The sequence below is a fragment of the Diplotaxodon limnothrissa genome, linkage group LG17 (genome assembly GCF_057381915.1).
Source record: "Diplotaxodon limnothrissa isolate DT_005_m linkage group LG17, D_limnothrissa_male_GT1.1, whole genome shotgun sequence".
Lineage (NCBI taxonomy): Eukaryota > Metazoa > Chordata > Actinopteri > Cichliformes > Cichlidae > Diplotaxodon > Diplotaxodon limnothrissa.
Window position 1 is genome coordinate 17,075,385 of NC_140612.1, and position 127,539 is coordinate 17,202,923.

At 39.9% G+C, this 127,539-nt stretch overlaps 2 protein-coding genes and 1 pseudogene across 2 annotated transcripts; 2 read left to right on the forward strand and 1 right to left on the reverse strand.

Moving 5' to 3' along the window:
• Positions 1-3,559: 3,559 nt before the first annotated feature.
• LOC146614811 (desmoglein-2.1-like) lies at positions 3,560-17,196 on the reverse strand. The gene is made up of 15 exons (XM_085376869.1): positions 17,152-17,196; positions 14,530-14,658; positions 13,509-13,664; positions 11,729-11,870; positions 11,075-11,238; positions 8,910-9,044; positions 8,182-8,367; positions 7,269-7,425; positions 6,971-7,214; positions 6,746-6,888; positions 6,421-6,642; positions 5,917-6,159; positions 5,226-5,359; positions 4,820-5,083; positions 3,560-4,573 (listed from the first exon to the last, which is right to left on the reverse strand). The coding sequence occupies exons 1-15, from the start codon at positions 17,194-17,196 to the stop codon at positions 3,560-3,562; spliced, it is 3,378 nt and encodes a 1,125-aa protein (XP_085232995.1).
• A 23,467-nt stretch (positions 17,197-40,663) lies between these two features.
• On the forward strand, positions 40,664-41,521 carry LOC146614812 (uncharacterized; annotated as a pseudogene).
• Positions 41,522-44,574: 3,053 nt separating this feature from the next.
• Positions 44,575-99,916, forward strand: LOC146614813 (ephrin-A2-like). Its single transcript, XM_085375653.1, has 4 exons — positions 44,575-44,735; positions 95,212-95,504; positions 98,196-98,261; positions 99,792-99,916. The coding sequence occupies exons 1-4, from the start codon at positions 44,575-44,577 to the stop codon at positions 99,914-99,916; spliced, it is 645 nt and encodes a 214-aa protein (XP_085231779.1).
• Positions 99,917-127,539: the final 27,623 nt, after the last annotated feature.

A 127,539-nucleotide genomic window follows, 5' to 3' on the forward strand; every position in this document is an offset into this window, starting at 1 on the left:
TTAAATAAAGGCTGGGGACGGGGTTGTTGCATTTTTTTTTTATAAAGGTGAAGTTTTTGGTTATGGGTATTTTCTGTAGGGATTAAAACTACAGAGTAGTTCCAGTTTAAGGGGGGAGGAATGTTATGTTGTGGCAGGGATTTGTCCACCAGGGGGCAACAGTGGTTGGGGAGCTTTCAGTCTGTGGGGGCGCATGCCCCGGTTCTCGTAATAAAGAAGCAACTGTGAGCTAAACATGGTCTCCGTGGTTCCTTGGTCTTAGGATATCACACAGACCTAAACTAGTATCGGTATTTTGTAAACAAATTGTATGTGGGATGAAAAAAATTCCTGTGTGCAAGTGTGCCTCCTCCATCGCGTCCACCTGCGACGGCTCCCGGGCCTGGCAGATCCCCATGTACTAAATAGAAATGAAGAAGTTAAAGAACTGAGAACAAGGAGGGAGGGAGGGTGGGGCACGTAAACGAGAATGAACAGCTTACAGAACTGGGGGAACCTATATAGATGACAACTGGAGGGAGCGTGTTTGGAGACGTGGTCCCGCTCCTGAAATTCCGATACATAATCTCTAATAAAAAAAGAAATCCCCCACTCGCCCTTGCTAGGTTAATAATGAGAAGGAAGACAAAGATGCCAAGTTTTCACAATTTTATATCAACCTGTTACAATTTCAATTTCACTTTTTTCCGTGGTGCCATGGACTTCAGTCTCTCTGGCTCAGAGTGTCTCTCTGGTCTCTGGTCACTCAGGAGACCCAAACGAACAAGGAGCACCACAGCCAGGCAGGAAACACCTTTACTGCGGGCCACAAAAACAAAATGTTAACATAGTTTGATGAGGTTTAAGTCTGGAGACTGTGCTGGCCACTCTTTGTTTTCAAGCTTACCTTGTTCTTTTTTCCTGAAGTAGTTCTGGCATAGCTTGGACTTATGTTCTGGGTTATTACCTTCCTGTAGGATGAACCCTTGACCAACTTGGTACATGCCAGAGGTATTGCATGGAGCTGGTTCAGGGTGCCTATCACTCTGTACAAGTCACCGACCCTGGATCCAGCAAAACAGGCCCAGACCATCACACTTCCTCCTCCATGTTTTACATTTTGCTCCATCAGTCCATAATAACATCTTCCAGTCCATGGCGGTGTTTCATCGCCCAGGCAAGCCTCTGTGTCTTATTCTGATGTCTTAGTAATGGCTTTCTTGCAGCAACAAGTCTTATCAGACCTGCATCTCTCAGCTAGTGTGGACAGAGTATTCTTACAACTCTTTGACTTCATCACCCACTGGACACTCATGCTTCAAATCATCCTGGGGCTCTTAGCCACCCCTGTTTTCTTCTATTGAAAGTAAGTGCTCTGTGTCGTCAGTTCAGCACCATCTCAGCTGGTGTCAGCAACTCTAAGGGTGACACGGGCTGCTCAGACCGAGGAGCGAAATAAACAATGTGCAGACCATCGTTGGACTCCTGAACCCCGTTATTAACCTGATCACAAAGTATGGCTCTCTATCAAGTATGTTCCCTTACACACTGAATCATGCAAACTCTCACCTAACCTTATTAGACCTTTTAAAATAGAGGCTCTGATCAACCCTGACTCTGTGCAGCTGAATCTGTCATGCAAGATGTGCATTCAAAGTGTTTTTCATGTATCTCAGTTAAAACTCACCCTTTCCAGTCTCCTGTGCCGCCATCTCACCTCACCTGACCTGCCCAGCTCATTGGTAGCCCCCCAGTGTACATCGTAAGGAGGACTGTGGACAAGAGAAGATTCCTGGAGTCCACAGGCAGCTGCTCTGGACAAGGCCATGCTCTGGGCCTTTCACCGCCTCCACATTGATAAACATGGTTGGTTTCCAGCATGTTCCCATTAGGAGAAGGGGGTTCTGTCATAGCCCACCAGTCCTCCTGTGTGTTTGTGTGTGTGCACATTAGTTAACCACACTTTACTTTTACTCCACCTTCTTCCCATGCATACCTGTGGTAATCAACCCACCTGCTTGTCGCCTGGTGATCGGCTGGATCACCACATCCAGCAGAAAGGTGGCATAATTCCCTGTAAAGTATACGCTCTACAACACTGGTCATAATTTAGAATTTTATATGTTTTTATTGGCAAAAATATTCTTCACAATCACATAACACCCCAGGTTTTACATATCAACGCAGCCACAAATCCTTACCAATGTAATAGAAAACCCGAAAGATTTAAAAATAATTCTCTGACTGGGGGGTCAGCCCAGAAATACCTATATCACCAGAAGCAAACCTATTTTATTAAGCCTTGCATGAATGTTTGAAAGCTCTTGTAATCACAGTGTATTGTTTCCTGCATTGACATGATGGTATATATGACCACACATGATTGTATCTGTCAAAGGTCTATTTGACCTTTGATAGGTCAAGGTCACCAAATTATTCAAGTTCACTGTTAGTAGATATGCCTATGGTATCATAACTTTTCTTGAGTTATAGCATGCACCAGATTTTCAGAAATGAAATCTGCGAGTTTTAACAGATGCAACTTATGGTATCAATTTGAAACTTATAGATGACGTCTAAATCAAATTGTTAAATTCGCAAGATTTTCAGAAAACTTGACCTCTGTCGGCAAGATATGAACTTGTCTGAGACTTTTAGTAGACGCACCTATGGTTTTCTAAATGCCACATCACATCATTCTTGAGTTATTGTGTTCACAAAATTGGGTTGTTCATTCTGCAGTACCCATCAGTCTAGGCTGAGCAATAACAATCAAATTCAATGAGCTAAAAGACTTTAATGTTTTTATTTTATTAGTGTAAAAACACACAGATTGTATATAGGTATAAAAATAAAACAAGACAATGAGAGCAGTGATGACCTAAAATATAACATGAGAATGTAACAATTGATACCAATTATACCCACACACATAATACAGTGTTAACTTGAGAACAAAGAAGAGCAGGTAAAGTTGATAGTTACATGAGAAGATGATGTCCTGATATTGTAGTGAGCATTCTGTTGTCATGATTTGAGTCCACTTGTCTTCTTAGAGGCAAAGTTCATTCCAATTGGAAAAACACATTCTGATTTATCAGCTTTATGATGTGATGAGTAATGTGAAAGTGATCTCTTCAATGACATAAATGCACCATCCAAAGGAGATTATGGATTACTGAATGGTTTGATTATTCCCACAGGTCTAAGTTTTGCTTGATAGTAGCAACATTTCAAAGTGCAACATCTACTAAAATGTAATAAGGGTATCCTTTAATCTGTGAAATGATTACATTTCATCCAGGAAAAGCTGCACAAGCTGCATATCCCTCCACACACACACACACACACACACACACACACACACACACACACACACACACACACACACACACACGCCACCACCCTTCACCACCACCATTTGCTCTTACAGGCTTCCCATGAAAATACTGAAAGCATAAGAGTAATGCACTATTTTGAAACTAAAAAGGGTCGTCTGTTGTCCAGGAATTCATCTGCCATTTAATGATTTTCTCTTGTCACCTTAAAAACCAGTAGGTGGGTCACTACAGTGAATGCTCTACTGATTTGCCTTTAAGGCAGTAGATTGGCTGCTCCTGCTGTAGATGACCTTTTCAGAGCCAAAGACCTCACTCTTCTTTGAAAGACCTCCCTCTTGAACCAGCTGCTCTTTGGTCATAGTTGGCACTCCAACTGTCAGCACTTTCTTAGATCCTGAGACCCCTTCTGACAGTAGAGTACTTCCCTGAACAAGACGACCCTGGCTCCCCTTTAGCACTTTCGTTGACCCTGAAGGGGCCTTGCCTTTGACAACCATCATGGTCTGGGACCCAGACAAGCTCCCAGCTTGGATCAGGCCATCACTCCAACTATGGGTGTCACCATTCTCCACCAGCACCATTGCAGGGCCCTGGGCTTGTCCACTGGACATTAGTGTCTGCCCTTGAACGAATACTCCTTGGGCAGGTCCAGACTGTGTGTTGTTAACCAGTATCAGGCCTTGAAGGTTGGTGGTTGGTGCCTCAGCCAGCAGCACAGTGTTGTGGACCTGTGGCTGGACTACATAATGCATTGGCTGCAACACAGGAGTGGTGGCGTAGTACACAGGCTGCTGCTGCTGCTGCATTAGGAGCATCTGGCCTTGATTTGCTAACCCTGTTTTCATTGTGTTCATCTCTTCCTTCACCTTGGCTGTACTTTCCTTTACAATTTCAGAGTGCTCCGTTGTCTTCCTGACCACACTCTGCTCCACTTTGGAGATGGCAGGCTCCAGTTTGGGTGGAGGGGAGAGCTTTTGTGCACTCATCAAACTTGATACTGAGGTTTGAGTATTGATGTAGGCATTAGGGGTAATGGGTAGCGCTTGTTTGTCATCACAAGAAATTGTCTTGCCACTGCACACCTCTGCGAGAGTCTTAAACTTTGGTCCAAGGTCATCAAGAAACTGAAGGTCATTGTCTGACTCCAAAAGGCTACAGCAGCCTACTGAGCCAGCAGAGGACCCTTGGCCCTCATAATCATACACCAACAAACCATCCTTCACGCCAAGGTTGTCCTCTCCGCTGACTGTCTTCTGTATAAAAAAAAAATCAATCAATAAAAAAATCAATACACTTTAAAAATAACGAAAGACATATTTATTGACGACAGTGACAGCCAATAAAAAGTGAATAATATCCACATAAACATTATTAGTTGCAACATTAACACGTGTGTTCACCTAACATCATTAGTAAAGCTACTACATATCACATTTAGTGTTAAAACTTTCCATTTAATTGGATTTAGTTGTCCATTTAGTTGTCAGCTAATTTCTCACCTGAGAGTAATACTGTGCCAGGAAGTGACGTGGCAGGGCAATGCTATCAAAAAATCCACCTTGCCTTGATTCTCTGGTCTCAAACTCTGAATGGAAATCAGTGAAACCCCTCATTTCTTGTCTGTAGTCAGTTGAAAAACCACCTTGATAGGTGCCAAATTTCATCCCATCAATGTCAGTGAGAGATGCCTCATAACCAAAACCTCCCGCTGGTGCCATTGCTCCATTTTTAACTGTGTCAATAGTCACAAGTAGTGGCCCTTCCTATAAAAGTCATACAATTGTTAGAACAGTGAACAGTTTTTTATTGTGATTAAAAATCACTTTGAAGGAGCTTTCACAAAGACATCATCATCGATGCCGAGATTATTCCCGTTTTCAACACTTAAGGTAGTTGCAGTCTCACCGTGTTTTCTCCCGGCCCTTCGGTGCGGTAGTCAATAAGGTGTGACTTGGTCTCAAAATCAGGCATGTCACTAAAGAGGTCTGGAAACTTTACAGCAGATCCACATAAGCAGAATAACAGTAGCAGAGGAATGACTGTAAAAAAAAAAGAAGTTTTATTTAAAGTTAAAGCTACAAATGTGGTGTGAGGTCAAAAGAAGGTGAAACAGTTTTTCAGAATGTGTAAAATCCCTAAAATAGATGTAATTACTGGGATTCCTTTAAGCTTTGGTAAGCTTTGGGGGATTTTAAATTGTTACAAAAGTCTAATCTGTTTAATTTTTGTAGTTATTGGTAGCAAGTGTAGAATAGTTTGGTCTGTAATTACTTTTGGCTATGTATTTCCTATTGGGAGAGACACAGGGTTTATTAGGTAAACCCTGCTAGTACCAGTTTATGCCTCTTTTCCTAACCTGCCTTTATTCTCCATAGATTCCCTATAGATGGTGTTGTGATATGATTGGCTGATTATATATTTATATAATTAAAAGCTGACCAAGTCTACCTATAAAGTAGTCAGTAAGTGTTTTATTTAAATTTCTAGGTAAGAGAGTTACATTTTGTTATGGTTCGAGTATCAGTATAATTCTTTCATTGTCCTTTTTTATCTTATCAAAATTCTCAAATAAAAAAAAAAATCACATAATGCTTACTCAAGAGCAGTAGTAGGCCCGCTAGTATTAGCCCAATGCCCGCAGGTCCTAATGATGTTGTTTTTCTACCACGACCATTGCTGCCTTGGTTTCCACACACAACTCCATTCTCGCAGGTACAAACTTGGACCGTCATTCTCTGAGGTTCAGGGCAGGCGTGTCCCTGCTGATCCTTCACCACAAATTCCACTTCATAAACACCAGGCCAAAAAGCCTCCTGAGACCGCAAGATAGCTGTAGTGTCTGTCAGAAACCAGAAAAATGTGAAATAAGTATGTATATGCATTACTCATAGATTTAGTCTTAGAGTGTATATGACAGATTGTAATCCACATTTTTATCTCAAAATAAAATTTTAAAATTTGTAAAACAAACAAAGCAAACAACAGCAACAACAACACTTTAGTATATTGACCTTTTTTTGTCTTTTGTCATTGTTTTCTTTATTTAACTACTACATCTAAAAAAAAAAACACCCCAAAAAAACTGAAATCATCATCTCACCATTTAGATGCTCCACGTTCCATTTCCCTTTTGTGTTTTCTGGAATAATCTCAAAGTGAAAAGGGGGGCCATTAGGATATGCGTCTTGATCACTGGCATTCACAATTACAGCATTTGCTGTGGTGCACAGAGTCTGGAAATTGCTGGTCAGGGTGGGGCAGTGGTCATTAGAATCTTCCACTTGGATGGCTATCGTACCAGTGGCTGTTTTACCAAGCATGTCTGTGGTGTAAAACCAGAAACAAACATATATAATCCAGTATTTATTTATTTATTTTTTTGCGTTGATATTTCTCCAGAGAGTTCTTCAACATTCATGCCGTACCATCTGAAATGCAGAGTATTTTGGCAGTATATGTCCCATTGACCAGGTATGGAGATTCCCTGTCAGGCATCTTGTTCAGTTTGATCTCAGCTGTCTCTGGGTCAATCGTTAGCCAGTTGTCAGGGTCTGAGCCTTTGGCATATCTACAGCAGAAATAGACCAGTTATGAGTATCACTATTATTGTGCACAGAAAGAGAAGCTGACACATATGTATGTGGACTGACTTGACTGCCTTAGCTGGTTGTCCAGTATCCCCATCTTTTGCAGGGTAGCTTGCAATAACATTTTTAATGTTAAAGGATTTCCCTTCCTCTGAGACAGGAATAGCTTTGATTTTAGGATCAAATCGTGGCCCCTCCGGCTGGTTCTTCACATTGATTTTGATAGGATAGGTTTTAAATCTTCCACTGCTTCCGCCACTTGCTCCACTGGCACCACTGGCACCAGTGGCACCACCTCCACCACCACCTCCACCATCACCTCCACCACCGCCTCCACCACCGCCTCCACCACCACCTCCACCACCACCACCTCCACCACCACCACCTCCACCACCACCACCTCCACCACCGCCTCCAAATGCTGCACTTGCTCCACTGCCTCCACTTCCAACTAATGGATTCTTGTTCCTGACGGTTAAGCCTAGTTCAAGGTTCTTTACATCCTCATAATCCACAGCCTGTAAATGACGGATACAAGAACATATCTTTTAGCTCAAAAAATAATTAAAATGATTGATGACACATAAGAAACAATACAGTGTTTTATATGCATCTATAATTGGAGTGTTGCTATTGTTGATGCATTTTTGCTTTTTGTAAAACAAAAGGTATTATGGATTTTATATAAACTAACCTGCAAAATTATGCTCCTGTGCTATGTGTTATGAATGTTCTGAAAAAAATTGTTAAAGTAATGGGCAGTAGTCATATAGCAATGGCCAGTAAACCTCATACAGTGGTAATAGTTTTGTCTTCCAGCCAAGTACTACAGGGTAGTACAACAGGGACTTGACGCAAGCTGAATAAGCAAGTCAATGACAGCTTAAAATATTGGAAGGCAAAATTTAACGACTCCGAGCTTTATCGATAAGAGACACTTATCAAATTTTGGAATACTTTGAGTCTAAGTTCACATTGTAGGGTGTAATGCGTTCCAAAGTAACATATTATTGGAATGACATTATATAACTCTGTAACAAAGTAATGAAATGTGAAACCAAAGTAAAACAAATCTTCATATATGTGAATAGCACTCTTGTGAATGGCAGCATAGTCAACCATAGGAAACAATCATCACCCTGCAGTGATCAAGGTTCTGATCCTTACCTCATTCATAAGAGGGCCATTTGCCACAGAGTTTGACTTTGCATTTGCCAGATAGTAAAAAAGCTGAGTAACAGCACATAATTTCTTCTTAATTAAAAAGGTTGTACCTTGTCAAGCATTAAGATGCCTTCATTGGTGTTGGGGTCTGTTTTAATGCTGAAATACCCAGCCTCATTGCCTTTGACAATTTCAAACACAGCTTCCCAGTTGTCTGTGCCTTTTAGATCCAGGTCCTCTGTTTTGATTCTCATCACCTCCACTTGTTCTGTGTTCTCCTCAATGCTTCCTTCATACTGTAAGTGAAATGCATAACATGAAATTAGAGTTCAGCTGTGTCCGGATGTGTTCACTTTGCCCTAATCTCCTCCTATGTATATACTCTCTGTGCCACTCTGTTCTTGGTCACATCCTCACTCGTGTTGTGTGAGCCTCCTCAGTCTGTTCTGTCAGTCCTATCCTGCACATTATTTGTTTTCTGTGCCATTTGAAATAACTTTTTGATTTCAGCCAACGAAATAGTTATTTCACGCAATGACATGCAATTGGCTATTGTTCACGTGTTATTGTAAGGTGACCTTGAGGGTCTGAAAGGCGCCTATAAATAAAATGTATTATTATTATTATTATTATTATTATAAATCAATTCATAATTCTATGTAATGTTCTTTTTTTCTGGATTTTTGGTTGATATTTTGCCTCTCCCATTAAAATGAAACCACGTTAAAAATGAATACTTTTCTCTCTATGTGGCAAAATCACAAATTCAGCAGGTGGTCAAATAAATATTTCCCCTGCTGTATATGTTAATATAGAGAAATGTAAGGAAGAGAGGTACCTGATCTTTTTCCAGTCTGGGAGGATTGTCATTTACATCAAGGATATTTATGGTAATAGTGGTAGTTCCGGTGTTTCCCTCTGGATGTCCATCTCGATCTTGACCTTTTATCGTCAGAATGTACTTACTACATGTCTGAAATTAAAAGACATCAAAATAGTCATTAAACAAATACGTTTGTACTAGAGATGGCACGATACCACTTTTTTATGTCCGATACCGATATCATAAATTTGGATATCTGCCGATACCGATATGAATCCGATATAGTGTTTTTTAATCAACAAAACTGTTTTTTTTTTAAATATCTTGCTGCATTTTGTATAAGTTCATACTCAAGTTTAAAACAACAACTACACTAAAGCTATTCTGTTATACCTGTATGCAAAAAAAAATATTTCATAGTTCAGCAATACTGATCAATCTAATAAACTCAAACCTACACCATCCTCCCTATTCTGGTATTTTAAAGAGTACTTAGCATAAATATTAATCAACCTAACTAATAGGGTTCCAACTCCCAGCAACAACAAAAATAAATAAATAAAAAATAGGGAACCACCCCTCACGCTCCACCTCATGATGCTTAATTGACGTAATCAACCTTAATTTGATGCAGTGTGAAAAAAAATGCACAGAAATCAATTATTTTTCAAGAAATATTAAATAGATTCAACATCTTTCTTCAACAGAATTGCAGACTGCACAGATGGTACCTTCCCAAAGGAAAAAGTACTATAGCTTACTAGGGTATATATATTAGACTTAATAGTTACTATATACAGTAATTGACTTCTATTCATTTTACATCAAATTAAAACTTTGGGTGTCAGATAATTATTTATTAAAAGCTAGACATTTTAAATGAGAATAAGAAAGAAAAGTATGTCTTTGTGCCCCCTTTTCCCTGTTAATGCCCTATCGGCCCCCCTGGCTAAACTTTGCTAGATCCGCCCCTGCACAGTTACCAGCGTCAGCTACGTAGAAAAAGATCCTGGTGTAGAAAGTAATATTAAATAAATTCTAACAACAGCTGATCAAGCTTAAACGTGCTGCTGTTGTTCAGCCGCTGGTTTCCTCTTTCTGGTGCAAAGTGGGCCAAAAGCAAACTAGAGACAGAAAAGCCGATCAGCTGATCGTTAAGCAGTTTCATGATTGAAGTAGCAGCAGGAGAGGCAGTCGCTTGTTAAGCTTAACGCAGGAATGCTTTACAAACAGTTAGAGATGGACTTACACACTTGCTTTACTTCTCTCGGGAAAACTTTGTCGGAGATGAAATGCCGGGTTGCTAGCGAAGCTCCAAATGCTATTCAGACCACCACAGGTCCCGCATGCCACAGCCGCTCTATCACGTGATGCATACTGCTCCGACGTGCTAACGTTCTGAGGTGAGTTACGGCGTGTTGCAAGTTTTGTGAGGTGCTTTCGTGATATTTAATGGATCGGATTACATTTTTTTATTTTTCTCCGATATCCGATCCAGTAATTTAGGTCAGTATCGGACCGATACCGATACGTAATATCGGATCGGTCCATCTCTAGTTTGTACAATACTGGAGTTAGAACAGAGACTTGGGATGTTATCAAGATGTTTCATTCATCATTTTTGTCATAGTATCTAACTGAATGGACAGAATGAAAATAATCATTGTTATCTTGTAATTACTTAAAGGATTTGAGTTTCATTAACACAAACACAATAGAGACTTTTATTTATGGAATGGTCAAAAGGTTGACAGATTTGTTAAATAGGGTAACAAGGACCCTCTGCCTTTACTGTATCCAGAATATTTGCCCTTGGATGTTTGCTCTGGCTTGGTAAGCTTGTTCCATAATAATGTCTCTAAAGGCCCTTTCTGAGGACACAGAGATCGAGGAATGAATATGACAGGCCATCGAAACACAAAATAAAAAACAAGCTCAATTGTGTCGACGACTGTGGTTTACTGATAAAACCTGCCCCTTCAGCTGCCACTGATTTTACTATATGCTCTTTTACTATATGCTCCAGTGTATAAACAAATTTTTTTTTCTGATAAATAGTTATCCCCCCCCCTCCCCCTCCCCTATATATAGCCATATATAGTGGTTATATATCTCACCACTATCCCATGTTATTAAAAGAACTTTCTTGAATCATATAGTCAAACATACATAGTTCATACCTCTCTGTCCAGAACAGGCCTTTTAACAAAGATGGATCCACTTTGTCTGTCTATGTAGAACATATCTTCCGCTGGATTCTGAACTATGATGCTATAAGCAATCTGAGAATTGAGATTTCCTGGTTCATCAGCATCAAATGCAGTGACTGTCGTAACCAAGGTATCTGTAGCATTAAATGAAAAAACAAAACAAAACTCAATTTAATTTGAATTTTAAATTTTAAACAAAACTTAATTTCACATTCATTGACACTGTACATGAGAAAAACAGACATTCTGTTCTCCATATTGATATTGTGCAGTGTCCTGCCCTGGTTTTAAAACAATGATACAAACTTGTCAAGAAGAGCTCCTAACTGTTGTGTGCCAAATAATGCTTTTTACATAATGAGCAAATGTTAACAGAAAATTGTTATTTACAAGATCAGACAATAAATAAATATAAAATAATAATAATAGTGAAATAACATGAACTGCAGAACGCAGGCTGTCTGTAACCTCCAGCAGCTCATTGGAAAGACTTTAGCAATTTGATCACTCAATTACACAAACACTAGAAAAATCAAAATCCTTTTTGTTTAATTTATAATTCAATCATTTCGTTTTACACCGCTCACTACCATTACAAATTTGAATGAGATTCACACCACTGACCTTTAGGACTGAGCTCATCTACTTCAACAGGTTCAACATCTGGAAATACTGGAGAGTTGTCATTCTCATCTACAACCTTGATTCGTAAGTCAACTTTTTGTTCTGCAATTGTGCCATTGTTGTACATAGCAACACCAGACAACTGAAAGAGTAGTAGATAGAAATGTAACCATTGTTGTTCGTTATTTAGCTTGACATAAACTACAACGCCTTGCAGTATGGATTTACCACCAGTAAAGGTGCATTTTACAAGTTTAGGTGACAAAGGTTAGTGAAACCAATTTAATATCAGAGCAAATACTATATATTACAGTGAGCAACAGAAAAAATATCTTTGTAGAACGTTATATTATCATGGCAAAATTGGTCTTTCTTCTTTTCTATAAAATGCCATCACTTCATCTTTCTTTACACAACTATGACTGAAATGGTATCCTGTAACCTTTAACATGTTTCTAATTGGCCATTGATATGGTCGACAGCTGTGGTCACATGTTTACATGCATTCATCATAGGCATGAGTGCCATGGTCGTTTGGAACTTTTAATTATTTCTTTGAAGTGGTCCCAATTATATATACAGGCTTTTAAGCACAGTCCACATTCATTTGTGCAATGTATCAGCAGCACTGGGAGCAAATAGTTCCAGAACATGGTGCAATCATCACCATGCTGAAAAGCTGGTACAGGGTTTTCTGGGCTTGAAAGACCGAATAGCCTAATCTTTGTCTCGTCTGCGGCAATAAAGCGCAATTTTGGCTTGATCATGTGGGCAGATATAAATCTGTGTCAAACTTTGAAGTCGTAGATTTTGGAGCAGGAGCTTCATTCTTGGTCAGCACCCTCTCAGTCCATGGTGATGTAAAACTCACTTCACTGTGCACAGTGACTCTGGTGTTCCAGCAGTTTCCAGTTTATGGCAGGCTTGAGTGTTAGAGGTTCCTGGATTGTTCCTGAACATCTGAACCAATGTCCTCTCATCTGAGGGTAACAGCTTGGATCTTCTTCCAGAACTTGGCAAAGTGGTGGCATATCCAAAAACTTGTACTTGTATATAATTATTTTGATGATGACCTTGGAATCTGTAGTTGTTTAAGAGTGGTGAGAGGTGACCTTCCTAACTTTTGTAGATCTGCAATTCTCCTCCTTAGTTATTCACTAAGTTCCTTGGACTTTACCATTGTTCTGAGTTCTTAGTGAATCCAGTGAGTGGTTCAAAAAAATCCTTTTTATGCTGTTAAAGAGAAACTACCTGTTGTAGTCAATCATGACTAACTCACTAACGAGAAGTTAATGAGTCAGTCAGCCTGTACAATGACTGTGCAGCCGAAATGCTGTACAATCATTTGGAAAAATGATTGACATTGGATTTTTTTTTAGTCCTTTATTTAACCAGGTAAAAAAAAAAAAAATCTCATTGAGATTAAAAATCTAATTTCCAAGAGAGACCTGGCATCATGGCAGCAAAAGTCAAAAATACATGTACCACATGAGTACATAAAAAGAAAAGGTCAAAGAAATGGCCCAAAATTACCATGACATTCATTCCGATGATGAGTATTTGTAAACGTCCACCACAGCTGTAGATAATTCTTAAACTATGTAGACTAAAGCACTGTATGAATGTATTGCTTAATGTTTTTTATAGTCTGAGGTGGTCATTAAGACGAGGAAAGGCGTATATAAATGGCAGTCCATTTTGAATTATCTTAATATTTAATGTATTGAGGACAGCTGTTGAATCTTATTCCATACCAAAGAAGAACTACAGGAGGACTCACGTTGTAAGTATCGATCACTTCCCTGTCAAGCAATTTAGTGACACGAACATCACCAGAATGTTGGTCAACCACAAAGACATGGAAAGGAATTTGGTTTGCCCCAACACCTTCCAGGGAGTAGAGAAGATTTGAGCCAAACTGAAGATCGGATCGAATCTGAAACACAAGGTGGAAGACTTCATTATTTCACCACATATGCACCAAAAAACTGAAGTTGTCTATTTCTTTAAATAATTTGTTTTTAACATGAATTCTTATTATGTGTGAAACTGATTTATTCTTATTCTTACAGCTGGTGGTGTTAAATTGTCAAATAATAAAACATTTTTTAAACAGTATGCTAATAGTCAAAATCAAAATATTTCAATACATAAAGGAAATTAGGGGGTCACAGGTGCTCCAAGACAGTAACTAACTAAACTAAATTAAATAATACAATAAGGAAATAAAAGAAAGAAAGTAAAGAAAGTAAGAAAGAGAGGTTAAAGTATGGAAAACTAAAGCAGGCTGCATGATGGCTGACACATGCACACTAATTATAGGTAATAAGTTTATTACAATTCTTCAGTGTTCTCTTCTATATGTTTTTGGTTGCATAACTTTCAAATAATAATCTGAATGCATTTGAAATCACTGTCAGCAAGCAAGAAAATAATGGGGGTTTAAAGATCCCTTCACAAACAATTAGACAGTCTTTATATTTCATGAAAGCCCTCTTACAATTGGCACAACCAAATCCAATAGGATCCCTATTTTGAGCCAGCACCTAGAAATGCTAATGCTATTGTTCAGAGGACTGATTGCCCAGTGGTTTCTTACAGTCGATGGTTTATCTATAACATAAAATGTTTCAGAAAAGGTTAGGCGATACCTGAAGAAAAACCATCTTGGTGGCACTAAAAAGTCATGGTTAAACATTGAATTACTTCACTGATACATGGGTATTTTTTGTTTATGACAGGCATTTATGCTTAATAATCAGGAGACAGAATTAAAGTGAAATTAAGTATCAGTGACTTACCTTAGCAATCGCCTTCTCTTTAGTGTAATCGAAATTTTCCTTAAGAAGCTTTGGAGGAAGAACCCATTCTCTCTTTTTTCTTACCAAACTGGATCCAGAGTTGTGATTCTGTACAGCAAGAGCTTGGAGCTATAACACAACAGACACAACACAACAAACTTCAATACTCTTACATAATAGCTTTAGTGTCTGTGATCCAGAGTTTATGTTTTGGGCATTTTTGACCTTGTTTACTTTTATTGTAGTGATCTGTCATCCTATTTGCTGGTGCTTCCTCGCTTCCTGATATGAATAGTTCTTAGTTTCTTGTTCGTTTAGTCTCATTCTTTTGTGTTTCCTGTTTTATTTTGTCTGGTTAAGTCTGATTGGTTCCTCGTTCCACAGCTGCCTCCACTTCCCTGATCATCCTGCTGTGTATTTATTGGGTGAGTTTCCCTTTGTCCCTCGTCGGATCATCAGTTCATCTGCTCATGTTTAGTTTTGCCCCGGTTAGTTTTAATTTGGGTCCACTCTCTTTCCACTTCACACGATCTGCCACCGCAGACCGTGACAATAACATTTAGGGCAAAATTAGAGTTTGTTTGATTCTAACAATCAAATTAATATTTAGTATGACCACCTTTATTCTTTAACTTTGTTAGGCAAACTTTCTTGTAATTTAAGTAGTTTTCAAGAACAATGCTTGTCTCTTTTGCCTGTTAACTGCGTTTTGTCTCATTCTCTGTCAAGATGATGTTGAAGTCTCTAACCTCTTAATACCTAGTGTGACATATTTGATACATACAGTTTTTGTGAGTTTCAAAACTTCTACATTATCAGTTTGATTTCCCCCTCCTGAAAAACCTAAAAAAAAGTGGCACAACACACTTTAAGTAATTTTAAAAAATGCCAGATGTAGCAAATACAATACAAATTAAAAGTCATATATGGAAGTTAAAATCTTATTAATATTTAAACAGTTTTGTCAGATGGTTCAATAAACTCTCCATTTCTCCAACTTTCCAAAAAAGTTGACTTTTCTGGCAATTATTTCATCATTCACTGTGGGTTTTTCTATCCATGTATCCTTTTAGTGTACTGACAGTACACTAAAATTATACAATATAACTGTCATACAGAAAAATGAAGCCACTCAGATGGTCCTGGCTATACTTCTGTTCTGTTTTCATAGTTCCATCAATTTTGACAAGAATTTCCACCGTGTTTAACCATGGCTGTAGACACTCGCTGTTGGAATATCTCAGCCTTTTCTCCCTGTTTTCCTATTTTAAGAATGCCTTGTTAACAGCCACCCTTCCACTAGGACCATTTCTGAAAAGGCTTCAGTGACCAATAGATGGACCAAATGGAGTGTGAGATTCTTCTCCTAAGCCTTGCGTCAGTTTTTCCCACTTCTTTAGACATAGCTTTAAGATGCTGTCCATGTACAGCACATATTTTTTTAGGCTGGCCGCATTCTTTTTTGTCCTTCACTTTTCTAGCTCCTCAAATTTGTCAGGGACATATTAATGATAATATATGTCAGCACTCTTAGGACCCAGTTTTATATTGATATAGTTTATTTTTGCTCTCACGTTTACACAGACTTGTTCTTTATTAGTCAGGATCAACGTTAGAAAGCCTTGCCAGACTGTTTGTCTTTGAAAACATATAGAGGACTTCTGCCCTGTTTTAATCATCCTGATGTCAATGATGCGTTCAGTATCACTTGTATTGCCTTCGATATGTGCAAAACTACACAATTAACAATATGAGTGTCAAAAGTGTCAAAACATTAAAGTAATGTTAAATGGTTAAACAGAGAGACAGACAAGGAAACCTGAACAGACATCAAAAAGATAATGAAACCAAAACTAGAAAAAAAAAAACCATTTTAAGTGTATCTGATGTCTGATATCCTCGTGTTTGTGTTGTTCCTGTGATATGAAAATAATGCTAGTTCAGGCTTGTCATTGCATTGTATGTCGTATGTTATTAATGTTGGTTTATTAGTGATAGTTTTTAAAAACTATATTGTCATTATAATACTGGTCCAGGATCAGCATCACAACTGACCAATGGCAGTAAATAATAGGAACAACACCAGCACACTTCATCACATACACCCCTGTATGTCATACCTCTCATTAATCTAAGTGGAAAGGAGCTGAAAGTAACTTTAATGTAAATGGCTCGACCTTTACATTTTCTAATCTAATGTTTTGAAATTAGAATCACCAGTTAATCTAACGTAAGTCGGTAAACAGCTTTCTAGCTGGTAAAGTATTGGCATCACAGGAGAAACACACCCAATCACTCCATCTAGAGAAAATTTTCACATGGAATACTTCAAGCTTCCAGAGAAGGGAGTGCTAAGTAGAAGATGCACGGCCAAGTATGCAATGACGGCTAAACATTTTCAATTACACCTAGTTATAACTACTATCAGTGAGTTGGATGAGAAAATTATGTTGTGTTTCTATATAATAGCAACAACTCATTTGCTGAAACATCTTCCAGAATTCAGATAACAAAAAATAAACAAAGACATTTCAAAACCAGTTTTGTTAAGTGGTGAAATAGCTTTTTCTTTTTTGTCTTCTTCTTTACTTTTTAAATTAAAAAAAAAAGCACTGAACTCACCGCAAACACCAGCAACACAAACACGGGAAAAGAAGCCCGAGTCATGATCGGGGAAAACTCCAAACGAATGTTATCCGATCAAGTGAACCGACAGAGTTCTGGAGGCTATGCTTCCTGAATGTGACAGCTGAAGTGAGATGAGGTGGCTTATCACAGAGCTTATCAAGGAGGAGGGACTCTTTCTCCCTCTCTCTAGCTCAAATACACAATGACACCCCCCCACCCCACAGCATCAAATTCAAGAGAAACATAGATAGTCGATCTTTTACATGACTGTTCATGTAAAGACTCCTGTGTAAGTGTGTGAAGTGAGGGCAAAGCCAGGGCCTTGTAAGGTGAAGCATGTAAAGGTGTTAAGAGATTTTCTACATTATACACTATAACCAAATCTCTATAATACAATATAATCAAGTGAGCCTTATATTCTAACCAAGTGTGCCTTACATTTTGTGTGTTCATATATTTTCACATAACCAAGCCTATTGTTGAAGAATTACCTAATCAAGTTTATTGTTAAAGAGAACATAATGCATTCCTTACTTAAGTGTCTGAAATGTTTGAGATGTTTTGACAGCATGATATAATGATGCATTCTTTCCTATAATGTCTGTGATGTCAGATAAAGCATGATATACTACTGTATTTTTAATCCCAGTGTGTGAAAGATCAGATAAGCTGATTTCATGTTTAACCTCTTCCCTGACTGTTAAAAAGAGGAAGTACTATGTAACCCATTTTTGCCTTATAAATAAAGCAGCGAGCCTGTGCTCGGTGTGTGTGTCTTCTCAGAGGCATTCACCCGTGCGCACGTTTTCTAATTACTCTCTGAGTCGGTCTGCAGTTGTCTCATTTCTCTTATTTGTGTCTTGAACAAATGTCTACCACTGACATTTAATTGGTCCTTCGAGCCGGAGAACTGACTGTTATTTTTAACGTCTAGTTTTCCACAGCGGTCTTCATCGGATCCTGACGTCGTGACGCCTGCGCTGGAAAAGAGTCTGTGCACAGCAAAAGAAAATCCGGGAGCGTGAATTCGACCTCCGGTCAGCGTCTTATACAGGCCCCACGGCGCCAGGACCAGATGAACCGAATTCAAAACGCAGCGCCACAGTAAGGTGAATATGAAACACTGCATTCCATCAAGCGTTAAAATACGTTGATATTGGGATTTTCCTTTAAAATAGTGTAAGCCTGGTGAGCGCCGACAGATCTCAGTCCAGAGAGGGACTTAAGGAGACAACAGGCAAGAGCGATATTCTAGAAATCGCTATTAAAAGTTCCGGTTGCTCTGGGTAGCAGCTGTAACGGAACGAGTTCCGGTCACTCTAGGAGTGGCTGCAACGGAACAGGTTGAAGGTTACATGAAATAGGCCTATGGAAAATCTCAATAAAAATTATAAAAACGCGCTTTGTTTGTGTTGAAATAGAGGAGTGAGTTGTTTTTACGACCCAATAAGCGGTCGAACCACTTCTCAAACTGTTTTCCTGTGTACACTCACGTATTGGTTAAAGTGGAAAAAGGGTTGTGCGTCATCACGTAAAATCAATAACCGCTCACTCGAATAGCGAGTGAGTAGAAGGCTGTTATTGAAAACCCATTCTCACTTTTACATGCCAAAGAAGGTGTCACAGTTCTGACGTAATTAGTTCAAAATGGGTAATACTAAAACTAAAGTAAAATTAACAGCAGATGAAGAAAAGCTTGAGAAAAACTGTCAAAATGCAGGAAGAGTCAGTGCAAATAGGTGGAGAAATCCACATAAAATTTATTGTCCAGCCTGGCAAGGCAAATGCAATCAAGAGTCAATAACTGCTTTAAAAGCTGCTTTGCAAAAAGAACTATTTGAGGAAAAAAGTCAAAAGAAAAAAGCAAAACGTGTAGCAGAATGGCGACTTTTCAAAGCATGGGAAGCAGAAAATGATAAACGCAGTGCTAAACGTGCCCAAAAACAAGAAAATAAAGATAAACAGAGAGCTGCAGGAGAGGAGAAAAACCCCCCTCCCTATGCTCCTCAGCCCACACACGCAGCAGCAGCTGCACCAATTCCTGCGTCACCGCTTCCTGTAATCTCTCCTCACAACCCTTTTGCTCCAGATCCCTATGCTGAGGCAAAACATCAGCTTAATCTTATGACTAAACATAATCACTACAAAAAAGAAGGAACTGTAGGTCAGTTTCCAATGGTTGCCTTATCAAATCCTAGGTATGGGCAACCCAGTGGGCCTGTAGACGCCCAAGGAATCATACCACTAGATGGAGAACCTCTGATATACGCATTCAGACCCTGGTCCCATAAGGACAGAGAGAATGTGCTAAAAGATGTCCCACCCCTTAATGAAGGTTTTCAACAGTGGCGACATGCAGTAGAGTTGATTCGCCGTGGTTGGGGTTTGAATGGTCATGAAATGCAACAAGTTCTTCAAGATTTATTAGGTTTACGTTTTCCTAGAGTCAGAGGAGCCTACACAGGAAACGACCAAAACGGTGATGTCCTAGGACCAGACACTCCTCAGTTAGATCAACAAATAAATGACTTGTACGGCAGAATAGAAATCAATTTAGCCCCAAGGCCAGATTATGGAAAAATAGGAGAGTGCAAACAAAAGGAAGGAGAGACAGCATCAGACTATCTGGATCGCTTACGTCCTGTTTTCGGGCAAAATTCAGGACTGAATCACGATCCAAATCCACAGTCTGCTTTTCAACAACAATTAAAAAATGCCTTCCTGAATGGCCTAATGCCCAAAATAAAAACACACGTAGACAAACACTGGGTGACACAAAACACAGGCACTCTGCCTGACGCCCTGCAATATGCTGAGCATGCAGTTAAAGTGCATAAACAGAAAGAAAAAACAGAAGGAGTTTTCATGATTGACCCAGAGACAGGCTTTATAGCTTTCTCAGGACAACAAAAACACACAGCAGGTTTTAAGCCACGTAAGGGAAAGCAGAAAGTAGGACAAAGAAGAGACAAAAGAGATATACAATGTTATAACTGTGGTAAATACGGGCACTTTGCTCGAGACTGTAGAAGTGTAAGCCAGGAGCAAGAAAGTGATGATGACAGGCGCAGACGCCGTGATGAATGACTAGCACGAGAGGAAGGAAGTGAAACAAGTGAAGGGGAAGTTTACAATATTGAACAACTACTGCTAGGATCAGAAGCAAAGCCAACAGTTATAGTACACGTGAATGGTGTCCCAGTAAAATTCCTTTGTGACACAGGAGCGTGTAGATCTGTCTTAACAGTAGAAGTCCCAAATGTAACTTTCTCAAAAGACACTTTAATTGTGAAATCAGCCACAGGACATGTGACATTGCAACAGCTAACCGTTCCCCTCTTTATGTCACATAGAGAAAGTGGCCGTGGCTGCAAAAATCAGTGCACCTATCTTCATTTCAGATCACACTTTTAAGATATCTGTGTACAACAAGACCAGAGTTAGGCGTCATATAGAAATCAAGCCTCATGATTCAATCCTTGGAACAGACGTGCCAGAGGAATTCAAACTCTGGAATACCGGCGACAAGGTAATGCACTCTCTGTTTCCCTGGACAGGAGTAGGAAAACACGCACTACGAATAGAGACTTTAGACTATCGCTTTGGACTGTTTTTGAATGCTTCCACCCGCATTGACAAATCACAGAATGAAGAAATTGATGCAATCCGCATCACTGTCATGCAACACCGAGTAGCTTTGGACATTGTTCTTGCAGAGAAAGGAGGTCTTTGCGTACTGTTCAACAAGACATGTTGTACTTACATACCTGACAACATACACTCATTAAACATGACAAATGCTTTGAATGTTCTGAAACAACTAAGAGACGCTCAGCAACAGGACTACGTAACCGATGAGCATGGCTGGTGGGACTGGTTGCTGAGCGGCTCCTGGAAATCTTTGCTGATTAAAGGCCTGTTGGCCCTATGTACTGTGATGTTTCTATTTTGCATTTTTGCTGCTTGTATTATCCCTTGTCTGAGACGCATGGTGATGAGTATGTTTAATCGTACTTTAGGAAATTTTGTTTTGATCCAGAGAGATATGGAGGATCCCTTTCGCCAGTATGATATGCTAAATAGAGAGACCAGAGAAGAGAATGTCTATGATAATCTTAATCTTAACAGAGCTGATGTTTAGATACTTCACTGAATGATATGCAAGTTGAAAATGTGATTTAACAAGTGACTATGCATTGATATTAAACATGTGAAATATATTAACAACAGGAGGGAAATGTTAAGAGATTTTCTACATTATACACTATAACCAAATCTCTATAATACAATATAATCAAGTGAGCCTTATATTCTAACCAAGTGTGCCTTACATTTTGTGTGTTCATATATTTTCACATAACCAAGCCTATTGTTGAAGAATTACCTAATCAAGTTTATTGTTAAAGAGAACATAATGCATTCCTTACTTAAGTGTCTGAAATGTTTGAGATGTTTTGACAGCATGATATAATGATGCATTCTTTCCTATAATGTCTGTGATGTCAGATAAAGCATGATATACTACTGTATTTTTAATCCCAGTGTGTGAAAGATCAGATAAGCTGATTTCATGTTTAACCTCTTCCCTGACTGTTAAAAAGAGGAAGTACTATGTAACCCATTTTTGCCTTATAAATAAAGCAGCGAGCCTGTGCTCGGTGTGTGTGTCTTCTCAGAGGCATTCACCCGTGCGCACGTTTTCTAATTACTCTCTGAGTCGGTCTGCAGTTGTCTCATTTCTCTTATTTGTGTCTTGAACAAATGTCTACCACTGACAAAAGGTAACTCAAGGTAACTTTAATGCCAGTGTTATCTGGATTCACTTATCACAACATCAGCAATCAACTGTTTCATGTAGCTGGATAACAACATGCTAAGTTAACCCAGGTTTTATTCTAAGCATTTACATGACAGAGTTGGCGTTGGCAGCATGTGGCCATCCGTAACTATAAATAAGTGTTGTGCCAGCAGAAAGACTGATTTTACAAGGGCAGATAAAACTTTGTAGCCGTATAAATGTCTGTAATAAATAATAAAATTATTAATAATAAAAAAGTTGGACAGTAGTTTAGTATTAAAAACCTGTTCGAATGTTTGCGTGCTATGTTTAAGAACAGAAAAGAGCTACTATTTTTGGCCTATGTGTAAGTTAACAGACTTATCAATATGACACTGATATAGTCGACACCTTCATAACTTATTACTATCATAGGTTTGAGGAGTCTTTCAGCAATGATGGCACTTTTTTCCAAAGAGACTGGTCAGTTGTCCGAGATCAATAGATGTAATTCTATACCTGCTCCAGAGCAGGTGAAGTTTGAGAAGGAGATTGAACGGAGGGAGACGGACAAAAAGGACGAGACAAACAAACCTAAAGACAGGACTGACTTAACTGGGAGACATAAACTAGAAATACTGATAAACTCAAGAGCACAAGCAAACTGAACTAGAAAATAGAAGACACACACAGAGAAGATAATAATGAATAAAATAGACTCAAAATTGTGTAAACAGAAAACACTGGGTCAGTAATCCAGGTAATTTTCACTTCAGCCACAGTTTATTAATTTAAGTATTTATTTGTATTATATGTTGTTTTCCTTAATATGTCAATATAGTGAACTTGGAAAGTGTTAACTGAGGTTCCATGCAGTCTGATTTTTAAAAATGTGTTTATTTTTTTCTCCATGAGAAGTCAGACCCTTCTGAAAGATTAAATTCACTGTCCACACTTACATTAATTATTCATGATTTCTTAGACTTTTCCCATTCAAATTTGAAAGAGTTTTTTCTGTGGGTTTACCAGTCAAAATGTGAAATTCTTTTTGAAAATAATATCCTCTCTAAAGACAGGGACTGTCCATACTATGAACTATTTGTTTTTAAATAAATGGTAAATGGTCTGGTTCAGCAGCACTTTTCTACAACTTTCCTATTTTTTAATCTATGCTTAAGTGCTCTGACAGTCCCACACATGCATCCTTCGATTGACGCATCACAGAAGGAGCAGCCAGGATCAGTAGATGACCTGCTCTACTACCAAGTCATTACTGCTTATCCAGGTCCAAATGAATGAATGTGTCGAAAAGATTAGAACAAAATACATGATTTTAGAGCAACCCTGAATTTGTTGGATGAAAATATTAAGCAAAGAACAACAGTGCTCACTGTTGGGTTTGATAATATGTGCCACACCCAGACAAGTCATATAGTCTAAACATGTATGTCATTGTTTTTGGTTAGGGTTTTTTTTTTTTTAGGTATATACCTTATTTTTGGCACTCAGATATATATATCCTTATATGCTGCCATGATTATTTCCCGCTCATGATTTGGATTTCTTCTGTTAGTGTATACTGGCCTTTGTTGAATATGAACCTTGTTAATCCTTGTTTTTATTTTAAGCCTGTGTTCTATTGTCATATATTCACCATAGATATGGTTTGTTTGTGTAAAGTGCTACAGCCTGAAGATAACCTCCTGGCTTCTTCCAACAGGAAGAGGTGTGCTGATATATTCACACAATGTATAGAATCATCTATAGCTCAGGTAATAGCATTTTTCTAGTCTTAGTAATCACCCAAAGCACTCCAGACTACAAGCCAGATTTTACCCATCTTCATCTAGCTCATATGATTAACTAATTCGGAATCACCAGTTAACTCAAAACATGGCTTAAGACAAGGGAGGGAGGGAGCAAATCCCATACAAGTGCAGGGAGATCATGCAAATGTTTTACTTCTGATATTTATCTAACGGAAAAAGCAACTGAAATGTGAGAGCAATTCTGTGGAACTCCATAATCAACTTAAGTGTTTGGAACCGCCCAAGACTGTCATAGTCAGGAAAGGTGTGGTGTTTTTCCACTTCAAAACAGGTGTGTCTCTATGAGTCATCATGCTACAAAACCAGTTTTTAATAGCACTGAGTTCCTACCTTAGGGCAGATACTGCCGTTGGCAATTTGGATTGGTTTAGCTAGGGGGAAAAAAAAAGAATGTTGGCTGCAGAATACAGAAATAAAAGCAGCTGAAGAAGAGTTTTTGGCATGGTTAGATTGTTTTTGTCAAAACACAGGGAGGGGCCAGTCAACCAGGTTCAGTGTTCTCACGTCCTGTTCCAGGAAGTTTCACAGTGTTTGTAGATTGTCAGTGAATAGATTTGTAGTTTATTGTATGTTCATGTTAAAGCTTTTACAGTTTTGCCAGAAGGTTGTAATTTTGACAAAAGGAACAAGATGACTAGGTACAAATTTCAACCAGCGAGTATTGAGATATAGGTATTTGGCTATGCAGAGTAAAGCACTCTTTTTTTTTTTTTTTTTTTTTTTTTTTTTTTGGCCTGTCCCGTTTGGCTCTTTTGCCATCAGAATTGTTGTCTAAAGGCAAAGAAAGATGCCCAACGGATTTACTTTACCAAACTGACCATCCCAGCCTTGCCGTAATGGTCCATTTGATTCACCTTTTATTGTTTATTTTATTTTCACTTACTGAATACGGGACAGACTTGACTGGGGGAAAGAAGGGGAGAAAGAAAGAGGGAAAGAGAAACAGCTGAGAAGAGGGACGGGGGAGAAGGGCAAAAGACAAAAACCAACAGAACGGGCAGAGAAAAAAAAATGCATATATCAATCACCTGGATCACCTGCTGAGAAAGAAAAAAGAAAGCAAGCAGAAGAGAACAAGAGTAATAGAATAAACAACATCACAATGATATATGGGAATATGACAGTAAATACTAAATGTTAAACATTATTGTGCAGCACATAAGATCAACAGAACACAGTGTGCTTTGAGGTAGGAGCCAAAAAGGGTGTAGTTTGTGGGTGTGATCACCCGTGTGTACACCTGTGAGCATGGACGCGCTTGTTTTTTGTTTTTTTAAAAGGTTCCTTCATGTAATAATCTGCTAGAGGGTGTGGGGGGGCCACAGCCCCGTCCTCCAGGGCTTGAAGCAGGTGTGGAGGAGATCAAAACTCCAGACATCCAGAGGCCCCCAGAACACAAGAGACCAAGGAAGACCAACAGAGGGGCAGCTGCGCCACTGTCCCGGAAAGAGCTGAGGAGAGTCCCAGATGAGGGCTCACTCAGCAGCCGCGGAGCAGAAGCCAGGGGGAGTTGCAGTGACGCGCCCGTGAGCTCCGCCGGCAGCCAGCTGCGCCTGAGTGACCGAGCCCCAGGCCGAGAGGCCGGGGGCACCCCACCTCCGAAGTGGCCCGAGCGAGCCCCAGGCTCCAGGCCCCGATAAGCGGCCGCCAAGGAGTGAGCCGGTGTGTACCTGGACGCCCATCCCCGGACACAAAGAACCACCAACGCACCGATGTCTGAGGGGGTCCGCCACTGGCAGGGGAAGTGGTGGTAGGGGGAGATAGGCCTCCAAACCTTGGAGGGCCTGAGATGTCCCCAGAGAGGTGGCGCCTGACACCCAACCTGACATATAGACACAGACATACAGGCACACACAGATACAAACATCCATTCCCACCCTCATGCTCTCATATGCACTTACTCCACACTCAACCAACGTGGAGACAGACATAAAGAGACGTTGTACACACGATCACACTCCCCAAGCGTACTCTACAAACCGGGTCTAGGTGCCCCCGCCCCTGGAGGGGGGAACTGCACCCAGACCCAGGTGGTGTTTCCCTTTTCCCTGCGGTGGGGGGAGGCAGACCGCCCCGACTCCGCAGCAGCAGGAAGGCTCCACACTCCAGACCGCAGTCGGACGGCCAACTCCTCCTCCTAGCCCCCCTGCTCCAGCAGGTCGCAGAGAATGGGGGTGAGAGAAGACTCCAAACCTCCCTCCACCCGCTCATTGTAATGTTGATGCATGTGTGTTCTAAGGTGCATTTAAAACCCAGGAGGGCATGGAGCTACCTGCCAGAGAGCAGCAGGTAAGCGCATGGTCCCTCCTGCTAGCCCTCAATGTCTACGTGTATTTAAAATTGAGAGGTGGGCAACGATGCCAGGGGTGGGGTGTACACCCTGATGGTACTTTGGACTCCGTGTATCGTGCCCACCCCCAAGATCCTATATGTATGTGTAATGAGAGTGTGAGTAATGTGAATGTCTAAGTTGTGGGATAAAATTGAGGCAGAGGCAGCCAGAAGGGGACAGAGGGGGGGGTAGCCTCCTCTGCACCCTGGTGACATACCCCTACTCCAAGGCCCTGCATGTGTGGGTGGTTGTGGTGGAGCGGGAAGAGGGAGGCAGCTGGAGATGGGGAGGGAAGGAAGGGAGGGGCAAGTGACCTCTCCCTGGGGCCAGCTCCCCCGCTGACCCCAGTAGGCACCCCCATACTCCGCAACCCGCCAGGGAAAGGGGGCCCAGGCCCATCCAGACCGGGCCCAGTGCAGCAGCGCCGCCCGGCCCCACAGAGCCCGGGACAGTCCACCCAACCCCACCACAGAGAAAACTGCACCCACCCCACCATCCACTCATCTTCCAGACTACATAAGACAATAAACACCCAGGCTGAGATCTTCCTCCACCTCTCCTGTATCTCCCCCTCCTGCAGAGGGAGCTCCTGAGGAGAGGAAAGCTCCTGCAAGATGTGACAATCTCCCCCACCAGTTGAAGAGCCCCCCAGGTGGCTCGACGCACCGGCGGCACCCTGCTCCAGGGCTGGGCCCCCATGCACCCACCCGCCCACAACCCCGGCAACACACCAACCAGGACCCAAGCCCCCGAGGCCCGGTCCGGGTCCCAGCCCAGAGACGGAGTGCCCCCAGAACCTCACGCCCATCCCGGACCCACCCAGGGCCAGCCAGGCTACCAGGTCAGTAACCCACGTCCGTCAGCACAGACCCTCCCCTAGCCCCGCTGCACGCAGCCGCGAGGAAACAGTCACCGGAGAGCCAACAGAGCCCCTAACCGGACATGACCGCTACCCCGGGTTGAGCCCCCCAAGGAAGATGCCTCCGGGGAACCCCCCGACGCCCTAAGCCTGTCCCTACCCCCACACCAATCACAACAGTGAAGGCGGGACCAAACTATGACCCCCCACCCCCACTAGGTGATGGAGCTGATCAAAGGAGCCCAGAGCAATTGATCTGATGTGGTGGCAGAGGCTGTATCAAGACTAATGTAATCTAATAGATAATTTCTATATTGGTTAGAATTAAGATTATTTTTATTTTTCCAGTTCATGAGGACTGTTTTCTTGGCTATGCATAGGGCAGTGAAAACCATATGGGCTATATTCTTTTCTGAAGTGACATTATCTAAGCTGCCCAACAAACACACTAAGGGGGAAGTTGGAATGTTACATTTCAGACACTTCGATAAGTCTTCACATATCTCGCGCCAAAACTTCTGAACTGGTGGACAGAACCAAAGAGCGTGGATATAATTGTCCGGTGAATTGGTTTGGCAGTGTGAGCAGTTGTTGGTAGACGTAAAGCCCATCTTGAACATCCGATGACCTGTATAGTGCACTCTATGTAATATTTTGTATTGAATTAATTGAAGACTGGGATTTCTAATTAGATGAAAGGTTTTTAAGCAAATCTGAGACCAGAAGTTTAGGTCTAAGTTAACTGATAAATCCGCTTCCCATTTTGCAATAGGAAGTGATATTGATTCATCTGTTTTAGAAAGCATTCTGTATATTTTGGATAGTAATTTGGGGGGTTTAAGAGTAAGAAATTGAACCACACTTGGTGGTGTTTGTAGTTCAACTTGACCCGGTTTAAATTTCTTTTTTACTATGGATTTAATTTGTTGATATTCTAAAAATCTTTTCTTGTTGATCCCATATTGTGTAACTAGTCCGTCAAATGAAATAAATTCTGTTCCTTCTAGTATATGTTCTAAATATTTGATTCCTTTATCACTCCAATCTGAAAAGTTTATCATATTATTGTTTTGTAATATGTCAGGGTTGTTCCAGATAGGTGTACGTTTGCATGGGATTAATGAAGACGCTGTCAATTTTAGAAACTCCCACCATGCTGTCAGAGAAGAGCTGATGTTGATGCTTTTAAAGCATTCATGTCGTTGGATGTTTGAGCTGATAAATGGTAGGTCTGAGATCTCTAGATTATTGCAGAGTGCTTGTTCTACATCTAGCCAAGGTTCATCTAAGAGGGTGTGTTTTAGCCATCCTGAGATAAACTGAAGCCTGTTGGCTAAGAAGTAGTGCTGAAAGTTAGGCAGTTCTAGTCCTCCTTTATCCTTGGTCTTTTGTAGTGTTTTTAAGCTTATACGTGGGGGTTTATTTTTCCAAAGGAATTTGGACATACATGAATCTAGAGATCTGAACCAATCTTGTGGCGGTTTAGTTGGGATCATTGAGAATAAATAATTTATTTTTGGTAAGACCATCATTTTTATAGCGGCAACCCTTCCCATGAGTGATATGGGTAGACATTTCCATCTAGCCAGATCATCTTCTACCTTCTTTAAAAGTGGGATATGGTTTAATTTAGTTAGATCTGCAAGCTTGGGAGAAACATTAATACCTAAATATTTTATATTTCCCGATTGCAGTGGTGTAGAAGAGGAATTATGGAAGGAGCAATTAATCGGTAGGACTGTAGATTTTGACCAGTTAATTGAGTAATCTGATATTCTTGCAAAAGAGTTTATCAATTCAATCACCCCAGAGATATTGGTTTGTGAATTTTGGAGAAAGAGTAACACATCATCCGCATAAAGGCTGATTTTATGTTCCACATTCTTGCATTTTATGCCCTTAATTACTGAATTCTGTCTAATTGCTGCTGCTAGTGGTTCAATAAAAATTGCAAATAGTGAAGGGGAGAGTGGGCATCCCTGCCTGGTGCCCCTCAAGAGACAGAAGCTGGAGGATGTCTGGTCATTTGTTCTAACACAAGCTGTTGGGGAATTATATAATATTTTTAACCAGTTTATGAAAGAGGATCCAAAACCAAATTTGTGTAAAGTTGCAAATAGAAATTTCCAGTTAACTCTGTCAAATGCTTTTTCTGCGTCTAAAGAGAATATTGTAGTTTCTAGGTTTTTACTGTATGAGTAGTCTATCAAATTAAGTAATCTACGTGTATTTGTTGATGAGTGCCTACCTTTTATGAAACCAGTTTGGTCAGGATGAATTAAGAGGGGGGTTATTTTCTCCAGTCTCTTTGAGAGAGCTTTGCAGATTATTTTAAGGTCTACATTTATAAGGGATATTGGACGATAGCTTGAGGGATATACAGGGTCTTTGCCTGGTTTTAGCAGGAGATTAATGTTTGCAGAATTCATATTTGATGGAAGTCTGCCCTTTTCTTTAATTTCCAACAACGTTCTGTAGAAAACTGGTGCTAGAATCGACCAGAATTCTTTGTAGAATTCTGCAGGAAAGCCATCTGGACCTGGAGCCTTATTATTGTGCATACTTATCAGGGCTTCCTGGAGTTCACCTGGTGTCAGTGGTGAATCCAGTGCCATTGCTTGAGTGTCCAATAATTTTGGAAGAGTTATGTTGTCCAAAAACTGATCAATTTCTTTTTTAGATGGGTTTATTTGTGGTGAATACAACGTTTTATAGAAATCCCTGAAAATGTTGTTTATTTGTATCGGTTCATATAATGTGTTCCCAGATGAATCTTGAACAGCACATATAGTTGTTTTTTCTTTATTTATTTTTAGCTGGTTTGCTAGAAATTGACCGGATTTATTACCATGTTCATAATTTTGTAGGCGTAGTCTTTGTACTAAGAATTTTGTTTTAATGTTGGTTTATTAGTGATAGTTTTTAAAAACTATATTGTCATTATAATACTGGTCCAGGATCAGCATCACAACTGACCAATGGCAGTAAATAATAGGAACAACACCAGCACACTTCATCACATACACCCCTGTATGTCATACCTCTCATTAATCTAAGTGGAAAGGAGCTGAAAGTAACTTTAATGTAAATGGCTCGACCTTTACATTTTCTAATCTAATGTTTTGAAATTAGAATCACCAGTTAATCTAACGTAAGTCGGTAAACAGCTTTCTAGCTGGTAAAGTATTGGCATCACAGGAGAAACACACCCAATCACTCCATCTAGAGAAAATTTTCACATGGAATACTTCAAGCTTCCAGAGAAGGGAGTGCTAAGTAGAAGATGCACGGCCAAGTATGCAATGACGGCTAAACATTTTCAATTACACCTAGTTATAACTACTATCAGTGAGTTGGATGAGAAAATTATGTTGTGTTTCTATATAATAGCAACAACTCATTTGCTGAAACATCTTCCAGAATTCAGATAACAAAAAATAAACAAAGACATTTCAAAACCAGTTTTGTTAAGTGGTGAAATAGCTTTTTCTTTTTTGTCTTCTTCTTTACTTTTTAAATTAAAAAAAAAGCACTGAACTCACCGCAAACACCAGCAACACAAACACGGGAAAAGAAGCCCGAGTCATGATCGGGGAAAACTCCAAACGAATGTTATCCGATCAAGTGAACCGACAGAGTTCTGGAGGCTATGCTTCCTGAATGTGACAGCTGAAGTGAGATGAGGTGGCTTATCACAGAGCTTATCAAGGAGGAGGGACTCTTTCTCCCTCTCTCTAGCTCAAATACACAATGACACCCCCCCCCACAGCATCAAATTCAAGAGAAACATAGATAGTCGATCTTTTACATGACTGTTCATGTAAAGACTCCTGTGTAAGTGTGTGAAGTGAGGGCAAAGCCAGGGCCTTGTAAGGTGAAGCATGTAAAGGTAACTCAAGGTAACTTTAATGCCAGTGTTATCTGGATTCACTTATCACAACATCAGCAATCAACTGTTTCATGTAGCTGGATAACAACATGCTAAGTTAACCCAGGTTTTATTCTAAGCATTTACATGACAGAGTTGGCGTTGGCAGCATGTGGCCATCCGTAACTATAAATAAGTGTTGTGCCAGCAGAAAGACTGATTTTACAAGGGCAGATAAAACTTTGTAGCCGTATAAATGTCTGTAATAAATAATAAAATTATTAATAATAAAAAAGTTGGACAGTAGTTTAGTATTAAAAACCTGTTCGAATGTTTGCGTGCTATGTTTAAGAACAGAAAAGAGCTACTATTTTTGGCCTATGTGTAAGTTAACAGACTTATCAATATGACACTGATATAGTCGACACCTTCATAACTTATTACTATCATAGGTTTGAGGAGTCTTTCAGCAATGATGGCACTTTTTTCCAAAGAGACTGGTCAGTTGTCCGAGATCAATAGATGTAATTCTATACCTGCTCCAGAGCAGGTGAAGTTTGAGAAGGAGATTGAACGGAGGGAGACGGACAAAAAGGACGAGACAAACAAACCTAAAGACAGGACTGACTTAACTGGGAGACATAAACTAGAAATACTGATAAACTCAAGAGCACAAGCAAACTGAACTAGAAAATAGAAGACACACACAGAGAAGATAATAATGAATAAAATAGACTCAAAATTGTGTAAACAGAAAACACTGGGTCAGTAATCCAGGTAATTTTCACTTCAGCCACAGTTTATTAATTTAAGTATTTATTTGTATTATATGTTGTTTTCCTTAATATGTCAATATAGTGAACTTGGAAAGTGTTAACTGAGGTTCCATGCAGTCTGATTTTTAAAAATGTGTTTATTTTTTTCTCCATGAGAAGTCAGACCCTTCTGAAAGATTAAATTCACTGTCCACACTTACATTAATTATTCATGATTTCTTAGACTTTTCCCATTCAAATTTGAAAGAGTTTTTTTCTGTGGGTTTACCAGTCAAAATGTGAAATTCTTTTTGAAAATAATATCCTCTCTAAAGACAGGGACTGTCCATACTATGAACTATTTGTTTTTAAATAAATGGTAAATGGTCTGGTTCAGCAGCACTTTTCTACAACTTTCCTATTTTTTAATCTATGCTTAAGTGCTCTGACAGTCCCACACATGCATCCTTCGATTGACGCATCACAGAAGGAGCAGCCAGGATCAGTAGATGACCTGCTCTACTACCAAGTCATTACTGCTTATCCAGGTCCAAATGAATGAATGTGTCGAAAAGATTAGAACAAAATACATGATTTTAGAGCAACCCTGAATTTGTTGGATGAAAATATTAAGCAAAGAACAACAGTGCTCACTGTTGGGTTTGATAATATGTGCCACACCCAGACAAGTCATATAGTCTAAACATGTATGTCATTGTTTTTGGTTAGGGTTTTTTTCTTTTAGGTATATACCTTATTTTTGGCACTCAGATATATATATCCTTATATGCTGCCATGATTATTTCCCGCTCATGATTTGGATTTCTTCTGTTAGTGTATACTGGCCTTTGTTGAATATGAACCTTGTTAATCCTTGTTTTTATTTTAAGCCTGTGTTCTATTGTCATATATTCACCATAGATATGGTTTGTTTGTGTAAAGTGCTACAGCCTGAAGATAACCTCCTGGCTTCTTCCAACAGGAAGAGGTGTGCTGATATATTCACACAATGTATAGAATCATCTATAGCTCAGGTAATAGCATTTTTCTAGTCTTAGTAATCACCCAAAGCACTCCAGACTACAAGCCAGATTTTACCCATCTTCATCTAGCTCATATGATTAACTAATTCGGAATCACCAGTTAACTCAAAACATGGCTTAAGACAAGGGAGGGAGGGAGCAAATCCCATACAAGTGCAGGGAGATCATGCAAATGTTTTACTTCTGATATTTATCTAACGGAAAAAGCAACTGAAATGTGAGAGCAATTCTGTGGAACTCCATAATCAACTTAAGTGTTTGGAACCGCCCAAGACTGTCATAGTCAGGAAAGGTGTGGTGTTTTTCCACTTCAAAACAGGTGTGTCTCTATGAGTCATCATGCTACAAAACCAGTTTTTAATAGCACTGAGTTCCTACCTTAGGGCAGATACTGCCGTTGGAAATTTGGATTGGTTTAGCTAGGGAAAAAAAAAGAATGTTGGCTGCAGAATACAGAAATAAAAGCAGCTGAAGAAGAGTTTTTGGCATGGTTAGATTGTTTTTGTCAAAACACAGGGAGGGGCCAGTCAACCAGGTTCAGTGTTCTCACGTCCTGTTCCAGGAAGTTTCACAGCGTTTGTAGATTGTCAGTGAATAGATTTGTAGTTTATTGTATGTTCATGTTAAAGCTTTTACAGTTTTGCCAGAAGGTTGTAATTTTGACAAAAGGAACAAGATGACTAGGTACAAATTTCAACCAGCGAGTATTGAGATATAGGTATTTGGCTATGCAGAGTAAAGCACTCTCAAGTAAAGGAGTATGCATATATGAAATTTTCTACACTGTGATAAACCCTTGCATGCAATACGTTTGTTCCTGTTCCTGTATTTTCCTGGTATAAGTGCAGTAGAAAAACTGGGTACAAAAGTGCTGTATAGGAACCAGTCCATTCAATAATTCAGTAATTCATCTGGCAAAATAAAATCAGTTTACACTATTAACACTGTATAGGAAACCCTTCTAGGTGTGCAATCAAGGGGAGATTCGAGAACTGAAATCGGGACCAGTTTAACAACAAAAAGGTGGGAAGCAGCAACCTATGCAAATCAGTGACAGAGAAATGAACAACTGAAATACCACCTCTCACCCCCTTACCCACCCCAGTTGCTTATCATGTGGTTTATGGTGTTGTGATGTGGATATGTGTGTGCTCTCTTTGTTTTCTGTTCTCATGCTGACCTCCCATAAGGAGCCCAGCAGAAATAAAAGCAATTAATTATTTGATTAATTAATTGATCGATAAATACACTCACATCTATTAATTTTAAACTAAACAACAATACACAATAAAATAACAACCACAAGCTACAAAACTTGATGGCACAAGGATGGACAGCAATGGGAAAGGCATGGTTAGCAACAATACTGAGCTATAATACTCAGGCCTAGAACGTATCCCCTACACCAGTATCACCAGTCTTGTGCTGTCCAGTTTTGGTGAGCACATATTGCTTGTAGCCTCAGATTCTTGTTTTTAGCTGACAGGAGCATTACCCCGTATGATCTTCCACTGCTATAGCACATCTGCTTCAAAGTTTGATCTTTTGTGTATTCAGAGAAGTGATTATTTAACTACTGTTGCCTCTCTATAAGCTTAAAGTGGATGAGCATGTCTGGCAAAACAACCACACATTCAAAGTCCAGTAAAATCTCCTTTCTTCGTCCTTTGTACCAGGTTAGATCATTACATGCATGTTAGCTGGCTGAAGCAATTATAAGTATGCATGAGGATTCTGGCAGTGAATTGTTGTGTTCTGTACAGGGGCTGGTTGAAGTGGGTCAGAAATCATAGGATAGAGTCATATGTTTCAGACTGGTTGAGAAAATAGTGCTTCAGTTGACTGGGTTTAAAGTGTTTCACCTACCAGTTAGCGAAGAGCTGTTTACTGTCATCAAGGGATAGTACCACAAACAACAGGCTGGTGAGCTACTTATGCTTGTGCTGTGGTGGCTCCCTCTGTGAGTTCCGGAGAAGACAATAGTTATAAGATACAAAAAGCTAAAGTGAAACTAAGTGTTAAAGTAAAGTTAAAAGATGCCGCTGCATTTTTTTGAAGACTGCACACATACACATTTGCGTAGGTTGCACACTCCCTCATTTCAGAGTGCTTCACTCTGCATAGCCAAATACCTTTGCAAATGACACAGTCACAGACAGAGACGGGGTGGTGTTTTCTTTCACTTGAAAACAGGTGTGTCTGTATGAGTCATGGTCCCAGAAAATAAAAGTGTCTATAACGTCAGTTAATGTCTATCTTAAACATCTACTTTCATGAATTCTGCATGAAAAACAATTAACAAAAGACTATCAATGGGAATAAAAAACACTTTTCACTGACCTATAACAGGATGGTAAACGTATTAGAAAGTCAACTAGGCAGCCAGAGTCTGGAATGTCTGCTGGTGACTACCCATCAAAGCAATATGCAAAAGTGAATTCCTTCCTGTATGGACATGCTTTTAGACATTCACTGTTAAATGAATGACTAAGTTAAAGGAGGGGTGGGGGTGGGGGGGGGGTTCTTGCTGCCAAAAAGTCCGCTGAATCTTTGGGAGGACATAAACAAAAGGTTTTTGTGCCAAATGCTGATCACACACTGAGTCAAACAGTCAAAATTAAGGTAAAAAAAATTGTCTCAGAATCAGTTTCCTCACCAAATCCAGATTTTGTGCCTCCATTAACTACACTAAGATTGCTGTTGCTCTTTTGTAACCTATGGCCATTGGTATTTGTAATTTATAAATATTATATCATTATTATTTATTATTCATAATGGTCATGATCAGAAGAAGAAGAATTTATTAATTATAATACACTGGGAATCTGCTTTATCACAGTAGCTAAAATATGAAAAAAAATGAAATAAAAATAAAACGACTGACTGAATAAAATCATGTATAATTAAGTGCATGGCCAAAAACAAACACATGCTGAATTTCTCAGTAAGTCGTCAAGTAATGTTGGGAAATTTTTAATGGAACCAGAATGGTTCCACAACAAACATGAAAACACAGGGTGTAAGGACGGAGAGGTGTGTCTGTCTGGTTTTTCAGGTTAGGCTTCTCTGTTATGTCCCTGATCTTCTTCCTTTGTCCTCTAAGCTCCCTCCCCACTTGAGCTTTTACAACATTGCCTCTATAGTTTAAAGAAACCTGTTGTAGATTACAATGAGAAATTACATGAGCCATTCAAACAAAGACGATGTCTTTCACAGAAGACTAGAGAACCTGTAAATTTTGTGTCGTTTTGGTAGTTTTACAACATTATTTGAAAACAATGAAGTGATGATTCATGTAGAAATATACTTTACTGTAGCTAAATTATAAAACACTTAGTTCTGCTAGACCACATTATCAATAAAAGTGCCAAGTATTTTATAAATGAACTATAATGGCAAAAAGACTAAAATATCTGTGTATGTATATAAAACATTATAAATAAATGCATATGTTAGAATTTTTTTAAAAAAAAGCAAGCACACTGTATTATTAATTAATTAATTATTAATCCTTATGATTAATTGCAGAACCCACAATATGTTTCTGTGTCACGTTACCAGCTTTATAGTTGTGTGGACTGAATTAATGTGATGTTTAGTTACACAACCACACAAAGGGGCGACCGTGGCTCAGTGGGTTGGGAAGCGCATCTGTAACTGGAAGGTCGCCGCATTTTGCAAAAACAAACCAAGAGTTTCTCACAGCAGAGGAACGGGATATTCTTCGATGGCCAAGTGTCTTGTTCTCACCCCAATAGACTATGCTATTATTTATTAAATTAAAAAAAAACTATGTAGAAAGACCCACAACAACCAGTAGCTTAAGGTGGCTGTGAAAAAAAAGACCTTACATGACTGAACATGTATTACTTGTTTGGAAACCATTCAGATGCCATGTTAAGAGTTCACTGGAATTCTCTTCTGTGGGAAAGAACAAAGCTGTGACAGGTTGGTTGTTAAGTCTTGTTGTTTTTATGTAACATAACACTCATTTCCAAGAAGGAAGTGGCTCAGCAGTCAATTCCATTTAATTATATCTCTTCTGTAGAAGCCACACCACAAACTGCATCAGCTAATAAAATTAAAAAAAAAACACACAAAAATATCAACACTGTCTGGGTGCAGCGGAATCATGCTTAACCAGCATGTATGTAAGATAAGATAAGATAAGATAACTCTTTATTGTCATTGCACAGTCATACATAGTACAGTAGTACAATGAAATTGGAAAAACTGTCCTACGTCGGCACTACATATAACACAACACGACACGATATGACACATCACAACGTAACAAACAACACAACACAGTATATTAACTTAGTATAAAAAAGAAGAATAAGTGTATGTGTATTGCACACTGTTATTATTGCACATTAATTATTATTGCACCTTGTTATAAATATAAATATTATTGTTATCATTATGTTATTGTTATGTGTCATCAATGGAAGTCCCCCAGTGTATGATAGTGCCCTGGTTTAACCTCCTAAGACCCGAACTCTTCCACGGCATGCATTCTTAATTTCTCTTTGATATTTGGGCTGATTGGGACCTGATGAATGTAAAAACAAAGAATTACCAGATTTTTTTTTTACCTAATTTTTGTTTCTAAGAAAAATGAGAGCCACATGTGAGGATATTCATTTAAAATTGTGATAGAACAGTTGCAGTATAATGTCCTCGTAAGTGGATATCAGGCCCTTGTAGAGCAAGATTTAGTATTTTGGTCTAATTAACCCAAAAGGTGATGTCGCCAGGTCCTAGGAGGATAATGATGAAATAATATGGGAAATGAATATTAAGTCTTATCTGTACAACTATATATATTTTTAAATGTATGTGCAAAAATCTTTATGCATGTTATTCTTTTCAGCTCCATGTCTACTGTATAAATACATATATGATTACATACATATATACACAAGAGTGTGTCTGTGTGTAGTGTATATGGCTGAGTCTGAGGTTTGCTGTGTCTTGACTCCTGTGGGACATTGTCATGGAGGACGGAGGGTTGCCACTCCGTACCAAGCTTAACTGGTTGTTGGTGCTCTCCAGTTTCTTTGTCTTCTCCTCTCTTATTACGAGTATGAGTTTTTTATAATCTGGTAGGACATTGCTAATGACTTTAATTTCTGTATTTTTAAAAGCCAGCTGTCAATAAGCTTGAGTGGGATCTTTAGTTCAGGTCAAAACGTCATTCATATTTTTAAAACATGTAGAAATGAAAAAGATTTTCACTTTGGTTCTGAATGCTGAAATGAACAAGGGAGTTGAGGGAGTGAAAATAAACCCTACATATATTAAGTGAAAGTTTTTAGTGCGTGTATAGCACCATCTTGTGCCAGTACAAAATGCGACGTCACTGGATTCATTTGGTGCACCAGTAGTACACTGGACTGGCAAGCTGGAATCAGACAGTGTTTGATTTTTCAGCAGAAAACTGACTGAATTTTTGATCGGTAAATTTACATATTCCTTCATTTTTCTACTCATTTATTCACTGAGGTTGTCAACCTGCAAATTGCTCTTTAAATCTATTTTCTAAATCATTGTCCTCAATAGGATCAGATATGAGAATTAAGCAGGAGATACTCATTCCCTGACCACAAGCAAGTGCCTTCCCGGAGAATTCTAAAGAAAGACATCAATCCCATAGTGCCGACTGACATTGATATTTTACATTACTGCCATCTTGTGATTGTCTCTTGAAGTCAGCTAGACCAACAGCTATTGAACTTGCTGCTCTATCATTTTTGTGGGTGTGTTTCCTGTTGAAGGCTGGAACAAAGGCAAGGTGAGAGGGTGGCTGCTTTTTATGTCTACTAGCATATGCCCATTATAAATAAACCTGTCCTCTTTAACAAGAGACTGAAAAGACCCCGGTGTGTTAGAAGTTGCCCCTGTCTCTGCTTTCACTGCTTTGACATCAGTTACTATTTGTGCATTATCGTGTACATGCACAGATGTGTATGTGCAAATGCAAGTAGAGAGGCAAATTACTCTGTATTTTTTCATCTCAAGTAATGCAAACATGTCAACATGCTTAAGAACAGTGTTTAAAAAAAAACACACATAAGAAATTACAGGCAGGCATAGATTTTGCAGTCAACAACTGTTCATGGTAAATGACATAGTAAAAAACAGATACAGCCAAACCAAGACGCATGGTTAAACTTTAAGTTTTTATATTTACATAGTCTCTCTAAAAACATACTTAACTGATCCAGCTGCGTGTCCAATATGCAGATAAATAAGTGGTGAGGTTTTGTTTAAAACACCATGCCTGCATGTCTACATCAATATGAAGAATAATTCATGGGAGAATAAAGAAACATGACAAAAACTAGCCACTTGCCAAGGAACAACTGGAAGAACTGACCCAAGCAGTCCTTCTTCCAAAGACGGTGGCTGTCATGAAATGCAAGAGACACCAATGAAACTCAGCATGTGTGGCTAAAGGAAACAAAGCAGCTGACCAGGCAGAAAAAAATGGAGGTCTTGATGGAAGAATAGTGGCACCAGCAAAACTCTGCCAGCTTTTAATCAAGCAAGTGCGTGTCAATAAAAAGCTAACTCAAAGAAATATGGAGGAGTTGTGGTAGCACATTGTGAGTAACCACGAAGCTGAGTGTGTCACCTGTAATGACCACAACTCGAAACAGGTGTTCCATGGGAAGATTTTTGGTCCCAGATGCCCCATTCAAGGACATTGCCACTGATTTTACTGACATGAGAACACAGAACAAAGGGATACCAATATCTACTGGTAATGGTGGACAGATTTACCGAATGAGTGGAAGCAATTCCCTGCGAGAAAGAAGATGCAAAGACTGTAATAAAGTGGCTGAGGAATGAATCAATAGCCAGATATGGAGCGCCAAGAATCAACAGGTAATGCATCACATTTCAATAATAAGCATCTATCAAAGTTGAGAGAGCACTAGGCATAACAGACCGATTTGGGGCAGTATATCATCCGGCATCTCAGGCCATTGTAAGAAAACCAAACCCTGAAAAGACAAAATGCCAAAATACGTATGCCACTACACTACAATGACACGGGTAGATGCATTACCATTGGCATTAATGTTTTTGGGATTCACACCACATAAGTAGACAAATTTGACAACACATTAACTGATGACATTGGTGTGAATTTTAAGAGACTGTGAGGCCTGTGTTTGAAAAACACGGAAAGGATTTCAGCGAGACATCTGCAACAGTCTAGTTCATCCACTAGCTGTACAAGGGATTTGTTATAATTGTCTTGTAATATTGTCCAAATTTATAATCTATGGTGTTCTAATTATTTTATACGTTAATTTCAAATGCACAAGACTATAAGGTTATTCCTCTAGGATCTCCAAAGTGGGAGGTTACTTTTAAATGACTGAAGTGCCTAAAGCATTTGCGTTTTATGTTTGTAGTTTTCACAGTGTTAAAAAAAATTAATTAAAAAAGCAAAGCGCCTTTCTTGAAGAAGCAGTGCTGTGTTGTCATTTTGGAGATACAGTAAAAACTCGCCCTAGCCCGCACTGGTGAGAAGCTGCTGGTAGAAGTTGCAGCAGTGAGTGGCAGTACAGCGGTGAGACGCAAGAGGGCGCCATCACACAAGCTCACTGTTCACAAACAGCCAAGCACAGCAGCAGCAACGCTGGGTAACTGGATTAATGTGAAAATTAACAAACGGTAGTGTTTAAAGTAGAATAAGAGTGGTTAAATTCAAGTTTAAAGATCCACAATAAGTTTCTATAACACATTTGTCAAAGGTTACTTAATTTCTACAGTGTTTCAAAGTGATGCTTTGTAGTTTAGGAAAGAGTTTTGTGTGTTTGCTTAAGGTCAAACTATATGTGAAGTTTACAAAGTTCTTTAAGTTAAAGTACATCTGTATTAAGAGTGAAGCTCATTACAGCTAAAGTATACAGTAACAGTAATCCCAAAGTAATACTTGAGATACATATAATAAGTTACAAATTTAAAGAAGTATTTTGAAATTTAAACATAATGCATTGACTGACATTTAACTAGACTAACAAGATGGTTGACAATGATCATGAAGAGCACTGTGCTGTTCCACCTACTGACTGAAGCAGAAGAAAATGATGCTGAGCAACTTATAAAACGGCAGACCGTTAGTTACTCTTTCGCTTTTACAAACTGAAAAGGGTAAAAAGCTTCAAGAGAAGAAACTTGAAAATCTCCAATACATATATGCAGTTGTTTTTGGAAAACGGAGATATGAAGCAAAGTAATATTAAGAAAAGAAGTTTCAGAGAATGAACTGAATGAGCTGATTAACAACGCAAATGTCACCTGCGAAGATGTACAAACCATTTATGAACAAATACACCAAATACGAACCCCTGCTGCAGACGCAAGGCACAAAATAGATGCATGTACATCACTTTCCTCATTCATTGTTAAAAGAGCTGAAAAACAGCCAAAGGCCCGATGCTGGGCTGTGCTTAGGATCTGAAAGTATTAAAGCAAGGTCAAAATCGCGAAGGTCTAAAAGTGGTTCAGGTCAGTCATACTCACAAACAAGCGATGGAAGCAGAGGTTGAAGTAGCTGCATTTCAAGAAATATTAGCAGTCATGGAGGAGCAAGAAAGGGAAGCAGCTGAACTACAAAAACTGGAACATGAAAACTTGGAAAGGCAGCAAGCAATGGAAACGCAGTGCAGAGAGATCGAACGCTTGGAAGAGGTTAAAAAATTGAATGCTACAAGAGCTAAAGCAAAAGTTTATGAGGAAGGGGAAAGAACAGGCATGTTCAGCAACAAAAGTCCCCTTAAGCTCCTTAATAAACAATTTAAGGAGTGGACTAAACTCGCTTTATACACACGACTGCACCCCCGCCCACCAGAGCAACACCATTGTAAAGTTCGCAGATGACACTACTGTGGTGGGGCTCATATCTGGGGGAGATGAGTCTGCCTACAGAGATGAGGTGGAGCGGCTGTCTTCATGGTGCAAGGATAACAACCTTCTCCTAAACACGAAAAAGACCAAAGAACTCATAATTGACTACAGAAGACACAAGACAGAAATCCAACCACTAATCATCAGCGACGACTATGTGGAGAGGGTGGCAGACTTCTGCTTCTTGGGAGTCAGCATAGAGGGAAACTTATCCTGGAGTGTGAATACCTCTGAGCTACTGAAAAAGACACAACAGAGACTGTACTTTCTGAGAGTGCTTAGGAAGAACAACATCACACAGAGACTGCTGGTGTCTTTCTACAGAGCCTCCATCGAAAGCATACTAACGTACTGCATAGGCATATGGTACGCTAGCTGCACAGTGGCTCAGAGGAAAGCACTCCAGGGAGTAATCAACGCTGCCCAAAGGACAATCGGCTGCCCTCTCCTCAAACTGAAAGACCTACACAGTTCCCGCTGCCTCAAAAGAGCCCATAACATCATAAAGGACACCTCACACCCCGGACACTCCATGTTCGAACTGCTGCCTTCAGGTAAACGGTATAGAACAACATACACAAGGACTAACAGACTCAAACACAGTTTCTACCCAATTGCAATATCATGTCTCAATGCTACTAAAAGTAGATGACTTTCATTGCCCCTGTTGTCATTTGTGCCCTTGATGTTGGAATGCTTTCAGACATGTTTTGTTGGATGCGCTAACAAATTGACTGAGTGATTGATTGTTTGAGTGATATATCAACTAGGTCGTATGTTGAGTGTCTGTATGGGGCCTTAGGCCTGGATTGCTTGGGTGTATTTACTGTATGAGAATACTGTATTTTATATGTATTTCTATCTTTTATATCCTATCTATTATAGTTTTTAAGTATTTATCTTTCGTGATGTTGCACTGACCGGAGACATCTTTCAATTTCATTGTACTTGTGACAATGACAATAAAGAATATTCATTCATATTCATTCATTCATATTCATTCAATTCGTAGGAACACACAGGAATTGGCTGAGACAATAAATAAGCTTCTCTCCATGTCAAAGCAGAAACCCTCCGCAACAACAGTCCTCTCCTGAAAATGCTTTCAACATAGGGGACACAGTATCACAGAAAGCAGCCCCCATAAAAGTCAGGGCAGCCGGCACCACCCCTCTGAGCTCGGCAGGAGAGGACAGTGGATAATTTTGACTTAATCGATTCAACTACCTGAGCAAAAACAGTCGAGCCTCTGAGTCATGAGCACATCTTGGGCTCCAACGAATTGCAGGGCAGCTGTGTGTTCTCTTAAAAGGCACCCCTGCTTATCCAGTGCTGTTCCGACCAGGTCTGCTGACATGGTGGATAGATTATATAGTCAAGTTTTAGCAAACAACATGTGTAGGACTCAAGTGCCAGACACAGGCAGGACAGAGAGCAGTGGAGTGCAGCTTGAGATTCTTCATTCACTTCGAGAACTTGAACATGAATTAACTTAGGTGAGCTCTACTCACTTTAAAGAAAAGCAAACATAGAAACAAATTTTACTTAAACACAAGGCTGAGCTCAACTGAATCCAATTAAAATGGAGAGAGACACACATGAGGAGCGGAGGATGGTAACGAGAGACCAGGAGAGATCTGTGAGAGGAGATTACAAGTTAGACTGGGCAGAGAATCCAGGAGATGAGTTAGGTAATATTATCCAGAGGATTATCAAGAGAACACCTTTACTTGAGATCCAAGCTAGAGGGGAAGGGGGAGGATGCCAGAAAACCTTGAATCCATGAGGCGGCTGGTGGTGGGTGGACAGGCAGGTGAGCATGGGCATGCACTGAAGAGCAGCGACAATATTCACTTGGCCTGGATCTTCTGACCCTCCAGAGCAAGCCTTGCCATCGCTTGAGCCATTCACAGGTGAGCTAGGGCACATGTCCACAATGTATGCATGTTTTTAAGCAGTGACAGAAAACAAATGCCACTGACTTTGGACATACATCAGATTTTTATCGTTAATAGTTTTTTAGAGCATCATGTTCAAACACTGTCTCAGATATCAATGCAGCATTTTATGACCGAACCAATGAAAGAGTGAGCTGTGAGTAGGAGAACGCTGTGAAGCAGAAGCTCCGCCCTCTGGGAGTCATTCCGAATAACAGTTAGTAGTTGAGCCCCGGTAACCAAACCGAACGCTCCTCCTGCTGGTTCGTCTAAATTTTCGCTGCTTTGTTCTTTTTGTGTCTGGTCCAAACCGTTCGACACGGCTCACTGTGGAGAGAGCGAAAGAAGAGCGCTTACCTCGAAAAGTTTTCTTTGACGAGAAAGAGCGGGTCCAGTTCTACTGCGGATTGACGGCGAGGTCTTTAACTTAAAGCAGCTCCAAACAAACCTAGAAAACTAGTGAGGTCTTTGCAAAGGGAAAAGTGGATGAGCAGCTCCTCTGTCATATTTCAAAGTTTGTTAGACAGCAGCAGACTGTAAAAGTATTCAGCATTACATAAAAGACGCAAAAAAGGCATGAATCCTTAATGAGAACTCCGGGGAGTGAGCAGACTCTCCAGACTTGTGCACTGCGCAATAAAGTGGGACTGAGTTCCAGGCAGAAAGCTGGAGAGCAAGACGTATATGGACTGATTGGCTGTGTGGACGCTGCCCTGGTGTGATGCTCATTTGGTTCTGTTTGAGTGAAAATGAAACTTTGGGACAGTTTGTCCCATTGGACCCGAATTTGGGACAGTTTAACGGCTTTTGCGGTCAAGCTTTAGCCGTGGACATTTTTTTTTCTTCCTCAAACAAGAGGCAGTTGATGTCGTCGCATATCAATATGAAATGGATTATTATCAGTTTGTTTTCTTGGAAATAAATTCAGTTAAAGCTTTGAGAGCGGGAATATGCAGCCAGTGAATATTGAGTATTGATCTTACGTGGATATAAAGTGCACAAATTCTCTTTGCTTTTCCTTGAAAACCCTGGTTCGGGGAATTCTCTCTGCGGGTCTCAGTGCGCTCAGAGCTCAAAGAAGAGACGCGGATGTTCGCTTGGGCGCAGCGTGCAGCGCCGCTGCACATGGAGCGCTCGGGGCGGCCGCCGCTGATGTTGCTCGGTCTGCTACTCCAAATCTGTTCCGCCGTTACCACTGATCGCATGAACTCCGACCGGTACGCGGTCTACTGGAACAGCTCCAACCCTAGGTAAGACCCAGACTGGGCTTTTACACAGAGTGGGTATTGAGTAGAACACGGGAAGTGCCAGAAATCATCATTAAAGGAGGGGAAATAAATGGGACTCAATATTATAATGATCCTTTGCGCAGTCGGTGGACATAGTTTGTAAAAAGCAAACAAAACAAAACGCTTATGTTAACAAAGCTAACAAATGTTAGCTTTGTTAATGAAAGCGAGTAGCAGCAGCATGGCAGGGCTGCATGTTGAACTGTCCGAGGTCACACAGCCAGAAAGTGAGTCCATTATCCGCATCTGAAAACTTTCTGGGGCTGTAACAGAAACGTTTGTCAAAAGGGAGCAAAACGGTTAGAACCGTAAAATTTGTCTCAAACAAATGACACTGTTCAGTAGATCAAGATTTTTAATAAATAAACCGCAGGTGCGCTTTCAACATCCATACTACCGTCATCCAACATCCATTCTCCCAGTCTTCTGACAGAGAGCACAATGCCAAATGAGCTACATAAAATATATATCAAATAATTCGTGTATGCCGAGAGTGAAGGCTGAGCTGATAAACTAAAGGAATTTTGTAGAATGTGCACATGTAATTTCTAACGACTGTCCATGGAGCTTAATATAAATTTTGTTGCCGCAATGTCAGCAACCTCAAAGAAAAAAACGTAATAAAATAAAATGCCAGTGAAAGCTATTCTCGGTTCAAGGGGTCTCTAAATTTCTTTGTTTTGGTTTTTTCAATATTTAGTTTACAGAGGAATCAAACCATTTGACTCTGCAATAACAAGATGTGTTCTGTGTTCTGCTGTGTAATCAGCAGCTGTTTTGTTAGCTGTGATCTTTTCTTCTGCAGGATTATACAGACCTCCTTAGATCTCTTTCGCTTTTCAGCAGTTGGTTGGACAAAATATCTGAACATATGAAATGCTTTAAACATTTTCTGACATTTATTAACAACATGATTCATGATAATTGTTGTCAGTATAACTTTTTTTTTTTTCAATCAGTCATTCCTCAATGAAAAACAAGACAAGAGAAACAAGAGAATCCACTGCAGCTTTGCGGTTGACAAGTTAAAGTTGACACCTTGTAATCCAAATATTGGATTACAGTAAACACGATAATCAAAAAACTGAAATTTTGGTCACAATTTTGTTTTAAAGATGTGAGTAATGATAGGGGTATTATAAAAGTCTGCCTGTGTCAAAAACAATTTTGATCTAAATAAAAGTCTAAATAATCACAGTTTCTATTTTCATCTCCTTTGATGTTTTTGCTTTCACACACGAAATTACATGTGAACTCAAATCTTAATGTGCTTTTCACTGATGGTTGTACAAAAATTACGTTTGGGGAAAGTAAATTTGTTATATAATTTAAAGTTTTGAAAAAAATATATGGACTGAATAACTTAAAATGAAAGTTGCAGACAGTGAAATGTCTTTCTCTGAGAAAGGTCACATAACCTTAATGTTAGAAATAACTGCAGTTACCACAAAATACAGACAAAGAAAAGAAACAGACATCCTAAATGAATGTGTTAAATGTCCAGAGTGGTAAAACTGACCCTGATTTGACTAACTGTGGAATAATTTCTCAAGTTGTTTTTCAGTAACATTTTCAAGACTTAGGTGTATTATGTGCCTGGCAGCAGAGCATTGATGACTGTCCATTCTGTCTTCTGATTGGCTAAATGGTATCTGAACAAAGCAATAGCAACGTGCAGTGTTCGCAAATCATTGTAATATTTTAGGGATTTATTTTCATTTTGAGGTGTAAGAGAAAGAAAAATGTTCAGATTTTACTTTTGTAAATTAAAAAATGAAGAGTTTAAGAGATGCTGAACAGAAATGTTATTGAAGAGGAAACATGTCTCACATTTCAGTTCTCAAAGAGAGCCTGTAGCAGGAAAAGCTCTTAGATTCCAGCCTCATAACATGTTTCCATATGCACATGCTGTTTGCATCTGGAGGACCATATCTCAGGTTTCCAAGTGCATGATCTGCGCTTTAGTGTCCTTATAATATTCCTCTAATAATTGAGGAGTAATATTCCAGTTTGGCCAGTTTATTATAATTTATGCTTTCACTTGAATACCAAAATATTTTAAGTGATTCCTTTAATTTGAAAGGTCTCAAAGTGTACAGTTCTGTGAATTTAACTTTGATCTAAATATCACTTAAACAGTTGAGGTGTAACAGTAAACATGACATCTAGGAGACAAGGTTGGCCAATGACAATATGGCGTGTTCACACTGCAGAGAAAGATTTCAGTGACGATGGAAAATTACAGAACAAAACGCCTTCACTTCTTTCTTTGTAGAAGGGAATTTATTACATGTACAAATATGTGCACTTTTCCCACATGTTCCAGATGTGATTGAAATTTTGCCAGAGTTGATATTCTGGCATGTTTTGGGGAATCGCAGCTTTGCTGAGCCAAGAATGACATCAAGGCTTTTGTTCAGTTTTTTTGAAAAGACATCCCCAAAAGTTCCACATCTTGGGGGGCAAGAATCTGAAAATGTTTGAGAAATTTCCACAATTTTATAGGAAAAAATAAGAAAATATTCCTCAGCATTTCCTCTCTTGGCTCTTTTGGTTATTGATAACGAAGTGTTTTCATCTCCAAATATCATTCGTTATCAAACTTTTAGTTTTTTAGAAGATTAAGTCATATTTTCTGTCCTTCCAGAAAATCTGACATTCATTTGCTAAGGTAATCAGAGGAACATGTGTGCTAACATTTGTACTAGTAATTTATTAACAGTTCACGTTATTAATCTCCGTTTTGGTTTTTCTTTCAATTTTTTGTAAATTAAACATCAAAACAATAAATGTCCAGTGCAACCTTGTTGATGTCTTTTCATCCATTCACAATTCCAAAATCACAAATATTCAGTTTACAATTACATGACACAAAGACAGGAGAACAAAGAAAAACAGGAAATTGTGTCATCTGAGAGGCTGGAATACTGCAATATTCAGTCTTTACTGGCTAAAAACTGATCGAAATAATCAAATGCTTTTTTGTCAACTGATAAGTAAAATTTTTTCATCAAATAACACTTGCCGAACGTCCCGTGGTGTAATTAGTATGCAACACGAACACTAAAACAAAAGTGGACGTCGAGGCGACGACATACCTGCTGCTCAGTCTGTGACTTTTTGTCAGACTTGGGGACAACTGTGGGCTTTTTGTAGCCATTTCCCTCAATGCCGGGTTTCAAAAATGTCCTTTCACTTCAGCTCTCATGACTCATCGAGTGACGCTACTGATTAGTCAGTTGGTGGCATGCAGTCTGACGACGTCACATTTATTATCTACCTTAAGACCTGGATGACCTCAAATTCCCTGCTTCTAAAATCAGAAAAAACTGAGAATATTGTACTTGGGCCTTAAACATGGTATCTAACTAGGTATCTAACTAGATACTGACTTTAAGTGAGATTACTTTGGCCTCCAGTAACACTGAGGAATCTCGAGTCATTTCATGTATTATCATGAAGATATGTCCTCTAGCTGACCAAGCGACTATTTTTTTTTTTTAACCACTCACAACCAGCCAAGGGAATGTTCATTTTTCTTTGGCAAGCAACAGTTGCCAGGCAGTCGCCAATTGGCCTCTATGCCTGTGTGACAGAGGCCTAAGTTCAGAATCAGAAATGGAGCATGTGGAGTGAATGGGCGACCAACTCTGACAGGGGGGGCTCAGATCAAACACAAAAAAAACAAAAAAACAAAAAAAAAACCACATATGTGACCTTCTTGAATAAACCTGTACACTGTGCAACCTTTACAGGCTACATAACAAATTTAAGAATAAAGAACCTGCTTTAAATGGCATCATGATACAGTTTGCATAATTACAACCATACACTCACAATGGAATTAGTAAGTGAGGGAAGCTATGAAGAGAAGTGGAAAGACAGTTGGTCCAGATGACATACCTGTGATGTGAAGAGCTCTAGGAAAGAGGGCAGTTGGCTTTTTAACTAGATTAAGACAGTCCAGGAGATTGAGAGGATCCCTGACGAATGTACTGCTATAGAGTTTGAGAACAAGGATGATGTGAAGAGCTATAGTAACTACAGATGCATAAAGCAACTTGGAGTTAGTATCTTTTCCAAGGATATTTGGCATGCAGGGATCGAACCACCAACCTTCCTGGTAGTAGATGACCTGTTCTACCTCAGTTACAGAGAGGTGACTGTCGTATAGTTTCATGTGGAGAGAGAACAAGAACTGTGGCCAACTACTTGTGTTTAAATAGTGTCTATATGACATGAGGGGTACTTCTGAAAGTCTGACCTGTGAAGGATCATAAGCTCCAAAAATAATGTCATTGTCAATCATGCTAGTTACCTCGATTGCTGTAGAAGCACTAAAATACTGAACCATTAACTTGAGCTGCAGTAACTTATTGGCAATGTTGGTCTTTAAACATTTCTTTAACAAATGTAAAAATGTATCAGTACACGCTTTTTCAACAACAGTATTCAGCTGATGAGGTGCAGTCACCAGGATCCCCAAAGCTCATCAATAACACAAATGCTGCCTATGTTTATTATTATAAAAATATTATAAATAAAGGCAATTATTATTAATATGAGGTGTTTAGTACAATCAGTATTATAAATTAAGATATGTTAAAAGAGGAAAAATGAATAATCTAAAGATTAATCCATTAACGTTGTTGCTGGATAAGACGAGAGACAAGCTCCTCTTGTTAAACATAGAATATAACTGCTATGAAACTTTAGATGCTAGTTCAACCTGACTTAATAGTTGTAATTTTTGGTCTGTTGTGTTCTCAGCTCACTGAATCCTTTTGTGTAGATTTGCTGCAGTTTTCTGTAACCACACTCTCTCCTCATACTGATGTGAATAGGCGATATGGCCTAAAATCCATATCACGGTATAATTTGAAGCATGTGCGGTAACGATATATTTGCGATATATTTTCTTCTGTATAACGTACTTTACACAATATAAGGCACACTTAAAATCCTATAATTTTCTCAAAAATCGACAGTGTGCCTTATGTATGAATTCTGGTTGTGCTTTCTGACCTCGAACCAATTTTATGTAGTAAACGTAATAAGTAATCTGGGTCCTAAACACTGTCTTCTTCAGGTCCCAAAGTCAAACGAACACTGCAGCATTACTGAGAATGAAAAACTGTCTTAATTCTTTCATCTTTAATAAAATAATCAGCGTTGCTGCTTTACCAGGTGTAACAATTAAGTTTAACATCCAGGCATCCATGAAAACAGAATTTATTAAATTCAACGCAGTTAGAAGTTAACAGGAAGTTAGCTCGCTAGTTTCCACCTAAACATGATATAGCATGTTCTGACTGAGAAATTTCTGAAAAAATAACATAAATGAAGACAGAAAACTAAACAGCGGTGACTTTTGTAGGATTACTGAAGTCGGACTAGCTGGTATATAATGTTGTGCTACGTGATTGCTAGCAAAACAGCTACATTAGCATAACATTAGCACAGTGAAGCTGAAGGATGAATGCTAACTTTTTTCCACGTGATAAAAGTTAACGTGAGGGTTTCTGGTGGTTAGGGACAAATGCAATTGCATGGCAGGATGCTATAAATGGACCAAACTTTGACCAAAACAGGCGCAGCTTGATGACGCCATCAACATGCGCTATCGCGGTAGAGCGGTATAGTGAAAATCTCTACCGTTGGCCAAATTTATATTGTTTCTAGCCTATACCGTTTATACCGCCCACCCTTAGTGGAAAGCACTTTCAGTGCTCAATTAGAGTAAAAAAAGGCATAGATTATCTGAGCACCAAGGTTCTTCTTTCCTTAATTCACATGAATACTCCCTCATATATTTTTTCATGTTAGGTTGTTGCCTGTTAGTCCTTCTCTCTGCCTGGTGGAGGAGAAAGGGGAGGTTTTGTTCAGTGAAACAGAAATTTATTTCTGCAGCAGCCATTTTCTTTTGTCACTTAAGTCTAGGCTCAGCCCCTTGTCGTCTCCTTGTCTCCCCTAACCCCTAGCTGTTGCCTTTACCTAGGGTTGCCAACCGTCCCTTAAAATACGGAATCGTCCCGTATTTCGAAACAAAAGCACACGTCCCGTATTGAGCTAATAAGGGACGCACTTTGTCCCGTAATACAGTGAGAATCAAAAGTAGTCTATAAATGTTTATGGAATTAACACTTTGTTTGAAAACATAATTCCCAGCCCCTCTCCTGCTTTGTGACCAATGAGCTGACAGCACACTTATGACAATTCGAGTATGACAATTCAGATTACCGCTCATCTCATTGGTCGAGGAAAGGTCGCTTGCGGAGAAAATACCGGAAGACAACAGATGACCACAACAAGAAGCATGGCCAACAGGGGAACAAACGCCGACACTGCGGTGCAAGTCTCGGATGACAGTACACGTAAAGCTGGGCAAACACTGTGCGATTTTTTTTCAGTCACGTTATTCAGCTCCTGCTCAAACTGCACGATTGACTCGCAGGGGTTAGAAGTTCGTATGTCACGATGTACTCTCACACTATACCGCCCGATGCTCTGATGCGACCTGAGAGCTCACACTGTGCCTCCATAACATGAAGGTTATAACAGAAAATCTGTCGCTCGCTCTCTCTGTCTTTCACTCACACAGACACACCACCACCATCAACTTTGCTAAATTGCTAATGAAAAACATTGATCAGGCAGCTGTGATTGAGCAGCGATGTAGATCCAACTATTTTCACGGTTGTTGTGGTCGTGATAATTTTGTGATGCCACATCGAAAAGGCTCGGATGAGCTTTCCAAAGTTCTACAAGTTGTGCCTCCATCGCTTGTGTCCAGATCACACACTGCACAGCCGTGCTGCTCCGTCTTTTTCACCAACGTTTACGTTTGCGCGTGAGCAGTGTGAGCGCCTGTGGTGAGACCCTCACGAGCGATTGATGATCGGGAGCTGGTCGTGAGGTGTTAATCACTTCTCTTTACCCCACGTATACTACACGACGCACGATGAAGGCCAAAATCGGTCCGATCACTCAAAAATCGGCTCAAAATGGGCCAAAAATCGCACAGTGTGAGCCCAGCATTAGAGCAGCAATGTTTGTTCCCCTCAGAGAAAGGGAAGAATGGGAAAAGGAAAACACCTGGCTGGAAAACGTTAATATGGGCATGTGCAGTGAATATCAGCGCTATGTGGCCAGAAGTGTGATAATATAATTTATTTTGTGTAATAAACAACTGCAAGGATAGATGATTACAACAAATTGATGACTAATACATAAAAGTAATACATAGATGAATAATGATGATGAGTTATGATGCGTAATCATGGGAACAAGCGGGTTTACAAACAGGAGCAGCTGATTAGCATTAGAAAAGCTGAAATAATACCTCAACTGAAGCCAATTGTACTAAATGCACTAAATGTGCACTGTTACAAGAATATTTTTCTTTCTATTGTTTTCTATTATTTTAAGTTAAGCAGGACAGAGTGCTTTTAAAGAAAGATTTACTTATATTCTCAAAAGTTAAGCATGACAGGCTTCTGTTTAAGAAAGAGACCTGTTTTATTGTGTTAATGTTGTCATTTTGAGCTAAAAATAAATGGCTAAATGATCATTTGTTTCACATGTGTTCATATCACAAAGAATAGAATATGCATCTACTTAAATCAACTTCAAGTCAAATGGTTAAAAAAATAATTTCACACACAAAAAAAGAGCTAGAAAATTCACCACACTGGGAAGGGTGAAGACAACTGGGTCGCCCGGCCCTGGCCACGAGGTGTCCCTTATTTATTTTTCAGGGAGTTGGCAACCCTACCTTTACCCCAGTGTCCAGGAGGGGGGCGGCGGCAGAAATATATTTTCCATAATGAGTAAAACTGCAAACTTCCCCAAACTACATTCTTAATCAGTAGTAAGCTCATCATATTTTACAAATTCAGTAAAATAGAACCGGGGAATCTGCAGATCATGTTTTGGTTTTCAGTTTTTGACAATTCCCTCAAAATTCAGCCGGACACACAGGTGGGGGTCATGTTACTTGGAACACTAGAAAATTAGTGTAGGTTTAAAAAGGTTTAGAATTAACAAAATAAAATCCCAAAACTTCAGAATACTGGAATATGTGGACATATTCAATATGCTACCAAAGGTACCAAGCTTCGTATTCTGTTCTCTGCATAAATCAAGGCTCTGAAATGGAGACTGTAATTGTAAAATATTTTAAAATTTGACAGATTTTATTTACACATATACATTCAGAGTCTAGGATGCTTAAGCTTTAAGTCTGGTCTTCTGTGTTTCAGCTTGCAGAAACATTTAATGTTACAACAGAGACTGACAAATTGATAGTACAGGTTTATTTAGAATTCTATCTTTGCAAAGTGCTTTGCTAATTCAAATTAAGTGAAAAAAGTGGCGTCCGTGAAGAAAACGTAATGTAAATACACTGAAAAGGTCAGTATTGAAGCCACGGTGCTGTCTAAAGTATGTCACATAATGAGATGGTGTCGGTACAATGGGTCTCATTTGGCGCTTTATAGGTACTCTATTTTTTCATCTTCAGTAAAGGTTGGGGTTGTGTTGCTGTTTGTCAGACAGATGTGTATTTTACCTCAAAAATCATTTGTTGTACTTAAACATTTTAGTTACACTCAGTTTATAATTTCATCAGTGGACACTAGTTAGACCCAGCCTACGTCGGGGTCTAACTAGACCATTTCAACATGAAAGATTAAAGCCTGGTGTTTGGAGCCCTAATAATAAAAACATTATCATTTGTTTTGTATGCCAGGAAATTGGCATACTTCTTCCAGGTTAATGTTGAGGTCTGTCAGCAGTGATGAGAGCGTTGCCAACTGTCCATGCAGCAGGAAACATGCCTCAATTTTTTTTTCTCTCTTTTGGTTGGTTGGTTGTGTGGACCAATGGCATGGTAGTGTGGCGTCAGCAGGGAGAGGCTTCTGTCAACTGCTCCTCCAGTTATTTTTACATTCTATCCTCTTTGTGTCTCAGCACTTCATCATGCTTTCTGCTCCCAGCTCATGCATTTTAATGTCTGACCCATATTTCATAGGATCTGTGCACACACACACACACACACACACACACACACACACACACACACACGCACCAGGGTAACTTTGAAGTCCTGGCTTGGGAAAAAAAGAAACAAGGTTGTGGGTGAAGAGCTGCAACCTTTCACTGTTGCTGATTAAATTTACACTGAAAAGCAGCAGAAAAACTGTGGATCAGGTTCAGATCAGGAGACGAGCAACCAAAACTGAAGATTTTGGCTTTAATTGCATCATTACTTAACAGCAAATGGGTTGTAGAAAATTTTTTTTAAGAAGCAGATGAGTTTCATCTCGGTTTCTGGAGGATGACTCGGTGGATGAGAGTCCTATCCTGTAACATGATTTACACATTCTGTCTTTGTGTATGAGCATTTACAAGAGAAGAAAATCCAATCTTGTGTTTTTACCAGTCAGGATACCAAAAAAGTTCTTATTTTAAACAAATGAAAAATCATCAGGTAGCATAGGATTGTTTCTTACTGAAGGAAGAATTCCTTGGCATCAGTCTCTCGTTCGGCTCGTTGAGGATTATCTACTTTTATATTGTACTGTGTTTCATTTTAGTGAAAGAACAGGCCGCCGCTTGATATCTGTTGGATAGGAAAATCTAATCACTACTACCATTAAAAATAATCTTAAAAAATATTTCTATAAAATCAAATGAAACATGAATGACTACTCCAAAGAGAGAAAATCTGGCATTTGTATAGACTTGGATAGGGGTCTGCGGTGTAATGCAGAAATTGTTTCTGTAAATCCAATAGTACAAAATATTTTTGAGCTGAAGAATTTCTCTAAATATTTCCAAATAAATAGTTCAAATGATTTTCCCTAGCCTGGCAGATGCTCATAAATTCAAAAATAAAACTACATTTGATTTTGATAAAGTAAAAAATAAATCCTCCTTTAAAACGTCAGTTGAGAATTCAAGTTATTGCAATAGCTTTCATTTGTATTTATCTCCATGTCAGGTTTGGCTATGTTGCAAGTATGATATGACCCAATAGCACAACTAAGAGTCAAAAGAATTAACTAAAGTAGGCGGTTTTATTGCTTATTTTGCTGACTCAAAAAATCCAGGCCAGGGGAAAAGAAGTAAAAGAAAATTACAAGTAAAACACGAGAACACACAGTGTGAGGGAAGGACATGCGCCTCACGAGGAAGGCTGAGGGCGCGCTTTAATAGTCAGTTTTGCTTAGGAAGGTTGAGAGACATGACCCAGATGTATCTGTGTGCCGGCCATAATAAGAGCTCTTCTCCAAATGCTAAGGAAAGGAGCTTCAGTGCTTCCTTTAGCATAGGATACACTGGACCATCCTTTATGAAAGAGGAGGACAACACGCCGTCCCATAATTCATTGCAACAGACTATGTGACCATACGTGAAAACAATAGACATAATAAACAAAGATGCATTGATCAAGTAAATTTTGAATTGTAACTGCATTTTCTATTTCGTGCCATAACCTGTTGACATATTTAGAATTTTTAACAAAAGTTTGTTAAACTCACAGCTGAATTCTGAACAACACATTGCTGGAATAAAAACTGCTTGTTGTTTGCCTTGCATGAAGAATGCATGAATGCTATATGAGCTCAAGATTATCATCTATATTAACTGATAAAAAATGTAAAGGTGCAGTAAAATCAATGTTCATTAGTAATAGTTGCTGTGTTCCAGTCTTTAAGATTAATTTGTACTTCAGGACAGCTGGGATAAGTGATTTCTGTTACTGCAGTCATAGAAATCCTAAACAGGGAGGAGGAAAGGAGTTGCACTGGATCTCAGCAGTAAAATATAACAAGTGGATTTAGATGGCTGACATTTTGTAGGTTGTTTTATAGGCTAGATTTGATATTGTGATTCTGTAATTTCACTTTATTATATTTATATAATTTATATTTATTTATAATTATACTTTACTAACAATGCATTTTAATTTGTTTGCAAAAAGGCAGCTAGTTCACTTCAATAAAGAGAGAGTGTGAAGTAGGCTACGTTCACACTGCAGGCGAAAGCGCATCAAATCCGACTTTTTTGACCCTATGCGACCCATATCCGATCATGGTATGACAGTGTGAACGGCACAAATCTGATATTTTCAAATCCGATCTGGGTCACTTTCGTATGTGGTACTGAATCTGATACATATCTGATGTTTTAGAAAGCGACTGCTGTTTGAACAGTCATGTCGCATTAAATCCGTCTTTTACGTCACTGACTACAAGACAGACGCCAATTAACAGCACCGGAGAAGCGCCCGAGGACGCTTACTGGCCATCCCGTGTAGATGTTAGTGAAACTGTTGGGAAGACAACGTTGGACAAACGTGAACATTTTATTTGTACTGTATAATCTGCAGATTCTGACAGAAATCTGCAACTATCCTTTGAAGCAGCGCTCCTCTAAAACAGCAATAAGCATCATTATTAGGCCATTTGTAAATAACAAAATAACTTTATAACTTAAAGCAAAATTTGGAAACGTAAAGTCCGAAACAAGTCTTTATATTAAGGGCCATCAGTCAAACAATACTGTTTGGTCTGGGTCTATACAGAGCGCGTTGTGTGTGACGTCTTCTTTTGCGCATGTGGGCCGCTTTGAGCGTTCACACTAGAACGCGTTTGCTGTCACATTTTATTTGTAGTGTGAACAAGCAGACAAAAAAATCGGATTTGATCAAAAAATCGGAATTGAGCATTAAGACCTGCAGTGTGAACGTAGCCTATGTAGCTCAAAAATCAGCAGACTCCAAGAGAAGCATGAGGCTGCAGTCTTGCTAACCAAAATAATGCAGCGCAAACCCCAGTTTCATGCAAGTGTTAATTTCAAGTGTTAATTGCCCTGTAAGACATTAGTGCAACATTCCCCACTGTTGACCAAAATATTTTATTACAGAGATTAGAGCATGCTGTGGGTATTAACGGTACTGCAAAGATGTGATTCAAATTATACTGTATCTGTCAAATAGATGGCAATTTGTTAGTGTGTAAAGAGGACCCCCTATTTACACAGTGCACACAGTGCTATGACCAGTTCTGTTAAGATCATACATGCTTCCCTTGGGCAGCATTAGAAGGTATAGCATACAATTTCACCAATATGCAGATGACACAACTTTATCCATCCATGAAGCCAGATAACACACACCAACTGGTTAAAATGCAGTAATGTCTTAAAGACATAAAGACCTGGATGACCTGTAATTTCTTGCTTCTACATTCAGATAAAACTGAGGTTATTGTACTTGGCCCTAAAAATCTTAGAAACATGGTGTAAAACCTGATAATTACTCTTGATGGCATTATGTTGGCCTCCAGTAACACTGTGAGAAATCTTGGAGTTGTTTTTGACCAAAATATATCTTCAGTGTGCATATTAAACAAATAGTAGAACTGCTTTTTTCATTTGCACAAAATCCCTAAAGTTAAAAACATCTTGTATCAGAGTGATGCTGAAAAAGCTAGTTCATGTATTTATTTTTTGGTTGTAATTCATTATCATCAGGCTGCCGTAAAAACTCCTTGAAAAGCCATTAGTTGATTCAAAGTGACTCAGCAAGCGTAATGACAGAAATCGCTCCCTGTAAAATCTAGTATCAAATTTAAAATCCTTCTCATCAGAGCTCACCCTAATTTGGCCCGAGGGTGAGCTCTTGGGGTTTTTTTTTCTTCTGGAGTAATATCCATCACCCCGCAGTCAAAGCCAGATATTAGGATATGTTTTTGTTTTAAAAAGCAGCAGCACAAATTAAGTACAAATTAATCAAAAGCTTGCTCCAAATGTATTAAAAATGTAATGGTTTTTTTTTTAATTATTGAGCTCTGACTAGATCTGACTTGCTGGTCATGACTGTTGCAGAGGTTGCAAAGAAAACTGTGTAAAACCAGCGTGATCACTTGGTGTAAAATCAAGTGACCAGTGAATTTAATTTCACTGCATGTCTTTTGTCTTGTTTCCCCCCCCCCCCGAACTGGTCGTGGTAGATAGCTGCTCCTCCCTGAGCCTGGTTCTGCCAAAGGCTTCTTGCCATTTAAAGGAGGTTTCTCCCAGTATTATTGTAAGCGTTTATCTTGCAGTCTAAAGAGTCATAAGGTGACTGTTGTGATTTTGCACTAAATAAAAGTCAATTGAAAATTGAGTTAAATTTTGCTTGATCAAAAATAATGCAATATATGTTGAACAAACAGTCAAGTGTGTTGTTTTCACATTTATCTTAGAAAATCAAATTTATTTATTTTTTATAGGATAGGATATATTTAGGATATAGTTTGATAATGAAGGGAAGCCAAATGCACCCTCTTTCCAGTCCCTGTCAGTAGTCGTGCTGCAGCATTTTGGATTAACTGGAGGCTTTTCAGGGAGTTTTGGGACATCCTGATAATAACAGTAGTCCAGCCTAGAAGTAATAAGTGCATGAACTAGTTTTTCAGCGTCACTCTGAGACAAGATATTTCTGATTTTAGAGATGTTGTGCAAATGTAAGAAAGCAGTCCTACATATTTTTTGAATATGTGCATTGCAGGACATATCCTGTAATCCAGATCTTTATATCTTGAAGACATTCCTGCAGTATAACTAACTGGTGTGTGTTATCTGGCTTCATGGATGGATTAAGTTGTGTGTCATCTGCATACCAATGAAAATGTATGCTGTGCCTTCTGATGATACTGCCTAAGGAAAGCATGTATAATGTAAACACAATTTGTCCTAGCACAGAACCCTGTGGAACATGTACTCCATTTACATGAACAAATTAGAGCCTATTACATAGATATGAATCAAACCACTGCAGCGCAGTACCTGTAATACCTACAGCATGCTCTAATCGCTCTAATAGAATATTATGGTCCACAATATAATAGTGGGGCACAAGATACTAGCTGGCTGGGCATCCATGGAGTAATATAACTAAGTGGCTGGCATAGAATACAGGAACATTTGTTCTGAGTGTGACCTGGAAGTCCCAAGGTCCTTACGGTTTCGATGAAGGGAATGCCACGCATCGCAAAGTCCAAAATCGCTCATGTGCTGTTTAACTATATTTGTGGACTGCCAACTGCTGTATCGAGCTTGTCGATTTCTTCATCCAGTTCAAAGTGAGCAATCTAGGTCTTCAGAGAGTCACTAAAAAAGCATGAAAGAATGAGGGGCCATATACACTTACAATACAGAACTCTTTGTTAAGTATACATAATTTAATGTATTCTTAAATTATGTAAGTATAGTTAACGAGGAAGCGTGTATGCACTTTTGCGCATGTGTCCTACATGTCTGTGTGCGCTGTGAGGCTGTAGTGGATGTGCTGACGCTGAGCGCCTATGTGTGTGATCGTGTAGATGTGGTTCTGATCTAGCATAGCTGTTTGCCGGTGGAGCCTGTGGGCTCGTTGCTGCGGCCCCCTCTGGCCTTATGGCTGCTGGGTAACCGTCCGGGGGCTCTCAGATGTCTGGGAGCTGGGTGTCTACCATGCCTGCTTCATGTCCTGGGAGGCTATGGTCCACCCACTATTAGTTATTTACACACAAGCGCACTCACAGACACAGGTGTGCACACAAGTGTTCACACAGGTGTACAAACAGGTGCATCTGTGCATGATGCACATGTCATGTATTATTAGTACTGTGTGCTACTCAGTAACATTTAATATTTATTATTCACTGTTACTTTTGCATATGTTGGTTGTTTCTGTGGTTTCCCTACTGTTTCCCTTCATTTTTCTTTCTCTTTACAGTCCCCAGTCCTGTCTATTCTGGTTGTAATAACTGAAAAAACCTTATAAAAATCTAATAAACTATGACTACTAAGGGGACCAGTATAGCAAAAATCATAATGGTCCACTTGGGGAAAGTAAATCCAAACAGGACCCGCCCCCTAGGGTGGTTGCCAATGACCAAGCTAAGATCCTGTGTGACTTTCAGATACAGACAGACAAACTGTGATGGCTAACCAGCCAAACATAGTCATGGTGGACAAGTAGAGGAAGCCATATTGATAGATGTAGCGATACCAAGTGATAGCAACATCAGGAAAAGGTAAAACGAGAAGCTCGAGAAGTACCAGGGGCTGAGGGAAGATGCTGTGAAGATGTGTAGGGTGAAGGCATCACTCGTCTCAGTGATAATTGGAGCACTCGGCGTAGAAACCCCAACCTAGGTGAGTGACTCCAGCAGCTCCCAAGAACAACATCTGAGATCCCTGTCTGGAAAAATGCAGTCTTAGGAACATCAAAGATACTGAGCAGGACCCTTAATCTCCCAGGCCTCTGGTAGAGGACCTGAGCTTGAATGATAACGACTGCCCGCAGTGCGAGTAAGGAGTGTTTTTTTGTTTTTTTTTAATATATAGATATATATCCTTATATCATATATCCTAGTGCAAGATGTATCCATCAGAGCATAAATGTCTGTGGATGTTAGATAGAAAGCACGTAGAAAAAGTACTCGTGTGAATGGTTGAACCAGGCAAGTTGTAAAAAGCGCTTTGAGTCCTTAGAGTAGAAAAGCACTTTATAAGAACCAGTCCATTTACCATTTTAGCAAATTGTCACTTTTCAAATTTATTGACTTTCTCATTGACGAACATGATTTCCAAGTATGGTTCTTTTCTATTTCACATTAAAAGCTCAAACATCGATTTTAATTTCAGATTTTTTAAAGGATCACATTCAATTCAGAAAGTACTGTAATCGAAAACCTCTGCAACAGTGGGAACCAGCATAGAGCAGATATGTTTTACTTTCTTGATCTCTGTTTGACATGGATCCGAAGGTGGATTTTAATGAGGAGCATTTGAATTTTAACAGCAGGGTGGGTAGAATGAAGGCGGTAGGTTGGGGGATGGGGAGATATCTAAATCGGGTTTTTTTTTGTTTTGTTGTTTTGTTTTGTTTTTACACAGAATTTCTCTTAATTTTCATGTATAACTTTCCATCCTTCTCCTTCTATATCTTTTAGCTGTCTTGAACGTTAATTAATGTCTTTGAGTTTATCTCTGGCCAGTCTGGATCCAGCCTCCTCCAACTCTTCATTTTTATTATTTTCCACTGACACCATTTAGCATTGCCGCAAACAACTTGTTCAGTGAAAAAAGTTTTACGAATAAGCATATTTCATTTAGCTTCAGGATTCAGTTCCTATATTTACATTTTAGAAGGAACTCTGGCAGAAAGTCAGAAGAACTGAAACTTAAGTAAGAAATCACAATTACAAGTTAAAAATTAGGGGAATTACTTAAGGGAATCCCCAACATCGTGTGTAGCAGTGCAGTGGGGGGAAATGGCTTGTCTCAAAATTACTCCCAAATTCCCTTGTATTCTTTTTTTGGGCAGGTTGAAATCAGCTAATGTGCTACTGTTTATGGATTTTGCCAAGTGAATTCTTCAAGATCTGTAATGTTATCTTATCTTACTTACAGCATGAAGGTGGAGTTTTAGAAGAGATACTGAAGAGCACCTAAAGCTTAAATTCCACTTGATGACAAACTGATCAAACTAACTTAATGGTGAGCATAAAGACAACTGTCTGTGCCCATTACTGTAACCTCTACCAGAAAACTGCAAATTACCTCCACAAGACAGTTATTTAAATCTATTCACTACTCTTGCAAATCATTTGTATTATCCCCGAATGACTTCACTTTATAACATCTGAAAATGGTAATAACTGTAATATCCTCTAAAAAAATCTGAATTGTATTATTTATTTAAACTTTAAATTTTGTATAGTTTTTAACCCCTAAAATAAATCTTTTTTTCATTTCCTTCTTATTTTGAGTCCTTCTCCATGTTGCAAACAATAAATGCAAATTAACATCAGGGTTTCAGCCAATGCAAAATAATCCCAGTGTCCCATTTAAGGATGTTTTAAATACAAACGCTTTTCTATGACCTAGATGTTCAAATCACAATAACACAAACTATGGAGAAAATTCAGGATTTTTATTAGTCTTCCTAAGAATGAGCATCCTGGTCATCACACCAAGAGAGGTACAGTCCCAAATATTCCCATAAATCAAAGCTTTGCTTTACTGTATTTTAGCCTACGTGTGCTCTGATACAGAAATGATCTGTGCACACACAACATCGTTAACCAGGGGAAATCACCATAGTAACTAGGTTAAATTAACCTATTTTAGACCAGGTGATCTGAGGAAGAGATCACAACAATGTGTTTTTATATCAGTAGGATGGTTTTATGTTGTTTCACTCTTATGCGTCTTTTTGTCGATGCGTGTTCATGCACGCAGCTGGCTGGACTCAACTGATTCTGTGTAGTTGTAATCAGTGTTAGTGCGGTGTTTACATATCAGAGTAAACAAATGATGCATTGTTGAGTTGTCCTCTTTTCTAAGGCTATGTAACCACAATAACAAGTTTATATGCTGTAATTAAACATGATCAATTGTTGGACTGATTTTATGAATAGTCTAAGGAGCTTGGAAAGAAAGCGTCTGTACTCCTTTAAATTAAAGAAATCCATTCGCTTTTTCCAAGCTCCTTAAACTACCGTGACCTGGATGACTGAGAACCTATACAGACAATTTTATGAATAGTTCATAAGTAGTCTATCTCTTGAGGTATATCTCTGTCAACCATATTTCTTGCTGCACTCCCTTGCTGTGTCCCATTATTTATTTTTTTCTTTCCATGAGTTGTCACAAGCATGATCCACAGTGGACTCTCTCCAGTGATATTTGATACAGGAAATGTTAGTTGCATGTTAGCTATCATTTTAACAGAGCAGATGCTTATATAAAAAAGAGAAATTGAAATACTAATCTTGGTTTTAGTTAAGATTTACTATTTTGATGATAAAAAAAAAACACTATTCAAAAAACCCTATTATAAAAACTATTTTCTGTATTTTCTATTTAATAGATACACTAGGAAAAAAAGAAAAACGTTCTCAACCAATGCTAGCAATAGCTACCACTACACACTGGTTCTGTGTAGTAGAATCAGTGTAACGAGTTTTGATTGGCTCTATGTAGTTTTATCTATTGGTCTACTCACTGTCCAGTTTACTCAGTCAAACAAATTGGTTTAATTGGTTGCAGCCAAACAGTCTGAGCTCTCCTTTTCTCCCAGTGTTTTCTTGCAACATGTTCTTTGGTCTCTCAGGTCACTATTTGTGTTATTTTAGTATTTCTTCAGAGCTTTGTGAGTTCGAGACAGAGCAGAAACCTTCTTTAATGTTTGCTGTTATTCATTATGAATGATCTGGAATTCCTGCTCAGAGATGACTCATGAATCATTGAAAGCAGACCAATCAGAGCAGGAAACATTCTGAGTGTGCGTGTGTGTGTGAGTGTGTGTGTGTGTCCATGTATGTGAGTGTGAGAGAGAGAGAGAGAGAGAGAGAGAGAGAGAGAGAGAGAGAGAGAGAGAGAGAGAGAGAGAGAGAGAGAGAGAGAGAGAGAGAGAGAGAGAGAGAGAGAGAGAGAGAGAGAGGCTGTGTTTTCTACATGTCATCGGGACTCAAGGCATATGTTCTATGAAACGAGTTCAACATGGCCAGGCTTTCTTTGTGTTGTCCGACTTGACAGAACCTAAAACCCCAGTCATAAGTAATGAGTATCACAAGAGTAATTATCAACTTTCTCAACCTTATATGAGCTCTATTAATTGCAATTCCACCAATGTTCAATTCAATTCAATTTTATTTATATAGTGCCAAATCACAACAAAAGTTGCCTCAAGGCGCTTTATATTGTACAATGCTGAAGACCTATTTAGATCATGTATAAAAACATTTATACATTTTCTGTGACACAAAATGTATTTCTTTAATAGAAAGTTAAAGTTTACTTGTCTGTTCTGTTGGTCCATGCTCTGCCACTTATATGGGGCCCTGTCATAGAGGCAGCAGCCTAAGCAAAGAAGCCCAGACCTCCCTCCAGTTCATCCAGGGAGCACCGAGGCATTTCCAGGCCATCTGAGAGATGTAATTCTCTTCAGCATGTTTTGGGTGAAATGCCCGAACCTGTGTCACCGAGATGTGGAGGATCTGTGGCTCTATTCTGAGTGCCTCCTGAATGACCCTGTCTCAAACAGAGAGGTAAATCAACAGCTTCACTTTTATGCTCAGCTCTCTGTTCAGCACAATGGACCTATGCAGCATCTGTATCACTGCAGGTAAAAAGGAAAAAGAGCTGCCTTCACCTTCATGACACTGAAAACTCAGCATACAGTCAAATGAAAGTGATAAAGAGAAAGTTCACTCTCTTTAAATGATGTATCAGGACATGATAAAATAATCTGGTCCTAAGCAGGTTTAAATTAAATAAAATTAGGTAAATATAACCTCAGATGAACAACAAAACTTGACATCATCAGAGCTGATCACAAAAAGAGACATTTACAAAGTGATTCACATTTTGAATGAAAGCCACATTGTAAAGATAAGTATACATGTTCCAGCATACAGACACATAGTCAACCACAGGGTCTTAGATTTATCACAACCTACACACTTCCATAAATGCATTAGAAATAAACTAGAGCAGACATTAATGTGAGAAATATTAATGAAAAGCTAACCTACAGAAGGGTAAATTGCAGCCGGGTCCTGCTAATCAAATACACCTGAATAACTGATTATCAGCAGAAGATCTGGCAATTTGCTGGTCTGGAGCATTCAAGTGTTTAACACAATGTCAGGAAGAAAGACATCAGCAATAACCTTAAATTAGGGAATTGTTGTTGCCTATCAGTCCGGGAAAGGTTACAATGCTATTTGCCAAACACAGAAGATAAAATCATAAAAACCTATGCAGGTTTACAATGCCTTGAGGCAGTGAGGGCAACCAAAAAAAGAATTATTAAACAGAACCTAAGTGTAAGCTTAGGTAAATATAATGGCTTTGACTCTGTTTTTGAATCTATGCACAGATGTAATTGATCTCAGGTCAGCAAGCAGCTTGTTCCAAAGAACAGGAAAGGTCAAAGATCTGCAGGTCTGGTTGGATATGATTCTTTATAACAGTACCGATTAGGAGGATGACAAGGTTAAAGAGGAATGGACCAAACCTCACCTGTTAAACCCAGTGTTGGGGAGTAACAGAATACATGAACCACCGTTACGTATTTAAAATACAAAATATGAGTAACCGTATTCCGTTACAGTTACCGTTTTAAAAGGTGGTATTCAGAATACGGTTACTTTGTTGAAATGAATGGATTGCACGGCGGTATTTTCCTGTTTCATAAGGCTATGAATTCTATATTTTTGGTGTCCACGCCAGTGGCTGTACTCCTTTAAATTAAAGAAGCATGTAAATATATAATATATATATGTACAAAGTTGACCCAGACAAAGTAAAGTTAGTTTTCGGCTACGAGCCCGACACGGAACCCGACGTATTAGCCAGAGGTCTCTTTACGGTTTTATGCCTTTACGGTTCGGAGCCGCGGACCTGTTTTATATTTGCGTGGAATAGTTTTCTATATGAGATCGCTGCAAAAAGTGCAGCCTTACCTAATGTCCACCCTACTGTTACTCACTTTATATTAAGATTTAAAAATCTAGTTGGTATTGGTATGGTGAATAACCTTCAGTAAAAGAAATAAATAACACAGCAATAGCACATTCATGTAGTTGTACAAAGCATGATAATATATTAAGTAACCCAAAGTATTCAGAATACATTACTCTCACTGAGGAACGTAACGGTTACGTATACGTTACATGGCCCAAAATGTATTTTGTACTCTGTAATCTGTAGTGGAATACATTTTAAAAGTAACCTTCCCAACACTGGTTAAACCAGCTGAGTCACTAAGCTTACGATGAATGTCTCGATCAGAAGTGTTGAGTGCAATGAGACCAAGAAGAACTAAAACTGAAACTCTGCGAGTCAATGTTGATCTTAAGGACTTGAGTAAAAGCTCTTTCTGTGCTATGGCCAGTTCTAAATCCTGATTGGTACTTATCAGGAAGACTGTGGGATCAAAGATGTTCTTTCATTTGTTTGTAAACATGTTTTTTTTTCTAATCATTTTTGAGGAATGAAAGATTAGGAATTGTTTTAGAAATATTAGTTAACAAGGGGTCTAAGTTTTTTTTTTTTTTTTTTTTTTTTTTTTTTGAGTAGTGGTGTGATTACAGTACATCAGGGAGAAACAGAGTAATATTTACTAAATAAGTTCTAAAACGGTGAGATGCATGTTTGAACAGTTTGGTCATAATGGGATTTGAGTAAAGAGGTACAAAGCTTTAACTGATTAATAATTTTTTGCAGATCTTTAGAATTTTTGGGTGAGAATGAGGTAATTGAGCTTTTTTTTTCCATTTCAATTTTATTTATATAACATCAAATCACAACAAAAGTTTGTAGTTGTGTATTGTCTATAAAACAAAACTATTGTATTTATTTATTCTCATTCTTTTCCATTTCTTATTCTATTTTTATTCAAGTGATTTTGGGAAAGTTATGTAGTTATGTGTTAGTATGCAAGAGTATAAAAACAATCCAAAAATATTCAAGACTGACTGAATTTTCCAAGTCACTCATGATGAAAAGAGACCTGCTAAAAGTGATGTCAGTTTCTTGATCATTTATATCCAAATTGTCATGACTACTGATCAATGGCCATGGGTACTGTTCACAGAGAGTTGGGGAATGGCTGCTATCACAGCATTGTAAGATGGTGAAAGATGTAACCTTCGGCCCCCTCCTCAATTCTGACATGGTCTTTCCCTTTTGACCTCACAGCCCACAGTGTCAGTCATTATGCAAATGTATGCTTAAAAGGTTGGGGAAACTTGCAGTCAGCTGAGATTTGGATGAGTGACTCAATGTTTCTCCCACTGAAAACGCTAAGTTTAGATGAACAGACTCAACTTTTTGGGATTTACTTAGCTGGAAGATTGAGCATGCATCAAGAAGTTATGAAAAGGTTGAAATAAATATGGTGCAGCACACCTCGTGCCCCCCTGTAGACTCGTCCCTGCTTGCTGCAGGTATGCTTTCATGTATGGCTGTTAACAGTTAACAGTTCGTCTGCATATTTTCATGATTCTGAAGGGCTACTGCAGATTTTTTTTGCTGTGTAAAACAATTGGTGGTGGATGGAGCTGCGCAGTTTTGTTGATCAGGTGGTTTGATGAAGAACTCTGTTTTTTGGGTTTTTTTTTTTTTTTTTTTTTTGTTTGTTTGTTTGTTTGTTTGTTTGTTTGTTTGTATGGGTTTCCATTAAAGGTTTTAATGGTGGTTACAGGAACAGCGCTGCTCTTTTTTTCTAGCATCCAAAGCTTACCGTCTTGCTCAACATCTTGGTAACGGCATCGCCTCTTCGCTCTTTGCAGTGTCTAAACCGAATCCGGCTCCATGTTAAACTGTGCTAGCCTCATCATCACTGCTGCTCTTCTCTTAACACGGTTTTTGTTTAAAACTGTGTGGGTCTAAACAATGTTTCGGCTGAAACGTTCAGGTTTGTGTTTTCATGGTGACAGAACCGTGCATTAAATGAAGCATCAAAGGCATCATTTTGTGTCGACAATTTTTTGTAATCGAATTATTCTAAATACTAGATGAGTCGTTGCAGCCCTATTACACATGCAAGCAGCACAAATTCGCTTTCTTCTCAGGGTGGCCTCTCTCGTAGTGATAGTATTTCTTTTTCCTTACATGCATTTTTGTGTAAATTCTGAACATCTTTTGGTTTATGGTGTTTTGGAAAACCATAAATATAATAAAGACAATATAATATAATAATTATAATAATAATAATAACAGCAACAACAACAACAACAGTAGTGGTAGCTGTAGTAGGAGTAGGCCTATTCATTTTATAAACTTGTGTTTTTAATTTCTTAAGGCAGCCCGACTTACATTTGTTTGTAATAATGGTCAGAGAGGCCTTTAAATTTGTTATTAAAGTATGAACAAATTCAGGTATAAAAATACATAAATCAGGGAATTTTGTGTGAAATGTTTATATACACAATTTATACAAAACATTTTTGTTTACATACTGTTAGTAAATGAGGCCCAGTGTCCCTAGAACAGATGATGCCAAAGTGGGGGTATAATGCACAGCATCATCTTTACAAAAACAACCACTGCTTCAACCATGGTAGAAGATAAGAGTAACAGCCATCTGCAATAACAGATGTATGTACTGAGGTGATGATGAAGATTGTGACCAGAATGAAGCAGGGAGAACATTTTATCTTCTCTCTCTGGTTTTTAGCACTATGTCTTGAAACAGTCTGTGGCACAAATAAAGAAATGTCAAATGAGAATCTGACTTTTTAGCGCTTGTAATCCCATTACAGTGGAGATCACACTGCATGGGCAGGATGACCGTGATCAGAGTGAAAATTGTGTCAAATTATATATTTAAAAAAATGCTAGAAATACTCTATACCTACAGAGGTGAGTTGTTCCACCATCTTATTAAATTGCTATGCATCAGAGCTGGTGTCTGCCACGTGCTGCAAAAGTTAAATGCATGGTTTGTTGACTTTGTCTGATGGTAAACCTGCTGTGATAGGCTGATAGGGAGGAGATAGGGTTATTGGCTGTAACCCCCCCTCCCCCCCCTCCCCACACATACACACCCACCACCACCATTTGTATATATTGCCGATTAACCTCACCCCATGCATGCCTTTGCATGTCCTGCAGATGTCTGTGTGGGTTCAAACTGCACACAGAAAATCTCCGCCTACCCAGTGAATTCCAACTGAGGGTCTTTTTATCATGAATTAGCACTAATCACCACACAACCGTCCTGCTGCCATATGTATTGTTTTGTATGGTTTACTTCATGACTCAGCATAATAGCTATTTTATTTATTGTAATAATGGATATTAATAGATTTTTGTGATGAAGTTATAAAGTTTCAATGGAGGCAGTTTTGTATTGATTTAAGAGAATATTTATTTATTTATTTATTTATTTCAATTCAGTGTTATGCACAAACTGCCAGTTACACCAGCAGATGTTTTAAGGTGCTTTATGAAACCAGTTAATGTAAAACTTTGAATATAGTGTCTGCTTCTAGATGCACAGCAGGAACACTTAGTATTTATAATCTGAGAAAAAGTTTTAATGTTTAAACAAAAAGTCTGGATTTTTTTTAGACACTATAGAGATACGTGGATGCATCCCATAATTATCTATTAGTGGTAAATGCAACAAACATGTTTTAATAGTTTTTTTTGTTGATAGTTGGAAGTTTTTCTAGAGTGGGTGAAGTTGTTTCCTGAAAAAAAAGTCATATATTTAAAAAAAAAGAAAGGCAGTACTTGACGTATTATTGACTTCTGTTAAACTTAAGAAGCTGCAAAAAGAACTAGTTATTTTTGATCAGTGTGGTTCATTAGTGTTTCCTCTGGATGCATCTGTGGTTTATTATTCACTAAACCACTTTGCGACTTTTCGTCAACCTTTTGATCTGTGATAGATGATTTATTTTGTTTGTTTCTGGGCGCTCAGGCCTCTCCAGGATCTTTACCCTCTGCTGTCTTTTGGAGAAAATGTTAAACTTATTTTGGCTTTGTTGACAGGTCAGGGTTTTGTTTTGTTTTTTTGTTTGTTTGTTTGTTTTTTCCTTTTCAGATTTGCTCGGACTCCAGTGGAGTTGTTTGATCAGACAGTTTTTTTTTTTGTTTGTTTGTTTGTTTGTTTTAATGGGTGTCAGCACAGCGGTGAAACACCCAGATTTTAGTCCGAATTAAATCTGACCTATTTTCCTTGTCATCAGAATCTGAATCTGTTTTTCCATCTCATTCATCAGAGTAGGTGAGAAAGCAGAGATAGGAAACTGTGTAAGTGGACTTTTCCCTAGACAGAGGGGGAGCACCAACGGATTTACATCAGGATGAGGTTTTCCGATTAAAAAGATTTTTATTTTGTCTCCTTTGAGCAGATTTGGCTCAGCCTCCATTGCCGCCTTAAACTGTCAGGCTTCTCCTTTGCTTGTCTTTTATTCATTCAAAAACCTGACACTAACTAAATCTGCCTTTTCTATTCTATTTTTTCCTTCCACCTGAGCTGGAGCTCCTACTGGCTGCAGTGGCGTTGTCTTGGCTGTGGTGCTGCAGCTCCAGAGTTAATGGGATTATGCAGATGGCAGCGCTCTTAAAGCACCGATTTGAAGTGTTTAATGGAGATTATGGAAATGGTTGAGCAGCTCAGACCTTCTCTTACTGAATGAAAAGAGGACACAATGACAAGAAAGGAGCAGATGAACAGCTGTTGAGAGTCCACCCAGAGAAGTCGGGGTGAAGGGTCAGCCTGGTGATTGACAACTCAGTGGCTGTTTCTAAAGCCTGGCAAAACACACGCATGAGTTTTTGGACTTTCTAATTTGGTTTATTTAAATCAGGGGTGTCAAACTCAAATACACAGTGGGCCGAAATTCAAAACTGGAACAAAGTCGCGGGCTAACATTAATATTTATTGAAAAAAAAAATCTTCCTCCAGATATAAGAATGAATCTTTTCTTATGGACTCAAATAAGTTTTGCTGGAAAACTGAATATGGAACAAGCAAAGCTTAATACTAAACAATATATATATTAGCTGTATAATACCAGTAGGCCAGCTCTAATAGTAATTTGGTATGGCTTCGCGGGCCAAATGTAATTAGGCTGCGGGCCAAATTTGACATCTATGATTTAAATAGTCTATGATTTTCCAGGTTTGCGTAATGCTTATATTACTTCTTGTATTCGCATTTTTTAGTCTATTCAGTCTTGTTCGAACTTTTAATTACTGTAGAGTTTAATTCCCACCCTAGTGTTCCTTCCTCCTGTGTCAAGTCCGTTGTATTAAGTTCATTCATTTCTGTGTCTGTCTTCCCTGTTTGTTATCACACTCACTCTTTTACCTAGAAAGTCAGTGTTTTTGTGCTTTTCTTTTAGTCTTGCTGCCTTTATGTCGTACCCTGTGCTTTACTTGAACGGTTTCATTCACCCCAGCTGTCTCCACTTCCCAAAATTACCCTTCTGTGTATATACATTATCACTGCCTCCCCTTGTCCTTTCACTGTTCTCCTCATCCCACTGTTTTTGTGTTAGTATGTTGTCCAGTTTTTATGTTTTCTTTCTCAGTTTATACTTTTCGGTTTTGTATTTTTCTGCCTCCCTTTGCATCCTGCATTTGGATGCTTGCTCCTTACCCTCTAAACTCATGACAAAAGAACCCTTGCATTCCTGTAAGTAATCCAGGTTGGTTTTGATATTATAGAGGGTACTTCCTTTTCAGTAACCTGCAGCCAACCTTGGGAAGAGTGTGTCCTAACTTAGCCGTTCGCATTCTTAAATATGAAAAATGTGCTATTATCTGATTGGACAAAAAGCAGTTGGGGACGGCCATGGTTTAGACTTAGCCCTGCTTATAGGCGCTCAAGCTTGTCCCAACTTCTTGGCGCTCTTCTTCTCCTCCATCTTGGGTGCAGCTTCACCTAGGGATGGAAACCTGCCTTCTCCTATCGCTGCCTGACTATCTCCTCTCACACACAAACACACACACACTGGGGGTGGAGAATTTTCTTTAGTTAGTGCTGTAATGAGTAATCAATTAATGATTATCAATTAATAAATTAATTCTAATGCAGGGTATACAGCAAAGAAAGCCATAGAAATCATTATAATCATGACTAACTCCTTATACTTTCCAAAATAACTCTCCATCCAATCAGTCGTTTCTCCCAGAATTCTCTGCCAATTCTTCCGACAGCAAGGCCAGACCGGCAAGAGCTTTTGTTATGCTTCCATTGGCTGCAGTGTTATTTGGAATGTATGTGCAACAGTAATCCTCAAAAGCCCCCCCTTTCAGCTGAAAGCATGTCTAAAGCCATTCTATTTTGCCACGCCATCAGTGAGGTGGGCTGGAACAGCTCAAAGAGCCCCTTCAGGTCATCCCTTGTGCAATTTAAGAATCTCTGCTGATTATAGTACGAGTAATTAAGCCAATCTACGTTTTTTTTTTTTTTTTGTTTTGTTTTTTTTGATTGTTACCAGAAAAGTGATTCAAACCCGGCAACTATATGATTTCTTGCTTTAAACTCATCAGGCATCCCACTGGGTACTCCAATAGCATCTATACTCCAATACTATCTACACTGCGGGATCAAATGACCCCTCTAATCCATTGCTTCTCTTTGCTTGCACCAAACCCACTGTGAGTGTTCCCCCAAACCCTCACCCTAACCCTTTGTACACCACAACCTAGCTAGGCATGTCAGTGCGCTCGATTGCAGGGTACAATAGACTTAAAGTTTTACAGAGTCCCTCCCTCAGATTTGGGTTCGTCCCAAATACGTCAATTACACAAACCAACCCAACTGCATCAGTGGTTTTGTTTGTTGTTTGGTCCCCAGAGTTGGGTGTTCTATACAATCAGATTTACCTGTTTCTATTGCCTGTGCTTCTTCAGTGGTTAGGCTGGCTAAATAAGTGACCTGTGGTCCTTCCTGCCCCTGGTTCTCTTTCTGAACTTCCTATGATGCCAGTGTTGGGGAGTAACGGAATACATGTACCGCCGTTACGTATTTAGAATACAAAATATGAGTAACTGTATTCCGTTACAGTTACCGTTTAAAAAGGTGGTATTCAGAATACAGTTACTTTGTTGAAATAAATGGAATACACTGGGGTACTTTCCTGTTTCATTTTGTCGCGGGTCAGGACTGTTTGGGTTTTGTTTGACAGCTACGTTCTGTTGTTCCAGGCGGCAGCGTTACGGTTGCCATGGTTACAGGGCGACGCTCTCTCTCTCTGCGACTGTGTGTTTCCTGGGTGAGAGAGCGCCTTTTCGTTGTTGTTGTTGTTGTGCTAAGCTAACAGGCAGAATGCTACAAGCATAGCTCTAAAGAATGTAGCATCATGTTCAGTGTAGTCCGTGCTGCTGGGAGAATGGACTGCCATACACGTTATGTGTCTGTGAGCGCTAGGAGGGAGAAAAAGGGGAGTGGAAAGGTACGAGCAGTCATCGAGCAAAAACGGGAGCTGGAAGCATGTAAATATAATAATAACCACTGCAGCCAAGAAGAGTGCCTGACGAGCCCAGTTGTAAGTAAGCTATTAAGACTCGACTGTACACTGTGTTCGTGTTTTCCTCCGAAAACAACAAGTTCCGTTGGAGCAGCCTTTCAACGCCTCTCTCTGTCTGTCGCAAGAAAAGTTGACCCACACAACAAAGTAGAGCTATTTTTCGGCTACCAGCTGACAGGGACCCCGCCGTATTATGCTGGGCTTACACTGTGCGATTTTTTTCAGTCGCGCGATTCAGCTCCTGCTCAAACTGTACGATTGACTCGCAGGGGTTAGAAGTTCATAGGTCACGATGCAGGGTCTCACACTATACGGCCCGATGCTCTGATGCGACCTGAGTGCTCACACTGTGCGTCCATAAAAATGAAGGTTATAACAGAAATTCTGTCGCTTGCTCTCCCTCTCCGTCTTTCACTCACACAGACACACCACCACCATCAACTTTGCTAAATTGCTAATGAAAAACATTGGTCAGGCAGCTGTGATTGAGCAGCAGTGTCGATCCAACTATTTTCACGGTTGTTGTGGTCGTGATAATTTTGTGAGGCCACATCGAAAGGGCTCGGATGGTTCTACAGGTTGTGCCTCCATCGCTTGTGTCCAGATCACACGCTGCACTGCCGTGCTACGCCGTCTTTTTCGCTGACATTTGTGTTTGCGCGTGCGCAGTGTGGCAAACTGCGGTGACACCCTCACGACCAAGCGATTGATGATCGGGAGCTGGTCGTGAGGTGTCAATCGCTTCTCGTTACCCCACGTATACTACACGATGCACGACGCACGATGAAGGCCAAAATCGGGCCGATCGCCAAAACGATCGCACGACTCAAAAATCGGCTCAAAATGGGCCAAAAATCGCACAGTGTGCGCCCAGCATTAGTCAAAGGTCCCTTTACTACAGTTCGGAGTCGCGGACCTTCAGTAATAGTAATAAATCACACAGCAATAGTACATTCACGTTGTTGTAAAAAGCATGATAATATTGTAGCGGGTCAGGGCTGTTCGGGGTTCTGCTTGTACAGTTATGTTTTGTGTATGTTGCCATGGTGACGGGTGACGCCCTCTCGCTGCGACGGTGTGTCCTTCCGGGGTCAGAGGGCGCCCTATGTGTGTTGTGGTTGCCGCGCTGAGCAGTTAGCTAGTGGCAGTGTGTTCTTATGCAAATGTAATAAACGGCTGTGCTCCCTGGCTAGCTCACGGGAAGCAAGACCAAACGATACCTCCGTCTCCTCTTTGTCTGAACTCGCCACAATATATTAAGTAATCCAAAGTATTCAGAATACGTTACTGTCATTGAGTAACGTAACGGAATAGGTTACAGAATACATTTTGGGGCATGTATTCTGTATTCTGTAATGGAATACATTTTAAAAGTAACCTTCCCAACACTGTATGATGCATGTTTTATGTAGGGCTGGGTATTGTCACTGATTTCTAGAATGTATTCAATTCCAACCGAATGCGCTGTAAACAATGGTGGGTAATAAGCAAACGAATAATGCCAAAAACTGAGATTTGAGATGGGGAAACTGTTCTGGAAGTACACACTAAAAGAGAAAGAAAGAGCTGTGCAGGAAATGTGATTTTTATTGTGGTGAAAGCAAAACAGCAAAAGTAAGGGAATTAATGACTATGTTTATGTGAAGCAAAATGTGAAGTGTAGTTTTGATCTTCTTTTGCTGCTGGTTTTGGTTTGGAGGGTGATGAAACCTGCAGCAAGAGAATCTGTGAGTTGTCGGCTTTGAGCCCCGACGGCGTGTCTGTGTACGTCCCGTCAGCAGAGATGGGCAGTAACGCGTTACTGTAATCAGATTACTTTTTTCAAGTAATGAGTAAAGTAAGGGATTACTATTGCAAAAACAGCAATTAGATTACCTTTACTTTCCCGTAGGAACGCTGCGTTACTGCATTACTAAAACCGTGATTTTTGTGAGAATGTCTCATGACAGTGACATAAGCAAGTGCGATGTTCATGACAACAGCTGTGTGCAGATCAACAATGGATAATATATCGAGTACGGGAGAGAATATGAGCTTGCAGCGTTTAAAGTGTGGAAGTACTGACCTTACTTTAAGTTTGATTCCATAAAAAGTGACAAAAACATTAGTGTCCGCCGTGCGTGGGAAGAAAACTTCTTTTTACAGCGAAAAAACCCCCCTAAACTTCCGAGCAAGCACCGAGTGCGCAACGACGTAATGGGAAACTCACAGAAAAACTCGCGGATTCTTCCACTGACTGCCGCGGCACACCTGCACCAGAGTAAACCTCCGCCTACCCTGCTCCTGCGTTACAGGTGAAAATAGAGCAAAAGGACCGCTGAGTCTTTGACTTTATTTATTTTCTGCTGTGTTTTACTTGCATCTATTTGAAAGAGTGAGTGTAAACACAAAAAATATTTTATTTTATGTGCTGGAATGTGTAGAAAATAGGTTTAAATATTAAACAAATTTCTTCCAGTCAGAGAATGTTGCATATAATTAAATTTTTGCTTGATGCATAAAGTTAAAAGATTAAAACTAATAAAACAAGTTTTAAAAAGGGACTTTTCCATTTGATTACATTTTGTATGATGGATTATGTAGAAAAAGTAGAATTGGGCTGAAAGATCTATCGCTTTATCACCTATTCAGGTTGTAAATCGTGTTTTTAAAAACTAAGTAACTAAGTAATTAATTACTTTTGAAAATAACAATCAGTAAAGTAATTAGTTACTAATTACTTTTAAGTAACTTGACCAACACTGCCCGTCAGTTGAGAAAAAACGAAATCTCACAGATTACGATGCGTCGGGTTAGTGCTTTGTGTTTACGTTTTTTTGCGGAATCTGTTTACCTGCTCTCATTTACTCTTTTAACTGTTTGTTGGTTGTTGAATTCATGAGGGTTTAACCTGAGATTCTGGCGTTTCTGGCAAAATACATTTATATTTGAAAATCAATTCAGGACTTAATGAATCGATATTGCTTTATTCAAGCTAAAATCGATTTTAATTGGAAAATCGATTATCAAAACCCACCCCTAGTTTTATGTCTGTTATGATAAACTGCCCCAACACATATGCTACCAGTCAAAAACTCTAGAACGCCCCAATTTCTCCACTTATTTATTGCAATTCAAGTTGTTCAATTCCAGTGAATAGCTTAAATGGGTGCAAACATAAGTAGTGAAGGCCTGAAACAAGCAAGGAGTGCCAGAGCTTCTTTTATGAATAAAACAGAAGAGAAACAGACTCAGAAATACTAGCATATTTTTAAAAATGTGAATATTGTGAAAAATCTTTTTTTTTTCTTCATTTAAATAGAAAGTCATTTTGCAACCTTCTTCCACTGACCTGTTTTTGTTTTCTTCTGCGAAACTCCTGTAATCTGTCTAATCTTCAGACTTTATTATGAATGCCAGATTGTCAATTTACAAATGCTTCAGACTAAATACAATTCACTGGCAAGGATATCAAACCCAAATATGAATGACAGAGGTTTTTTGATAATGACTCAACAAGTTAGGCCAGAGGATGCAGTTTGGGGAATGCCCCATCGAATATTGGTGGTGGCTTCTGGACCCAGCAGATGCGCAAGTTGCCTTTTGAGAGAAGTTGGCAAACAAAAATAGAGAAGGGGCGGTTTTGGCACAGAAACAAGAACAAACTAGTGTGTGGCATAAACAGGTATTTGCAGATCTGTGACGAGGAGGGGAGTAAAGTTTTTGGAAGAGAGTTTTGGCACTGTGCTCAAAGCTTTGACTCATCCAAAGTACCGATTACTCAATTTATCTGATCTTCCCCTCCTAAAAACAGTTCTTTTACTTCTTCTTCAGTTCTGATTTCTTTCCATTTTCAGTAAATTGCATGGCAGAAACCTTTCAAATCACATTTAGATCACTGATTTAAATTCTTCTCCTGAAAGCAAAATACACACAAATTAAAATTCCAAACTTTTTCATGAAGGGATATTTTTAAAAAAGGCTGTTCCTGTTTAACAACCTGCATAAAACAAGTCTGGAACATGTCATGAATTAAGACGTGTGTTTTTGTCCATTGTAGTTTCAATATGGTAGGCAGCCGGTGTCACAATGTTAAGGAGACTACAGGGAGTGCAGAATTATTAGGCAAATGAGTATTTTGTCCACATCATCCTCTTCATGCATGTTGTCTTACTCCAAGCTGTATAGGCTCGAAAGCCTACTACCAATTAAGCATATTAGGTGATGTGCATCTCTGTAATGAGAAGGGGTGTGGTCTAATGACATCAACACCCTATATCAGGTGTGCATAATTATTAGGCAACGTCCTTTCCTTTGGCAAAATGGGTCAAAAGAAGGACTTGACAGACTCAGAAAAGTCAAAAATAGTGAGATATCTTGCAGAGGGATGCAGCAGTCTCAAAATTGCAAAGCTTCTGAAGCGTGATCATCGAACAATCAAGCGTTTCATTCAAAATAGTCAACAGGGTCGCAAGAAGCGTGTGGAACAACCAAGGCGCAAAATAACTGCCCATGAACTGAGAAAAGTCAAGCGTGCAGCTGCCAAGATGCCACTTGCCACCAGTTTGGCCATATTTCAGAGCTGCAACATCACTGGAGTGCCCAAAAGCACAAGGTGTGCAGTACTCAGACACATGGCCAAGGTAAGAAAGGCTGAAAGACGACCACCACTGAACAAGACACACAAGCTGAAACGTCAAGACTGGGCCAAGAAATATCTCAAGACTGATTTTTCTAAGGTTTTATGGACTGATGAAATGAGAGTGAGTCTTGATGGGCCAGATGGATGGGCCCGTGGCTGGATTGGTAAAGGGCAGAGAGCTCCAGTCCGACTCAGACGCCAGCAAGGTGGAGGTGGAGTACTGGTTTGGGCTGGTATCATCAAAGATGAGCTTGTGGGGCCTTTTCGGGTTGAGGATGGAGTCAAGCTCAACTCCCAGTCCTACTGCCAGTTTCTGGAAGACACCTTCTTCAAGCAGTGGTACAGGAAGAAGTCTGCATCCTTCAAGAAAAACATGATTTTCATGCAGGACAATGCTCCATCACACGCGTCCAAGTACTCCACAGCGTGGCTGGCAAGAAAGGGTATAAAAGAAGAAAAACTAATGACATGGCCACCTTGTTCACCTGATCTGAACCCCATTGAGAACCTGTGGTCCATCATCAAATGTGAGATTTACAAGGAGGGAAAACAGTACACCTCTCTGAAATGTGTCTGGGAGGCTGTGGTTGCTGCTGCACGCAATGTTGATGGTGAACAGATCAAAACACTGACAGAATCCATGGATGGCAGGCTTTTGAGTGTCCTTTCAAAGAAAGGTGGCTATATTGGTCGCTGATTTGTTTTTGTTTTGTTTTTGAATGTCAGAAATGTATATTTGTGAATGTGGAGATGTTATATTGGTTTCACTGGTAAAAATAAATAATTGAAATGGGTATATATTTGTTTTTTGTTAAGTTGCCTAATAATTATGCACAGTAATAGTCACCTGCACACACAGATATCCCCCTAAAATAGCTAAAACTAAAAACTACTTCCAAAAACATTCAGCTTTGATATTAATGAGTGTTTTGGGTTCATTGAGAACATGGTTGTTGTTCAATAATAAAATTATTCCTCAAAAATACAACTTGCCTAATAATTCTGCACTCCCTGTAGTGTAACGTTGTTCCATTTCTGAATGCATAACTGTCCTGTTTGCCTTCTCTTCTCTTTTACTCTATCAACTTTCCCATCTTACAAACAGGAGATAAGAGGTACTTTTCGAAGACACCAATTGTCTCAAGTCAGAGAAACTGGCAACACAAACCGATTTAAGGGTTTTGTCCAGCTAATCATTGCACCCCGGTTCGATGCTGAATAAATTACCTGCTGTTTTTAGCTGCTGTTACAGCTAAGTGTAGAAAGTTTTAACCAAGTTCAGCTTTATGGAAACATCATAAACCCCAAAAACAGTACATCACTCTAACCATTTGCAAAGTGATCGAATAATCTTCACAAAAACTTTATAAGCTAGACAAACAGCACAGGCTCTTCCGTAACTGGATGTGAGTTGAGTGCACAGAGATTTTCTAGTGCACCACCCAGAAAAAACTGAGACAATACAAAAATATAAAGTTATGATTGTGCAGTGTCACAAAAATAATTCCACAAATCACTGGTTTCCTGTTGGCTATCCTACTAACTTGGTTCTTGTGTATTTAAATTTGTTAGGAAAATATTTACAACCTCACACACCTGTGGTCTATTAAATATGATCCAAAAACTAAATTGTCTTAGGTCAGGTGGGTTGGATGGATAATTTAAATTCTTCTCCCTATAAGATATTTAGCAAAACATTTGGTTGTACTTTTGACACTGAGTGTCAAAGTCACTGGATGAAATCACGAAGAGCTCTAAAATGTCCCAGTAAACAACTGGGTTGACTTTGGACCTGATAAAACACAATGAGCAAACACCTCCATGTGCAGCAGATGGCACCTTAAATCATCAACAGACTGCAAAAACGTCACACTGAACTTCAACTATCTAGTAAGTCAAGATTGTTCCTTTACTCTAAATGGCAGGTTCAGCTCATTTGATGCAGCAGAAGAAATGCTGCATTAGATTGGCCAGTCAGTGGGCCAAACAATGACAATGGTGGCTTCAACCAATCAAGATGCAGTGCAGAAAGAGATGATCTCTAGCGTCTCAGAATTAATTCTCTGTTATTGTGTCCCCTGGCAGAATTTTTGTTAAATGTTAATGAGTAGTCAGATTAGCAGAACTCCCAGCAGCCACTGGGCAATATAATCCAGGCTGTGTTGGGGTGATGATAAGACCATGGCAAGTGACCGTGGAGGACCCATTGAGGAGCTGACGAGGTGTTTGCTGGCCCCCTCGGAAGTCATTAGTAGTTTGAAGAACTGTGTTTGCAGAGGCAGCATTTATAAGAAATGTTTTAGGACAAAGACTTTTGGCACTGCACTTACAGCCTTGAACCATCAACAGTACTGGTTACCATGGGCCCGCTTTACAAGTGCTCTTTAAACGACTGTAACTCCGTCATCGATTGCGCTAGAGTGAAAATGGGAACGGTTTTGAAAAGAAGAGAAGCTGCACTTTACAGGGATATTTGGTGTATTACGGTAGCACAAAGGGTTCACAAGATACTGCTATCTCTTTTTTTTTTTTTTTTTTTGGCCTGTCCCGTTTGGCTCTTTAGACAACAATTCTGATGGCAAAAGGCAAAGAAAGATGCCCAACGGATTTACTTTACCAAACTGACCATCCCAGCCTTGCCGTAATGGTCCATTTGATTCACCTTTTATTGTTTATTTTATTTTCACTTACTGAATACGGGACAGACTTGACTGGGGGAAAGAAGGGGAGAAAGAAAGAGGGAAAGAGAAACAGCTGAGAAGAGGTACGGGGGAGAAGGGCAAAAGACAAAAACCAACAGAACGGGCAGAGAAAAAAAAATGCATATATCAATCACCTGGATCACCTGCTGAGAAAGAAAAAAAGAAAACAAGCAGAAGAGAACAAGAGTAATAGAATAAACAACATCACAATGATATATGGGAATATGACAGTAAATACTAAATGTTAAACATTATTGTGCAGCACATAAGATCAACAGAACACAGTGTGCTTTGAGGTAGGAGCCAAAAAGGGTGTAGTTTGTGGGTGTGATCACCCGTGTGTACACCTGTGAGCATGGACGCGCTTGTTTTTTTGTTTTTTAAAAGGTTCCTTCATGTAATAATCTGCTAGAGGGTGTGGGGGGGCCACAGCCCCGTCCTCCAGGGCATGAAGCAGGTGTGGAGGAGATCAAAACTCCAGACATCCAGAGGCCCCCAGAACACAAGAGACCAAGGAAGACCAACAGAGGGGCAGCTGCGCCACTGTCCCGGAAAGAGCTGAGGAGAGTCCCAGATGAGGGCTCACTCAGCTGCCGCGGAGCAGAAGCCAGGGGGAGTTGCAGTGACGCGCCCGTGAGCTCCGCCGGCAGCCAGCTGCGCCTGAGTGACCGAGCCCCAGGCCGAGAGGCCGGGGGCACCCCACCTCCGAAGTGGCCCGAGCGAGCCCAGCGGCCGCCAAGGAGTGAGCCGGTGTGTACCTGGACGCCCATCCCCGGACACAAAGAACCACCAACGCACCGATGTCTGAGGGGGTCCGCCACTGGCAGGGGAAGTGGTGGTAGGGGGAGATAGGCCTCCAAACCTTGGAGGGCCTGAGATGTCCCCAGAGAGGTGGCGCCTGACACCCAACCTGACATATAGACACAGACATACAGGCACACACAGATACAAACATCCATTCCCACCCTCATGCTCTCATATGCACTTACTCCACACTCAACCAACGTGGAGACAGACATAAAGAGAGGTTGTACACACGATCACACTCCCCAAGCGTACTCTACAAACCGGGTCTAGGTGCCCCCGCCCCTGGAGGGGGGAACTGCACCCAGACCTAGGTGGTGTTTCCCTTTTCCCTGCGGTGGGGGGAGGCAGACCGCCCCGACTCCGCAGCAGCAGGAAGGCTCCACACTCCAGACCGCAGTCGGACGGCCAACTCCTCCTCCTAGTCCTAGCCCCCCTGCTCCAGCAGGTCGCAGAGAATGGGGGTGAGAGAAGACTCCAAACCTCCCTCCACCCGCTCATTGTAGTGTTGATGCATGTGTGTTCTAAGGTGCATTTAAAACCCAGGAGGGCTTGGAGCTACCTGCCAGAGAGCAGCAGGTAAGCGCATGGTCCCTCCTGCTAGCCCTCAATGTCTACGTGTATTTAAAATTGAGAGGTGGGCAACGATGCCAGGGGTGGGGTGTACACCCTGATGGTACTTTGGACTCCGTGTATCGTGCCCACCCCCAAGATCCTATATGTATGTGTAATGAGAGTGTGAGTAATGTGAATGTCTAAGTTGTGGGATAAAATTGAGGCAGAGGCAGCCAGAAGGGGACAGAGGGGGGGGTAGCCTCCTCTGCACCCTGGTGACATACCCCTACTCCAAGGCCCTGCATGTGTGGGTGGTTGTGGTGGAGCGGGAAGAGGGAGGCAGCTGGAGATGGGGAGGGAAGGAAGGGTGGGGCAAGTGACCCCTCCCTGGGGCCAGCTCCCCCGCTGACCCCAGTAGGCACCCCCATACTCCGCGACCCGCCATGGAAAGGGGGCCCAGGCCCATCCAGACCGGGGCCCAGTGCAGCAGCGCCGCCCGGCCCCACAGAGCCCGGGACAGTCCACCCAACCCCACCACAGAGAAAACTGCACCCACCCCACCATCCACTCATCTTCCAGACTACATAAGACAATAAACACCCAGGCTGAGATCTTCCTCCACCTCTCCTGTATCTCCCCCTCCTGCAGAGGGAGCTCCTGAGGAGAGGAAAGCTCCTGCAAGATGTGACAATCTCCCCCACCAGTTGAAGAGCCCCCCAGGTGGCTCGACGCACCGGCGGCACCCTGCTCCAGGGCTGGGCCCCCATGCACCCACCCGCCCACAACCCCGGCAACACACCAACCAGGACCCAAGCCCCCGAGGCCCGGTCCGGGTCCCAGCCCAGAGACGGAGCGCCCCCAGAACCTCACGCCCATCCCGGACCCACCCAGGGGCAGCCAGGCTACCAGGTCAGTAACCCACGTCCGTCAGCACAGACCCTCCCCTAGCCCCGCTGCACGCAGCCGCGAGGAAACAGTCACCTGAGAGCCAACAGAGCCCCTAACCGGACATGACCGCTACCCCGGGTTGAGCCCCCCAAGGAAGATTCCTCCGGGGAACCCCCCGACGCCCTAAGCCTGTCCCTACCCCCACACCAATCACAACAGATACTGCTATCTCAACACAGAAGGAAAACTTGACTCCGCCTAGGTTTGACCATGTGCGCTTCGAACTACCGTAACTCCTCGACCATTTGGGCAAGAGAGACATTTCAAACGGTGACTAAAAGACGAGAAAACGAGCTTTATGAAACTTTACGGTGCATCATTAGGAAGCACGAGCTGCGACGGTCCAATCACATGTAAGAATTGATGACTCACGGAGCAGAGTGACGAGTGTGGCGAAGTGGCAATGCCCCCAAAAGGCCTGGATATTTAAAAAACTGAGTGACCTAGGCCCAAAAACTTTATTGTACATATTTAGTATAGTTCATATTTAAAGTTGATGTTGTGTTACATTTTGTTCCTGTTGAATATCAGTTTCCACTTAGCTATAAATCTGAAAAAACAGTCAGATTTTTATTTTTTTCCACTTTTAACTGTTGTTCCATTGTCACAACAATACAATAATGTAAAATGACTGCCAGATATTGAAAGCTGAGGTTATTCTGAAAAAAGGGGCAAAAGAATTCACTTATAATATGATTTTTGGCCCTTTTACAGCCAAAATTACCAAATATGTCCAGACGGCCTAAATGATGCTTGGTCAATAAAAGGTTAAATTATTATGCACAGCTTTTCATAAATTGCTTGGGTTAAGACTTATTCGCTTTTATTTTCATAATGCACTTCGATCGCTAAATTTTAGTGTAATCTAGGGACATGTGAGATGATGATGAAGTAAACTGGCTCAGATAATTTATACATATTTAAATAGTTTTACAGTAAAAAGTAAAATAATTCCAAAAACCAAAACATTCATTACTTCCTTTCATTCTGATGTCAGGGTCCTGGCATCAGCTTGTTTCCATATACAAAAGGTTGTTCATGATCTATATAACACAAATATAGTGGTCAGAATTATTGGCTAGTTTATAAGCCAATAACATTTAAAATTAGAAGATTACAAGGTATTCTGTTACTTTTCAATGAGGACCTTAACTGTTCATTTGCTTCTTAATTTTTTTTCTTTGTCTTCTGGCTGCTCCCTTTAAGGGGTTGCCTGTTTCAGGCTAGGTTTTTTGCTGTATTTTTAAATGGATCAGAGAGAATAATAAACACCTAAATATATGGACTAATAATCCTAGCTATAATAAAAGGACTCACAGATATCACTAAATTCTTGGAGGGAGACTGCAGAAACTATTGCAATGGACTTTATGAAATCACATGTATAAAGAAGCGGACAAACTTGAGTTTGCCTCTAAAGCACAAAGGCAGAAAGAAAGATACACAATATTGTGGCTGGTAACATACAGGGGTGCCACCAGAGACTTGGGGCCTCATGAAAAAAAATATCACTTTGGGTCCCACCAACTTAACATTACAAAACACGCCAGCCTTAAAAATATAACACTGCACTGGAAGCCGGAAGCCAGAAGCTGCACAACATGGCAGCGAGGTGGCTGTGGCCCGCACTGTTGGAAGGAGGTGCACGGATGCTGGCTCTGGTGGCCCTAGCGCAGTTCGTGGAAAGGCTGCACAGAGAGACTGGACGATGGGCCTGGGAAATTATTTTTCAGGTGGCTCATTATAACCTGATGGCAGGGCATATGGGATATGATAAGACTCTGGAAAGTATAATGTCCGTTTGAGCACATTGGCATGGACCTCATTGGGCCATATCACTTCGTATTAGTTCTGGTGGATTATGCAACACAATATCCCAAAGCAGTGCTGCTGTGCAACATTTCTGCAGAGTGTGGCGCAGGCACTGTTTTAGGTCATCTCTCGAGTCGGTATCTTGAAAGAGACTTAGGCTACGTTCACACTGCAGGCGAAAGCGCATCAAATCCGACTTTTTTGACCCTATGCGACCCATATCCGATCATGGTATGACAGTGTGAACGGCACAAATCTGATATTTTCAAATCCGATCTGGGTCACTTTCGTATGTGGTACTGAATCCGATACATATCCGATGTTTTAGAAAGCGACTGCTGTTTGAACGGTCATGTTGCATTAAATCCGTCTTTTACGTCACTGACACACGACAGACGCCAATTATCAGCTCCGGAGAAGCGCCCGAGAAGACATCGTGAACGCTTCCTGGCCATCCCGTGTAGATGTCAGTGAAACTGTTGGGAAGACAACGTTGGAGAAACGTGAACATTTTATTTGTACTGTATAATCTGCAGATTCTGACAGAAATCTGCAACTATCCTTTGAAGCACCGCTCCTCTAAAAGAACAATAAGGATAATTATTAGGTTATTTACATTATTATGTAAATAATAAAATAACTTAAAGCAAAAATTGGGAAACGTAAAGTCCGAAGTCTTTATATTAAGGGCCATCAGTCAAACAATACTGTTTGCTCTGGGTCTATACAGAGCGCGTTGTGTGTGTGACGCCTTGTTTTGCGCATGCGGGCCGCTTTGAGCGTTCACACTAGAGAGCGTTTGCTGTCACATTTTATTTGTAGTGTGAACAAGCAGACAAAAAAATCGGATTTAATCAAAAAATCGGAATTGAGCATTAAGACCTGCAGTGTGAACGTAGCCTAACTGACCAGGGCACATTGTCTCGCACACTTAAAGAGCTGAAGGAATTATTGGGCATTAAATCGGTTTGGATCAGCTTCTACCACCTGTTGGACCTAATTAAGGAAAACTGGGACGAAGGTCCAAAAAATGAGATTCACTACATCCTGGATCTGCGAGCAAAGCTTCACACATTGGGGAAGTTGTCATGTTAGAATTTGCTCCAGGCCCAGGAACGTCAGCAGTCCTGTACAACAGATGGACTAGACTCAGGCAATTTTCACTGGGACATAAAGTGTTTGTATTACTCACTTGTACAGGCTCAAAATTACTTGCCAAATGGCAAGGGCCCTTTGTGGTCACACGGTGAGATTTATCACCTCAACCTCCTAAAAGCATTGCAAGAGGCTAAAACCCCTTCTCTGGTGAGCCTGGTTAAGGAGAGAGATAAGTTGGGGCTGGAGGTGCGAAATTCCACCATTCTTGCCTCCCTCAATTGTGATAACTATCTCACACAGGCCCAGAGAGCGGATGTTGCTGCATTGCAACAGCGTTTTGCCCAGCTGTAGGAATCTCACAGAGCACCATTTCGAAAGCCAGCCTGGTCTGGTGGGTAGTTCACTGCCCTACAGGTTACCTGGACATAAAAGACCATTTTTTTTTCAGAGAGAATTGACCAAAATGCTGAAAATGGGGGTGATAGAAATGAACCACGTCATGTGGTGTAGCCCCATAGTTCATGTAGTTAAGACAGATGGATCTATACGGTTCTGTGTCAACTAATGCAAGGTGAATGAGGTGTCACAGTTTGATGCCTACCCCATGCCTTGGATTAATGAACTCCTGGAGTGGTTGGGCACAGGACAGTTTTTTACGAAACTGGATTTAATCAAAGGCTACTGGCAGATTCCCTTGACTGACCTCACCCAAAAGGGTGCCCCAAATCTGGTCCAGTGGACAGAGAAATCCCATGCGGTGTTTGTGTGGGTGAAAAAGGCCCTCTGCTGGGAGCTGCTGCTCCACACTCTTAACTTTTCCCTCCCTTTTATCCTGCCTCGAACAGAGGGCTGGGGGCCGTTTTTTCCTGGCAGGTAAGGGGGGGTCGATCACCCTATCCTGTACATTAGCTGGAAACTGACGGAGCGATAGAGCAAATAGAGCACAGTGGAGAAAGAATGCCTGGCAATCCGGTGGGCGGTCGACTCCCTTCACTATTACCTCCTGAAACACTCGTTCACCCTCTGCTCAGATCATGCCCCACTGCAGTGGCTCGACCGCATGAAAGATGCCAAGCCCAGATCACCCAGTGTTTTCTGGCGTTACAGCCCTTTGAAATCAAGACAATCCACAGGCCGAGACAAAAAAAAAAAAAAAAACGAAAAAAGTGTGGCAGTTTAAATAAATATTAAATATCTGATATGAGCCAAGTCAATAGTACAAATAAAATTAACCTTATTTGCAGCCCAAAAGTGAAACAGATCAAAAACAATCTGAAAGAGTAATTGTAATTTTGCTAAGGTACAGATTTTGTACCTGTCTTCCAGAAAGATAATGATAATAATCAATAAAAGGTTTCAGGATCAATATTGTTAAAGAATAAATGTAAAAAAAAAAGGTTATGATAAAAATTGGCACATAATGTTTTTACACCTTTTTTGTTGTTTTGTTGTTTTGTTTGTCTTGTTGTAAAGTAAAGACACACACACACACACACACACACACACACACACACACACACACACACACACACACACACACACAGATTAAGGAAACGACAAAATATTTATTTCATTATATTCCATACGCTGTCTGATGTCCTGCAGCATCAAATTGAACCAGAGCCACTCTGTGCTGTTTGGTGCGGTCCAGAATTTGAATCTGTCCAACTCCAGACTCAGAACATTAAACTTTTCATTACTGCTGGCCAGGCGAGCTATATTGCTGAAGTGGAAAGACTCTTCTCCCCCCTCACACACACTATGGCTAAAAGATATAATGTCCTGTATGGATTTGGAAAAAATTAGATATACAGTTTGTGGGTCTAAAAATAAATTTTATAAACTGTGGTCCCCCTTTCTGGACTTCTTTGAAAGGCCCACAACTACTGTTACTGAGTAGTCCAAGGAACCCCCCCCCCCCCCCCTTCTTATTATTTTTTCTTTCTTTTCTTTTATGAGTCTGTTGTTGTTTGTTTGTTTGTTTGTTTTGTTTTGTTTCGGGGTTTTTTGTTTTTTTTCTGTTTTTGGTTTGGTTGGGCAGCAGGCTGCCAATTATTTGTTGTTTTAAGGGTCAGGGTGGGAACAAGATTGAAATTTTGAAAATTCTGAAGCATTTTGTGTTATTGTATACATTGCATTGAAACCTTTTGTCTAATAAAAAGACTTTTGAAGAAGAAAATGTTATTTTTAAATTTTACTATTTACTATTTTAAACTATAATTAGCAAAGTTGTAGATGTTGAAACTATATAAAAGATGTACTTCTGTTAAGCCCACACCATTTATTGACACATACTTTGACAATTGATGATTTATATAATTTAACATTTAAACAAGAAAAAGTAAGATAATAGTGAGAAAAGTAAGAAAATATGGAACAGTTCCTTTTTTCTTCCTACAAAGACGCACATAATCACAGGTCAAAGAGTAAAACCAGACTTATAAAGTTGTTATTATTTTAAAAACTCTTGAAAAAGTGAGGGTACTATGAAATAAATTGCACTTTTTAAAAGCTACTAAAACCAGAAAGCAATAAATACACTAATAAAACTAATTAAAGTAAATTAATAAAATATCAGATTCTAAATGTTGTATTTAATGTATTGTTCAGATTTCATTTTATTTAGCTGACATTCAGGCTCAGCCAGACAGGATTTTTTGTTTCTAACCTGGAAAAGTTGGGGTTGAGAAAATGGCTGGGCAATGGTCCACTTTGAACAACCCCTCCCACCCACTGTCTTTGTGCCAGCTGTCAGCAGTTGACATGCTCCACCAATCACACTCTGCATTCAACAATAGCACCATCATTCCCCAAAATCCCAGAGATGAAGGAAAACTGGACGACTGTCACTCCTCATCAGATCTCAGGTTCGATTTATGCACAGGGGGCTGTGGTCATTTACTTTTTGTGTGAAAACAGTGAGAATGTTTTTCGGAATTACCCAAATTATCTGTTTGTGTTCGCAAAGTCCAAGTTAATCAAATAAAAGTGCAATAAATTATTGACGTTTATGCGACCCTAATTCCAGTGAGCGAAAAAATGAAATAAATTTTATGGACTTCATGACAGACTGTTACTTAATAGGAGTCCTCGCAATTAATAAAAGTAATTAAAAACAAAATTTGAAATAATGAAATGAATTATTGCATTAACAGTCTAAACTTTTTTATTATTATTAAATGTTATTTTTTCAATACTTGGAAAGAAAATGGAGAGCTTACGTTCATATTTTTAAGGGAATAACTTGAATGTCTAAAACCTCAAAGGAAGAGATTTATTTGAGCTAAAATCACAGTTAAAATAAAAAAAATTTCAAATAGTTTATTTCAAATTATTCTAAATAGTGTATCTAGTCAGCTTTCAAACTTAAATTTTTTTTTTAATTCTATAACTCTTAATATATTTTGGATTTGAAATATGATCTCAGAAATATTATTAATAAAAAGGAGAAAATCTTGAAGCTGTTGTCTAATGTCAAAGTTACTGAAAATTTTGATCATTAATTATTCCGATTATTAATATGTTCGTAAAAAGTAATTAAACCAGAAGCTAAACAGAGCTATAAAAAATAAAAACAATTGTTCTAATCATTTTACTCATGGTAAATTCAACATGTCAGGTTTTGTATATATTTGTGGTTTGGAGATTTATAGCAATTGATTCTGCAGAAAGTTATTGTCATTCCCAGTCACATCCACTATGTAATAATTCTACTAAGAGCTGACTGTGGAATATTTAGTAGTGAGGAAATTTCATGACTGGTGGCATCCCATCACAGGACCACTCAGTCCATTCAAACCCATTCTTTCATAAATGTTTATGGAAGCAGTCTGCACGCCTGGGTGCTTGATGTTATACACCTGTGGCCACAGAAATGATTAGAACACCTGAATTATTTGGATGGGTGAATATTTTTGGCAATATATATAAAAGAAAATACCAGGAAAGTTAAAATGACTAAATATGCCTCAATCTGTGATTTAACCCTGACTCGCTTTCTGCATCACCTGCTTTGGGTCTGTTTCCACTTTCTTCAATTTAATCACATGAAAACATCACAAAATTTGATTCTCAAATGAAAAACTATAACACATGCATGCTTGGTTTATAGAATTATGTTATTAAATATATAACATTTAATAACTTCAAGACTTTTTTAATTTCATGAATATAAGTAGCCAATAAATCTCAGACATTTGTTTGCAGCTTTCAATTTTGTTTCATGAGCAACTTTTTTCACATGTAAATTAACTGTAAGACTCTAGAATTTATTTTAATCAACTATAATAATGACTTTCTTACTTTCTGATAATTTATTTATTCGTCTGTTATCAAGAAAAAGATCAATTTTGCCTGTAGATGGGTTCATCTGTAGTAAATATAAAGTTTTTTAAAAGTCCCTGAAGGTGATGTTTATTCTTTCAGGGTCATATAGTGCGTTCCCAGATAAGTCTTTAACAGCTCCTAAAGTCATTTTTTCTTTCTTTATTTTTAACTGGTTGGCTAGATATTGACCTGATTTGTTACCATGTTCAAAATTTTACAACTGAAGTGATTTTACTAAGATTGAGGAAGGGGGGGGGGGGGGGGGGGTATTGATAATGTCATTTCATTCTAGTTGTGTTTTATGTATTTTATGTATTTTATGTTTTATGTATTTTGTTCAGCATTTCCTGTTCCCAGGAGGACACATCGTCTTCTTCTATGATTTGATTATTTCTTCTAATTCCTGAATATGGTTGTTTTCTCTTTTCTTCTTCTGTGATGTGAATTAAATTATTTTACATCTTATCACAGCTTTTCCTGCTTCTCAGAGAACAGATGCTGATGTTCCAGGCAGGTCATTAGTCTAAATATAAAGCTCACTCTTTTTTAAAATATTTAATAAAATCTTCATTTTTAAGTAATGATCTATTAAATTTCCCGTTTTTAATTGGCGGAGTGACCTTCTTATTTACTAAAGTTAAAGACACATGATCGCTGACAGCTATCGAGTGTATCTCAGTGTCTGAAATGTCACTCAACAGTGAGCTGCTGACTAGGAAAAAATCCAGAGTAAGAGTGATGGATATGTGAGAAGAAAGTATATTGCCTATGGTTGGGGTGAAGAGAACGGCACGCGCCATTCGCTCATGTATTGTTTAACTATATTTGCGGACTGACAATTGTGCTGAGCTCCTGCTGTATTGAGCCTGTCCATTTCTTAATTTAGCCCAAACTTGAGGTCTCCCCATGTCTATGTGTGCTGTGAGGCCGTAGTGGATGTGCTGGCACTGAGTGCAAATGTACCTGATCATGCCGTGCAGACGTGTAAAGGTCAAGGGTGCTCTGTGTGTAACTGACTAGGAAAACAGCCGATCGGTGCAGTGAGAGAAGGGAGAAGAAAGAAAAACATGCAAAAGCGATGCAGGAGGGATGAAAGGGAACAGGACTTTGTGTCGCTCCATGATCTCTCTGGGAAACTGGTCGTTTACACTAAAGTCCATTCCTTGTAGCTCCCTGCTGTAACTCGCCAACGGCTCCTTCTGCTGAAATGTTACCGAATTTGGCCACAAAAGGACGCAGATTCCAGACACCAGGCCCATGTTCTTCACGGTGTCCTCCGGAAGTTTCGGGTGGGTCTTATAGTAACTTCTGTGTCCTCTCAAGCAGACTCTGGGATACCTGAAAACACCAGGTTATCTCTCATGCTACGGGTCTGAAGACCGATGGCAGTCTTTTTAATTTTTAATTTTCTTAACTGAGCTGGGTGACTTTCTCACTTAGAGACTTGACCGAGTCTGTAGCATGGTGTTTTCAGTGACATTTCCACCTGCTGCTGGCTGAATTCTAAAGATTCCCTCAGGGATTGGAATTCACGGTTTAGAATCTCGATCAGAGACATGCTCATGTAGAAGCTGGACAGTCGCTTATCGGTTGAATCCAGGACGTCTGCAAAGTCCTTTACCGGTCGACGACGTTGTTCCGGGGCAATCTGCGACTTCTTTGGATAGATATCTTTTCTGCTTTTACTCCTATGTTTTTGGCCTTTTTTTTTTTTTTTTTAAATTAAGAAACGAGTGTTGTTTTTTTTCTCTTTTCACTACACTTTTAAAAATGCATAGAAGCTTCTAAGCGAAATATGGTGGGTGACTCGACAGTGAGCAATGCCAGCTAACACAGAAATGAACTTTAGTAATCACTAACTTCAATGAGCGATTAGCAGCACAGATTCAACAAAAACTTCTCATGAGAACAGCAAAGCAAACACCGTCATAGTGCTTTGAAACTTGATGTGATGTGCAAGGGGCGGAGCTTACTGAGAAACCAAGGGCATGCATACTAACTGTTTAATGACTTTTAATTAAAAAATATAGCTCTAAAGTGCTTTATCTAGTCGGTAAAAATTGAAAACTGCTATATAAACATCAGTACATTATTATTTATTATGACCTGAAATTAGTTCATCTGGGGAAAGAAACTGGTTGAATACCTCACGACACAAGAGACGTTTCTTTCTCTATCCAGGTGGACTACTTTACCTTCCCGATGGTCATTACACACATATTTACTGCATAGTAATTCATTATTACATAACCTCGATATAAAACAGACATGAGGCCAGCAATACCAAACAAATAAAGATGCAATGAAGCAGTTTATTGGCTTCAGCATTGACCGGTGCCAAAACAACAAACAAACATCTTGTGTTCCTTATTCCCACCTAACCTAAAATAAAAGGCAAAAAAAGAGACAAATCTCTAACCTATGCTCCTAACTAATAAATAGGAGAAAAAGGATTTCAACAATTCCTCACAATTGCACACTTTTCCTGTAATGACAGCAATCTATGCTAGGATCTGCTGGGAACTACTGATTAATCTTTACAGCTTTGGTAATAATTAGGGATCCAACCAAACAGAATTGCTGTTTAGTTAAATTCTGGTGGGATTACTGGGGATAAAAGGTTTTGGATTCATTTACGTGACAATTTCCATATTCTTTTGTCTTGCATATTGAGATGAAGTAATTTTTCAAAAATCATCATCTTGGAGAAAAAATCACATCACATCTCTCATCACAAAATATCCTGATTTGAGAGTTAAGCAGTCTCAGACTGCCAGCTCTTATTCATTTTGTAATTATGGAACTTATAAAACAAAACTGTCAGAGTTAGAAATATCAAGTTGTAAAGGTTGACTTTACAAAGACATCTGGCAGGAAAACCAGCCATTTTCCCCACTATTCTTAAAGTTGCTGTAATGTTTTTTTCCTAATAATTTCTGATGATTTTTCTATTGGTTTTCGAACCAATTAATCCACTAATCATTGTGGCTTTTAAGATAATGCTGATTATTGTGGTAGTGACCCCAGTGATCACATTGGGACAGACCAAGAACCTTACTCCATTAGAGAGATAAGTGATGATGTGAGAGCTGCAGGGGCACAGTTCGGCGAATGAATTTCCTGCTCTGTGAGCTGTTGGCGTCACCTGATCCTTCAGCTAAATGAGTTAAGCTGCACTTTGCTAATAGTGTTAGAAAAGACAAAGAGGGTGAGGCAGAGGAAAGTTGCCTTCCTCTCTGCAACAATAGCTGCTTTTATGCGCCTCCCAAATTTAATCAGGATTACATTTTGTTGCTACTTTCAGGTGATATTGGAATAATCAGTGCTATGATTCAACTTAAGTCACTGAACTCTGAAGTGGCCCCCTAAAGTGCCTTAAATAATTATAATGCCATGTGTTACAGGTTTGTGAAATGTAGTCCCTAGGTAAGAGATTTTTGCCATTGAAAAGTCTACTTATTTCCCCTTAAATGGTGGCACGTTTGTAAAGAAAACGCATTTTGGGGTTGAACAGCAGAGTTGAGTATGTGGATTGCACCCTTGAAAAAATTGCCAAATCTTCTTTGCCAATGCCAAACAGCTTATTCTGCTATTTACTTTTGTTCTGTCTCCATTGTGTGTCTGCATTTAAATAAACCATACAAGTAACAGATTAAAAAAGCAGTCGTGTTTGTGGTAATGAATCATTTCAGTTCAATTCAATTTTTTTATATAGCACTAAATCACAGCAACAGTTCCCTCAATGCACTTTATATTGCAAGCTCCACAATAATACAAGATCTGTGATCATCAATATGTGATTTGTGACGGCTTGGGGTTTTTTTGCAGCACAGTAGCTCTACATTGAATCATTAGTTTCTTTTAGTGATAAAGAAGAAGCAGTGTCTCTAGACTTTCCTTCAGTCTGCATAGATCCTATTCACTAAAAGCAAGAAAAGCCTGTAGCCTGAAATGCAAAACTAAGATCAACTGAAGGCTTTTCAGGACGTTTTTAGGACACCCTGATAGTAATGAACTACAGTAGTCCAGCCTAGAAGTAATAAATGCATGAGCTAGTTTTTAAGACAGGATGTTTCTAATTCTTGAGATGTTGACAAATTCAAGAAAGCAGTCTTACATATTTGTTTAATACGTGTATATAAAGGACATATCCTGGTCAAAAACAATTCCAAGATTCCTCACAGTGTTACTGGAGGCCAGGGTAATGCTATCCACGGTAAGCATCTGACTAGAAACTACATTTCTAAGATTTTTGGGGCAGAGTACAATAATCTCAGTTTTATCTTAATATAAAAGCAGAAAGTTAGAGGTTATTCAGGTCTTTATGTCTTTAAGACATTCATTCAGTTTAACTAGGTGCTGTTTTAATCTGGCTTCATGGATAGATAAAGTTAGGTGTCATCTGCATAGCAGTGAAAATCATATGATCATATCGTATCATATGCCCTAGGGGAGCATGTATAATGTAGACAGAGTAGACAAGGCGGAAGAATTAAATCTCCTCCTTGCATCACTGAATCCAACAACAGTTTTTGGTGGATTTGCCATAAAACTGATCACCTGTGAAAAACCACAAAAAAAACCCTGAGGTCTCCACACTTCACTTGTCTCTTGTCTATCTTTAATGGCATGGCAAAAAATGCATTGAGCCTTGTATTTCTCTAAACTACTTGCAGTAGGAAAAATTAATCCTAAGGCTCTCTTTGATACAGTCAACAACATAATTTCTCCTCGAGAGTGCCTTGGGTGTCTCCCAGGACACTGATAGGGACCTAAACCTGGATGTTTTTTGGGTTTTTTTTTCAAGTTTTTATATTGGATACTGAAATAATGAAGCGTGAATGATTAGCAAATTAATTGGTTTGTTATTTGTTTAACAAAATATTTAATTTAAAAATGAAATATTACCTTCTTTTTTTTTTAATTATTAATTTAAAAAAACTTGTTTGCTCACTGTTTAATAACAAAATGTTCTGATACAGTTATTAAAACTTTACTTTTAAATCCTCAGTAAAAGTATTTCGAGTATTCAAAATACTGTCCCTAAATATGTTGATTTTGAAATCTTCAGACTGTCCCCATTGTGTTACAGATTAAAGTTCGAAAACGCAAAGACTAAAAAAGAGTGGTCTGTTTTGTTTGTTGACTTGTTTATGGCAAATTTTACAAAAAAAAATCACTTAACTATAACTCACAGTTTACTGAGCCTGATTTAGACAACCATTTCAATGTTTTTTTTATGTGTGTATGGAACAAACATTTGTAACTATTTAATACTGAACATCTAAAAGAATGTTCAGATTTTAAAATGCAAGCCCACAAAACAATCTCCAAAAGTTGATTAAATCAGTAAATAAACAAATAAAGTTTGCTGTCTAACTGAACGCTTAAATGAGGCTTGCAGGTTGTAGTTTCACCGTTACAGCTCTGTAAGTCACGTATTATTCATGTCACATAAACATGTATTCTGGATTCTGTGTTCTTATCTTCTTAAATAAAAAAGAAATGACCAAATGTATTCTCTTCCTCAGGTTTTTTCAGGGTGATTACACAGTGGAGGTGGCAATCAATGACTACCTGGATATCTACTGTCCTCACTACGAGGCGGCGGAGTCAGCCGTGCACATGGAGCATTATGTGTTGTACATGGTGAACTATGACGGATACATGTCCTGCGACCACCACAGAAAAGGTTTTAAACGCTGGGAATGTAACAGACCACAGAGCCCCAATGGGCCACTCAAGTTCTCTGAGAAGTTTCAGCTCTTTACACCCTTTAGCCTGGGCTTCGAGTTCAGGCCAGGACATGAGTACTACTATATCTGTGAGTACATAGCAGTGTACATACTGTCTGTTTTATATTGCTAAACTGAATATTACTACTTACCGTGTTATTAGGGTCAGGCTCGCTGTGCAAGCTAGATTGATTCCTGCTTGAAGTTGCCAATTTGAAACTATTTTGGAGTCTGAATTATTATTTTTCTGGTCAGATCAGCTGGAATGATTTACTATCAGTGACAGGAAGAATCAGCTGTTAGCTTTGGGGGAAAAAGGCAACTCTCAAAAATATTAATGTAGACACAGATTTTCCTTCCTGTCACACAAAGAATCATACATCCAGTCTTAGTCATGTAACAGACTGGTTGCTACACTGAGTAAATCAGAGCTTCCCAAAGTGTGGGGCCCGCCCCCTAGGGGGGGCACAGAGCCATTGCAGGGGGGGCGAGGTATGAAAAGGGGAAGGAAAAAAAAAAGGCTTGGACACTGCTAGCACGGGGCGCCCACACAAACGCAAAGCAGCAGATGAAGCATCGCTGAATATGTTTGCAAACCAACTTCATTCTAAGCCAAAGACTAGAAAATATGGTGAAGCATGTCTGCCCTTTGGCTTCACCTGCACAAGTGCCGAGGTAGGTCTCCTCATCAGAACTGGTTTTCCCTTCGTCAGGAGCACACGCTGGGCTCTCCAAATCACGGGACAACCGTATCCCACATTCTTGATCTTTAGTTCACAAACACTTGTTGTAATGACTAACTACTCCTGACATTTTGGAGATGTTAGCTCTTTATACAGTAAAGTTACAGCAGGATACAAATAACATCAGGCTCATCCTGCCACAATTTGTTCCCCCTGTCTAAATCACAGACAAACAGTATCCCACAGTTTTTCATGTTTTTGAACCTATTTTGCACAGAGAGGCATTTTTTGATTTGATTGCAATGTTGAAAATTATTACACAGGAAAAAAACAACTACACGCAAAATAATCACACCGTGACGCCTCTGCCTTTCTAAATAGAGGGACAGTAACTGCGTGTGTATATGTAAGGTGTAAAACCTGAAGACAGTCATATTAACAGTATTTTGTCTCTATCTGCCATTCTGCAATTCATCTCATGTAAACAATAACGTAGCGCACAGCGTAATGTGAAAAAAAGGCACATACCTTTGACGTTGCGTGACGAACTCTGTGTTCCTCGTCCACACATAAACGCAAAAAAGGAGTTTTAAGAAATCTCCGTTTTCGGTGATTCGAAATGCCGTTTACGTGTGGACGAAACAGCTGCGTTTTCAAAAATACCCGTGTAGGTGTGGACGTAGCATAAAAGAGTAGTTTATTTTATTACTACCTGTAATTTATTGCAGATTACTTTTATTTGCTTAATTATTTACTAAATGTTTGAGGTGTGAAATAAACACCTTTAGCTCTTCATTAAACAAGAGCTCAGGAACATGTAACAATCTAGGCCAACATTTCCTTTAGCTGGATAAGATGGAGGTCTCAGAGATAGTCTAGAGATACAGTGGGGTTATTCTTAATTGCCAGTGTTGGTGTCGATACTATCAATGTTTGGATTGATCTGCCCACCTCTACTTTGTAGTGGCTGAGGCAACATGCTAGTAATGTTACTGCTGACACACTTCCAACAGTGCAGCCACACTAATAGTAATAAAAATACTTTTTTTTTTTTTTTTTTTTTTTTTTTTTAGAAAAGAATAAAACTAAATCTATAGCGGAGTAAATATCCTAAACATATGACCTTACCTAAAAATAAATTGCCTTTATGTTGTGGCAGCAGACCAATGTCAACAAGCTAGTTTTTTCCCACATGTTGCTTTACCTTGTGTAATTGCACTACCACTTACTACAGACATTGGTGAAAGTTTGTAATGGTCTGTTAATTTAGGTTTGAAACTATACAAACAATCTTAACTGACATTATATTTGATTATAAATAATTTGATTATGACATCATTTGATGTTAGCTAACATTAGCTAACTGAGCCTTACGTATGTTTCATGTTGCTCGATAACCAGCCGACATACCAGTAAAAAAAAGTTTAGTTTTCAGATTGAAAAAAGCAAAATCCCTCCATGGAAAGGTTGTTGTCACACTACACCACACACACACCATTAGCTCTATGACGCCTCCATATTCAACATTAGGAAAACTCAGCGGATACAATTTCCACTACTGGGCAGGGTTACAACAATGCAAATAAATAATCCACACAAGCACTTTGAAAATAGTTCAACAATCTTAGAACAATTTTTGTGATGTATTGCTTCTGCTTGTGGGATTGCTCAAAAGCCAAATAAAACCCAGAATGACAACAGAAAAGCTTTAAAAAGGAATTAATATACTCTGGAATGGTGGTGCTCTGCTCTCCAGTGCTGCAACACTTGTAACCAGAATATCATGGAAAGGTCATCTTAAGAAAACCTTTTCTCTATTGTCACTGGAGAATTCAGCATGAGAGGTTTGCAAATAAACATCTAAACAAAGCAGTTTCCTTTGGAAACAAGTACTTCAAAGTTAAAATATCAAAAGTATTTAGAATCTGCACATGCCAACGAGATTGACCAAAAACGTTTTCATGACCTATGACTGGAGAAGCCCCTGGGGGATTTGGAGCAGTCTTCTTACTAACCAAATCTGGGGTAAAATGTTTGTAGTTTACCTCATGACCATAAATTCTCCATGATTTTCTATGGCCTTTGTTTCCTTTGTAGCATCACCGCATCCAAACTTGGGTAGGAAGCCTTGTCTGAAGCTAAAAATCTACGTCAAGCCAACAAGTAAGTTTCTTTCCTTTTTTCTATTTCATATTGTTGTATAATTTTACACCTCTTCTCCCTGATTTGACTATGAAAGTAAAGAGATTTCTCGATTACAATCACAACACACCATTGAGTTATTAGAAAATATTACTGAAGTACTACTTGAACTCAGTGGAATATTAACCGAACTCAAGTTTCATATTTAAAATGCAACATGTACACAAGCTCACTAAGCTGCTATTCTTTCCTCTAAAGCTCAAGATGTGAAACAGTTTAAAGTGCTTTAAATTCTGAAATTGTGGGGGGTAGGGGTCGTAACAGGGACTACGCTACGTCGGACTGGACCAGCTACAGGGGCCTGGCTAGCTACGGGTTTTTCAAGGGTGCAAAGCCTGCTCTCCAACTTATTGATCCTGGCCTCCAGAGCTGCAAACAGACTACATTTATTACAAGTATCGTTGTCACTAAGTATCGTTGTCAGAGAAGTAACGAAATATCTGACACAATGAGCAGGGAAGTGCAGGAGGGACAGGTGAAGAGGCACAGGGAGTAAATACTGTCAATATAATTAGTGAGTGAATCAATAGTGAGTGAGTGAGCACTTTGGATATTGCATATGAAGATTACACTATGAAATAAGACCTTATGTATAAATTTTTAATCAAATTGGCTACACAGATAAGCTACACAAAAACAGCACTGTGCCTTGTAACAGGAACAGAAAGTGATACTCTACCAACACCAAGGCATATAGAGCCGAAACCAAACAAGGAAGTGCTTAACTACCTGGTATAACTCAAATGTGCATCTTAAAGCAAATAATCTGTAAGGTGGAGAGGAAAGGCCATCTCACTAATTAGGAAAATCTTGATTTGGAAAAAGCGTTAATTTCTCTGTTTTTGAAAATGCCCTCCATAAAACTACAGCATCTTACCATTCATCAGTGGAAAACAAATAAGAGCCCCAGGTTTCTCTTCAAAGTGAGAGCTCTGATGAGCCAAACATTCCTTTGATCTGAACTAGTAATGACTTTATGAATTTCTTCACAAAAAATGTAATTATTAGAGAAAAAAAAATCAGGGCCATCTCATATATATATTATTATATACAGTAACTTTCAAAACTACTGATTTATTTTTTTCAGTATTTACTTTATCCAAACAATCAGTGTGTCTATTACACTCCAGTCCTACAAAACCACTCAAAGACGCCCTAATTAAGGCTTTGATCTTAAATATAATCAGTCTTTTGCTATCAATGGGCTGAACACAACAGGCCTTTAATGTGCCAGTAATTAACCCCTTACTTAAAAAGCTATCACTTCACCTAGCTTCTCTAAGCTAATTATAGGCTAATCTCTAACATTTCTTTTATCTAAAAATAATTGAAAGAGTAATTGTACAACAGCTAGACTGGACAGGCCCCGTCCCCACCCTGATGTACAAAAATTGGATGGATGGAGGTCTGTGAATAAATTAAAACATTTTGTGATATGTTTACTTGCAGCTCATATTAATTAATGTTGTTCTGATGTTAACTCATTTTCAGATGATTCAGTGTACGACTCTGCGGAGCCCTTCCTGACTGACGATACCACTGGTGGCTGCAGCCTTGCTTTGCCGTCTGCCATGTTGCTCACCCTCCTTCTCATACTCCTCATCTCCTATTCATAGCAGCTTTCTGAGTCAGACCAAGCACCGCCCCATCGCCGCTACCACTCTGAAGAAAACTTGATGAAGGAAACTAATGTAGCTTCCTCTTACTGAACTTTGGCCTTTACCTCAATAATACTCAAAGGCTCGAACAATCAGAGGAGGCAAGAACAGTGGTGGGGGGAGCTTGAGGCTGCATATCAACTCTGTGTGGAATTTCTGGGATCATCCCTGCTCTTCTTTTAATGTTTCTGTCAAGCTGTCATATAAAATTGTGTTACAGATCCACAAGTCAAGACATTAAAGGATCTCATGTTAACATTTCCAGGTTCCATCTCTGAATATTGGTGCATAATGCTTTATTTTTAAAAACTGTGAGGATGATTTATTGTATTTACATCCAACAGCCGCTTCCTGAGTTTTAGACATTGACTGAGATTTATATCCTGCTTAAGACACTAGAGATCTTGTCCTGGTGCATGGTCAATAGTCCAAGTAAATACAAGGTCATAATGACCAAAACTAGCAATATTGCCTTACAATGAGCCATGACCTCAGTTTCACAATCAACCATTGATCAGTGGCATAAGTATCAATCACAGCTAGCTAGGAAAAGGCTGCAAAGAGAGCAATACAAGATGGTGAAAGATGTGCTCTTAGGTCTCTTCCTCAGTTGAGCAATGGTCGCTCACTTTTCACTTTTCAATGTCCTTGACTACCTGCTCAAGTCTTCCTCTTTGTCCAGGATGTGCTTATCCTAGTCTGTCTAGTTCAATGAAACTGTGCACCTACCCTTGTTGCCACAATGGTGATTCTATCTTTACAGAATAACACGTGTGTCTTCCTCTTCTTCATGCTTGTATTGGATGTTGGGGGCTTTGCATTTCTGAGGCAGGCTGCAACTTTCATCTGAAGTTGCCAACCACAAAAATTGTTTCACGATGCATATTTTATCCCTGTTATTAGTTACACTAGCTGGATTTGTCTTGCCGTGAAAGCTCAACTCTTTCTTAAGAATGGCTTTCCCTGCTTGAGAGAGTTGTCTGTCAGATACATTCATCACCCACTAGTCAAAGTGCTTGGTGTGAATTTAGCATACATCTGTCCGTTTCCACCATGCAGCAAGTAGCTCAGACTTCTGCTGTCTCATCTGTGACTATTCATGCTGTTCTCATCTAGAAGCTATCGGTTCCTGGGTTTTTGCCTATTGTGCCTAACTTTTATATGAATGAAATGGAGAAGAGCTCTGATATCCTATCTTGGAACACCGCTGAGCCTTTGGTCCAGATATAAATGACAATCTGGTGGACAAACACATCAAGTTCATCAGTCTAGATATAAAAACGTTACAGGCAATCATTGTCAGACTGTGAAATTACTAATCCATACCCATGCATACCGATCAGTAGTACAAGTTTGACTTTGTTTATCCGCATGACCACAATGTGGGTGTCATCAGGACAGTACAACAGAGCAAACATTTTCCCATACACACAGTGGCCAGGGAAGCTGAAGAACATCATAACAAAGAGACCCTGCATAGATTTGTTTTTTGTGATTTGGTGCTATGGAATAAAATATAACTGAATTGATTGTCCCAGTGGAGCATTTGTCAAAGCTGGCAACATGCTGACCAAACAAAAACCACTGATGAACTGGTGTTTGTTAGGATTGGACAGCTTTTCTTCTTATTTATTTATTTATTTATTTTCACCATTGTGAAATCAAACTCTAAAACATAATACACCAAAAACGAAACAACCATTGCTGAACCAAGGAGGGGGCATAAGAGTATGTCTTTCACCATGTTAAAACGCTGTGATTGCAGCAATTTCCCAGCTCTGTGATAGTACTCGTCTGCTTTGATCAGTGGTAATGGCAGTTCTCATATTAATGGTGGTACTTGTTTTTGTCATGTAACTGCACTGTTTAAAGGTTGGGGAAGCCTACAGTTAGCGCAGACTGAAGAAGTCATTTGTGTTGCAAGGTTTCTTCCACTGAAAACCATGTGTAGAGATCAAAAGAATAAAGTTCCTGGCACTAAATATCTTAATATCTTGCTGTGCAAGTGGTTTCAAGCTAAAGTTGATAATTGAAGGATTTTAGACAAGACACTGGATAAAAATCTTGGCAATATAGGTAACTTTCTTATTATTTAAATGAATACTTTCATCTGTAATTAAAGTCATGGTATTGGTTACAGACAGGCCCCTTATTTTCCCAGTAAACTCCCAAAAACCAAGCTATTAACTTAGCTGTAAATTATTAGTGTATTTGCAACAATGACCCAGACAATTACTAACTACAAACTGTAAAAGAAATTGTTTAAGTGGTGATAACTACACTGTGAAGTATTGGCTTGTTATATTTAATGCAATTACATTTTTTTTTGTTGGGACAGTACGCAATTTTACCTTCCCTGCGAGCAGCACCATGTGACAGCAGGGAAGACAGAATCCCTTTAAAGTAGAAGAGCAGTCTTGCAAAAGCTAGATATAGGGAGGGGCAGCTTTCTGCCATAACTTTATCTTTCAAGAAAAGTGTACATTTATTATGAAAACTTACTGTGAAGTAACGTTAGATAGGGACTCATTTTCAGGAACGTATATGAGCAAAATAAGTTACCTTAAATTCAACCAAAATGTTATTGTATTTTTTCTACTGTTCTAGGCAGCTGTTGGTTTCTGCACTTGTTGGTAACAAAATTAAACATATTATGTAACAGATTTACACATTTTAATTTCTGTGTTAAAATGTACAACTGCAGGTACAGTATGGAACATTTCCAAAATAAAATGCTCAAGAAATTACTAGACTAGTGGTACATATCTAAAATTAGAAACATCCTTTCTCAGAGTGATGCTGAAAGTCACGTTTATCACTTCTGTGCTGGACTACTGTAATTATCAGCATTTCCTAAAAACTCCCTGAGGAGCTTTTAGTTGATCCAAAATGCTACAGCAAGAGTACTGACAGGGACTAGACAGAGAGGGTATTTCGCCCATACTGGCTGCTCTTCATTGGCTCCCTGTTAAATCCAGAATCAAATTTAAAATCCTTCTCATCACATACAAGGTCTTGTATAATTAGTCCCCATTTTATTTTAAAGAGCTTTACAGGACTATATCACCCCAGCAGAGCACTTCACTCTCAGACTGTGGGCTTATTTGTAGTTCCCAGGTGCTTGCTCATAGGCGGTTGACTGATTGTTGGGTTTATTCTGGGGTTGGTTATTGTTATTCTAGGGCAGGGGTGTCGAACTCCAGGCCTCGAGGGCCGGTGTCCCACAGGTTTTAGATATCACCCCGTTTCAACACACCTGAATCAAATTATTAGTTCATTAACAGGCTTCTGGAGAACTTCAAGACATGTTGAGGTGATAATTTAGCCATTTAAATCAGCTGTGTTGGATCAAGGACACATCTAAAACATGCAGGACACCGGCCCTCGAGGCCTGGAGTTCGACACCTGTGTTCTAGGGTCTTTACCTTACAATATATTACAACAAATTTATTAAAGACATATATACACTACCAGTCAAAAGTTTGGACACACCTTGTCATTTAATGGTTTTTCTTTATTTTTGCAAACACATACTGAAGACATCTATTATATGAGTCAAGCTATATGGAATTATGCAGCAACGAAAAAAGGATAAATAACTTTATACATATCTTATGTTTTAGAATTCTGAAAGTAGCTACCATTTGCTTTGCTGACAGGGCTGCGATAACCTGAAATGGTTGAAATGAAATGGACCATCAGTTGTGCTGTGCAGAAGTCAGGTTGGCACAGAGCTGACAGCCCTAATTTGACAACTGTTAGAATTCATATGGCAAGGACTAGTAAAGAGAAACAACAGTTCATCATTACTTTAAGAACTGACAGTCCGTCAGTCTGGAAAATTTTGAATGTGTTCCCAAGTGCAGTCACAAAAACCATCAAGCACTATGATGAAACTGGAAAGGAAGACAAAGAGTCACCTCTGCTGCTGAGGATAAATATATCCAAGTCACCAGCTTCAAAAATCACAAGTTAACAGCACCTCAGATTAGAGCCCAGATAAATGCCACACAGAGTTCGAGTACCAGACACATCTCTACATCAACTGTTCAGAGGAGACTGCATGAATCTGCTATTTGCCCTTTATGGTCAAATAGCTGCTAGAAAGCCACTACTAAGGAAAAGCACCAAGCAAAAGAGAGTTGTTTGGGCCAATACAAGGAATGGACATTAGACCAGTGGAAATCTCTGCTTTGGTCTGATGAGTCCAAATTAGGGAGGGTGGAACCAAACATCTCAATCTTTGTGCAATGCAGAAAAGGTGAACTGATGGTCTCTACATGCATGGTTCCCACCATGAAGCATGGAGGAGGAGGTGTGGTGGTGTAGGAGTGCTTTGCTGGTTGAGGATTTATTCAAAACTGAAGGCACACTGAACCAGTATGGCTACCACAGCATCCTCCAGTGACATACCATCCCATCCAGTTTTTGTTTAGTTGGACCATCATTTATTTTTCAACATGACAGTGACCCCAAACACACCTCCAGGCTGTGTAAGGCCTCTCTGACCAAGAAGGAGAGTGATGGAGTGCTGCGCCAGATGGCCTGGCCTCCGCAGTCACCTGACCTAAACGCAGTTGAGATGGTTTGTGATAAGATGGACTGCAGAGTGAAGGCAAAGGGGCTAACAAGTGCTCAGCATCTCTGTGAACTCCTTCAAGACTGTTGGAAAACCATTTCAGGTGACTTCCTCATGAAGAGTGGCTATTTTTAAGAATCTAAAATATAAAACATGTTTTGAGTTATTTCACACTTTTTTGTTTACTACATAATTTCATGTATTCACTGATAGTTTTGATGCCTTCAGTGAGAATCTACAAAGTAAATAAACATGATAATAAAGAAAAAACATTAAATGTGAAGATGTGTCTAAACTTTTGACTGGTAGTTTATTTACACATACTTGTATATAGTCCCATAGTTTTCAGTGAATGTAAACTGACATCCACTGTGAACTAATAGACAAACCAGGCTAAGCCATGAAGTCCAAAGAATTGTCTGTAGATCTCTGAGACAGGATTGTATTGACAAACAGATCAGGGAAGGGTACAGAAAAACGTCTGCAGCATTGAAGGTCACCAGGACTCTTCCCAGAGCTGGCTGCTCAGCCAATCTGAACAGTATTATTGCCAAAAGGCACTATCCAGGTAACTCTCAGAGCATGATAAACAAAATTCTCTGCTCTGATGAAACAAAGATTGAAATCTTTGGCTTGAATGCAAAGTGTCATGTCTTATGTAAACCTGGAACTGCTCATCACCTGGTCAGTATAATTACTACAGTGAAGCATGGTGGTGGCAGCATCATACTGTCAGGATGCTTTTTTTGCCAGCAGGAGTCAGGGTGGAAAACTGTAAGGCCTAGTTTAGGGTTAAGGGAAAGATTAATATAGAAATCTACATGGAAATCTTTGATGATAACCTTTTAGAGCACTTTGAACCTAAAGGATCAAGACTCTAAGCACACAGCCCAGATAACAAAGGAGTGGGAGTGGCTTTGGGACCAATTTGTGAATGTCCTGAACCAGAGGCTAGACTTGAAGCTGACTGAATATCTGAAAGGATGTGAAAATGGCTGTTCACCAGTTCTCCACATCCAACCTGATGAAGCTTGAAAGATTCAGCAAAGAAGAATGGGAGAAATTGTAAGTAGGTATGTCAAGCTTGGAGCATCATACTAAAAAAAAAATCTGAGGCTGTAATTGCTGCCAAAAGTGATTCAACAAAGTATTCACCAAATACTTATGTACGTTATATTTTTGTTTTTTCTTGTCTTGTATAATATATTTTGCATAAAGTTGCACGAGATATTGTACAAGTAGATGATTATCCCACAAAAGCCTTTAAAGTATGTTTTTCAGCAACAAAGTTTGAATAGTGAGATCAATAGGACCTAAGGAATTATATCTTGTTAGAATACTTGTGTTGTTTTTAGTACAGCATCTTACACACTTACACAGACAAATGCTGACATACACTGTTAGGATTTTGTTAGGGTTGGGTTTAGACCTTTGTCTGTACAGTTTCTGATTCTTATAATCTTGAGGTCACTTGAATGTATGTTTGACTTAGCATGACCTTTGTCTATGGCTGCTGAAAGCAAGCAGACAACGTGAGGTAAGCGTAGACTTTATTAAAAGTTTACAAAGCTCCCATGTATGAAAACAGAGGCTAATGTGGAAGTGCCTTGAACCTTCTTTTTCATGGCTAGCACGGTGTAACGCCATTAACCGAAAGAAATGAGATGTGTATATGGTCTCGATAAATATTTTCCCAATTAGGTTATTAGTCAATCACTATCTTGAAGTTGCCTTCAGTAACACATTATGTTTGTCAAATAAACTGTAGTCCAATTTAGAGTCAAAAGAAAAAGCATGTTATGCTTTGTCAACCAGTGAAAACAGGATCTCATGTAGAACTATTGTGTGCCCTTCAGCTCAGTCTCTCATTCAAATTGATAACTTTGGTTTCACAAAACAAGATGATAATTACTTAAACCAACACTTGACTTGACAGTATATGTACTCCTTTTATATACTCTATGAAGTTTCATGAACTCACAGCTAACATTGTGTCACAAGTAAAGTAATTTAAAGTAGCTTCACTAACTGACAAATCAAACTATTACATGTATCTATAAAACCAAATACCTTCACAGGTGTGAAATTGTGTTAGTTATTGTATTTCATAGTAAGTAGTCACTTTTGTAAAAGTGTTATTCTGAATTAACAACATAATTAGTTCAGAAATTCATACTTTTTCAATAATGTAATAAAAGCTCTCTGTAATCACGCTCTCAGTTATAAACCCCAAGAACTTGATTTTGTTTGTCTGGATGTAGCGTTTTCAGAGGGAGAAATGCTTCGTCAGTCGTGGTCTCACGGCCAATGATGGATGGTCTTTGATCATAATAATTATCAAAAGCTGACCTCACAGCCCATTCTTCACCAGTGGTGCTAGTTTCAGTCATTATGCAAATGTGCTGTTTATAAGGTTGGGGAAACCTGCAGTGAGCTGAGACTGAAGAAGTTACTTGGATGAGTGACGAAACATTTCTCTCTCTCACTGAAAACGCTACGTCCAGATGAACAGAATCAACTCTTTGAGATTTCTTTACCTGGATGATTGAGCATGCATCAAGATATCAGTTATATAGAAAAGAGTAAAGTGGAATAATGTGGCTGATTTCACTCTCACATTATAAGTGTTAAGAAGAAAATGATAGGGAAGCCTATCTATGATTCTTACTGTTCTAGTCAATGGCCTTTTGTTTCTGCCAAAGACTCTTGTGAAATATGTCTAATGGATAAATCTTTAGGGTCAGGGTCAGTTAAAGGGGAGGAGTGTGTTTTATTATTTTCTGAACTGTGATGTTTTGTTGTTTAAAAAATGTCGTGTGCAAAACACAAATGAAGAAATAGAAAAATGGCCTTTTACCTCACTGGTGCTGGATTTTTCATAACTGATAAACAGCGACACAGTGTGGTTTTAGATCTAGTCTTTTTTTTTGTTCTTCCCATCTCTTCATACCATCCCCCTTTTTTCCCTGATGGCTGGACAGTGTGTCCTTGGAAGTAAATAAGCAGGGACTTGTTGAGAAATGCAGTATATCCAATGAACACACTGAGATAGATTCTGATGATGACAAACCACTTGTACTCCAATGAAGAACTAACAAAACAAGAGGATGTAGATGCTAATGTCTGTATCAACAACACGTTGTTTTTTAAATTTGTATTTTATTTTTTTCCATCTTTCTGTTTATGAATTTATTGGTAGAACTGAGAAGTGATCTGTCTGATGTTTGTAACTGTTTGTTGTTGTTGTTGTTGTTGTTGTTGTTGTTTTACATGCATTGCAATGGTCTCTTGTTGCTTGGTAAGTAATAGATTTGATTTCTTTGTTGAGTTCAGTCATTATGTAGCATAAGATGATGTGATGGAGGGGAGGAAAGAAATCTACAGGAAATTAGTTCTGATTGTGGTTTTTGTGAGTGGGAGTGAGAGCGAGCTCTCCCTGTCATCTGGTTTACAGCGTCTGAGAAAAAGTTTTTCTACACTCGAGTGTCTGAATATTTTATTCCTTTTAAGAAAAAAGTAATAAAAGTTCTTGTATATTTTCATATTGAATGCAAATGAAATCCTGTTGTAAAACAGGTATTTTTCAGATTAGATAAAGAGCTATGGAAAAGTTAGATGTCATCAGGACTTGTGCTAGCACTGCAGGAAGAATAAAACTTCAAAATGCATTTATTTAATTTAAGTAATCTCAGAGAGAAAATGTGTGAATCTTTGATAAACTTACCACAGAAACAAATAAAAATAAAATCCACTAAAGGTGCATCTTCCTTCATTGTTGCATTTGACCAATTTTTGACAGGTTCCACTGGCATACAGGGGCCCGTGTGCTGTCGCGTATCACACGCCCTGTATAAATGCGTAATTAAAGGGAACCCCCCTCAAATATTCACTGTTCTTCCTCCAGACAAATTATTTACTGTTATTTCTGTACATATGATAGTGAACTTATCTCTATTTACAAATAAAGACGTGTTTGCATGCAACACACTACCCCTCCCTCTCCCATAATGATAATGAACAGTTCTCAAACTGAATTCACCTTTATTACTTATGGATCAAGTACTTAAAAGCAGAAGGTAAGAATACTCAGGTAAGTATGAACCCATTTGTATTCATTTTACTTAATTTTTGTGTGGGGCAAAAATTACACAAATAATGCAGTAAAGTCTATTCTCTCCTCCCTGCAAAACAAGCAAGAAGTACAGAAAAAAAGAGACTGGATTATGCTAAAGATCATATCAGTGAACCGGGAATATGAAACCCTGAGAGAAGTTGCCTAATCACAAGTTTAACTGAAAGAGGCAGCCTTAAGTGTGCTGTGAAAACTCAAATACTAGATACGAGGAACAAAACATAATAACAAAGAAAACATAGCAAAACTGAAAACATTCAGCAGGGGACGCAAGAGTGTCAAAGTAAAACAGGAACCAAGAAACATTCACAAAGACGTAGACTTGACACTGGGACGTGGAGACATAACTGACTGGGGAGACAGAAGGAACATGGAGACAAGGGTGACTAGACATGAAACGTGGAACTCTGGGAAGGCAAAGGCAAAAACAATAAAGAGAGCCAAAACCACGAAGAACAACCAATCCAAGAATAAAACTTAAACTTCAATAAAACCCAGTACCATGACACTCCTACATATTGTGTTCCACACTTCTTACAAGTTATTGATTAAACATAGTTCTTAGAACGCTGATTACCCTTACATTGTGAAAGGAAAACACTGTCATTTTAAAAACTGTGCAACTATTTACGGTGCTGAAAAATTTGCCTCTGAGGTCTGGGTCTAGCCTCAGAGAGTGGTCCGATTTTGGCCTTTATAAGATCATCTCTTGGGTTTTTATTTCTCCTAAAGGCTGCAATTAACTTATAATCTCAAAACATTTTGGTGTCCTGAACAAGTTTCTGAAAGTGGTTCCTAACAAACGTGGTAACCTCTGGGAGAAGAGGAGAGACATCAATGGGCCTGATCTGTAACATGGATTTGAAACACTTCCTTAAGGAAAAGCGACAGTACCCTCTTGTGGACAATGCCGAGAATCGAATTTTAGTAGCTTTCCTGAAATCAGTCTGCTGAGTTCAGATCCTGTGAAATCTCAATAATTGGGACGTAATTAGTCCAGCAAATGTATGCTTTGGATGAAAGCTTGTCTTAAACAAGAGGACATGTGTATCTGTTTGTTTGAAAAATACTGTTACATCCAGTCCATGGTTATTCAGAAAATTTGGCCCCTTAAATGTGGTTGTATCCAAGGAATCAATTGAGTTTTTTTAAATAATGGATTTAAGCTTAATCGAGGCATTATGGTTGTTCAGAGTCCTTAAAAACACCTCAAAATCTTGTTCAGAATGTTACCACATTCCCCAAATATCATCAGGAAACCGATAATAATGTAATGTTTTTTTCTCATATTTTTTTAAGACAGAGGTCTCCCACTCTGCCATGATGTATGGCGTATGCAGGGGCAAACATTTCACCATCACCACCCCTTTTATTTGCAAATAGAAGTCCCTGTTGAATTCACAATCATTTTTCATTAGGATGACTTCCAACAGTTCCAGTAATAATTTGTCTGGTCTTCTCTTGTGAGAATTTCTGAAAAATTCTCCTTACTGCATTTATTCCTTCTTTAATGTCTATATTTGTATAGAGGCTATCAATGTCAATTGTAAACAGAAAGGATTCAATGGGGGCTTCTAGTTATAGAAGAGCCCTGTCCTTGGCTCAATAAATACTTCTTGTGCTTCTTCTGATACAAGTTATTAATTACCTTTTCAACTATTGGTATTGTGTCTAAATAAACTGGTTTCTTTAACTTGAAGTAGTACGTTTTGTCATTCAGCTGCCTGTAGCCTCTCTCCTTCTCTTTGTCCAAAATCACTTCAGCACTCGCCTTGTCTGCTGGTTTTAGAATAATTTGTTTTCCTAGATTTTTTTAAAGCTTTTGTTTCTGCTGTAGTTAAGTTAGGTTTGATGCAACTTATTCGAAAATAGTTTTGGAAATAATCCCAGTACAGCTCTCACCAGGTGCGGATGCTGACCTATGTGGCGAGACCAGTCAGATTTTAGGGTAAAAGGCTGAAGTTCCGAATCGTTTTTATTCCAATAATATATAGCCAATTTGACCCTTCTATGATATTGTTGGATATCATATTTACATTGGAACCATAGATTTTTATTGTAGCCCTTTGTGGGAATTAAATTGCGACCCCTATTCAGCTGAGGAGTGGAAGGGTGAAATTCTTTAGAAAGGTTTACTACACCATTCTCCCCCTCCCACTGCTTCGAGCTTATGGGGATGTTCGATTTACATATTCATTCTAATACTGAAACACAAACATTGCATTTATTTTTTAATCCAATTAATACTGTCTCAGTGCAAAAGTTAAAAGCAGGATATACAGGAATGTGTTCCTCCAAACCTTAAAAGTGTTCTTTGTGGGGAAGGGCATTGGAGAAACTGATGACCGGGATAAAGATTTCAGCTTCCGGAAATCTCTTTTGGGCTGTCTTCAGTGCCCCTTTCAGCTCAGTCACCGGCATTTTTTTTTAATCCTTCTGTGACCTGTTGTTCCGGCCAAAGGATAAGACAAATTTATCCACCATCATGCTGCAGGTTGCTTTCTCCAGCACGGCTTCTGCTTGGCACTATTTTGCTCCTGCAAAGCTGTCAATCTGCACTCCCTTTTTTGCAAAAGGTGGGAGTCTGGCAACATTGGAGTCTCAGATGAAGGTTTTGGTGAGGGCGGTGAAGCAGGAGGAGAATTCTCTGCTGGTTTTGTTTGGAGGCGGGTCTGCACACTGGACCTCAGTATATTTAGGTTTATGGGGGTCAGTCTGTAGTGTGCTACAGTGTGTGGTATGGATACTTTGGTTGTTTTGCCTCCACTGGTTTCTGAGGGGTTGGATTCTGTCTTTGCGAGATCAACCACATTGCTACTCAGCTCCACAAGAGGTTGGGGTGGCTGGGCAGGGGGAGGTGATCCCTCTCCGCCAGGGGCCTTCCGCTCCCAGATTGGAGATCGTTTTAATCCTCTGGTCCCTTGGCACTGATTGGCCGGGGTCAGTCTCCTGTAAGTTAGTAGGAGGGGTGTTCATCAGACTGTTCTCTCTCCCTTCCTCTCTGTCTACAAAGGGTGATGGGATCGGTCATAGTTGAGGGTGTGTTTTTGGATGAAGTACACATTGCAGGTTTGTAATCAAACCTTCATCAGGCTGGCTTGCTTGTTTTCAGTCTGTATACAGGTGCAGATTTGTTGAAGATCACACATGTGTGTTCGATCACATGTCATAATGCTTAGGCTTTTCAGTGTCCACAGCCAATCAGAGAAAATTACAGAATGACTGTAGAAAACATGGCAGATATGTCTCTATCGCCCCCTGGTGTCTGGCAGCAGTATAGGTCATAAACCCCGCCTCCTCCATGTTGGCGGATAGGACTGGGGTCGGTCTAAAATAAATTAATTCTCCTCAGATACATTTTTTCCAAAGATTCTTTCTTTTGTTATCAATAGTTCTCATCACGCTGATTTATGTCCAAGGGGTCTCCTTTCCCATAAGTTTGATTCTAATTCCTACTATGTTAAATTGGGTTGTAACGCCATCATGAGAGCTTTGACTGGCAGCTGCAGTCACGGAGAAACTTCCGTATCTCTGTTCGGGAATAGCAGATAGAGCGTAGGCTCTGAGAGGAGGGCCAGTGTTTATGTTACGAAAACACGACCGACTGTTTTAACCTGACAGCCTGAGGTGTTCTTCAGTAAACTGGACTAATTTCAATTACTGCAGAAAACTGTTTTCTACAGTCATGGAAATTACATGGGTCAAAGATCTTTGTATTAAGAGGGACCTGATTGGTCACTCACCTGCATTCAGGGACCTCATGAACACAAATTTACAATATCAGATGTGATTCAGAAACATAATTGAAAATTGCCCTGACAAATGGCTCTACACAGTCCTATTTACATATGAGCAAGCAAGCAAACAATTTATTTACATAGCACTTTCAGAACAACTCCGAGCTGAAAACAAAGTGCTGTACACTTAACATGCCCCAAAATGATACATTGAATAAAAATAGAAATAAAAAATAAAATTTATGATAATTAGCACGGTGGCACGGTGGTTAGCACTGTTGCCGCACAGCAAGAAGGTCCTGAGTTCAATTCCACCATCAGGCCGGGGTCTTTCTGTGTGGAGTTTGCATGTTCTCCCCGTGTTTGCGTGGGTACTCCGGCTTCCTCCCACCATCCAAAGACATGCAGCTTGTGGGGATAGGTTAATTGATTAATCCAAATTGTCACTAGGTGTGAATGTGAGTGTGAATGGTTGTCTGTCCCTGTGTGTTGGCCCTGCGACAGACTGGCGACCTGTCCAGGGTGTACCCCGCCTTTCGCCCTATGACAGCTGGGATAGGCTCCCGCGACCCTGAAAAGGATAAGCGGAAGCGGATGGATGGATAGAATAAAATTTAAAACAATAAAATCAGGGTCATACATATTCCAAGAAGTAAAAATGGATTTTAAGAGGTGTTTTAAATCCATTTCCATCCATTTTCTTCCACTTACAACACATTGTACAGGATATTGCAATTTGGGCATCTCACAACCTTTCCTTATTGTTGTTTTTCCACAGGAAGTAGGCGCAGTGAGACAAATTGCACCAATAAAATATGTAAAATTAAGCAAATTATAGGTTTCAAATTGCCCCCCCCCCCCCTCCCCCCAAAATGGATTGTGTACATTTTTTTGTAACATCCTAATGATACAAGGATTATGAAACACCATACAAGTCAGAGAAAGCAGAATCATATTCCTATCACATTCAATTTGTTATGTTGATTCATCAATTTTCCAGTTCAGGCTCCTACGATAAAGATTACCTTATGTCATCATAGATGAAGGTATGCACAACTGCATCTGAACTTCCTGCTGAACTACATGACTGGATCACATCCAGACTGGAGACAGCAACTCCATGTTGGACTTCTGGAGGCTGGAGCTGGTTCTGCTTTGGACCGGAGAAAACCTCCAGTTGTTCAACAATCAGTTCATCACAGGTATGTTGTCACTGGCGCTGTTGAGCTATGTTTGAGCCTCTGATGAGATCTTTGTTTTCTCACGATGAGACATTGAACTCTTTTATTATCCAGTATGATCATGAAGGGTCCTGACAGAAAACATTCACCTCTTCATGCAGCTGTGGCTGCAGATGTTTGCCTTGTGTCAGCTGACCTGTGCTTTCTGTGTGAAGAGGGGTGGAGGGCCTCTACCCGGAGGGGGTCACACAGCAGCTGAAGTATAGTAAGTAGGTGAGCAGAAGGAGAACTGGAAAAATTGTTTTGAGCACATGAGGTACAGACAGACATTGTCCTTCATTAAAATTGGTTACCAAAACAAACTCTGAAGGAGAGTGATGTTGGAAGAAATTCAAATCAGAAATTAATTGTTGGTTGTGATTATCTAACCCATGGCAGTGGTGCTCCACAAGAACAAATGTTACATGCTGAAAATAAGGGGGCGTTAGGGGATGTAAGTGAAGAAAATGGTGAAAGTTGTCTTTGTGAGTTAGAAAACAGCTACAGCACAATTTAATATCTCTTCTGTTAGAGAAGCAAGCTGTTCTGCACATACCAGAGAGTGCCGTGGCAGAAGTAATCATATAGCTTTGTCAAATCAGTAAGCTGTCAGAGTCACTTCCACAAAACTGAGTGAGGGCCGCATTAGAAACAATATGAAAGAAGCAGTGCTAAAAGTCACAAACTGACTTGATGATAGTTTGTGCCAAAGATCTACAGAGCTGTGGAGAAAGCTTAGTTGAACTGAGCAGAGAGCCCAGAGGGTGGAGAACCAATTGGAACAATAAACAGAAATCTGGAGCAGAGTAGACAAATAGGAGTCTCAGGCCTAAAGAGCAGAGCTCAGGAGGTGAAGCTAAGAGTGAAAGACTGGCAGGGGAGGGAGGCTGTTCTCCAGCTGTTACGATAAATAACGTTTTTGGGGGGCTAAATAAAGTTTTTTTTTTACTTTGACTTGACTTGACTTGATAAAGTTTAACATTGAGATGTTAATGAAAGTGAATCTACAAGGTCCAAGCCCAGTGAAAAATAAAATTGAATTCATTCTGGAACTAACAGCAAAGCTAACTAACAGCAACCTGTCCACACAGTGGGCAGGTTGTCACAATAGAATTTGCTCCAGGCCCATCAACGTCAGCAGCCATCAGAGAGAGAGACCAGCAATGTTCCTTCTAAGCTGCGCGCGTGCGCAGTTGCGCACTGCTGGCACGGTCTCTGCGCACAGAAAATCTGCGTTGCGCACAAAAAAAAATCTAACGTGAATTGAAATTAAAATGAGTACGTTAACAATTCTGTTTTGCAGTGTTAGTCAGTAAGTGACTGGCTGCTCCCGTATGGGATTAGAACGATGCCACCTTATCCGATAGTCCAGCCAATAATGCAATTCACATTCGTATATAAGCAGCTAATCAACGTCGCTGACAGGCTATGACAGCGTCCTTATGTGCCAACACCGGTGTTTTAGCTAGCAAAGCGCCGTGGCTGATGTGGAGTGAAACCACGTTAATGACAACATGGACAACCTTTGGAGATGTGAGCAGGACAGACGGAACAATTGATGGAAAAAGTGTGGACTTTATACCAGTTTTTAAATTGTGTTGATAGGCCACGTAAAACCAGAGTTATGATTAAAAATATTTGCAATGTTTGGTTTTCTTCCTGAGCACTATCCTTGTTTATATTTACTGCGGGAAGAAACGGTAAAAAACGGCGTTTTATAAGGAAAACGCTCAAAAGCACTCTCCGCCTGTGAGCAAACACGACACCAAAAACCCCCCACACTTTCCTATTGGTCGCAAAATGTACCATGTCGACCAATCAAAAAATGATATGGCAACATGGCCATGACCAGTTGTTTAGGAAGGGGGAAGTTTTAGGAGTGAGATGTGAGAGATTTGCGACATTTGGCGCAAATCTTGTGTAGTTAGTGTGTAGTGTAGTCAATAGTTTTGTTGTGTGTGTCAGAACAATTAGGCGACTACTGAATATTACAGGTGTTACAGGAGTGATACATCTCCTGTTGTCAGGCCTGCAGGTATCAGGCTGTTGTTCTCCTTTATCTCATAGTGGACAGAAATTATTTTTTGGAGTGGCACAAATTTGATGCAGAACAGCTGATTGTTCTGTAAATAGTTTGAAATGTTTGTTTAAAAAAACACCTTGGCAGCATTTTTAGGTAAACAGCTGCAAAAAACTTTGTTTGCATTACTCTGTGACTTTTTTGAAGAAGTAACTATATAATTATTGCCCAACATTGGTCATTATATACTGTATTTTGCAGACAGAGTTACAGGACTCGCTCCCAGACCACAGACTCATAATAATGCATAATACAAGTCAGAGCTTATACATACACACACACACACACACACACACATATATGTATATATTAGGGGTGCAACGATATTCGTATCGATATTGAACCGTTCGATACAGTGCTTTCGGTATGTATCGAACAATACAACATTTGTAATTTATTTTATCAACTTTCCTTCTGACGATGCTGTCTGTGTTGAGCGCTCAGTGAATCTGCGTTCGACTACTCCGCCTAGGCTGCACTGTCGAGCGCAGATCCACTGAGCGCTCAACACAGACAGCATAGTCAGAAGGAAGAGCGCAGGGCAAGCTAGCAAGACAGAAGTTAAGCTATCCTTGCAACATGGACCTCCCCCACCCTCATTCAGATCTGGCGTTTGGAATTATTTTGGTTTTCATGTGACGTATGACCCTGAAGGTAAGCGAGTCATGGACTAAAGTAAAACAGTATGTTGGATGTGCCATGCAATGCTCAATTACATGGGTGGGAGCTAGTGTGTTAGCGCAGTTAGCTCGTTAACGTGTTGGCCGTCTAGCCCCATGCACGGGGCGATCGGCGGTAGCTCGTTAACGGAGATTTGCCGTGTTGTGGCGTTAAGGTCATTTCAACGAGATCAACCTGAAAGCACTAGTGGGAACACAACGAATATGACTGCACATTTACGCCGACATCATCCTAGTGCAAAGACAAAAACAACAAGCATGCTACTAACTTTACCCGAGTCATTTAGACAGCTGTTAGCACATGATTCTCCTTATGCTGCTGAGAATATAGCCCAGAAGAAGCGTATAGTATAGGTTTTATTTTGGAAAGAGCCATTTCTCTGTAATAAACTCTCTTTTCCAAAGATGAGTGATTCCTCAATCAGATACAGGGCTTGCAATATCGCTAGCCCGACGTCCCGGGGCTAGCGATTTTTTTCAGTCGGGCTACCAAAATCTATCTCTTCCCTGCCCGTCGGGCTATTGTAGGAAGGAAAAATATATGTCAATGCTTTTGCATTCTTTCAGAAATGTAGCTGGGTAATTATGTCATTGGCATCGGTGAGCCACTGTCAATATGTGACATATTGAAATCGCGTTTGAATTTGCGCTTGTTTTTTTGCTTTCACTTTGCAATCGTGCGAACTGTGTATAGAGAGCGACAGCACTGATCTGTGAGTGATGATAATTTGTGCACCAATTCCTCTGACATCGTCTTATTAATCGTTAGCTTACTATGCAAACATGACAAGTGAAATCTCCCGCAGCAAGCTTAAACATGTGAGAGGTTGATCGCGCAGAGAATCGCTGAGCTTATGTGAGTGCATGTGTAAAAGCAGCAGGATATATATTTTAGTTCTGCTGAGCCAAATAAGACAGGTCAGGGTGAAGAAGTGACAGCCAAAGAAAAGCTTACCACAAAACGGAGAAGTTATGACAAATCAGACTATAAGGCAAAAAGAAAGTGCAGCTTTATGGTTTCATGGACAAAATAATTTCTGTGGCTGCAATATGACGAGCTAAATAACCAGGGCTGCACATAAGTGGTCCGCAGGTGCGCATTCGCTGTCAAAATAAAAAACACGCACAAGGGTTAGGGTTAAATTTAAAAACTGTACTTTTGAGTTAAAATATATATTTATAATTTTAATAAATGACAAATTAAAAAGGCATGAACATTTTTTTTGTATCGAAAAAATATCGAACCGTGACACCAAAGTATCGAACCGAACCGAACCGTGAATTTTGTGTATCGTTGCACCCCTAGTATATATGTATATATATAAAAAAAAAACACCCAGCACGCCCCTGCGGGCGGTTTGTCCTTCAAGCTCAGGTCCTCTACCAGAGGCCTGGGAGCTTGAGGGTCCTGCGCAGTATCTTAGCTGTTCCCAGGACTGCACTCTTCTGGACAGAGATCTCCGATGTTATTCCCGGGATCTGCTGGAGCCACTCGCCTAGCTTGGGAGTCACCGCACCTAGTGCTCCGATTACCACGGGGACCACCGTTACCTTCACCCTTCACATCCTCTCGAGCTCTTTTCTGAGCCCTTGGTATTTCTCCAGCTTCTCGTGTTCCTTCTTCCTGATATTGCTGTCATTCGGAACCGCTACATCAATCACTACGCCCGTCTTCTTCTGTTTGTCTACCACCACTATGTCCGGTTGGTTAGCCACCACCATTTTGTCCGTCTGTATCTGGAAGTCCCACAGGATCTTAGCTCGGTCATTCTCCACCACCCTTGGGGGCATCTCCCATTTTGACCTCGGGACTTCCAGGTTATACTCAGCACAGATGTTCCTGTACACTATGCCGGCCACTTGGTTATGGCGTTCCATGTATGCCTTGCCTGCTAGCATCTTGCACCCTGCTGTTATGTGCTGGATTGCCTCTGGGGCATCTTTACACAGCCTGCACCTCGGGTCTTGCCTGGTGTGATAGACCCCAGCCTCTATGGATCTTGTACTCAGAGCTTGTTCTTGTGCTGCCATGATTAGTGCCTCTGTGCTGTCTTTCAGTCCAGCTTTGTCCAGCCACTGGTAGGATTTCTGGATATCAGCCACCTCCTCTATCTGCCGGTGGTACATACCGTGCAGGGGCCTGTCCTTCCATGATGGTTCCTCGTCTCCCTCCTCTTTCTTGGGTTTCTGCTGCCTGAGGTATTCACTGAGCACTCGGTCAGTTGGGGCCATCTTCCCAATGTATTCTTGGATGTTCGTTTTCTCATCCTGGACTGTGGTGCTGACACTCACCAGTCCCCGGCCCCCTTCCTTCCGCTTAGCGTACAGCCTCAGGGTGCTGGACTTGGGGTGAAACCCTCCATGCATGGTAAGGAGCTTTCTTGTCTTTATGTCAGTGGCTTCTATCTCCTCCTTTGGCCAGCCTATTACCCCAGCAGGGTACCTGATCACGGGCAGGGCATACGTGTTGATGGCCCGGATCTTGTTCTTACCATTCAGCTGACTCCTCAGGACTTGCCTGACCCTCTGCAGGTACTTGGTGGTTGCAGCTTTTCTAGCGGCCTCTTCATGGTTCCCATTCACCTGCGGGATCCCCAGGTACTTGTAACTGTCCTCTATGTCTGCAATGTTGCCTCCCCTCAGTTCTGACTACCTTCCCTCTCTTTGTTACCATCCGACTACACTTCTCCAGTCCGAACGACATTCCAATGTCATTGCTGTATAGCCTGGTAGTGTGGATCAGTGAATCGATGTCTCGTTCACTCTTGGCATACAGCTTGATGTCATCCATGTACAGGAGGTGGCTGACAACTGCTCCGTTCCGTAGTCGGTATCCGTAGCCAGTCTTGTTAATGATCTCACTGAGGGGGTTCAGGCCTATGCAGAACAGCAGTGGGGACAGAGCATCTCCTTGGTAGATCCCGCACTTGATGGTGACTTGTGCTATGGGCTTGGAGTTGGCCTCTAATGTTGTACACCACATCCCCATTGAGTTCCTGATGAAGGCTCTTAGGGTCCTATTGATCTTGTACAATTCTAGGCATTCCAGTATCCAGCTGTGGGGCATTGAGTCATAGGCCTTCTTGTAATCAATCCAGGCAGTGCACAGGTTGGTCAGTCTGGCCTTGCGGTCTCGGCTGACTGTTCTGTCTACCAGTAGCTGGTGTTTTGCGCCTCTGGTATTCTTGCCAATTCCTTTCTGTGTCCCGCTCATGTATTGACCCATGTGGCTGTTCATCTTAGCCGATATGATGCCTGACAGGAGCTTCCATGTAGTACTGAGGCAGGGTCGGTAGTTGGAGGGGACCGGTCCCTTCTTGGGGTCCTTGGGGATCAGGACCGTCCGACCTTCGGTTAGCCATTCCGGGTGTCTCTCGTTAACTAGCAGCTGGTTCATTTGTGCTGCCAGACACTCGTGGAGTGCAGTCAGCTTCTTTAGCCAGTAGCCGTGAACCATGTCGGGCCCTGGTGCTGTCCAACTCTTCATACTGGAGACCCTTTCTTGGATATCTGCCACTGTGATGGTTACTGGACCCTGTTCAGGGAGGTCGCTGTGGTCTGCCCTCAGATCCACTAGCCACTGAGCATTGCCGTTATGGGTTGCGTCCTTCTCCCATATGCTCTTCCAGTATTGCTCCGTCTCCAGCCTTGGTGGTGCTGTTCTCTTATTATTATTGTTCCCTTGCCACTGAGAGTACACCTTTGCTGGTTCTGTGGAGAACAGCTGGTTTATTCTCCTGCCTTCTGTCTCTCTGGTGTACCTCCTCAAGCGGCTGGCCAAGGCTGTGAGTCTTTGCTTGGCAGTTTCCAAGGCCTCAGGTATGGACAGCTTGCTGTATTTCTTATGCACCTTCTTTGTCGCACCTTTCTGCAACTCCGTTAGTTGGCTAACCTCCCTCCGTGCTACTTTGATCTTGCCCTCTAGCCTCCTTCTCCATGGAGGGTACTGCCCCTTGTGGCTGTTCAACTTGTAGCCAAGCATCTCACTGATCACTGCTGCCGTATTGTAGATCAGCTTGTTAGTGTCGGTAATCGTGGTTGTAGGTATCGTCCGTAGTGCTGCATTAACATCATCTAGCAGACCTTCTGAGGGTACTTCACGTAATCTTGGTAACCGGCTACGGGGGATCCAGGTTTCAAGCTTGGCCATGATTCTATTTTTCAGGTTAGTTCCTCTCGCACTCAACGATCCTTCTCCTATCGCACTTGGGGCTATGTACCCAATCTCGGGTGGGGGTGATGATATCGCCCCCCTGACCTGGCGTCCTGACTCCTCCTTGCCATAGCATTTGTGTTGTACCTCGTCAATCTCTAGCTGTGAGAGCAGTCCCTTCTTTCGAATGTTGGAACACTGAGCTACTAGTTGTTTCGCCGTCATTGCGGATGTTGGGTATCGAAAAATCCATAGGTCCTATTCGTGTAGCCCCTTCCGCCGGGGTTACTTGCGTAGTAGCATTCCAACAACGCCCTGTTTTCGTCTCTTGCCCACCGATGCCTTCTTGTTCCAGTAGCCCACTTGTCGTCAGGGTGCCCTGGTTCCTCAACACCTGACGCGGACCTTGTTGATCCGGGCGACGACGTATATATAGATATATATATATATATATATATATATATATATATATATATATATATATATATATATATATATATATGTATATATATATATATATATATGTATGTATATATATATATATATGTATGTGTATATATATATATATATATATATATATATATATATATATATATACATAAAAACACCCAGCACGCCCCTTTGGGCGGTTTATCCTTCAAGCTCGGGTCCTCTACCAGAGGCCTGGGAGCTTGAGGGTCCTGCGCAGTATCTTAGCTGTTCCCAGGACTGCGCTCTTCTGGACAGAGATCTCCGATGTTATTCCCGGGATCTGCTGGAGCCACTCGCCTAGTTTGGGAGTCACCGCACCTAGCGCTCCGATTACCACGGGGACCACCGTCACCTTCACCCTCCACATCCTCTCGAGCTCTTCTCTGAGCCCTTGGTATTTCTTGGCGACGAGGATGGGATATATATATATATATATATATATATATATATATATATATATATATATATATATATTTTTTTTTTTTTTTTTTTTTTTTTTAGGGGTGCAACGATACACAAAATTCACGGTTCGGTTCGATACTTTGGTGTCACGGTTCGATACTTTTTCGATACAAAAATTGTTCATGCCTTTTTAATTTGTCATTTATTAAAATTGTAAATATATATTTTAACTCAAAAGTAGAGTTTTTACATTTAATGTTGCTGAAACAACAAAGTAATAAAAAAATAAATCTATCTGATCCAGAAATCACTCATCTTTGGAAAAGAGAGTTTATTACAGAGAAATGGCTCTTTCCAAAATAAAACCTATACTATACGCTTCTTCTGGGCTATATTCTCAGCAGCATATTAAACATATCAGGTCCCCATAAGGAGAATCATGTGCTAACAGCTGTCTAAATGACTCGGGTAAAGTTTGTAGCATGCCTGCTTGTTGTTCTTGTCTGCTTCCACTTGTCTTTGCACTAGGATGATGTCGGCGTAAATGTGCAGTCATATTCGTTGTTCCCACTAGTGCTGTCAGCGTTAATCTCGTTGAAATGACGTTAACGCCACAACACCGCAAATCTCCGTTAACGAGCTACCACGGATTGCCCGTGCGTGGGGCTGGACGGCCAACACGTTAACGAGCTAACTGTGCTAACGCACTACTTCCCACCCATGTAACTGAGCATTGCGTGGCACATCCAACATACTGTTTTACTTTAGTCCATGACGCGCTTACCTTCAGGGTCATACGTCACATGAAAACCAAAATAGTCCCAAACGCCAGATCTGAATGAGGGTGGGGGAGGTTCAATTTGCCATGTTGCAACTTCTGTCTCGCTAGCTTACCTTTAAAAATTTGTATTGTTCGATACATACGCGTACCGAACCGAAAGCACTGTATCGAACGGTTCAATATCGATACGAGTATTGTTGCACCCCATATATATATATATATATATATATATATATATAAAATTTTCATTGTAAGTGGGCTGAAGAAGTTAATTAACAGTAGTCTAACATAAATGTAAATGCTGTAATTTGCTTATTTTAATAAACCATGTAACTTGGATGGATTTGATGCTGGCGTGACCACAGTGCACACGCCTGCTGTTGCTCACAGTGGTCCAAGGGATCGCTCAGGGAGTTTGTGTGTTCGCTCAGACACATGAAAATTTAGAGGGAACATTGGAGACCAGCATGGTGGAGAAAAAGTGTTTGGCCATCCGGTGGGGAGCACCAGTTTATGAGAGAGATTATAGTATTAAATGTAAAGCTGAAATCAACAAATACGGAGGGCCTTGAGTGCCCAAACAAATTAATTAAATCATTAAATATGTCATTTATGTATCATTATTTCAAATTGGAAACAAATATATAAATTAAATATTAATTAATTTCATTTAAAACATTTAATTATCTCCAGTTTTAATTATTTACCATTATTTAATGACATCATTGATATTGGCACTCCTGGCCCTGCTGCACAACTTTGGATTTGTGTAGAATTACTTGTGCTAGGACAAATGAGCATACTTCCCAAAGACAAGCGGTAGGGTATGATGTTCCGCACTGCAAAACTTTACCTATGTCACTCATTAGAAGAATTGCTGCAATTAAAATCAATCTGTTCTCGCCAATTCCTTAGAAATCCTCTTTTGCTCGGTTGAAGTCACCAGTTTCAAACATCTCAAGATTTTTATGGATAGACGAACAATCCAAAATACGTTTAAAAACTCACCAGAAGCTAACACACAATAGTTGTTTAGAGCTACCAAAGTCAAATCACTACTGCTTAGCTAAAGAGAACAATATCGCTTTTTAATTGACACATCACTACAGTGGTATGAAAGTTTTTGCACCCTTCCTGATATCCTATTTTTTGCATGTTTGTCAAACTGAACTATTTCAGATCATCAAAGAATTATAAATATAAGACAAACACAACATAAGTAAACACAAAGTTTCTAAGTGAAGGTGTTTATGATTAAGGGGGGAAAAAATCCAAACCTACATGGCAGAGTGTGAAAAAGTGTTTGGCCCCTAAAACTAATAACCAGTATTATACAAACTTCACTGAGCTTACAGCTTATCAGTATGAAAGGTGGCTGGCACTGAAAGAATATTGAATATTGATGACATGTATTTAAAGACACACACACGTTCTTCAGCTATGCCGTTGTTGTTAGCTTGGCCTTGGTGAGCCTCAGCAGATATTCCTGAACTTTGTTCCTCAGAAATTTTGTAATCTCGCAAGATTTTCAATTTTACCTTGGCAGTTCTTTTCCAGTGCTAAGACATGATTGTAGATGTCAGCAAAGTCCCTGAGCATGGGACAACATTCCTCCTCTCACATTATTGGTTACTGCAATTTGGAGATGATTTTGTTCAAAATGCACCCATCTGAACCCTTGTCCCCCTCACCATCCCTAGTCCGAGGTGGCTGTGATTGTGGAAGGCTGTGGTTCCAAGAACTGGAGGTTCTTGGATAGGTCTTCGCTGTGTGTCTTCTTTAAATTACTCCACCTAGAGTTCACAGCTGGTGTGGGTGGAGAATGCCCACAACTCAATGACATCTTCAGCCACTGGAGTGTCTCCCTTCGAGGCCTCCCTGGGATACCAATCCCCGTTGCTGTCTGTCTCGGAAGGGGAACTCCCTTCCCTTCAATCCAGAATCACGTGCGTCGTTGTTGCCACCTCTGGAGATCCAGATCCTCAGGTCAGTGGAACAAAATAAACGTTTGGCAGATTGTCATGTTTCAGCTCCCACATATCAGGCTGATAAGAAGGTCTGGCTCTCCACCAAAAATGTACCTCTGAGGACCAAATCTAAGAAGTAGGAAATTTGGTTCATTGGCACATTTGAGGTGCTGTTAAATATTAACCCAGTGACTGAGCGTTTTTACAGTGGAGCATTTGTAAATATTGAGTGTTGGAGTTGTTTACCTGTCACACCACTGACCACAAGAACTGAGCGGGAGTCAGGAGCACATTTACAGAAGCCACGTCTGTGGAAAGTCTTTCAGTATTGTTCACATTCCCACTGTGAATAACAGTGAGAATTTACAAAATCCTCCATTTTGGTCCCGTTCTTGCCATGCACTCTCAATGTAGGATGTTTCTAAAATGTAAAATGTAGCATGTTTTGGATTTAGAACATCGGTTCGACTACATGTGTAGAGAGTCATTTAGCAGCATCACCTAAAGAACACCACTACACCTGTCTCAGCAGCATCAATAAGGGTTTAGACCTCTGCTCCATTATTAACATATAATAACTCCAGCGTCTTCTTGCTGTTGGGTAATTAAAAAATAATAATTACCTATGAAAGAGAAAAAATGTGATGTAATCTTCATGTACATAAAGTTCAGAATCTCAGGTTTCCAGAAATTTTTACTTTAAATTATTTGGACTCATTCTAATCATTGTTGAGCTTTTGATTTTGTTTAAGTATATGCCAAAGGTCTAATTATGATGTATATGGAGGTAAAAGGTGAGGTAAGATGAGTTAGTTCCCCTTCCAAGTTACTCAACAGTGAAGCTTGGGAACAATCCCACAGCTGAAAACATGGGGTGGTTCTATTGATTTATCCTCTGAGCACTGCGGAAGATGGCAGTGTTGAGGGCATGGTGATGGATAATCAGTAAAGCCATCACAATTTACTTTTGCCAACACCTTTATTCCAAGACACTGACATTGTTTTAAGATGTGTGGATAAAGTTTGGCATTCCAGGAAAACCAGCTCTCTGATGCAGCGCAGAATCAGCACAGAGCTGTGTGTCTCCTTTTGCAGGGCTGATAACATGAAGGGTTAGTGGCTAATTCTGCAACACTGTTGTAATGTTGTGAAATGACAGTGAAAGGGGAAGTATAATGATTGTGTTGCTCCAAGGTGGTTTGACAATAGCGAGCAGTTTACTGCAGGCTGGAAGAAATTTCAGACATGGGGTTCATCCAGAGTGCAGTGCCTGAGCACGGCCACGAGGTGGTGATAGAAGTTGAGGTGGGTCAGGGTTAGGGTCTGATGAGGGCTTTGATGGGTGACCTTCAGTCCAGTTGGTGTTGTTTGCCTCTCCTCAGACCTGGCTGCAGTCTGCTGATTATGGAAGAATCTGCAGTACAGAAAAGCAAGAACAAGCAGACCCCAGACCCACTGCAAACACTAAATAACGAGACGACTCCATGTGGGTGCCAGACTTAAGGAAATCTTTGTGCAGAAACGAATCGTGTTTCTCTCCAGAGATTCGTGGGATGATGTTTGCATGCTTCAGCTCCACCCTGAAGCTCTGAGTCTGCCATTGGATTTTACCATTCAAAGTGAACTCCGATGGAGGGCGTTCTTAAATGCAACACGGCGCCACCTTTTGATTACAGTCTCTCACAGAGGGCCTCACCTATTACTGCTGCACTTTGCTTAAGTTTAAAACAACTTACAATATCAGATCACAGCTCATCATTTTCGTACGAAACTTGGAAAAAAAGAAAGTATACTTTATTGATCCCCTTGGGGAAATTCCTCTCTGCATTTAACCCATTCACTCAGTGAAGCAGTGGGCAACCATTGGGCGCCCGAGGAGCAGTGTGTATAGACAGTACCTTGCTCAGGGGTACCGCAGGGTAGCTGTTCAGTGGATTTGAATCACCGGCCTTTCGATCATGGGGCCACCACTCTACCTACTGAGCTATCCCTGCCCTAAAAAACAGGATGCTATGTCAGAAATTGACTGTGGTCAAAGAACAAATTTTGATTTTAATGAGCCAAATAAAAAGAATCACATAAATTAAAAAGTCAGCGACAAACAGGTCATAAGACATTTTTACTATTAGTAGGGGAGACCGGGGATAGTTGTAACATTTTTGACATTTCTGTCTGTAAATTGAAGCTCTTTTAAGGTAGTGGATTCAAAATGTAATGCAAAGTATTTACATGTCTCTGCTATTAAATAGTGCAGTTATTTTCTCTGCAGCACAATTACCCATTGCATGGTATGGTCTCAAACACGAAGAGTGAAATGTTACAATTAACCCCATAGTCTGGGTTAGTTGTAACATATCCTGGGGTGAAATGTAATACAATGAAATAAGGGTACTAACAAAACATTAACATGTAATCTTTGTTTATTCAACACATGAATGCACTTACATCCATTTATGTAGCTCTGTGTGTGTGTGACAGAATGCAGAAATCTAGCTTTTGAACATATTCCAACCCCCCAAAAAAGACAAATTATGGAATTTTCTGCAACTGAATATTTCATTAATTTTGGTTGGTCTTCCTTGAGTTTGGCCTCATTGGATCAGTGGGCATTATAACCTACAACTCTTGCACCAATTTTGAACATAACAATGAAGCTGAAAAAATGTAGTTGTTCACCAGCATCGCAATTCCATTACTTTTTATCATGGCTTACCTTGGTGTGGTTTGCAAAGTGCTTCAGAAAGATGAGGAAATCTGTTTCTTGCACCCATCCTGACTTATTTCCACTACCAGTACTTCCTACTGGTCCATCTCTGACACAGTGGTCTGCATAATGTATGTGTGGGAACACAAACAGTGGAGGAATTGTGTTGCCAATGGCATTACCGCATATACAAATGCGACCAGTGAACCTCTCTCTGCTGATGTCGTTGCCCCAACTTGTTTAATATAAGTTAAAGTAATAGTGTGGCAAGTTGTAACATCTGCATTATTGTTACAACTAACCCAGACTGTTGCTGTTACAACTGACCCAGACTCCTATAGCCATGAACTAGCTAACATTACAGCCAACGGCTAAAACATTAGCACTAAAGACCTACACAGAATATATCCCCATAGACATACAAATAACATAATTTAAGTTTGATGAGTTTAACTGCAAAGCAGATAATGCTATCACAAATTGAAATAAAGTAGAAAAACTTACTTTTTGGCATACAAATTACTTTTTTTCATGTTAAATTGTCTGTGTTTGACAAAATGTGCTGATTTTTCACATGTGATAGCAGAACTGAATTGGGCATGCACAGGATGAGTCACATCATTTGAAACTTAGCCCTGATTGGAGAAATTGGAAGTGTTACAACTGACCCACGTT

Coding starts and splice junctions, on each gene's coding strand:
- LOC146614811 (XM_085376869.1), bottom strand. CDS start 17,196: ATGACTCGGGCTTCTTTTCCCGTGTTTGTGTTGCTGGTGTTTGCG. Junction 6,160..6,420: donor GAACGTGGAGCATCTAAATG/GTGAGATGATGA, acceptor GGTTTCTGACAG/ACACTACAGCTATCTTGCGG. Junction 5,084..5,225: donor AAGGGCCGGGAGAAAACACG/GTGAGACTGCAA, acceptor TGACTTTTATAG/GAAGGGCCACTACTTGTGAC.
- LOC146614813 (XM_085375653.1), top strand. CDS start 44,575: ATGTTCGCTTGGGCGCAGCGTGCAGCGCCGCTGCACATGGAGCGCTCG. Junction 44,736..95,211: donor TGGAACAGCTCCAACCCTAG/GTAAGACCCAGA, acceptor TCTCTTCCTCAG/GTTTTTTCAGGGTGATTACA. Junction 98,262..99,791: donor AATCTACGTCAAGCCAACAA/GTAAGTTTCTTT, acceptor ACTCATTTTCAG/ATGATTCAGTGTACGACTCT.